Source organism: Neolamprologus brichardi, chromosome 9 (genome assembly GCF_056152115.1).
Source record: "Neolamprologus brichardi isolate AB-2024 chromosome 9, ASM5615211v1, whole genome shotgun sequence".
Classification (NCBI taxonomy): Eukaryota; Metazoa; Chordata; class Actinopteri; order Cichliformes; family Cichlidae; genus Neolamprologus; species Neolamprologus brichardi.
Window position 1 is genome coordinate 15,724,214 of NC_142112.1, and position 110,062 is coordinate 15,834,275.

At 41.2% G+C, this 110,062-nt stretch overlaps 9 protein-coding genes and 1 pseudogene across 12 annotated transcripts; 5 read left to right on the top strand and 5 right to left on the bottom strand.

Moving 5' to 3' along the window:
• Window positions 1-5,961: 5,961 nt before the first annotated feature.
• On the top strand, window positions 5,962-22,964 carry LOC102786416 (cyclic nucleotide-gated channel beta-3-like). Its single transcript, XM_087845600.1, has 17 exons — window positions 5,962-6,072; window positions 6,489-6,543; window positions 8,027-8,201; window positions 14,393-14,553; window positions 14,696-15,207; window positions 15,286-15,336; window positions 15,421-15,507; window positions 15,611-15,675; window positions 16,164-16,286; window positions 18,239-18,380; window positions 18,724-18,883; window positions 19,044-19,141; window positions 19,239-19,322; window positions 21,741-21,859; window positions 21,994-22,146; window positions 22,633-22,783; window positions 22,890-22,964. Exons 1-17 carry the CDS (start codon window positions 5,962-5,964, stop codon window positions 22,905-22,907), a joined length of 2,265 nt encoding a protein of 754 aa, XP_087701726.1. The 3' UTR covers window positions 22,908-22,964.
• Window positions 22,965-23,856: 892 nt separating this feature from the next.
• cngb3.1 (cyclic nucleotide gated channel subunit beta 3, tandem duplicate 1) lies at window positions 23,857-33,586 on the top strand. The gene is made up of 18 exons (XM_087845601.1): window positions 23,857-24,004; window positions 24,304-24,463; window positions 25,066-25,144; window positions 26,987-27,138; window positions 27,242-27,541; window positions 27,619-27,827; window positions 27,909-27,959; window positions 29,220-29,306; window positions 29,399-29,463; window positions 29,537-29,659; window positions 30,905-31,046; window positions 31,132-31,291; window positions 31,770-31,867; window positions 32,058-32,141; window positions 32,288-32,406; window positions 32,633-32,785; window positions 32,939-33,071; window positions 33,181-33,586. Exons 1-18 carry the CDS (start codon window positions 23,909-23,911, stop codon window positions 33,199-33,201), a joined length of 2,232 nt encoding a protein of 743 aa, XP_087701727.1. The 5' UTR covers window positions 23,857-23,908; the 3' UTR covers window positions 33,202-33,586.
• A 441-nt stretch (window positions 33,587-34,027) lies between these two features.
• nsmaf (neutral sphingomyelinase (N-SMase) activation associated factor) lies at window positions 34,028-49,068 on the bottom strand. The gene is made up of 31 exons (XM_087845996.1): window positions 48,942-49,068; window positions 46,282-46,368; window positions 45,224-45,302; window positions 44,860-44,921; window positions 44,516-44,552; window positions 44,305-44,358; window positions 43,878-43,949; window positions 43,724-43,771; window positions 43,344-43,396; window positions 43,041-43,170; window positions 42,848-42,919; window positions 42,640-42,748; window positions 41,140-41,316; window positions 40,939-41,018; window positions 40,766-40,856; window positions 40,332-40,395; window positions 39,007-39,058; window positions 38,796-38,916; window positions 38,577-38,708; window positions 38,448-38,490; window positions 38,194-38,360; window positions 37,678-37,789; window positions 37,327-37,385; window positions 37,075-37,142; window positions 36,913-36,980; window positions 36,709-36,832; window positions 36,233-36,316; window positions 35,842-35,992; window positions 35,424-35,526; window positions 35,229-35,338; window positions 34,028-34,683 (listed from the first exon to the last, which is right to left on the bottom strand). Exons 1-31 carry the CDS (start codon window positions 48,977-48,979, stop codon window positions 34,589-34,591), a joined length of 2,742 nt encoding a protein of 913 aa, XP_087702122.1. The 5' UTR covers window positions 48,980-49,068; the 3' UTR covers window positions 34,028-34,588.
• A 599-nt stretch (window positions 49,069-49,667) lies between these two features.
• Window positions 49,668-53,644, top strand: slc35d4 (solute carrier family 35 member D4). Of its 2 annotated transcripts, none has more exons than XM_087845997.1 (15): window positions 49,668-49,892; window positions 50,284-50,330; window positions 50,517-50,594; window positions 50,689-50,770; window positions 50,894-50,971; window positions 51,098-51,126; window positions 51,215-51,266; window positions 51,341-51,389; window positions 51,604-51,649; window positions 51,779-51,814; window positions 52,127-52,161; window positions 52,574-52,643; window positions 52,908-53,001; window positions 53,120-53,184; window positions 53,443-53,644. In XM_087845997.1, exons 1-15 carry the CDS (start codon window positions 49,821-49,823, stop codon window positions 53,504-53,506), a joined length of 897 nt encoding a protein of 298 aa, XP_087702123.1. In that variant the 5' UTR covers window positions 49,668-49,820; the 3' UTR covers window positions 53,507-53,644. The 2 variants fall into 2 exon arrangements, with proteins under 2 accessions (XP_087702123.1, XP_006806380.2); XM_006806317.2 differs by having other exon boundaries at window positions 51,101-51,126.
• Window positions 53,645-53,705: 61 nt separating this feature from the next.
• rbbp8 (retinoblastoma binding protein 8) lies at window positions 53,706-60,032 on the bottom strand. Its single transcript, XM_006806318.3, has 19 exons — window positions 59,981-60,032; window positions 59,368-59,494; window positions 59,214-59,256; window positions 59,022-59,117; window positions 58,606-58,697; window positions 58,318-58,390; window positions 56,809-56,990; window positions 56,629-56,724; window positions 56,463-56,539; window positions 56,277-56,344; window positions 55,883-56,171; window positions 55,603-55,768; window positions 55,399-55,487; window positions 54,938-55,055; window positions 54,713-54,850; window positions 54,543-54,585; window positions 54,355-54,442; window positions 54,131-54,272; window positions 53,706-53,977 (listed from the first exon to the last, which is right to left on the bottom strand). Exons 1-19 carry the CDS (start codon window positions 59,981-59,983, stop codon window positions 53,880-53,882), a joined length of 2,028 nt encoding a protein of 675 aa, XP_006806381.2. The 5' UTR covers window positions 59,984-60,032; the 3' UTR covers window positions 53,706-53,879.
• A 1,774-nt stretch (window positions 60,033-61,806) lies between these two features.
• Window positions 61,807-65,540, bottom strand: fam168b (family with sequence similarity 168 member B). Its single transcript, XM_006806319.3, has 7 exons — window positions 65,372-65,540; window positions 63,271-63,362; window positions 63,083-63,166; window positions 62,635-62,777; window positions 62,338-62,536; window positions 62,130-62,254; window positions 61,807-62,046 (listed from the first exon to the last, which is right to left on the bottom strand). The coding sequence occupies exons 2-6, from the start codon at window positions 63,338-63,340 to the stop codon at window positions 62,142-62,144; spliced, it is 609 nt and encodes a 202-aa protein (XP_006806382.1). The 5' UTR covers window positions 63,341-63,362; window positions 65,372-65,540; the 3' UTR covers window positions 61,807-62,046; window positions 62,130-62,141.
• Window positions 65,014-68,690, top strand: fbxo45 (F-box protein 45). The gene is made up of 3 exons (XM_006806322.3): window positions 65,014-66,574; window positions 67,216-67,572; window positions 67,674-68,690. The coding sequence occupies exons 1-3, from the start codon at window positions 66,248-66,250 to the stop codon at window positions 67,857-67,859; spliced, it is 870 nt and encodes a 289-aa protein (XP_006806385.1). The 5' UTR covers window positions 65,014-66,247; the 3' UTR covers window positions 67,860-68,690.
• Window positions 68,691-75,488: 6,798 nt separating this feature from the next.
• Window positions 75,489-80,326, top strand: nrros (negative regulator of reactive oxygen species). Of its 2 annotated transcripts, XM_006806323.3 has the most exons (3): window positions 75,489-75,679; window positions 77,031-77,145; window positions 78,289-80,326. In XM_006806323.3, exons 2-3 carry the CDS (start codon window positions 77,044-77,046, stop codon window positions 80,242-80,244), a joined length of 2,058 nt encoding a protein of 685 aa, XP_006806386.2. In that variant the 5' UTR covers window positions 75,489-75,679; window positions 77,031-77,043; the 3' UTR covers window positions 80,245-80,326. The 2 variants fall into 2 exon arrangements, with proteins under 2 accessions (XP_006806386.2, XP_087702125.1); XM_087845999.1 differs by lacking the exon at window positions 75,489-75,679 and having other exon boundaries at window positions 76,431-77,145.
• A 4,852-nt stretch (window positions 80,327-85,178) lies between these two features.
• sh3glb1a (SH3-domain GRB2-like endophilin B1a) lies at window positions 85,179-95,439 on the bottom strand. The gene is made up of 9 exons (XM_006806324.3): window positions 95,233-95,439; window positions 94,669-94,810; window positions 93,920-94,048; window positions 92,408-92,541; window positions 91,933-92,025; window positions 88,574-88,663; window positions 87,500-87,600; window positions 86,744-86,978; window positions 85,179-86,371 (listed from the first exon to the last, which is right to left on the bottom strand). The coding sequence occupies exons 1-9, from the start codon at window positions 95,293-95,295 to the stop codon at window positions 86,264-86,266; spliced, it is 1,095 nt and encodes a 364-aa protein (XP_006806387.1). The 5' UTR covers window positions 95,296-95,439; the 3' UTR covers window positions 85,179-86,263.
• Window positions 95,440-97,277: 1,838 nt separating this feature from the next.
• On the bottom strand, window positions 97,278-104,681 carry LOC102780560 (crystallin J1C-like; annotated as a pseudogene). The gene is made up of 10 exons (XR_015719613.1): window positions 104,622-104,681; window positions 104,031-104,097; window positions 103,409-103,588; window positions 102,421-102,519; window positions 101,792-101,884; window positions 101,556-101,712; window positions 101,363-101,478; window positions 99,168-99,245; window positions 98,222-98,361; window positions 97,278-97,631 (listed from the first exon to the last, which is right to left on the bottom strand). The product of XR_015719613.1 is annotated as a crystallin J1C-like (transcript).
• Between the last annotated feature and the right edge of the window lie 5,381 nt (window positions 104,682-110,062).

Consider the following 110,062-nt stretch of genomic DNA (forward strand, 5'->3'; position numbering starts at 1 on the left):
GATATACAAAACCTCACAGGACCTCGTCTTCCTGCATAACTCTCCAGTAGACACTGTGAAGTCCTTACATTTCCTGAAAAATATGAACAAGGACCTACTTCCTGCGGCAGCTGAAGAAGTTCAAGCTACCAAAGTCAGTGATGGTGAAGTTCCACTCCTCCACTATGTCCTCATCAGTGTCTAGTACACTGCTGCCGAAAAATTCTGAGGACCATATGTAAATTTATGTACATTTTTTGTATTACCAGTGTTGGGAAGGTTACTTTTAAAATGTGTTCCACTACAGATTACAGAATACATGGCCCAAAATCTGGTTTGTAACATATTCTGTTAGGTAACTCAATGTGAGTAAGGTATTCTGAATACTATTATTATTACTGAAGGCTACTCGCCACTGAGCTAACATTGTTAGCTGGCGTTAGCTGAGATTAGTTGATAGACCGCAGACTGTTAGACTTGATGGATAACATTAACAACCTGCTAGCTGCAAATAATCATGTGCAGTTCTGAAAGCAATACCAACTAGATTTTTAAATCTTAATATAAAATGAGTAACAGTAGGCTGGACATTAGGTAAGGCTGCACTTTTTGCAGTGGTTTGGTATAGAAAACTATTTCTTTATCAGTAATATGTTTTCATTCTATCTGCTTTCAGAACTGCACATGATTATTTGCAGCTAGCAGGTTGTAATGCAGCCTTCATTAATAGTAATAAATCACACAGTAATAGTACATCGAAGATGCTGAAGTGGCACACATAGCAACCCAGGTTGCTACCACAAGTAAAACAAGGTAGTTGCTGAATGCAGGGAGCGGGACCACACCTCCATACACATCCCTTCCGGTTCTGTCTATGTATGACACCCCTTCTAGAAATGCTGTCAAACCTAAAATAAGGGTGTGGTCGCAGCTAGTCAATGTTAGCTATATCGTTATATAGCAAAGTGCATGTGGGCAAACTAAATTTATATATGTTCAAAAATATTCCTCCACCTCAGCACTGCTGTACCTAATGACTTTTTAGGTGATTTGAGGCATTGATTGCTTATATCACAATGCATTTAATTTTTAAGGCAAACACATTTGAAATATTTAACTGAGTCGCTCTCAAAAATAAATCTTTTTTTTTTTTCTTTTTTGTGTCCCGTTTGGATCTTTAGCCATCAGAATTGTTGTCTTAAGGCCAAGAAAGATGCCAAGTAGATTTATTTTACCAAAAATAAATCTACTTGGTTGCCTCTGCTGTATGTACATATAAGTATTCCGCACCCTCTCTCTGTATATTTCTATTAATTTTCCATGTCATCAGACAAAACTGTAACACAACATCTCTACTACTTTAGACAGTGGAATACGTTTTTTTTCATTAACTTGAAGCAGTCTTTTAAACAGCCTTGATCGAGGAACAAATTGTTGCCTTATTGTCTCCTACTGAATGGAGGCACCTCACGTAGTAGCCAAACAGATTTTATGGCATTGTTAAAGGAGTAATCATGGTGGCATTTCTCACAGTGATTATTCTCTGAACTGGCCTCCCTCAGTTAGGCCTTCTTATCATTTCCAGACCCCCTTTTGAGAGCTGTTCTGTATTACACCAATTAGCACAGTGAGTCATATGTGACTGGACACTGAGCAACTCAGCCGCTTCCACTCTGTGCTATAAATTTATTTCTAGCTGTTTCACTGACAAGGTATGCTGACACTGTGCTGCTGACTGACAGGAGTAAATGTGTGTTTGTGTTCGTGTGTTGGATGGTTCAGCCTGGCATTTTATTGCGCTATTAAACGTTATTAAACATCCTTTTTTTGTTGTATTTTACTGTGTTTTAAGGATAATGCTCTTGAATTAAAAAAATACAATGTTAAGGGCTAAAGGCCCAACTGTCTTGGTTTAATGGAAAAGGAGCAGATACTAATACCCATCTCCCTGTATAAATGGACAGTAGAGGGCATGAAAAAGTCATCTACACCTTCCTGAACTCCAAATCCCTCAAACAAAGTCGATGGTCCTTCAGACGGCTCAGAGATACACAAAGTGACCCGTGACTGAGTCAAGCCACCATCTGCATCACGCTGGCATTTTGTGGGTCATTCCTCAGCGTGACAACAGGCATAGAACAGCATAATATGAGCTGAGTGGGTGATAGTGCTGCAATTCTACTCTTAATGACAACTGAGAGCGTGTATGTTTCATTGTGATAAGGGCTAAATGAAAACAGGAAAGCATGAAAGAAAATGACAATGACAATAAAGTGAGATCTGTGGGTGAAAATAACCATATTTTTGCAGGTTCCAAAAAGGTGCCACAGTGACTATGAAATCAGCTTAATGCATTTAGGATGGCCCCAGTGTTCCGATGAGCAGGTCCCTATTAGGAAGGTAATTGGTTTGGCGGATTACTCAAAAAGTTATGGACTGATTTGCATGAAAATTTACCAGAGGTCAGCCTTAGCCCAACTTCAATGTGATTAACTTTGGAATAAAATATAGTTTCAGATCTGGACTGAGTATTTTTGTGAGATAAAACTAAATTGGACATTTTGCATGATGTCTTCACATAAAATGTGGAGGAAATCCTTTTTAAAAAATGTGGAAATAGAAATGTTAAGAAGTTCACGCCTCTGAGTTTATCCTTCTTGCATCCCAACAGGAAGTTACAAGAAGCCTAAACACATCTGTCTTTAGCATGGCCTCGAATAACACAGAGACTTTATGTTTGGGTTAAAGTTAAAGATAGGTTTGCTCTCTTAGATCAGGCTGGTGGCTGCTGAACCAGAGGAATTCTGGTTATAGCTGAGGCAGATTACTGCAACAAAAATATAATGGAACGACTCAGTTAGTATGACTGTACAAGACATTTGCAGTGGATTTAATGTTTTAGGTCTCATAGTACTACCATCTGTAGGCCAGGTGAGGAAGTGCATCTGTTTCAGCTTTAATTCAGTTTTTCAATTCAATTTTATTTCTACAGCATCAAATCACAACAACAGTTGCCTCAAATTATATTGTAAGGCAGACGCTACAATAATACATGCAGAGAAAAACCCTACAATCATATGATCTCCTATGAGCAAGCACTTTGGTAACAATGGGAAGGAAAAACTCCCTTTTACAGTTTTTTCTGAATGCTTAAACCCTAACTGTGATTCTTATAGCACAATTCCTAAAACTATTAATACTTATAGCAAAACCACTCACTGAGTTTGCAAATCTAAAAGCACAAACACTGCTTTGCACTCAGTTTGCAATTTTGTAACACACACTTTGCAAAACTGTAGGCACAACTCACTGCTTACACTCAATTACCAAATTTCCAACACACTCCTAGCAAAATTATACACATGTATGGCTATCATTAACACTATTTTGCCAACTGTCTGGCACACTTTCACTTGTGAAAACTTTTTTAGATAATTAGTTCACTTTGCAATCAGCCTAAGCACTATAATACAGGTAAGCTCTGTGTGTGGAGTACAATGGAGGGAGCAGGAAGAGTGAGAAGTAGAGGAGGCCGAGGAAGAGGACGTGGAGGTGAAGAAGTAGGATGAAGAGGACGACAAGGACAAGGAGGAGCAAGAGGAGGATGAGAAGGGGGGAGAGGAGGACGAGGAGGGGGGAGAGGAAGGGTAAGAAGAGTAAGAAATAGAATTGCTGATGACATCAGAGCTACAATAGTGGACCATGTAATCAACCGTGGAATGACCCTGAGGGAAGCTGGCCGACGGGTTCAGCCTAACTCGAGCCACTACTCTGTAGCAAGCATCATAAGGACATTTTGAAATGAGAATCAGTTAGTACAGTCACTTTGCACTAAGATTTGTAGCACAACAATACCATAGATGTAAAAATACTGAAATTGTTACTTTACAGAATTGCTAGACGACCAGATGCTGGGGGCAGAGGAAGCATGTTCACTGCAGAACAAGAAACCCATATAGTCAATATGGCGATTGCAAATAATCCTATACTTGGAAATAAACACTTATGTTTGTTTTGATGTGTGTGAATAATAGTACTTGAAGTTAACTGACATAGCCTACCTTGTGCACAGAGAAAGCAAAAGCCAGATGTGTTTTTTATTCATACCATCAGTGTGCAGTTAGCGCATTGTGTGCTTAGTAGATGATGGCTTGTGTGTACTGTTTGATACGAAAACACCATTTTTACGAAGGTGTGAAGAGTTAATCTAGCTGTGTTCGCTTTTGCAAGAGAACTACAATGTTTTGATAATTGGGTGACAGGTTTTCTTATTTGTGTGTAGAGTTTTGCAAAAATAGCCAATAGTTACAAAAAATGTGCTTAAGCAATCAGAAAAAACTGTAACAGGAAGAAACCTCTGGCAGAATTACTCCAGATGTAACGGGACTCTTTCCAGACTTTCCAGACTGATAGATATCGGTGACTCAGCTGTTTCTTTAGATCGCGGTGTGGTGCGCTACATTTAGAGATCTTTTAGCCTACTTTACTTTGTCTGCCAGGTTCTGTTTAAGTGATTTGCTAATTCACCAACTCAGAGTGCTACTGAAACAAAACTCAGCTTTCCAAAAAATGTGAATAATCACAGTTAATGTTTAATTTAAAAAGAGAGGAAGTTGCTTTTTCACACAATGACAGGTACGTTTGGGTGGCTTTTCCCTCTTTGTCTAATATTACAGTTTGATGATCTGGAACATGTGTGAAAAATATTCACAAAAAAACCTAAGAAATCAGGAAGGGAGAAAAAGAAGAAAGAAGAAAGAAAAATACTTTTTCACAGCACTGTAGCTCTGAAGTATGAACCATTATAATTATGGTTATCTGTAACATTTAGCTCTAAATGTGAAAGACTTCAGAGTGGCACAGTTACAAACCAGCGCCATCATACACTTACAATCATTTTCAGTTTTTACTTTGAAGTGTCTTTTCAGTCTTGCTGTGACTGCCGTAAGCTGTTAAACAGTGGACCTCTCATCATGTTGAAAGCTTAGCTAACTTAGCTAACGTACTGTGAAAGAATATGAAAGAATTCCTCATATTCAGAGTGAAGACAACAGCATCACGGTCACTGCTTCGTTTTGCTGAATGCTATGAATAGTTTGACCCTGCAGCCAACATGCAAGCTGCAGTGCTGCTGCCGTTGGCCATCTGCAGGTATCTGTTTAGAGAGATTAGTAAAAGTGCTGACGAGGCGAGAGCTGTGCCTTGCACTCCCGACTGCACACTAAACAGAGAAGAGAAGCTCTCAACAACTTTTAGTTTTGTTTTTAGCTCTAAAAATGTTTCCCAGGTCCACACGTAAGCCATCTCCAAACTGGCCATGGACATGAGCTGATTACCTGCACTGAGACTCAGCCTGTTTGATTCCCTCCTGCCCTGCTTCAGACAGCAAAGTACTACAGTGAGTAAATGAGAGCAGCGGGCATGACGCACTCATGACCCATTTTAACTCAGTGAAAGGGCACAGTATCACTTTGACCTCTCAGTGAGCTGGTGTATATCTAATTGGGTTATTCAAACCCACTATGTGGACTTTGTTTGATCACTGTCTTCCATCCTTTTTCAATGATACATTCAACGGCAATGGCAGTTTTTTTAAAAATGTATCATGACTCAAGAGTGTGTCACTTACAATAAGAAGAATGACAGTGTGCTCCACAGACATTCGCACGCATGCATGCTGTTTAAGCAGCCCTCCCTGCTTTAGTGGTCACCCCTAAGCCAATTGAGGGATGGGCTGACATGTCACTGCTGATGGTGGGGGCTATGCTCGGTGCAAGAGTATTAGTCCTGCTAAATACAGTAATGCAATTAGGGCCAATTTGGTTATGAGGACACGCTGAATTAAAACAGGTGGAGAAGAAAAGGTAGGCGGAGTGAAGGGGATCAGACTAGTTGCGGGATCGTTTTGATCCTTGGCTCCCGCCACACTCCCCTCATACAAGCAGCAGGCAGTACGGCTGATGCACTTGTAGGTTTTTAGACATGTTTGCAAAGTTGAAGGGTCTCTTTAGCGGCCCGCAGGTGCCAGAGGGCTCTGGGACTACTAGCAAAGCCCCTGACCCAGCTCCACCTCCACCTCCACCTCCAGCCAAGGTATGTGTTCTGTCTGTATATTCAGTTATTAGACTAACTATAATAAATCGTTATTGTCAACCAGATTTTTGACTGGTTACAGACATGAGCAGTGGCGTCTTGTCTGCCTCTATCATTCAACCAGCTGCTCTGTATCCTGGCAGCAAAACAGAAAAAAAAAAATCAAATAAAATTGTTTCGCTACCTCATTGAAATCACTCATTACCCAAACGGGCACTTCGAAATTTGTTTCATCATGAACGCAGCCTGTTTTTAAAAGTGTCTATCAGGAGAGGCAGTCATTTGTCAAACGCTGAATTCACCATTCTTTAAAACTGCCACTGAAATTAAAGCGTCACTCTTAATGGCCACTGTTTGACAAATGGAGCCAGGCGTCAGATTTTGTGAAGAAGAAAAAATGTTGATTTGTCGTGCAGGAGGAGAAGCCAGCTGAGAAGGAGAATGAAGACAAGAAAGTGGACAGACCACAGGGTGAGTCATTCTAACAGCTGAAAAGTTTACAGAGTTCCTTTTTTTTTTGTCCCATCTTGTGAAATTAAAACAAGACTGACTGTTAATATGTTGGGAACATGAGAAAATATGGATTATTTTAAATTTCGCTTCATTTTGGTTTCCCTCTTTATTTGTCAGGGTCTGTGTACAAAAACTATTCATCTAACATGACAAAGGGTTTGTTGTCCCTGCACACGTCATAGAGCAAATAGAAACACATGCATCATCATTTTTTTTAAAAGACATACTAATACAAATGCAACTGACAAATCAACGTAATAGGCCAAACACCCACATCTAAATCCACCAATATCCATTACCTTCACACATAAATACAACACTTGTTTATACCATTACAAGGGAAATAAGTATGACTGGTTTACTTATGTAACGTTTTACTGCATAATAAGCTTCTTTACAAATGTATTTGCTAATTAGATACTGCAGTGAAACCCAGTGTTACTGAAACACCTCCACACTTCAGTCAGCCTCGTGTATTATTCTGTTTATTCTTGTTATTTGTATAAAGCTGTAGAGCATCATGAGGATTCAGATACGTCATAGTTATAAAGCCCAAACAGCCAAACGAGTGACAAAAAGGGACCAAAATAAGAGAAAGCCTTTGGACAAATGTCCAATATGAAACGTTCAGCGTTGGACGACTTCTCTAGTGCCTGCTGACCGTTTCCATTTTAGTTGAGTTTCCTCGACTGCTGAGCTCGACAAGAAATTGAATTTCACTGATTTGTTGATTGTGTTGCTGAAAGTTTGAATGGCCTTTTGGAGCCGGAGTGAATAACATCAGGTTTGTCTCCATCATCCATCCAGGTTCTGTTACTTCATTCTGCTGATCTCACGGTTGCCTAATGTGTCTGAAGGCCGGACAGAAACACGGCCAGCTAATAATCAATCCCTCAAATGTCATATTCAGTGTCTCGTCTCTTTCTTTTACAGATGTTACAGGTATTTTTAATAGATGATGAACTAAATAAAAATGGTTTCACATAACCAGCGCAACAAAGATGCCAAACCCACCCGAGGAACCCACCCGAGGGATTAATAAAGTTTCATCTAATCTAATCTAATCTAAAAAAAGGATGAACAAATGTACAGTTTTTAGTTGCTTCACAGATGGATGACAAGCAGTTATAAGACTACAGGGACTATAAGGAAAACACATAATACAATGATGACAAAATTAGCAATTAAAAGAAATAAATGGGAAAACAGAAACCATTATAAATATCAAATTTAATCTAATGTATTGTTACGGTTATATTTCTAAATGTGTAATATTTTTATAAAGATGTCTAAAAGAAATGCTTTACAGGAAAACAAACAATGCAAAAATAAATAATTAGGTAAGATCAAACATTTTTTATTCTTCTTCCAGGAGGTGAGGACCATTTCTAACAATCTTGAAAAGCCAAAGTAAACGTAGGATTTTTTCCCCCTTTCTTAGAATCAGCTCCATCACCGGCACCACCCCCAGCCCCTGAACCAGCACCATCAGCGGCCCCAGCTCCAGCTCCGGCCCCGGCACCAGCTCCGGCCCCAGCTCCGGCCCCAGCTCCAGCTCCAGCTCCAGCCGCGGCTCCGGCTCCTCCACCAAACCCTGATCAAGCTGGAGCTGAGGGGTAAGACCTGCGCTTGCAGTGTTGTTTCTTCTACCTAATTTTTTCCAGGCACATTTCATTTGAAAGTGGGTGCACCGGCAGTCAAAAGTGTTTACAGAGAGTAGTTACAGTGTGTTTATCCTCAGAATATCAGCCCAGCCTCCAAACTCCACTTTAGCTCACTGCAAACACACACCTGCCAAGTGACATGACAAACCTGTATCAAAGTAATCACCCCATGGACGCTAATTAATCGGATTCCCTGGCAAGAGGGCGGAGAGGGAGGCAGGGTGCCCACGGAGATAAGCGCAGCATGTGAGATCTTTACCCGCTGGAGCAACATGCATATTAAAAGAGGGATGGCCTGAAAGTGGATTAAAAGATTTTCAGTTCTTTAGGTTTTAAGGAGCTCACCAGAGCTGCTTCTGGTCCCTCAATAAACACTATGAAGGCGACAGGTAGAGGCAGATCCTCGTAGTTCTAAGCACAGGTTGGATTTCAACGAGGATATGATATATATGACACAACAATGGTGGCAAGAGCCAGAGGCTCCAGGTGGAGGACAGGTAGCGTGTGTGTGTGTGTGTGTGTGTGTGTGTGTGGTGGTGGTGGTGGTGGTGGTGGTGGGGTCAGTGTCAGCCAGCAGCTAAAGTAATTTGTGGAATAAATAGTGTCAGAGCTCAGAGGGGATCTTGAGGTACTCTACAGAAGAGCTAGACTGGGATGACTCCAGTGCTGTTTTCACAACACCGTCTATAACTCACCTCCTGGCATCTTTAACAAAGTGTGCAGATTTCTGTGATATTAGAAAACTACATTTTTTACTGCCAGTGCTACACAAAACCTGAAGTGTGTGTGGTTTACTCTGTGGCCTTCTCATATATAAACCGCCCAAGTATGCGTCCTTCTTCTTTTATGAGGCATATTAGTGAGATGAAATGCTCCATCACCTTTAGGGTTGATTAAGTCTGCAAAGGCTTCCGACCAGAACCGGTGTCACCACGGCGTTGGCTCACTTTCTTTAACTTTCTTTCATTTAGTTTCCACAAACCAGGGGCGGTACTCCAGCCAGCACAGTGTACCATTTACACACTGAAAACAATGAAAGAAACGATGGAAAAACAACCTGACAATTAAGTGTGAAAATGTACTGAGTTTAATTTGACTGCAGGGCCTGATCTCAGCATGTTGGATGTGTCAGTTTAAACATGGTGTATTGTTCTGTCAAAGGCACTACAGAATTTTATCCACTAGAGGGAGAGCATCCATCATTCTCACAGCTGGCCTGACCTCTAGATCTGTCCTCCCTGACCCAAAGTGCCCTAACCTTAACCACAAACAGGTGAAGCTGGACTCCATCCAATTGGCTCTGCAGTGAACACCACTTGGCTGATTGCATTTATCCGTGTAATGTGATCCTTCTTATGTCACAAGTTATTTATCTCTGTGATTCACTCTTTTTAGCGTTTCAAATCACAGGTACTGAGCTGGAACCTGAATGAAAAGGGAACGATTGTAAACTGGAATAAACACTGAGGATTGTCCCAATGCACTGAATAGAATATTTCTACATTTATATACCTTAAATGTGTATTATACTTTATCAGTGATGGGAATAACGGAGTTACAAGTAACGGCGTTACTTTTTTCAGTAACAAGTAATCTAACTAATTACTATTCCTATTGTTACAACGCCGTTACTGTTACTAACAAGAAAATGCGGCGTGGTTGCGTTACTATTTTTCAACAGACGGTTGAAGCTGTGTTCAGCTTGCTGCACCTTATATCAGTTGCACGGAAGTAGCTGTGTATGTAAGTAATCTGGGCGCTACAGCTTTAAGCAGCTGCACGCGCTCCCGCGGACGGCAATCACTTTCTGGAAGACGATCACTTTTTGGCACAACACCTGGAGCTCAGGGGGACAAAACAATCGCATGAGTGCTGCTGTTTGACTGAGGAAGAATAAAGTAGTCCTGGTAAGCCAATCACATGACCACTTTAAGCTGACAAAGCAACAAGGTGATATATACCAGTTTTTAAATTGTGCAGATAGGCCACGTAAAACCAGAATCATGATAAACAATATATACGCGGCGTTTTTTCCTGAATAGTTTCGTCACGTTAACGTCTAAGGACAGCGCTGGCAAGAACTCTCTGCTTATGACCAAAAAATTTAAAAACGACACAAAAAACAGCCCGTTCGTGTTGGTGGAAAAATGTACCATGCCGACCAATCAAAAAATTATATTTGTTTAGGAAGAGGGTGAAGTTTTAGAAGTTTTAGGAGTGACAGCAAGAGAGAGAGAAAGAAAGACAGCAGAAAAAGAGAGAGAGCGTGTAGTTAATGTGTTGTCTTCAGTGTTGGTCAAGTTACTTGAAAAACGTAATCAGTAACTAATTACTGATTACTTCCCCCGTTACTTTACTAATTACTTATTTATGAAAGTAATTAGTTACTTAGTTACTTTTTAAAAACATGATTTATCCCCTAATTAGGTAATAAAGCAATAGATCTTTCAGCCCAATTCTACTTTTTCTGCATAATCCATCATAAAATGAAATCAAATGTCTCTTTTTAAAATTTGTTTTATTAGTTTTAATCTTTTAACTTTATGCATCAACCAAAAATTAAAGTATATGCAACATTCTCTGACTGGAAAAAAATTTGTTTAATATTTAAACCTTCCAGCACATAAAATAAAATAGGTTTTTGTATTTACACTCACTCTTTCAAATAGATGCAAGTAAAACACAGCAGAAAATAAATAAAATCAAAACCTCAGCGGCCCGTTGCTCTATTTTCACCTGTTTAACAGGAGTGGGGCAGGCGGAGGTTTGCCCTGGTGCAGGTGTGCTGCAGCCGTCATGTCAGTGGAAGGATATGGCAGTTTCTCTGTGAATTTCACATTCCTGTGGCAGGTTTAGGGTTTTTTTCGCTGTAAAAAGAAGTTTTCTTCCAACACAGTGAACAGCACACCCTAATGTTTTTGTCACATCAAACTCAGAGTAAGGTCAGTACTTCCACGCTTTAAACGCTGCACGGTCATACTCTCTCCAGCACTCCTTGGCTGTGTCCCAATTAAGAGACCACACGCTTGGAGTACGCGCAGTACACGTACTATGGACAGTGCAACAAGTACGGGAAGTGCGGAAGTGAGAGGCTGTGAAATGGGACGGTCTAGCCTTCGTTGCGCTGCTCAGGTTGCCTAGCAACCATGATACTAACCGTGAGAAACGTTTCATACAGCATTGTGTGACAGAAATAAAGGAGAAAAAATGTTTTGTTGTTCATTCATGTTTTATGACATCACTGTGATTATTTGAGTATCTGAGGCTGAGACCACAGGACTGTAAAACATGATTGTTGGGCTTCATTTCTGTACTAAACAGTCATTTCAAGATTAGCTAGTAAATAACAATTAGCTAATGTTGTTCATGAGACTAAAGTCATCTCACTTTGGTAATGTAAATATAATATGGCCAATATTATATTTATTGTCAGATTATTATGATATATTACAGCAGTGAGCTTGAACTCTGTGTCAAAGATTCAAGTTGCAGTTATTTATATTTCCTATCACCTTAAATCTTCACTCAAAGACAAGTATCTTTGACAGTGTATATATAGATGTATTATATATAAGAGACAAATATTGTTTGTTTAATTTGTTGGCATTATTACATTAGACTCAATGCTTACATATAAAAAGAAAATGTATGAGCTGTGAAAACTGTTTCTGATAAAATGAAGAGTAGACTGATATATGAAATATTCCTTTATTGGGTGAGAAAATCATACAATGTCATAACTGCTTTAAGTCACAACAGAATAGATATTAGAGCCTTAAACTGGCTGACTTCTGCTAAATGGGTCAAACTGGGCAGAAAGTCTACAAACACATAACATCCTTATAGAATATGATGTAACACTATAGATCAACTTACCTCAGAATATATAAAGCATATAAACAATTACAGCAATATGATGCAACAAACACAGCAGTGCTACTAATCCAAAATACTCAAAGCTTCATAGAACTGAAACAAACATTTATTTTTAGCTCCATTATGCTGCTGATACATACTTTAGGTTTCTGAATATTAAACTTGTTGCTGCCTTTCATAGTGTGTAACTTGAAGGCCCTGAGTACTTTCTCCCACACTGAAAACACTGGAATGATCAAATTATTTGAACATTAACTAATAAGACTGATTCAGGACAGACAGTTAGTTATTCTAAACTTTCCTAGCAGTCCTTCACAAACAGGGAACAGTCTGTCTGTTCTCTCCATCTGTCAGCTGCTGCTGGCTCTTCCTCCTCCTCTTCCTCATCCTGACTTTCAGCTTGTTGTGTTTGTGGATATATGACTGACTTTAATTATCCATGAAATCATCACATTCTCTGTAGGATTAAGGCCGACTATTGAACGGCGTATATTTTACAGTAAAGGCTTTAAAACCAAGTTAGTAGAAACATCGCTAATGTTTGTAACTTTGCCGACATGTGGCCAACAGTAATGTTTTTATTATTAAACATTTGCACATAAATAAGTGACATAATATTCAGTACTTACTTTTGAAAGTTTACTCTTCGGCCGCCCCGCTTCTGCCATCTGCCGTATTTCTCTGCAAACTTATCCACACCCACCGCCGCGCTATGAATTGTGGGATATATGGGACCACGAAGCGTGCACTGGACCACGCTTGATATTTGGGGAAATCGACAGCGCATTTGGAGTACATTTCGAATTGGGACAGCCGTCGTCGCGGTGACGTAATAGGTCTCGAAATGCGCACTCCAAGCGTGCGGTCTCTGAATTGGGACACAGCCCTTATATTAGCTGTGTCCCAAAACGTCGGCTGCATCCTCCGGAGGCCGCATTTGAAGGCCGATTACGTCACAGCCAGGCGACGAAGGCTGTCCCAATTCGTTGACTCCTTCAAATGCGGCTGACAAATGCGTCCTTCATTTCCCCGAATTTGAAGGATGGGTCTGTCACTACCCGATCCGTACCGGAAACCCGATTGGAACCCTGCATGCGCAAAAGGTGTCTACTTCCGGTCGAAGCGTTTTATGATAGTTACGGGTCAGAGTATCTGTTAAGATGTTAAGAATAATAAGTATCTCTTAAAATGTTTCCAATAATGAAACATTTCAATATAATGGTCACTTGAGCCGGCGAGAGCAGCGGACTCCCGGCTTCATCGTTTTCAGACCCCCGCTCTTTCGCTACTCAGGTTAAACATGATATATAAGTCACTCGGATAACTTAAAAATGTAATTGTTTGCCTTTTTTCTGTGTTTTATTTGTTCCGGAGTAAATCGGTTTTGGCTGAGATTAAGTTATTAGATTATTAGATTAAATAAAACTTTATTAATCCATCGGGTGGGTTCCTCCGGGATTTTCACACAGCTGAATAAACGTCAAACAGAAAACTGATTAAACAGAAGTATGTCAAATACAGTATGTCAAAATGAAAACATAACTGTAAATTCAGACTCGTGAGGTTGTTCTGAAAAGGATGATACCAAACAAGGCAAAGTAAATAGTTTTTAAAGGTGAAATGTAGAGGGAAAATCAAAGTAACTTGCCCAACACTGTACTTTATATATGTCCAGATGAGACAATTTAAAAGAACACTCCACTCAAGTTATGTGAGTTTCGACCGTCTTCCTTATATCGTGAACATCGTTGCCCCTCCCTCTGTCAGACGTTTCTTTCTGTTAAAAGGGCGTTTTTCCTTCCCACTGTCGCCAAGTGCTTGCTCATAGGGTTTGATTGTTGGGGTTTTCTCTCTATCATTGTAGGGTTGTTAAAATATAAAGTGGCTCGACACAACTGTTGTTGTGAGCTGGTGCTACACAAATAAAATTAAACTGAAAGAATGTGAGCCTGGCTAGTTTGGGATTGCAGATATATGACCAGAAAACCTTTTAATGCATGTTAAAGTAAAGTTCCAGATTTTTCAGAGTAAAATCTTACCTCTAGGCAACTTTAAATGCTGGAGTAGAACAGGTGTTGAATCATTAATGCTGAGTGGAGTCTCTGATTATTACACAACTTTTCCTGATTTGTTCTTTTTTTTTAATTGGTTGAAATTTCTCATTCACATCAGGGATTTTTAGGAGTTTTTATGATTATGATCCTCGTGACATCAGAAACTCACTCACTGCCAATAACTAGCGCAACTTTCTTATTTTGCTTCCTCAGAGAGGAGGGAGTCCCCCCTCCACCTCCCCCCATAGTCATCAACAAGTACTCAGATGAGCACCTCAGAGCCATAATCATAAACATGAGAGAAAGAAAGCAGCTCTTCAAGGAGAAAGTGATTGATCAGTATGCTTCATCCCCTGAGATAACCCCTCCTGTCAGTGAGTGCCAACACAAAACCATTCAGTGCTGCAGATTTTCTAATACTTCTAACATCTGTGGATGTTATTGTTTTCATGGGGCAGTAAGGAAACTAATTCTTAATATTTAACTGTCGCTCACTCCGCCCCTTTATCCTTTCAGCGCCATTGCTACGCAAAGACGACTACAACAGAGTCATAGAGGAAAGGAAACAACAGGCAGAGGAGGCGCGGATAAAGAAGGAGGAGGCAGACAAGAAGAAAAAAGAGGAGCAGGAGAAGAAGAAAAAGGAGGATGCGCAAAAGAAAGCAGAACAAAAGACAGCAGAGGCCAAACAGCAGGAGGAGAAGAAGAGTATAAGAACCAGGATATCCGAGGCAATGTGGTCAGTGGTGGACACTGTGCTGAAGCCATTCGAGGACCTGATGGACTCTGTGTTTGGGCAAACCATAGACCCTTTCACGGACCGTCGCTACATTGCATGGCTAAGCTTGGTGACTGTGGCCATTAACTACAACACGTGGTTCATCACGGCCCGTCTGTGCTTCCCCTACCACACTGAGATCTCCATCCCTTACTGGTTCACCCTGGATGTGTTGGCTGACATCATATACCTGGTGGACTCTGTCATCTCCCAGCCCCGCAAACAGTTCGTCAAAGGAGGAGACATCATTGTAAGTGGGAAATGATCCTGACTGCTGACAGAGAATAACACTGGCCTGAATGACAAAGTCACTTTTATTCCCTTGCAGAAAGACAGAGTGATGACAAAGAAGCACTACAGAGATTCAGAGAGATTCCTGGTATGATCACTTAAATCCCTTGAGCTTTGAAGTTAAGTACTTAATTAGAGTCAGCGGCCTTACAGCTGTCTGTCTCTTTCACAGGCAGACGTGGTGTCAGTCTTGCCATTTGACTTGTTGTACATCCAATTTGGATTCAAATCTGCCTTCAGACTCAATCGTCTACTGAAGGTAAATCTACTTAAATAATGTTTAGATGAATGAGACAATAAACAACGCCTATTAAATGTACTTTGGCTCTCATCTGGCTCACATTTCCTCACCTGTTTTCAAGATCGACACATTTTTTGAGTTCAGTGATCGTCTAGAGAGCATCATGGCCAAGGCTTACATCTGGAGGTAAGACCATCCATCCATGCATCCATCCACCTACCGATCCATCATTCATCCATCCACCCACTGATCCATCCACCCACCGATCCATCCATCCATCCATCCATCCACCAACCCATCCATCCATCCATCCATCCATCCATCCACCAACCCATCCATCCACCGATCCATCCATCCATCCATCCACCCATCCACCGATCCATCCATCCATCCACAACCCATCCGTCCATCCATCCACCGATCCATCCATCCATCCACCGATCCATCCATCATCCATTCACCAACCCATCCATCCATCCATCCACCGATCCGTCCATCCACCGATCCATCCATCCATCCATCCACCGATCCATCCATCCATCCATCCATCCATCCATCCATCCATCCATCCATCCATCCACCCACTGATCCATCCAGTATACAATGCAATTAACTGAGATAGCAAAAATGTCAAAATGTGGCCATATCAATAACTCTCTTTATACCCCTCTTAGAGTGATTCGCACAATTGGCTATCTGCTCTTCATGCTCCACCTTAATGCCTGCTTCTACTATGTGGCCTCAGAATATCAGGGCATTGGTAAAACTAAATGGGTCTACTCCGGCCTAGGCAGCGCGTAAGTACAGCACTTCTATACAGCCACTTGTGTTTGAGTTGGAGGGATTTTCTCATCTTTTTTTCTGCCAACTCTTGATGTGGACCTAGCATGCTCATACTGTATTCTGAGACTCTGCTAGAGTAGCTTTTGCACGAGCAGTGTTGGGAAGGTTACTTTTAAAATGTATTCCACTACAGATTACAGAATACATGCCCCAAAATGTTTTTGTAACGTATTCCGTTACGTTACTCAATGAGAGTAACGTATTCTGAATACTTTGGATTACTTAATATATTATCATGCTTTTTTACAACTACATGAATGTACTATTGCTGTGTGATTTATTACTATTACTGAAGGTTACTCGCTATACCAATACCAACTAGATTTTTAAATCTTAATATAAAATGAGTAACAGGGTGGACATTAGGTAACTGCACTTTTTGCAGCGATCTCGTATAGAAAACTATTCCGCGTATATAAAACAGGTCCGCGGCTCTGAACCGTAAAGGCGTAAAACCATAAAGGGACCTCTGGCTAATACGTTGGGTTCGTGTCGCGCTCGTGGTTGAAAACTAGCTTTACTTTGTTGTCTGGGTCAACTTTGCTAGCGAGAGACAGAGAGAGGCGTTGAAAGGCTGCTCCAACCGAACTTATTGTTTTGGAGGAAAACACGAACACGGTGTACAGTCGAGTCTTAATAGCTTACTTACAACTGGGCTCATCAGGCTCTCTTCTTGGCTGCAGTGGTTATTATTATATTTACATGCTTCCAGCTCCCGTTTTTGCTCATGACAGCTCGTACTTTTCCTTTTTCTCCCTCCCTCGCTCACAGACACATAACGTGTATGGCAGTCCATTCTCCCTGCAGCACGGACTACACTGCCCATCAGGCTACATTCTTTAGAGCTATGCCTGTAGCATTCTGCCTATTGCCTTCATATTAAATCATTTTTTAAAATATTTCTTCACATCATTATGAGACGCGAGATTGAGACACAGGCATTTGAGCCTCTTAATGCGTGTTTTGTTTGGGTTTCCACCGGCGTGGAAACCAAAAATAGAGAGAGCATAGCCGAACATATCAAACAGGAAAATACCGCCGTGTAATCCCTTTATTTCAGCAAAGTAACTGTATTCTGAATACACCTTTTTAAACGGTAACTGTAATGGAATACAGTTACTCATATTTTGTATTTTAAATACGTAACGGCAGTACATGTATTCTGTTACTCCCCAACACTGTGCACGAGTCACAGTTACAACAAACTGTTTTTTCTTCCCTCCCTCTGTGCAACTTTCTAATGATTGGCTGATGGTTTGAAAACAGTGACTAGGGGAACATCTGTACTCACAAATGACCATATTAAACATGTTCACGCACCAACATGATACAGAAAGGTAGAAAATGAGCACACAGGAGGATAATGTTAGCAATGCATAACAAAAAGTTATAGCAAAGAAACAAAATTACCTAAAAAAAAGTCTCTGGTTTATTGCACAGAGTTATGAGTTCCAGCTCACAAAGCATCCAGTCAAAATCTTTCATATGTCCCATGTTTGCTGCTGATGCTGTGGCTGCAGTTACCTCAGCTGCTTCTTCTATGCCGAGAAGTCCCTGCTACTGATCGCCGAGTTACCAACTCCTGACACCACATTCGGGCTGATCTTTCAGATGACCAACTACCTTTTCGGGGCATTCTTTATGTCCACCATGCTTGGCCAGGTAGCTTCTTTCTCGTAGCATTTTTGTTATTTTACTTTCTCTTTTCTTTTAATATTTTTTTCTCTTTAGGAAGCTAAAGCAATTTCAGCAAGACATCAAGGAAATCACTCAAACGTACCCAGAACCCACCACTGCCATTTTATGCAAAACAAAGAAACAAACACCATTTTCCCCCACACGACCCCAAAACATCCAATACAGTTTATGACACCCCTCTCTGACACCCCCCCAAAACTCTCCACAGGTACCTGCGTTGTTACTACTTTGCTGTCCGCAGTCTGATCAACATCGGGGGTCTTAATGAACCCGAAACCGTCTTTGAGATTACCTTTCAGCTGACTAACTTTTTCTTGGGCGTCTTTGTGTTCTCCAGTTTGATTGGACAGGTAACACAGAGGACACTCTGCCCCATAGCATGAGTCACAGCCCCCAGCATCCTCACTTCACCTGGAGTCCTGATTAGCATCCTTTTAGCATCATTAACTGCAAGTAGTACTAGTAGTAGTAAACGATTGTCTCTTATTCTCCCCCACTTGTCCTGTTTATGTAGATAGATGAATAAACCTGCAATACTCCAGTATCCATTACTCTGTCTATAGTATTTCACTGGTTCCCTGTGATGTCTTGACTGTCAAAAACAACAAAAGCACATTCATTCTAATGTCTAAGTGAGAGGAGCATTTATTTAGTTTAAACAAAGGATTTCTTCTTATCATCATAATGTCTCAGATGAGAGATGTCATTGGTGCAGCGACAGCAGGACAGACTTACTTCCGTTCTTCCATGGACAACACTGTGGAGTACATGGTGACCAATCATATCCCGTCTTTGATACAGAACCGAGTCCGCACCTGGTACACCTACACCTGGGACGCTCAGGGCATGCTGGGTCAGTAGACACTAGATAAAATCTTCATTTCAGTCTTTAAGAGTGTGTGAGAAACGCTTTAATTATACGACACAAATCAGACGTCAGTCCTACTATTGTGCCATGTGCAGAAAGTTTTAACACTGAATTAAATAATGATGTTTCATCTCCGTGTTTTCAGATGAGTCCGAGCTGCTGGACAAGATGCCTCTAGTGATGAGAACAGCCATTGCTGTGGACATCAACCTGGCGACCTTCCAGAAGATTGATCTTTTCAAGGTGTACACTCATTAGAAAAAATAAATATATACCCCAGACAGTAACTGGGAGACTGGGAGATGGTTGGTCAGTTAAATATCTTCATGTGTTTCCACAGGGCTGTGACCAGCAGATGTTAGTGGACATGTTGCTGAGGCTCAAGTCAATCATTTATCTGCCCGGAGACTTTGTTGTGAAGAAGGTGTGTTAAGTGTTACACAATCACCGTCAACTTCAAATGTGAATGAAACACAACAAATTACTTCATTTTTTTTAAGTTTATCATCATTTTATGCCAACAATTGAGGGACATTAAATACAAAAAAGTAAAAATGTGCTGGGGAGGATAAACTGATGTTGTGTAATCAAACTTGGCAATAAGGAGATACTCATTTTAGCCCTGATTCACCGTATGATGACAGGCATACAGACTGTAAAGAGGCAGAGGAAAACACACTTATTTCATTTCAGATTTTTGCATTAGTTACAACTGCATATCCTCCATTGTCGAGTACATTTTTAGCTACCTTATTTTTTTGCCACTTTAACGTCAAAAATATCCAAGCTTTGTTTCTCTAAAATTCATAATTATGATAAAACCTCAGACAGCGTTGCATATTTTACTTTTAAATTTGGAAAAATTACTTTATAATCTTATAAAATAGGTCATTGTCAGGGTCTGCGCTGGCAGACCGTGTGGTGACAGTAGGATGACCCAAATGCAGACACTTGGAGCAAAATTATAATTTAACAAAGGGCGAGCGGTTTATTTGTGGCTGGGTAAAGGTACCAAAAAAAGGCAGATGAACACTAAGGCAAAACTAACTAGAACTAACTGGGAGAAACTACATGCTAAAAAAAAAAAGAGACAAAGATCAAAACCTTGAACATGGAAAAACCTGGAAACAAGGAGGCAACTCAACAGACGACCTGACAAAGACTTAACGAAAACTCACAGACTATATATAGACAGGAGGTGATCTGGGGAAGTGGAAACACACGGGGAAACAGCTGATACAAATGAACATGATGCCACAGGGGAAGCAAAACTAAACACATGGAACATGACACCGTCAAAATAAAACAGGAAGCACACAGACTAAGACACACGGACTTGACATGGTGACAGTTAAGAAGCAGGCGAGGGAACATGGATAAACATGGCAGACAGGAGACATGGAAAGAGCACAAGAAGGGGGAACAAGGGAATGGAAAAGGGACGCATGCACATAAACACAAACACAGAGGGAGAGACACAGAGGACAGAGACACAAGGGGAACCTAAATGGACAAGGAGATTACACATGACAAACAGGGGAGACAACGGGAGACAAAGATATCTCTGAAACACACAATGGGCGAGGGAGACTTAAACACAGAGACTTGACGCACACTGACCAACATAGTGGAAAGACACAGACATGGGAGGAACCCAGACAGACGAGAGCTAAATCCGGTCGTTAAGTCTGACGTCACTAGCCGTGTCTGGGCCTAAACTCCGCTGCAGGTCCATATATCAAACGATCACTATGGCATTACTGAGAGATGAAAAACTGTCTAAAGTCTTTCATCTTTAATAAAATGATCAGCGTTCTGCTCTACCAGGTGTAGCAATTGAGTTTAACATCCAGGCATCCATGAAAACGGAATTTATGACATTTAACGGGGTTAGAAGTTAGCAGGAAGTTAGCTCGCTAGCTTCTATCTAAATACAATATAGCATGTCCTGACTGCGGAGTTTTTGAAACAAATTAAAACGTACAGCTCTGTTATCACTTCCAACATAAATGAAGACAGAAAACTAAACAGCAGTGACGTTTGTAGGGTTACTGAAGTTTGGCTAGCTGGTATATAATGATGTGCTACGTGACCGCTAGCGACACAGCTATGTTAGCATAATATGAACAAGCTGAGTGTTCTCGGTGGTCAGGAACAAATGTAATCACATGGCAGGATGCTGTAAAAGGACCAAACTTCAGCCAGGAGAACAACTGAGATAATCCATCCACAATACGAGGTTAGTCATTCATATACTGCTGCATGGGCTGGGCTGTAGTTACATCCTAAGGTTTTAAAAACTGAGCTTAAATAAATGATTAGCGGTAATAAAAGCCGAGGGAGGTCAACAGTGATCACTGACTGTTTTAGGAGCTTTTTGAGATTAAATAGAAGAAAATACAAAACATTAAACTTGTTAACAACACAAAAGCCATATTAAACGCAGACTACTTTAGGCCCGGAAGTAGGATTCGTCACGTCATCACTTAACGACCAGATAGGGAAACAGAGCTCAATATCAGCAGAACTGGCTGAAGCCTAAACTGCACAAACAAGATCATCATAATACAAAAAGGAATGAAACTCAAAATGCTGGATCAAAGGAAACAGCCCATGACAGTGATTTTTTTTACTAGGTTAATACTTTTTTTTCCTCCAAAATTTACAACTTTAATATCAAAGAATGTCTGAGTTCTTGTAGGTCTGAATTTATGACTTTAATCTCAGAAGTTCTGTGTATATAAAAGGCCACCACAGGCTTCTTTTAAAGCTAAAATGCCCTTTATAAGCACATACACATAAAACATCCCTTCAGTAATTTATTTGTGTAAATTATTTGTAGGGTGACATCGGTAAAGAGATGTACATCATCAAAGGTGGAGCGGTGCAGGTGGTGGGAGGACCCGACAACAGCATTGTGTTTGTGACACTAAAAGCTGGTTGTGTTTTTGGGGAAATCAGGTGAGTTCAGATACACGCGCACAAATATATACTGATAATTAATCAACATCAGAGGCATTTAATCACAATCAGTGAACTTAGAAAAACATTTAGAAATATTCAAAGAGAAAAAGTTTTCTCTTTCTGTTTCTTAGTCTCTTGCAGTCCTCCAAAGATGGAGGGAACAGGCGCACAGCTAATGTCAAAGCATACGGCTTCGCCAACCTCTTTGTCCTGGAGAAGAAAGACCTGTTTGATATTCTGGTTCATTACCCGGAGTCGCAGAAAGTGTTGGCCAGAAAGGGCAAGTGAGTCAAAGGATTTGACTCAATATTTGCTGCTGATTTCACAAAATAACTTAAAATTCTGTACTTGGTGGTTTATTTACTGGAAACCAATGATACACTATCTGTGAGGGGGAAGTATGTGAACATGTATAAATGGCAGCAATTTTTAAGATAAAATTCCAGTCAGGTAGTTTTACACACAAGGAAAACAATCACATGTTAGTGGGTGGACCTATTTTTATTTTCAAGGCCTGATCTTTAAAACAGCACGTTTGTGTTGTTTTAAAGACACAACACATGATCACAAACAAAGCGAAAAGAAAAGTGTTATGTGGACGTCAGAAAAAGGGCTGTTGGTGATGTTCATCAGGCTGGGATACCTTTGAACAGTGAGCTTCCCCTTCCTGTCAGGGATTACATAAGTACACATGTAATCCCTGAGATATGAAGTTTCCACATGATAATAATAAATGCTGCTGTAGTAAACAAACCTCTGTACCTCTGTAGGAAACTAATGAAGGCCAAAGGTCCAGCAGCAGCTAAAGTTGAAGAAGAGAAGAAAAAAGGACTGGCGCTGTTCGGACCCAAACCCCCCACACCCAAACTGCTGCGCGCTTTCGGCGGGACCATTAACAAAAGGTTTATCAACAAAGTGAAGGTAACTACACCGTTCTGTCCTAATAAATGCACCCCAAGTGATTATTACATGAAAGTCATTGTGCTGATTCTCAGTTTGTGTTTGTCTCCTTTTATTGTTTCCCCAGACTGCCAGTACCAACTAATAAGGAGCATGGAAAGTTTTTTTTTTTTTAATAACTCCTTTTTTGGAGTGAAGAAAATGTATCTCTCATGGAAATGAACTCATTTCTGTTGAAAGCACCTTTCAGATGATAGTTTTACTGCTCTGTGTGATGAGGTCATTCTGTCTAATTTAATAATAACAAGCCAAGACCATGTGTATCTCAACTACTGCCCCTAGTGGACACTGCTATGTATGTACTTCGTTCATATGGTTTTTATACAGTATAATCGTTTGTTTTTCCCACTGTAGACGTGGAAACCTGCCTGAGATTATCAGTCAGTAAGAAGCATGGTGACAATAATGTTGACAGTTTATATTATTTGACTGAGTTTTAATAAATAAATATGTTTGAACTGCATTCAGTGTATTTCTCTGTTAGCCTTGTGTTTGTGAGAGCAGGAGTTCAGATCCAGGCTAATCCTCACCTGCCAGAGAGTGACAGTACGGGGGCCGATTAACTCAGCTGCCTCTGTTTTTGTGAGCTCCACAGACTAAAATAAACCAAGCATTACACCAGCTACTTTCATCGTAGCACAGATGGTTACTGCAGTGACTTTAATGTTATCCCATGATACAGGATATTCAGATACTGATTATACTCTTTTTACCTGCCCTCTCCTCCAGCTTACGTTGATCAGGTATAGGTTTTTATATAAATTCGCTAACATATTAAAAAAATAGCACTGGTGCTTTTTGGTAAAAGTCTTTTTTCTGGGCTGTGCTCACAACTCCAGGAGAACCATTATTTCTGCTGGCAGTGATTGTCGGCTCAGCTTGTTGAGCTGCTGTTGGCTCCTGGAGAAAGGGGAGTGCCTAGAGGGACTTACTGATTCCTAGAATTTTATTTGCTTCAGTCTGCTGTTCAGGTTTGAGGTAAAGACTCCACAACAAGCAGTTCAGGTACTCTTTCAAAGACCTAACATCTAAAAAAAAAGTTTTCAGAAGAAGCAGTGGAAAGGTCAGACTCTTTTCTGTCTGGCCATGTTCAGCAGGTTAAAGAAGCTGATCGGGGCTCCTGAGCCTCGTCCTGCCCAGGCTGCTGCCGCTCCGCCTTCTGCCCCGGCTCCACCGGCTACGGTAAGAGCTTAAATCTCCCTTTATTTTAATTTGACAAACACTGCGTTCATCCAGTGGACACACCATTCAAATTAAACATTAATCAGGTTCATTGGCTTCTCCAAGCTTGTCGGACTGAGTTGTATTAAAATACACAACAGGAGGTGAAAGCCTCTGAGGCAGCTTGACACTAATATGGACAGGAGCTGTCACTGGTTCTTCTTCAAAACATAGGCTGGTGCTGCACAGGTTGTTACTATACTGGCAGGCTAATCACTGCTATTTGTTCTCTTCCCTCTGCCTGTGTTTTTAATTTACAGCAAGAAAATCCGCCAGAAAAGAAAGAAGAAAAAGAAGATCAGCCCACGAAAGAGGAGGAAAAGAAAGAAGAAGAAAAGAAAGATGAGGAGAAGAAAGAAGAAGAAAAGAAAGAAGAAGAAAAGAAAGAGGAGGAGAAGAAAGAAGAAGAGCCAAAAACAGGTGAGATGCGTGTTTATCTGATCTGAGTTCCACATTCAGTTACATTGTTATCAGGGTGATGGTCAAGTGGTTTGAAGGGAATGCTTTTTGGTCAGTATGTACCATCGTCCACAGATGTGAGAGGTGTTGTTTTGCTCTGTAACACACTCTCTGACCTTGCTGTAGATTCACTAAATGTGTCTTTTAGTGGATTGTTAGACTGTCTATCTGCTCCTTGTTTCTCTGTGAATCACAGACAAAGGGATTGGTGTCATCTGGCTGATCCTGTATCACAAACAGTGAGCACTGTCTTGGGAAGGTTTAGGTTCCCACTCCTGTACTAAAGTAAGCAATAAGAAACAGCCTTCCTTCATGCTGTGGTGATCTTTTCCTCGTGTACCAGTGGTTTAAAATACGAACAGCATCCCTCGAGATGTGTAAGAATAGAGGGCTGAATGTCAAATAAGCATGCGGTGCATGGTGCTGCTCTGGTTGTTAAACTTTGCACATGAATTGTTTTTTAAATATCTTTCTACAGTATAGAATCTGAAGGTTTTCAGTGGGGGTCCTGTACCAGTCATAGAAATGAAAAACTAAAGAATGATGTTATATTTTTCTTCCAGCTCCAGCTCCAGCTCCTGCGCAGGCACCTGCTGCTCCTGTTCCCACTGCTGCTCCTGCCAATCCAGAGGACATTGAAGGGTAAGAATTCATCATGCTTGTACTCCTTTTTCGGCTTATTTAAGGGTATTAACAATTATTACGTTATTCGTTTTGTAATTACAGCCATTTTTATACATAACCCTCCATCATTAGAATCACAAATGTAATTGACTGGCAAGCAGTTTCATGGCCAGATGAGCTCAGCTCCATTATTTCATGACAAATTGAGCAGATCAAATATCTGGAGTTAATTAATTAAGTGTTGAGCTTGTATTTGGTAGCTGTTCACTGGGACTCGCAACTCTCAAGCTCTAGAGAGATGTTGATACGAGTGAAGGTGGCATTACGCCGAAAAACCAAAATAAAGAGGTCGGAGATAGAAATACAAAAAACTCCGGAGCAGTCAGTTCAACAATCTGGTTCATTTTTAGCAATCAGGTATGCACCAGCCAGCCAGCAGCATCAAAGACTACTAGAGAAGTCTACTGAAGTGGATCACAGAATTGTTTCGATGGTTATGAAAACCCCTTCATAGAAAGTTTCTATCAAAGTCAGGAACACTTGGGAGGAGGTGGGAGTATCACTGTCAATAGCTTCATGAATATAAATACAGAGGCTTTACAAAAAGGGGCAACAACTGGTTACGCACAAGGACAAAAAGGTTATAGTAGACTTTGCCAGAAAACATCTGAAAAGAATCTGCACAGTTCTGATAAAAATGGACAGATAAAACCTGAAATAAACCAGAATGATAGGAAGTGAAAAGTATGGAGAAAGAAACAAGCAACTCGTGTACGGCTACCAGTGGAACTGGGCTGCTAATGTGTATTTGCGATGTGCTGCTGATAGAAGTAGCAGGATGAAGTGTTCAGAGCTATACTCTCTGCACAAATGGATAATGACCCACAGCACTGCAAAAGACACCCAAGAGCTTCTCAAGGTAAAGAAATGAGCGATTCTTCAACTCCCAAGTGAGTCCCCTGATCTCAACCCAAGCAAGTTCTTAAATACAAACCTGAATACAGAGAGAGACACAAACAAGCAACAGCAACTCAAGCCAGTCACTGGCTTTAAATTATTTAGTCTTAGAAACAAAACTATTTTAAAATTATGGTTAACTGATTACTTCTAAGCATCTGAAAATGGGGGACTATATAAAAAATTTGCTGTAACTCCTAAACAGTCAGTGTAATACTTTTGTTAAACCCCCTGAATTACAGATGAGAGTAAATCAAACACATCCTGAGTGTTTTAAAGCTGGTTTCATTCTCCAAACACCCTCTAACATCATGTGCGTGTCTGTTAGTATTCACAGCAACCAGTTGCCTACATGTGAGGCATTTATAGCATCTATAGAACAACCCGGTTTACACTCTCCCTGTACGGGCACTGCACCAGGACACATTAACTGTACTAAGAATAACTTGGCTCTCCTTTAGCTCTGCTGTTTTCATGAACTCTGAGCCGCTTGAGGACAAGAATAGTTACAGGTTTCTCTAACAGGTATCTAACAGTAAGGACTGATGACTCCACAGAGTCCCCCCCCCCTCCCCTCCCCAATGAGAGAGGTCTCTGGAGACCTTCAACACTTACTTTTCAAGATGTGATAACACTATGACTTGCAGCATGTGACACCTAAAAGCAGGAAAGAAGATTAGGAGCTTATAGTGGTATTTGTGACTGAGATTGATCTGACTGTTTTCTCATGCAAGCTGGAGTTGCTTCAATAGAATTTTAAGGGAATGTTGAGGAATATATTAATGTCATGGAAATGTAACAAATGCCTATTTAACAAGTGGAAAAGCAGCATTGCTGTCGTCTCTCCCAGTGTCTTCCTAAAGCTATGAGTTGCGTGTTTTATTCTAATTTATCTGTTTTTAGTGAAGAAGCGCCTCCTCCACCTGTTGTCTACTCCCGCTACACAGACGACACCATCCGATTTTTAGCCAAGAAGTTAAAAGAACGCACAGAGATACTCAAAGAGAAGGCCATAGACCCTTACGCCACATCTCCAGAAGTCACACCACCTGTCAGTAAGTGTGGTCAAAAACAAGCCAGCATGCTTAGAGAGAAAAACAACAACATGCAAACTAATGTCTTAAGTCATCGTATTCTTCTTTTTTTTTTGCCTTTTAGCACCTATTCTGAGAAAGGATGACTACATCCGACTGAAGGAAGAGGAGCGCATAGCCAAGGAAGAAGCGGATAAGAAGAAGGCGGAGGAAGCGGCCAAAAAGGCGGAAGAGAAGAAGAAAAAAGATGAGGAGAAAAGGTTGGAGGCCGAGAAGAAAGCCGAGGAGGAGAGACTGGCAGAGGAGGCCAAGAAGAAAGAAAGGATCCTCCCAGAAATCAGCTGCTCCTGCTTTGACGTCCTCTTCCATCCAGTGGAGGAAAAAATGGATGTCATCTTGGGGACCACCATTGATCCTTTCACAGGTAGGCATCACAGCTCAATGAATTTCTTCTATTTACCTTTAAATACTTGACAGACATTTCTGTCATTCTCTCTCCAGATCGTCGGTACATTTCCTGGTTGAGCTTCGTGGCATTGGCGTACAATTACAACATCTGGTTTTGCTCCGCCAGGCTGGCTTTCCCTTACCACGGTGAAACTGTCAACCGCTACTGGATATTCTTCGACATTCTTAGCGACATTGTAAATATAATAGACATCGTTGTTTGGCAGCCTCGCCTTCAGTTTGTCAAAGCTGGAGACATCATTGTAAGTCACAAACCACTCAATCACATGTACCTGATAACATTTTAATAGTCTAATTGACTTTCGCACCTCTGTTGCTTGCAGAAAGACAGAGCTTTGACTAAGCTGCATTATCGAAAATCACATCAATTTAAGGTGAGAACACGTGTCCAGTGGTGTAAAGTAACTAAATACATTTACTTAAGTACTCCAGTTAAGTACAGTTTTGTTCAACAACTGAAAAATAACACGATTAACATAATTTCAGGAATTGTGGTACTTATTTCTTATTTCAGCAAGATAAAGCCAAAATACACATATTCCAAATCCAAGACTCCATAAATGAGTGGAGGCGCTGCTTGCCTTAATGTCCAAAACAACAAGCACTGGCACTGGCATGAAATTAGCATATATTATAAATAAATAAATAAAATCCTATTTATTAAATGGTTTGAATTAAATGAAAAGCTAAAGGCGACTAAAGATGTAATCCCCCTGTAATTAAATGGAATTTTAATGTATTTTATTTGGTATTACGTTGTAATTAAATGTACCTACAAATATTGACAGGTAGGCACACTAGAACAAGAAAGTTAAAACTAAAGTGTAAAAAACTAAAGAAATGATTATAGTTTAAGTAAATTTAAGTACTGCATAAGCAGTTTTAAGTTGTGTCCAATTTCATGGTAAGTTTGCAGAAAAATGCTTTTTCTACATCATACAAACGCTGTAGTTTTTGGGGCGTGGGTCGTATTATAGAGTGGATTAATCTTACCTTTTTACATCTTTATTTAATATTCATTATGTTGCTGTGCACGATCAATGTTCTGCTTTTCAAGTGTCCTTTTATCTTACTAATATATGTGTGATAAAGACTGTAAAGTGCACTTGCAATGTAAGAATGGGAAATGTTGTTTATTTTTGTGCAATATTACGAAGAAATTACATAATAATTAAAAATAACTTACAGAATATTTTATGTCTCCTTTCCAGTAAAATACCTGAAGTCATGCAAAACTTTCTTAAAATGACTCACACAGTACTTACACTTACTTACAATCTAGTTATTTCATTGTTTTCTCTACAAACCTGACTTGTTACCACTTTATTCTCTGTATTTGTAGGTAAATAAAATTATATTGCAATTTCAAATAAAAGACTGAAATTCCTTGCAATTACTGGGGAATTTCCCCCTTTTTTGCAGACCATATTATAAAGTGGTACAACATTAAAAATATAGATTTGGATAGATGGATAGATGACACTGCATTTGTTTTTTATCCACATTTTTGCAGTTAGAAGTTTACATTGTTATATTTATATTTTTACTGAACCAGTTTTTATTCTTCTTTCATATCTGTGAGCTTTGCAGCAAAATCCAAAGTTTAACAAATGTTTGTATTCTGTTCCGTGTAGACTGATATATTCAGCATCCTCCCCTTCGACCTGCTCTGCCTGTACTTTGAATTCTCCTCGTTTTACCGACTGAACCGCTTCATCAGGGTAGGCAGGAGGATGCTAACTTCTTTTTATTGTACTTTTTTTCCATTACATTTTCTGATAAGTTCCTTTACTTTCCCCCCTGTGTGTTTTAGATTGGTTCCTTCTTTGAGTTCAGTGATCGACTTGAGAGTGTCATGGCCAAAGCTTACATCTGGAGGTGACTGCTCGTGAATCGCATGGTGTCACTGTTTTGTAGCTTTAGCGTCACCATTTCTGTCTTTCTGACACAGAGTTGCCCGCACCACAGGCTACCTGCTCTTCATGCTTCACCTCAATGCCTGTGCTTACTACGTTGCCTCAGTGCACCAGGGTCTTGCCACAACTACATGGGTGTATGACGGGAATGGCACAGCGTATGTACACCAGTTTGGGACCTAAAGTTCTGCACTGTACTCTGAAGTTCACTGAAACATGTCATTTCATAAGAAAATATTTCATTTTTCCTTTTAATGAAACAATTTAAAACTCAGAGAGAGATGTGTATAAAGAATCTAAAACAACAAAAAGCAGGGGTCTTCTATTTAAAGGCAAGCTTAACAAAGCTAAGTCAAGCTGTGTCTATGTAGCGATGTTGTGACACGGTGAAACAAAAGTTTTATCAGTTACCAAGAACATTATGACTTGGTGTTTCCAAAACCAAATCTATTTCATTATTTAATGACACATATGCACATGTTTTTTGCTTGCTGGTATGCAGTATGCAGATGAAGATGATTATTTACCGTGCTGCGTGTGCTTAGGGAAATCAGCAGCGCCCTCTGTTGTATCCTAAGAGAGCCTCCTGAACAAAGACCAGCTCTGCTTTATCCTTTTTTTAAATATTAATTGAGAATTGTGTTTTGGCATTCATCTTAGCTGGGAGCTGCAAATCTAAATAATGTCAATTAATTAACCGCAGATTGATTAAACTCTCTGATATTAATAATTATTTTCAGCGTTATGCAAATCAAATGCGGCGCTCCTGAGGAAGTTTAACCATACTGATGCTGACAGAGTGACTCGCTCTTGATAACTTTTGTTAACTGAGTGACGTCGGCTGACTTACAGTCCCGACTGACATTGCTCACTTTTGAATTCAGTTTAAAGAACTCGTATTGTTTTGTTTTAATACTCCTGTATTTAAAAATGTTTATATTTTATCTTCATCTGTGGTGACGCCGTTCTTTAACCCTTTCATGCATAGTGGTCACTACAGTGGACAGCTATTCAAAGGCTGTTTTCTTGTATGTGTCAGTGTTGATGGTATACTTGCACATAAACATTGGACACTGATGTGTCACTACATACTCTGCCACCCACTGGTCAGCCAGTAAGTAAGTATGTAAAAAACGACATGTTTAAAAAAAATGAAGTTCAAAAATCTTTTTTTCATACCTAAAGATGAATAAAAATACTTATAAAAAAAATTCTGATTGAAGTTGTTATAATTCATGCATAAAAGGGTTAAAGTTCTTGGACTGTCTCTTAGGACCATGTTAGAGCTTTACACAGCATAAAGGCGTACCATGCTCCTGTTGATCCCAGTAAACTAAAAGATTTACGACATGCCGTCTGTAGCTGTGGATAACTCCTGTCTTCTCACTCCTGTCCCTGCGCAGGTACCTGCGTTGCTACTACTTTGCAGTTCGCAGTCTGATCAACATCGGGGGTTTACCAGAACCTGTAACCACCTTTGAGATTTCCTTTCAGATGGCTAACTTCTTTATCGGTGTCTTTGTGTTCTCGAGTTTGATCGGACAGGTAGGAGGATATTCTTCAATGTTAATATTCCACCTGTTAATATCTATGACTTCTCTGTGACACTTTACATCTTTCTTTCTTTCAGATGAGAGATGTCATAGGAGCAGCTACAGCAGCTCAGACATACTTCCGGGCGTCAATGGACGGATGTGTTGCCTACATGAACACCTATACGATCCCCAAGCTAGTCCAGAACAGAGTCCGCACCTGGTACAACTACACCTGGGCAGCTCAGGGAATGCTGGGTGAGAAATGTATACCTCTCAGTTGTGTCCTCGCCGGAAGAAGCTGATGAGTTTAAATGGGGAACAGGGAATATTCATCCACGCAAATACATTTCTATATAAAAACAAACAAACAAAAGAAAACGAGTCGTGGCCACTGATCCTGGTTCTGCTGGAGATTTTTTCCTGTTAAAAGGAAGCTTTTACTTCACTGTCACCAAGGGCTTGCTCACGGGGCATTGTTTGATTGGTAAGAATTTTCTCTGTATTATTGTGAGGTTTTTACCTTACAATATAAAGCATCTTGAGACGACAGCTGTTGTGATTTGGTGCTATATAACAAAATGCAGCTGAAACGAATTGACGTTACAGCTGAGGTAATGAAAAAGACTCAGCCATTCCTTAAGGGTTCAAGCATGACTAATAATGAGCCGCAAAAATGCACAGACTAAAAATCTGGAATGTGCTCACATGGAATCACACTGTCTGTCCTTCTCAGATGAGTCCGAGCTGCTGGACAAGATGCCTCTGGTGATGAGAATTGCCATTGCTGTGGACATCAACCTTGCCACATTCCAGAAGATTGCATTGTTCCAGGTGAGGCTGCTTAAGCTTCAGCGCTCTAGTGCCATAGAAAGTGTATTAGAGAAAGGGCGTGTGAGTGGACGGATAATGAACTGTAGTGAAGTGTAATGAAGTTATGCTGGCTGCTTTCATAGATGAGTAAAGCAAAGCAGAGCTTCTGTGATTCAGTGAAAGGCAGTACTCACTACACTCTGTCCTTCAGGGCTGTGACCAGCAGATGTTAGTGGACATGTTACTGAGGCTCAAGTCAATCATTTATCTACCCGGAGACTTTGTTGTGAAGAAGGTTGGTGCATACATATGTGTATACATGTCTGTAGGTAACGACATGGCTACAAAGTAGCAAGCAACATATTTCTGAACTGTGCTGATCATCACGAAGCAACAAGGTGACCTGAGCTGAGTGTCACTGCGCTGATCTGTCCTCTGCAGGGTGACATCGGTAAAGAGATGTACATCATCAAAAGTGGAGCGGTGCAGGTGGTGGGAGGACCCGACAACAGCATTGTGTTTGTGACGCTGAAGGCCGGCTCCGTGTTTGGGGAAATCAGGTAAGAGTGCAGCATCAGGAAGGACAGCTGATGCTGTGAAACCTTTGTTATGATGATGTCACGTTAACTTTGGGTGGAGATAATCTAAGAAGGAAAAAAAATCCAGTTTTTATCACGTCTTTAATGCTGCTTTTGTGAAGTTGTGTACATTGCGCAGTGGTTGTGTTGCTTTATTTTGGCCATAGTAGTAGGCCATATTGTTTTTTGTCTTCTTATCCAACCACAGTTTACTGCAGTCTGCTAAAGATGGAGGAAACAGGCGCACAGCCAATGTAAAAGCTCACGGCTTCGCTAACCTTTTTGTGCTGGAGAAGAAAGACCTGTTTGATATCCTCGTCCACTACCCGGAGTCTGAGAAGGTGCTGGCCAGGAAGGGCAGGTGAGCCGCTTATTAGTGCTGCAGGAACTGTATTTTCATTTAAATTTAAAAGTATCATATACCCTCCAAACCTCCATCCAAATCATTACGTTAAATGAAATTTAAATATGCATCCTTTTAAAAATGTGTGAGGTTTTTTTTGTCACTGTGAAGGAAACTAGTCAAAGCCAAAGGAGCTGTACCTGCTAAAGGTAATGAGGACAAGCAGAAAGGACTGGCTCTGTTTGGACCAAAGCCACCAACGCCCAAGCTACTCAGAGCCTTTGCAAATATAAGAAAACTCAAGGTAAACGTGATGTGGGGAAGTGTGTTCTGCTGTAGGCCGTTTAAAAGCACTGATGGCTAAAGTATTTGTGAGGTTGGGTCCTGTCTTCACTTTGTCTTCTTGTCCACAGAAAATGGAAGAGACGAAATAGGAAGTGGATGTGGAGTGTTATTGAGAGTCACAATTTTAAAGTTGGTATCTTCTACTCTTCCATTGCTACCAAAAGACCCATAATGGAACCGGTCTACAGTGACCAGAAGAGCTGTTGTGAATCAGCGGTTTATGTGACCTGATACTCTTCAGTTCAAACGTCTGCTGGAAGCAGCAAAGTGCTATGATCAGAAAGCAATAATAATCTCCCCTACACTCAATATACACAGAACCGTCTGTGACAACAGGAGAGGACAACTGTTTGAAATTTGTGTCATGCAAATGATCGACTTTTCATATTAAAAAAGAAAAAGGCAAAAATTATCCTCAGTTTCATTATTAGGTGTTCAGGGTGATGCGAAGCTCTTCCATCCCTGACTGGAATTCTCTCTGTGCAAAGAGCGCCACCTACTGGCTGAGTGACCTTTAAACTGTTAACTGAGCTGCTGGACTTGTAGTCTATTTGAATTTTGACCAAGAGTATCAAATATCAATATAGGAATGGTTCTGTTTGTTACTGGGTAGTCTGGGTTTAGCTCCAGTGTTTGTTGGATGTCCACAAACATCACTGACACTGTAAATAACCAAAATACCTCTGATATATTGATTCAAGTTGTCTTTCCTCTTGACATGAAATCCAAAAGCATGAGCATTTACTAAACTTTGACTCTTTTTTGTTGTGGAAATATTGCAAAATACAGGATGATTGGTGTAATAAAAGTACACTGTGCTGTTTGTTTAATCAGAATAAGTCAAGCTCATTCATCAAATCCTCAGAGACCCCTAAAAAAAGAAAAAGCCAAAAGAAAGGAGACGTTTTAGAGGCAACCATGATTTATTAATAAAACCTGAGCACCATAAAGCTCTGACAGACACTGTAAATCCACTGCAAAATTAAAATTCACATAAAGCTACTGAAACATGATTGCTTATTTAAAAACAAGGTACAATCCATCCACCAACTACACCTGCTTTATCCTTTACGGAGCAGTGGAGGGAGGTTAGGAAGAGATTAGCTACGTGATGTTTAACAGTTAATAAATTTAGGCAAAGTCCACATGTATGTATAACAGGCTAAAAACTGAAGTGAAAAATCAGGCACGTACACTTCTGCTTCCGTCTCTCATGCATGAAACTGTAAGTAGACATTTTCTCCCAAGATGCAGACATCAATGAAAACTAAGACGACCGCGTGTGGCCTGTTGCTTGGTTTTGGATTAAAAACAGTTCAGAGCCAACTCCTCTGAGATGCTGCACATTTAGAGTATGTTTTCAGCATGTCTCAAGTCCTTTGTGAGTCTCTTTCAAAGGCAGTCAGCAGGATACTTGGCCTGTGTTGTCCAGGATATTGCACTGGGAGTTTTTATCTCCCCAACAGAGGTGGAACTTTAACTCTGGAGCTTCCAGAAGATCATCTGTCGGTCCTCTCCACCTGTGATCACTGTGGTGCACAGCTCACTCATCCACATGGCTGTGACAGCACCTGTGTGTACATGGATTTATGTATAATATTCCTTAGCCTATATTGTTATTAATTGATACATTTATTATAACGCATGTACATTTTAAGGTTTTACTACATTAGCGGCACAAACATATTAGCATCCAGTGACATCTTCTGAATCAAATATTACCTATTTAGTGGAAATTAGTGAACTGTGTTTTTTTTATTCTGTGCAAGTTTCACAGAAATCTGACCAATACTTTAGAGACAGGGGTGTCAAACATAAGGCCTGGGGCCCAGAATCGACCAGCAAAGGCTCCAATCCGGCCCACCATTTTCTGTTATTTACTAACAACTTTATGTTATGATTCAAGGTCATTCAGGACAATGAATTAGCAGAAGTTCCTGGTAAATTTGTCTATTCATTCCTGCCAATTCGTTCAACTGGCAGTAAATAAATCACAAATGTAGCAGATTTTCTTTCCTTCTTGTTGCTGGTTTTACAGCCAATAAACAAAGCAGCAGCAGAAGTTTGAAAACGGGGGTAAAAACTCCACCCAATGATTACTGAAGATGAGCTCTACCTGAGTGTGCAGGGATCCTCTTGGTAACTGTGTTGGTAAGAAGGTCCCACAGGAGGAGGTCACCAGACTGGCCCCCACACAGCACCCAGTTTCCATCCCAGCAGAAACACCTGCACACACAAACATGCTGCTAAATGCTTTGAACATAGCACAAAGAAACAAGTGAAATACAAAGTTCTGGATTGCTAGGAAAACCTCTGCTCCTCTTCAGCTTTCACAGAGGAGATCACCATTCCCGTCTGGACGTCGATAACCTTCATGCAGGAGTCTGCTCCAACACTGAGAACGTGTCGGCTATCTGAGAATGCAAAATCGGGATAATCACACACATAAACAGTTACATGTCTTTGGATAATACATATGAGTCTGGGAGTTGTAATTTCTCAACAGAAATTCTTCCTGCTCAGCAGTAAAGAGTTGTTTGATTCACACAGAAGAATCGAGCAGCCAACAGCCGCTTCAAAGAAAGCTGAAGAAGTGCTCTCCACATGCACTTTAACTGTACTGAGCCAAACATTAAGCTTAAGGGAATTATTTACTCAAAGCTTCCACGAGCAGATCTGATCACCTAAAATGTTAAACATAAAATTCAAAGTTCCACGTTCACACAAACCAGGACTGAAGGCCGTGTGGTGGATGGTCCCACTGTGGCAGTGGATCTGCTGCAGAGTCCTTTGGCTGCTGGTGTCCCAGATGGTGACGGTCCCATCTTTACATCCAGACACCAGCAAAGTCCCAGCTGGGTTCAGACTGACCGTGTTCACCTGAATTTGAATGTTAGAGACCAAACATGCTTTTATTAAGTATGTTTTTATTAAACATGCTTTTATTAAATATGTTTTTAACGCTGCTAAAATGTCTCAGTGTTTTAAAAATAAAATGTTCATATTTTCAAGAGTTTTTCCAACAATAACAGATGCACACAGCGTTACTATGATACATTTAAATCCACATGAAGTTTGTAAGATCTTGATGAAACCTGTGGCTGCACTTTTGTCACTCACCCCAGCATCATGTTCCAACTCACCCAGCAAATTAAACTGGGATCTCTTGTGAGTGGAAAAGCTGTCAGAGTTGCATTCCCACACCTGTGAAGGTCACACAGAAAACAACGCTAAAGGTTCATCCTCTCTCCGACATGGAGTCCTTTTCGTAAAAGCCATCATGCAGCCTGACCAGGCCGGACTCTCAGCTGTCATCACAGCACGAGTGCGAGCTACGATGCAATAACAGTATTCTCATTCCTGTCCAGGGAAAGCTTTCAGGATATCATTTTACCGTTTGTGTGAGTCTGATGTGTCTACGATGTTGCCTCCTTATTTATTAGTAAAGGGACCTCGTGTGTTATACATCATGTGATGTACTGTCCAATCTGGTCCATATGACAAATACTGCATAGCTCTCTCCCTTCAGTAAATTCATTAGTCCAGCGCTGTAACATGTCCCATGTCTGAAAAGGGTTATGGAGACAATACTTTACCTTAACAGTGGAATCCCAGGATGCTGTGTAGAGTTTGTCCTCAAACCAGCACATTTTACTGACAGCGTCATCGTGACCCATCAGCGTATCCTGCCGCCTGCCATACGGGACGGAGTAGAAATACCTGGGAGAGAGGAGCGTGCAGGTCAGCGAGAAGCCGTCAAAACTCCACCACGTTAAATATAATGAATAAACAGTCCGTACACATTGTTGTCCCACGAAGAGCACACCACCGTTTTACTGTCCGCCAGTATCAAACACGATGACAAGGCCTGAAAAACAGTCGAGCGGTTTACTGTTTACAGAGAAATGGAACAGATTCGGAGAAGAGATCCGAGGAAGGAGATGCTGAACGGGCGAGCGTACCATGTTAGAGAACGACATGCTTCTCTGGAACTCTTTCAGCTCTTTGGAAAACATTTTAAGTGTCGAGTCTGTAATAAAGAGCGAGAGGGGTCAGTGTGAAACACGTCTGCACTGACAGAACGGAGCAAACCGTAATTCATCATTCTCTTAAACCTTTTAGCTCAACAACTTTTTAATTAAAGAGAAAACAAATGAGTTTCCAAGTAGATCTGAGTCGTCTACATTTCTTCTCAGTCTAGACATTTTCCAAACCTTTAGATGTGGAGAAAACAGCAGATCCACCTCGAGACACAGCAATGCCTGTCACAGCTCTGCACATACAGCAGAAACAAAGTTACTTAAAAAACATAAATATACATGTATATATAAAAAACACATGAAATGAAGAATTTGTTTAGAATAACACAGCAGTCTGTTATTGAAGGAAGCAGTCCTGAAACTAGTATTAAGTTTCTGAAGGGGTGTGGAGCTCCTGCAGCTGCCTGCTACCTGCTTTCTTTGAATTCACTTCCTCATTTTTGAGGCAGGGCTTTCACTTTTACTGTATGTGGTTACATTTGTACTCTGCTGTAACTGCAGCCCACCGAGCAGCTCCTGACTCACTCTTTATGGATCTTGTGGCTGGAAACGGGCTTCAGACTTTCCATGTTTGCCCAGGCCAACTTCCTGCTCTCCTCGGTGAGATCTTCGAAAGACGAGTCCTCGCCCTGAGAGGCTGCAAAACAACACAGGGATCCGACCTACATGTTAACTTATTATGGTTATGAAAAACATTTTATATATCAAAACACAGTAAAATGCCGTTAATATAGCCGAAAGTGCATAAATGAAACTCTTTTTCTTATTTTCTTCAGTAAAACCAGAAAATTAAATTAATAACTCATCTTTTTGTGACTCTTTTTAATCTTGTGTTTGTGTTGATTGGCTTCACTCACTGAGACATGCACCATCCTCCCAGAGAGAAGTAGTGAAGCACATAACTGTGTGGGCTTTAGAAACACTGCTCAGCTCTCACAGCTGCCGTTGCATCGTGTTAATAGCTACTTAAGCCTGAACAATGAAGGAGAAAGCTCTGCAGCTGCAGGGCTCTCACACACTTCCCGTGCTGTGCGGTGTTACCTGGAGATAGTTCAGCGTCGGGTGAGTTGATGCTCGAGCTTCGCGTAATGTTCTGAAACCTCGGGGTGATCCTCTGAGGGTGAGGGCTGGTGAACAGCTGTTTGGGCGTCTGGCCAAACTCCAGGATCTGTGTCAGCATGGCGATTCTCTGATCGGTGTCCTCAATGCTTGCCAAACAGACAGAGGGGAAACGTTAGGCCAACGAGGCGGGATGAGCATTTGGAAATATTCTCGTTGGATTTTCTTTTCTGTACCTGTCACAGTCGATCCCGCCCTCATACGTCAGTGGGTGAAACACTTAGAAAGGAAAACAATGAGATGAATATTAATCGTTGGCATGCTTTCGTGCCTCTTGTACTGAGAGTAGCTGTTGGTTATGTTACCGTTGTGAGCCGCCACAGCTTCACTGCCCCTCTGCTTGAAGCCAAACACCAAGTCAATCCACTCATGAAGGTGTTCTGACACATACTGACTCTCCAGGGCGGCTTTGTGCTTTTGAAGAAAATCACTGGAATCTGGAGGAAGAAACAGCAAACCTTACTTCTTCACGTGACTCCTTATATTACAGAGACACACAGACAGCCGGTCGACAGGAAGTTCACCTGTGGCCCACGGTGGAAGAGCGACATCACCAACTAAACTTCCATTCTGCCGTCTCCCCAAATCCAGACTCAGTCTGTTTTCCAGGAAGCTGGGGTCTGTCCCATAAAACTCTGGGATCAACTGCAAACATACGAGGAAAAGCAACATGTCAAGAAAGACATTCCTCGACAGAAACAGCATCAACACCAGATGATAGACGAATAGCTTTACCTCCTTGAAGTCAGTAGCTCCCTCCAAGCAGTTTTTCCACGTCTCACCTATGCTGTAAGAAACCACAACGTCACCAAACACGACTTCAAAGTGTGAAATACAACATTCACATCTTCACCACAAAACACTGTACGTGTTCAAACTTGTTTCCACAGTATTCACAAACTGCAAACTCTGTTTGCATGCTGTTCCTGTACAACAGTGCATGTAAATGTGAGCATGAATGAGTGTTTCTCTCTGTTTGCCCTGTGATAGGCTGGACACCTATCCAGGATCCATTCCTCCCACAAGATTAAACTGGATCAGTGTGCACACATAAATGCACATCTATGTGTCAAACTTCTTTGATTAGCACTATTTTAGTCAGAGTTAAGGTGAGCTTAACTTCTCAGCTCTGTTTACATTTACCTGCCTGGGGTAAAGCTAGTTGAAAGTAGCTTGTAGTTAAACCTGCGCCAATGTCAGCTGGTAATTCTCAGTGTTGTTCTCACATGAAATAATTGTTTTGTACATCGTCCCTTAGAAATGCATAAATAATTATTAATGAGGAAGAAGTAATTGCCCCATAAATCTAATAACTGGTTACCACGTTTGGCAACAAGAACAACAATCAAGCTTTTGTGACAACTGGCAACGAGTCTTTCACTGTGGAGGAACTTCGGTTTGCTCTTCTTTGCAGAATTGTTTTAATTCAGCCACATTTGAGGGGTTTTTGAGCATGAAGGTCACGCTGAGCATCTCGAACAATGTGAGCCATTCAGAGGGGGACTTGTTGGTGTGTTTCAGATCATAGCCCAAGTGCTCTTGAGCTTCAGAGCACAAACTGATGACTGGACATTCTCCTTCAGTTTCTGGTAGAGAGCTTAAGTACCACCACCGTGTCTGACTGTTGCCACGGTGTTGTCTTTATGAAATGCTGTGTTAGTTTTAGATCAGATGTAATGAGACTCAAACCTTTCAAAAAAAAAGTTAAGCTTTTGTCTTGGAGTAAAGTCTCAGAGATAATCACAATGTTATTTTTCAAAAAACAAACAAAGAAACAAAAATAAACCCCTCTAAACCTGTGTCCTTGATCCAACACAGCTGATTTAAATGGCTAAACGACCTCCTCAACGTGTTCTCCAGAAGGCCTGGAAATGAACTAATCATTTGATTCAGGTGTGCTGACCCAGAGTGAGATCTAAAACCTGCAGGACACCGGGCCTCGAGGCCTGGAGTTTGACACCCTGATCTAAAACATGCAAGTATGACAAAGAAATCAGCCAGTTGGCAAATTTCTGTACTTTACCATTATAACGTTTAAAACAACGGGGGAAATAATTTACCTATTGAACATTCGGTCAGCGTGGTCATAGCGGCCATTCTGGAGACACAGCATGTGCTCTGGAGCTGCAGTTAGAGGACAGCAAATGAATTTAAAAGATCAGAAATCATTATATCATTACTGTTACTTCAAAAAGCATTAGCAATGTAATCAGGAGAACAGAATTATGTGTCACCAAAATGTGACCGTGAGTCACAATGTGAGTCACAGTTACAGTGACAATTTTGCATTTGACTGATCTTTGAACTTCTGCTTGACTTGAACAAGCATCATTACAAACTGTCAAGATGAAGACTGAAAATGTTGTGCTTTTAACTGTAGTGTTATATTTTGACTGTCACTTAGGTGACCAGCAGGTTATAAAACATACAAAAATAACATCTGTTGGTTCCACACGTCTTGTAGATGATAAGTAATGTTAACTGTGTGACATACCAACTCTGACCAGGTAAAAAAGGACGTAGCCTGGAGATGAGTAATGGCTGCCGTACATGAAGCTAGGTTCGGGCATGCCTCTGTATCGAGCCTGTGGACAAGAGGAGAGCTCTGCGGTTAATAAGGAACTTGTCAGCAAAAACAAACACGGTACAATCAGGCAGTCGTCTCACCAGGAGCCTGTCCAGTCGCTCTTTGTTCAGGGCTCCCACAGGTTTGCTCAAGTCTCTGAATGTGGCAGCATTTGTCATGTCTGAGAAACAAAGCGAAGTCCCAACAGTGAGAAAATACAGCATCTTTACAAAGATGCAAGACCCAAAATCTCAGCCACCATCACTCTGACAGGAGAAAGCAGCAAAGGTCTGCGGACCCACCTAACCGTGGGCTGGTATAGTCAGCGATGACCCAGGGGAAGACGGGGTACTGCGAGAGGTCGTTGCAGCTGCGGTCAGCCAGGTTGTTGAGGTGGAGGAGATACTGGTAGTTGCTGAGATGACCACGCTGCCACTGCAACATGTAACTCTCTGCTGTGTGCTCTATCGTGTGGTTTTCTGAGCGAGAAAGGGGAAAACAGCACAGTTACATGGTTCAGTTAATCACCGAGAATGAAGCATCAGCGGCACTGCTTTATAAAGACAACAGCAGTTTTTACATAAGTTGCTTCTGCGTCACACAGAAACCAGGTTTACTTGCAGCTTTGGACTATTTAGTGATCACTTGATGGCTGTAGCTGAGGGTTAACAGTGGCACACGGTTTGCTCCTAAATCCTTGAACATTTAGATCTCACTTATATCCAGTATTGTTTAAACCAGGGGTCCCCAATCCCAGTCCATGAGGGCCGGTGTCCCTGCAGGTTTTAGATGTGTCCTTGATCCAACACAGCTGATTTAAATGGATAAATGACCTCCTCAACATGCCTTGAAGTTCTCCAGAGGCCTGGTAATGAACTAATTATGTGATTCAGGTGTGATGACCCAGGGTGAGATCTAAAACCTGCAGGGACACCGGCCCTCGTGTACTGGGATTGGGGACCCCTGGTTTAAACCCATGTCTGCGAGTGCACTGCTGCACACCTTCACGTGTAATCATTGATCAGTAAAACGCAAACAGGGATTCACTTGTTAATCGTTTTTACACAATGTTGAGGAAAACATTTTCTGCAGATGCTCTTTTCAACACGCAGCACAGACTGGGGCTATCTGTACGCGTCTGCATCTTTACTGCTGGTCGGTTAACTTTCATTCAATTTGTTCAATAAATCTCAACAAAACAAGTGAGTCGTGATTCTGATAATTTACTGACAGAACTGCTGCATGATCAACAAAGTATCACAAATGGAAGCAGCATGGTACATTTCTGTATTGAAGATTGTCCAAGACAGACACGTTGTTACTTCTGAAAAACTCCACTTGGTTTAGATTTATTCGATTCACAATAGGGACGAGAATTGATACGAGTTTAACAATTCTGATTCCTTATCCATTCTCATTGGCTCTGCTTTGAGAGTCACCCCCATCTCAGTGCAGCGCATCAAAGGCATTTGTGCAAATTAATTGCATGTTGTGTGGTCAAATTTTTGTGCATGTATGAGTCCCACACACCAACAAATCCGTATCCTAATGGGGACACGTTCGATCTTTCTTAGGATTTAGGTATGAACACAAAGCCAACAACACAAAGCAAAAGAAGAAAAAGATCCTAAAGAGATTTTAAAGCAATTTGTTGTGTATTCTTGACAGAAACAGCTCAGGAGTACAGCACATGTGTGAAAACAGCAGCCAGAGGCCACAAACTCAGGCTTTTAGAGCAAAATATATTTTAAAGAAGTGATAAAATAAATCAGACATTTATTAATAGGCTTGTATCGTCTCACCCAGGAAAGTTGCGATGTAGTAGTAGACTTCATCTCTGTCGGTCGTGCTGTAAAACTTCAGGTATATGTCTGAACAGAAGTCATTCTCAGAACAGAATACCTCCAGACCCTGAGCAGGGAGACCAAACACATGAACCCATGAGATCACCCAAATAAACTGCAGTAAAGAAAGATACTAAAGCTACCTTTAGTAGCACTTGCGACTCACCAGGGGTCTAAGACCAAGCCGTCTTTTGTAGATTCTCCTGACATTGTGCAGTTTTATCTGAATCACATTTTCCTGAAGGGAGGGGACGTGCACACCAATTACAATTCATTTGTTTGTGAAACATTACTGGTGTTCAGCATCTGAACAAACAGCCACACCAACACCATTCCCACTGCCTGCTTTGTCATCTCACCGGATATCCATTGAGAGGCTGGAAGTAGAGGTTTTTATCTGTTACGCAGACATGGCCTGGATTGCACACCAGAGGCATGACCATCTCCACTGCACACTCCATGTGAGGGTTTTCAGCAACACTCTGAAAGCTTCACAGCACATTAACACCACAGTCCTGTCTGGCTGCACGCTCTAGTACATCTAAACCTTATATAATAATCACTATATTAAGTTTAAGTCACGCATAACACAAACCCAATGAGGCTTAAAAATAAAGTTAGGAAAAAGCATATAAATACTCATCTGACTGACATCTACATACCAGTTTTTGTCAAACGATGACCTCGCCATTCGGGATTGTAGATTGGCAGCAATCTAGAAATAAAGGAAAACGTGGGTTTGGTCTTTGGTTACTTACAATTTTAAACTAATTAAAGGTCATAAAGAGGAAGGAGTAAGAGGGGACAAATACAGGAAGTGCAACAGACTTTCACTGTTTCATTGCATTTGTTTTTCATCGTTTCCTCATCTTCAGGGTTTCGAGGAATGGTCTACAAATGTGAGATGGACCACACTGTTGTGGCATGACGCCACTACAAATTGGACCTTTATTTAGATTTTATGATGTGGATTTTTGTCAGTGTGTGAAGTGGGGCAGTGCTTTCGAGGCTTACTGTGGACTGAGAGTAATGATCGACTTACCATTGCAGTCTGGTCTCCAAGTTTTTCCAGACAGGAGGCCCTGTGGAGCTGCAAAATTTAACAGATTTTAAAGGGAATGAAAGCAGCTCACAACGCACACGTGACACAAAACTCCCCCCCACAGTATTTTGTTTTGTACCAGCGACATACATACCTGAAGTAACGTCTGGACAACATCCTCTGTTTTACTGCAGAACTCTAACTGAAAGGTCAGCGTCTTTTCTTCCTGTGATCAGACAAGTTTATTCAAAAACAGAAGAGAGTTTCTTTTGAATAAAATGACACACTGTAACCTTGTCCTAAAAATGTACTTCAGTGTTTTTAGACAATCATTCCAGAATTTTACACTGGTCATTATATAGCATAGTGTTCAAATGGATCCAACAAATGCACATGTGTCCAGAGGCTGTGATCATTGGGCTCTGACTCATCGTAAGAAAGTTTTACCTTCCGTTTTCACCCTTTCATAATAAAAGAAATAGTCAGCAGCAGTTATTGTGAGACAGTGACATTCCAGATTTGAAGCACAAACAAGTCTCTGTGACTACACAACAGAAGACACTCATGCTGAGCTGACTCACCACCCTTTCATTTCTGTAAGGCGCAATAACGTTGCTTTCTTTGATGTATATCACCTGAAAATGAAAGAGTGGATTTACTTAGACAAAAAAGACACGATGAAAGTAAAGAGGATCAACCTGAACAATCAAATACCACATATTACAGAGAAAAAGCTGCGAGGGCTGGTGCCTCTCTGAAGAGCAACATGTTTATAATAACTCCATAACTCACCTGCTTGCAGAGAATAGATATGGCTGATGGTCCGGGTCTGTGAGCATGTGCACAAATCAGATAGTAAATAATAAGAATTATGACATCAAAACTATAATTACTTTCAAGATTAATAAAACAGAATAATCACCATTAGCATGTGCCGCATCCAAAGTAGTAGTGAACACGTTTTTATTTTTCAAAATCACATGAAGCCCAATCATTTGCAGATGCTACTTACAAAATTGCTTTTCAAGTACAGCCGGGCTACATTTGCACTCCAAGTAACCAAACCGGTTTGTCAAACTGAGTAAAGATGAGCATGTGACGTGCACATGCAACGCCTAAGATATTACTGTGCTCACTTGTTAAAAGAGTTCTTCTCTTCCTCCACAAACTCAATCTTCTTGCAATCTCGCAGAGGAATCTGAAGGCAGAGTGAGCAGTTATGATTAAAGACGTGGTGGCGTTACTACAAAATCCATCATTCACAGATTTTGTACACAAAAAACACAAACAATGTACAACACAAGGCTGTCTCCATTATATCCAGCCTGCCTACATAATGGTAACTGTATCTCCCAGCAAAGATAAGACAGGCCTCGTGACACCAACGTATATTTTTTAATGTTAAAATTCACAATTTAAAATTTAGCTAGCAGCATTACCACAATGTTTATTGGTTGTAGTTTTATTTTTGTTTTTTTAAAGAATATTATAAAAACAAACCTTTATAATTGGTTCTGCAAGCTCCTCTGGATCAAATATGATCGATTTGGAACAAATCTTGAATGAACCTCTGATTTTTCTGGAAAGAAAACAGCTGATGTTAGCTTGTTAAGTAATAGCTAGCCCACCCCACCAAAAAACAAAACAACAAAAAAAAAAAAAAAAACAACCCCCAAAAAACAAAACAAAACACACAAAAACCCGGTAAAACAAACAAGAACAAATATTTTGCACAAAAAAGTCAATAGACATTGATAAAAAAAAATAAAAAATCTTGAAACGTTAGGAGAAATATACTAATTACAGGCTAGCAACCTCTATCAATTTTATTTCCCGGATTTTCCCAATCGGCTGCGTTTCAATCGGGGAAAATCAAAACCGGAAATGAATTCAAACAACAGATTACTTTTTCTTTGAATTGATGGGTCTCAAGGCTAATGTTACAGAGCAGAGCTACAGTGTAAAGTCGTCCCACATAGCAATAAACGTTTAGCCTAAACAACAGAATTTGACTCACATCCAGCCCACACCATACTTCCTAGAGCCAGCGTTAGCCCCACAGCTCGATCACATATTTGATAAATATAAACCAAATGAAAACAGCTACATGGCACACATGTTGTCCAAATGGCCTGAAGGACAGAAATCTTCAAAATGAGACAAAGAAAGCAAAGGTGGTGTTTTGTGTATTTACTGTTCACTCCTTTTTCAGTATGTAGGTAACAGGACATGATTATCACTGAAAAGTTCACAATGTTTGATCAAAAAAAAAAGTTTACACAAGCCTTCATTACAGAACTAAATGGTGTTTGAACAGTTGTTCCTCAGAAGGCAGAGCAACTACCATCAACCCTAAAAGCTTTAAACAAACATGAGTACATGATAGCACCAATAAAAACAGAGAGAAGCATTTCAAAGTGTAAGACTTCTTTTGCTTTTTGTAATTTTAGAGGAAAGTGATGGCACGGTTTGTACTCAAGCTTATAAAGTACTTCTATAGTGCAGTGATTTAAGGTGTTAGATGCTGATGAAGCGTTGCCTTTAATTATCCAACTTACCTCTGCTTTTTTAAAGTGCTTGTCACATGGTACGCGGTGTGCTGTTCAAAATAATATTCCTCCAAATCCAGCAGCAAGAGGGAAAACCTGGAAAGGAGCAAAGAGCTGCTTGAAAAAACATCAGAGCAATGGTGGGGTTAGACTGTGTGCAAACACAAGGGTCAAATCACCAGGTTTTTAAAAAAAAAGTACTGTATTAATAAGTTAACAGTAAACACACATTATTAATGTACATAAAGGGAAAAATTTGGCTCTTTAACACATAAGTGTGACTCCAGGCAATGATGAATCCTGCTGAAAACCTTCTTTGGTGCACTTTTTAAACATTTAGAATCTTAGAATCAGCAAGTTTCTGCAGATTCTGGTCAGTGCTGATGCATCATGTGCACAGCTTTCCTTATGGTTGTGTTCTGTCAGGATTACACACATTAAATAACCTAAGAAAATGTAAATAAAGTCACTTTGTAGGCTAGCATTGTGACCACTAAAAGAGAGAGAGAGAGCCTCATAGTTGATTATTCAGCTGTGAGCAATGTTGCAGCTTAAGTGTGTAATATTTCTGCTGCACTGACAATCAATCCATTAAACCACTGTGAGCAGTAATGTGGATTTAGAAACCGTGGCATACACTTCCTTTGCTGAATTTGCATTAACATGTTTAAAAGTATTGAAAGGAGTTAACTGCTGACATATTTAAGAAGCTACTTCATGCCAGAGCAATGTTTTAGTTTATATACACATATATATATATTCCAACTGATATTTCACAACAAAACCAATAAAGACATCTCAAAAACATCAGCTTGGTAATTGGACCTACAGGAACTAGAAAGAGTCAGTCCGGTGCAGCTCAGTCTTCTACATACGCAGCTTTAACAAACCCGACAAAGGGTATTGAAAGGTTTTATGTGGAACTGCTGCTTGTTGAAAGCAAAAGTTATCAGATTAGGCAGAAGGATATGTCACTAAAAAAGGAAGTGATTTGCTTAAATTCAGTGGCCACTTTGTTAGGTACACCTGTTTACTGCTCGTTAACACAAATGTCTAATTAACAAATCCCATTTCAGCAATTTGGTGGACGAGGACATGGTCACGACTATCTGCTCAAGTTCAAACTGAGCATGGCAACGGGAGAAAAAGAGCGACTTTGAGCGCTGCATGATTGTTGGTGCCAAATGACCTCATTTACTCTCCTGGCATCTGCCCCAATCTAGAAACATCTGCAGGGTTTGCAGATAATGGTCTGAAAAAGACAAACTATCCAGTGAGCAGCAGTTCTCTGGCTGATAATGCCTAGTTGATGCCAGAGGTCAGGGGAGAATGGTCAAACTGCTCTGAGCTGATGTGAAGGCAACAATAATGCAAATGACTGCTCATTACAACCAAGGTGTGCAGAAGAGCATCTCTGAACACACAGCACGCCACACCTTGAAGCAGAAGACCACACTGGGTGCCACTCCTGTCAACTAAGAACAGGAAACTGAGGCTACAATTTACTGCAAAATCTCCATGAATGGATGAATGCTTGTCTGCTTGTATGAATAGTTTAGTCTGCTGCAGGTGGTGCAATGGTTTAGGGCACATATGTCAAACTCCAGGCCTCGAGGGCCGGTGTCCTGCAGGTTTTAGATGTGTCCTTGATCCAACACAGCTGATTTAAATGGCTAAATGACCTCCTCAACATGTCTTGAAGTTCTCCAGAGGCCTGGTAATTAGCTAATCATTTTATTCAGGTGTGTTGACCCAGGGTGAGATCTAAAACCTGCAGGACACCGGCCCCCGAGGCCTGGAGTCCGACACCCCTGGTTTAGGGGGATATTTCCTTGGCACACTTTGGTCTCCTTAGTGTCACTGAACATGATTTAAATTGCCACATCCTACCTGACTTTTGTTAAGTACAGAAGAATGCTTTCTATGTTAACCAGACTGTCAAAAGCCAGTTTATTTTGATGAAATTGGATCCTGGCTGATGTAATTGTTTGTATTCATTTCCCTGACCGAACATAACACATTAGAAGCAGAGGCCTGTGGTAGCTTGAGGTCCAAAACTCCAGTATCAGAAAGGCTCTAATGAGTCACCAGTGCGTACAAAGCACTTCTTCACACTCGCTGAAGAAACTGTTCATCCTGTATTGTTCAGAGGTGACCTCATCCTTTTCCTGCTCAGCATGCTGTGTATCAAAGTGCACTGTGGAAATACAATGCCCTGCTGTAGACTGGGACCACGCAAACCTTTTAAGAGCTCACTCTGGTGGTCAGTTTGAAGCATAGATCATGTGCTAAGGTCTGCCGCTTCCATTAGGCTGCTCAGAATTGGAGGGCTGCTGGAAAAAGCAGCTGCTTTAGTTTAAAGCTCTGTCACAGTCTTTTATATCCTCCACACTCTCACTTAAGCGTCATTTTGTTTTACTGTCCTCTAGACACGGGACCTTCTGGGTAAAAGTAGCCGGTCTGCACCGCAGACCAGAGCCCACTTCAATAATAAGACCGCATCCCCCAGCTGACAGTGGAGCTCTGCCTCATTAGCTAAGCAGCCCTGCCTCACGCTGCAATGACACGCGGCCACAGTCGGGAAAAACAGCCCGCTGCTGCCGCTCAGCTCCCAACAAAACCACGCAGGGAAATAACCATCCGCTAACAGAAGGTGAAAGAACACCAACCTTTCTTTAGTTCGTTCCTGCGCCCGAAAAAACGCCATGACCGCACAGCATCCTCTTCAGAAACTCAATACCGACAAGCCACAACAGCCCGAGCTCTGTAAACACGGAAACTTGGTGGAAACCACGTGACCCACTCCAAGACAGACTGTGAGCGGTCTGCACAGAGCAGCGGAGGGAGACGTCACTCTGCTGGCACGTTCAAGGACCAACACTGCGTCTGCATCAGTGCCCTATAAATAAAATTGAATATGTTTGTTTTGTCGGTACAAATATTTTGTAATTTTAACCACAAAAAGAGTAATTTAACTTTCACTGCTATAATAGTGGGAGTTTTGATTATTTTTTTAATTTGAATCAGAAAACCAAGAAACAAATGCACTGAAAATTGGTTAAAAGTTAAATTAGTGGATTACACAAAACCGCTAAAAAAGAGCACAGCACATCACCAGAGACTGTCATCATCCAGGTCACACCCTCAAACCAAAACAATCAACGTACAGCATGCACCGTCTTTCCTGCCACAATCAGACCGATTGCAAAATAAGGACAAAGTAAGATACACACAAAATAGAATTTATCCCAAATCCAAATGCAATGATTAAAAAAGGCCAGAACAAATAAACAATAGTATCTTATCAGTGTACATGTGGTGGTACACTTGCTGTGTGTGGGACACGCAGACAGCGCAGTGAACGATCTGTCCATGCATAGACGATCTCGGTGTGCCTGAGTCTTGACGCGTCATGCGTGGTGACAGTGAGGGAAGTTTCCGATCCTGAGAGGTCTTCAGTTTGAAAAAGGAGCCGCTGTATTAAAAGCTTTATTATTTTTGTTGGTACTTCTCATCATGTCCCAGCTGCAGCGTGTCTGCAGACCATCATGCAGTGGAGGAGACACGTCACCGGCCTCGCTTTTAGCCTTGTTTTTGTTGTGTCATATTTCACGAACAAGGTAGGTACTAGCGAGGATACGAGTCAAAAATTTTAGTTTGAAAAGGAGGTTACTGATTTAGAGATTCCGCGGAGATGCTTTGAGTAATCCCAGGTGAATCCATCCAGACAATAGCTCTGTAAAGGGTAATATTAGCGCTTGGTATCAGGGAGTAGAAATAAGTGCAGGAAGTGTGAATAGGATCCACAGTTATGCCGAATTGAAAACTCGATTATATCACATAGTTGGAGTCGTGTTGTGTCCCGTACAGATTTATAGAGACACCTGTACAAACCTAATTGGCAGACTTTTCAATGGGTTTTGGCGGGAGTAATGAAGCATCTCTAGGGAAATGATTAATACCACACTGCCTGCATATGAAATGAGTTCACTGTCTTCTCTTTTTTTGTAGTTTGTCCTGTCAGTGTTAAACTTCACCTATCCAACCTTATTTCAAGGGTGAGTAACTGAAAATAAATATTGAATATGTATCTAGTGAAGTGACTCTTCTTTGAGTAGAATACATTTCAATAAATCTAAAGAAGTAAAAGGAATTATTCATTAGTTTAATTATGCACCCTGTTGTGTGATACCTGAATAACCTTGTGTTTGTTCTCACTAACACACCAAACTGCACATTTCCAGATGGCAGACATTTATTGGAGCTATCCTGCTTGTAGTGTCTGGAAAGCTGGGATGGGTGGAAATAAACCGCATCACCAGGTACTGTCACCGCACTGCTTTCTGCTGGGTTTGATATTATTCTTCTGCGTGGGAGATTTCCACACAATCCACGTGCTCTAATATTGCATTACAGATCTGCGGCTCTGTCCTGGCTTCCGGGCTCCCTCCTATTTGTGGGGAACATTTACGCTGGTTCCCGGGCATTATCACGTTTAGTAAGTGCACAGTTCACTTAAAATAACTTAATAGCACATGAATGCAGCATTCCCTTTGCATTCATGTGCTGATTTTTCTTGCTACTGTGACAATCTTGTTATAAGTGTGTCTCCTCCACGCAGGACATTCCCTTCTTCTTCACTCTTCAGAACTGCTCTCATCCCTTTAGCTACGTGATCTTCAAGGTCATCCGCAGAGAGGTAAGTGCGCTCACCGCCTGCTGTAAACTGATCCGTTCAGTCATGTGCTTCACACTCCTGCTCCTAATCGTGTTCATTGGAAGCAAATAGCAGAAAATCAGCATGTGTGCTCTCTCTGTTTTTTAGCAGAAGACACAGTGGCTGAAATTTATCAGGTATGGATGTTTTTTATTATTTTTTTAAAAAGAGATTCACACATTTCACTCAACAGCCTGACTGTAAACGTCCCTCCTTCTCTTCCAGCTTATGCCTCATGCTGCTTTCAGCCATCAACCTTCCCTTTTGTGACCCTCAGGTAATTAACAGTCCTGGCTTCCTTATTGCCGGTGCCGTAGATCAAGTTAGTTAGCATGTGTCCTTGCCTTGCAGGTTGACCACAGCGGTTACCTGTGGGCCGTCTGCCATCTCGCCTGTGTTGGTAAGTCTAATATCGTAATATGATTTTAAAAAAGCAAACACTTTTAACTGTGAGAAGAATGACCATGAAGATGTCTGAGCCTTGATAAGGCCGAGGGTTTGAGGTGATGTTGTGTTTGAGCTGAGAGTCGATTTTGCCCTAAGGCTTAAATCTTTTAATAGCAATAAACGGCTGCAACAGCAGCAGAAATTGAAACAACAACACTGTTTTGCAGGTGCATATAGGGTCTTTCAAGTTCACCACAAGTCCGCCAGCCTGAGGTGAGTGAAAGCCTTTGATGGGCGCACACGAGCGCCTTCCTAGTCTAGCATGCGGTGCAGTTTCTCAGCTTCAGCTTGCTCTGCTGCACATCAGAGGCTGAAGTCGCTGCTTTTGTGATTTGATTGCAGTGATCTTGAGCAGCAGTGCATTAACTACCTGTTCAGGTAAGATTCAAGTCTAAATTGTTTGATCTGAGGCTGAACCTTCAATCTTCTAACGTGAGAGTATTAATTTACTTAAACTACGTGTAAAGAATTGTGATAAACCCAAGTGTTGATGCGTTAGACATGATCCAAAAAAGCTTTTTAGTTTCCTTATTCGACTGCCATTCATAAGTCTTAAAATTAAGGGTTGATATACGGGATAGTGATGTCTAAGTTATTCAGTCGGATTCATTTCAAAACTTTAACCTTTCACGTTAATCAGATTTAGATATTATCAGTGCCTAATTACAGCTTCCCCCCTTTGAACAACAGTGTGCTGCTGCTGGCTGTTGCTGCTCACCCGACAGGTACGACTGACCTCGCACAGATTCTGCAAATATTCTCACAAAAACTTCTGTTATTGCTCATTTTGCAGCTCCTCTTCAACTTCTTTAGGAGCCAGCACAGCAGACCCTCCACCTCTGTCACACCACCCCCCTGCATGTCCTCTTTCACTACATCCATGGATCTCCTCTGAGGTCTTCCTCTTTTCCTCCTGCCTGGCATCTCCACCTTAAAAACTCCTTTGTCCAATTTGTCCACTGTCTCTTTTCTCCAAACCGCTCAACCTGAGCTGTAACTCTGCTGAGCTAGTTTAACATATTCAACCTCCACTTCCAGCTCTGCCTCCTCTCTTTCTGTTACTACCACTGTCTCCAGCTCATTTTCATATATATATATATGTGTGTATGTAAATTTATGCCTCTTGTCCCTGTGCAGGTGACCTCACGGGTGCCTTGGAGTTCCCGTCCCTGCAGTCGCACACATTTCACTGCGGCTGCTGTGCCAGGTGAAACCATCAGTTTTCTCTAATATTGATTGCATCGGTGTTGGTTAGCAGTGAAAACAAGCTGTCGTCCTTTGAGTTCATATCAAACTGAAGCCTTCAGAGTCCGTTCTAATTATACTTGGTTATAAAATAAGTAGATCTTTGTTAGAAAGTTTTAAATAACGGCATATTTAGTGTGTTTATGTACGAGGATTCCTGTTCCAGTTCTGTAATAGGACAGAGGAAGGTTTGTGTCCTTCTTACTCGTTGTGTCTCGCTTCACAGCGCTCTGCTGGGCTTTTTGCTGCGGTTGGCTACAGTCAAACTAAAAAGCGGACTGTCCTTTGAACACTTTGGGGTCTGGATCTTTTTATCTAAGGTGACTTCACTCTTCAGATATGTTAAACTCATGTAACACACAGTTCATCACACACACACACGTGTTGATCGTCAAAGTCGAACTGATGCGATTTACTTGTTGGATTATGTCCTGTCAGGTTACTGCCATGCTCCTGTCTCCATTTATTTTCTCTGTGAACTCTAATGCTTCGTCTCTTTTGTGGTAGGTACCAAACTTTTCTGTTTCCAGCTCATTTCAGCACAAAAACAAATGTTCATTTTCCATGCTTCAGATTTCTGCATCTGTCTTATTTGTTCTAACATGTTTGTGAACATTTGTACGTGAATTCTTGTCAGTTGTGGTTTTAAAAAGTTGCAGGTTTATGTCCAACTTTTAATGCTTTTTGTTTTCCAGTTTAATGCACGTTAAGCTCGTGACGCTGGATTTTTGATGAAAGCCCTGATGTGTTTTTGATTGCAGTGTAGTCGTCAGTCACGTCGGAGAGGCTCTGCTGATCTATTCGGAGAGGGATTCTCACGTGTGACGAATTTCAGCACTTTAGACGAGTTCACCTCAAATGACTTTTTTTTTATTAACTGGGGATGCAGATTCTATTTTTCTACATTCATTTTATAACTTTGTTTATTCTCTGATCTCCTGACCAAATAAAAGTTTGGTACAAACTGTCCTTACTGCACTGGGTCAGAATTTAAAGGTTTGCATATTATTACTTATTTGTCATTTGTAGATGAACTGTGACAATCCCAACACTCCATAGCTACACAATTATTTATTCATCCAAACTAGCCGCACAAAAAACATTTAAAAAACAAAACACAAGTCAGAAAGACTGAAGGGGAGAAAGGAAACAACATCAACCTTCTTCACAGCATCAGTTCTTTTACAGATGGACATTTTTATTTCTCCTCCTTGTTTCGCTTCGGTGAGAATAGAGCATTTAATGGCTGCCTCCTCCGTAAGCGCGCCTCAGGATTCTTCTCTTCTTTGATGTAACCTACGACAGAGGACACGTCTTCGTATTAAAGACAGTACAATCCTCTCTCGTGCACTTAAAAGCATGACAGGATGAAGAATGGTCCTGCTGAGAAATGGGTTCAAATGTTTTGCCCTTGCTGCTTTAATCTACAGTGCATAACTGTTAAATTACCTCTCTCAATGCACGTTTGCGTTGATGGGAATCCAACTTCCCAGAAGTTTTCAGGTGTGCATGGAGGAACGTACAGGAAACGATGCCTTGAGCACGCAGACAGCTTTTTCTGTTTTTCCTCCTCTGGCAGATGGGCGTAATACTGCAGGTAAACAATTATTTAAAATAGGATCAGTGTTAGCAGTGTGTCAGTTTTATTAAACTCAAGTACTTAGAATACTTACAATTTCACATTCCTTGCAGGTAGTGCCCTTCAGTTTTCTTCTCTCATCCTTTTTGCGAACTACTGCTACATGTGCAAACGCTGGGTGTCTAATCCAGAGACAGATCTAGGTTATGGACAACTGACAATGTGACCAGCAAACATGATCATCTTCAGGTAAACACCTGAAAAGGTTGATCAGTTTCTTACCGTGCTTTAGACTGGCATGCACTGTCTTCAGGAGGATCTTCTCCTTATTTGGAGAATTTAGGGGAAAAAAAACAAACAAACAAAAAAAAGGGGTTTACCTTACAAATAGATATCTGAAAATACTGATCTAGACAAGATTGCACACATTTTCTTTTAATCTAAAAGCTCACCAATGGCCTCCTCTTCATCATCATCACCGTCACAGGGCTGGCTCTGTTCTAGATGTGACCTGTTGCAAGATTTGTACTCCCCGTAAGCCGTTGTGTCGAACATCATATCCAAGCTGTCATTTGCTTTTTCACCGAGTCCTTGAAGTAGGGACAGTTGAGATTACTAACAGTTTTAATCAGCATATTTTAAAGATTTTAGAAAAAAGTGTTGCCGTGTATATTCACCGATCACACTGTCTCCTCTGTCTCGGTCCTTCTCTCTTTGAAGCTGAAGTAAGCTGTGACTGACCCAGGTGCAGTCTGTATCTGCCATCTCCACATGATGCTGCCGCTCATCCATTTCCTGGAACACACAAAACCTGTGTTAGACTCTAACAACGATGTGTCCAGAAGAATAGATTTAATTTAAATAATGTTAAAATGATGAACGCTCACATTAAATAGGGACACAGTTTAAAATAATGAGGTCAGTATATGTACAAGTAGCCCCCGTGAGATAAAAACTCCGGCTTCAGATCGACCTCAGCGCTCGCATTTCAGGCAGTTTTTTCTACTCCCAGGTCTGGATGATGTTAATAAGAGAGGATATTCCTAATATGGTCAAGCCCAAAGGCCCCGAGCCAGCTTACAGTACAGTGCATGCTGAGGGTGAAGGTTGTTCAGCAGAGCAGATCACGTGACTATACCTCGTCTCCTTTCCACTCGCTGTCGTACATGGACAGAGCGAGCGCGGGATCGACGCTCCATGTAGGCTCCACTGTGTGCTTCCTATCGGCTGGAACACACAGCCACGTTCAAGTTAACTGAATATTATTGAGGAGCATTTCAAACTGTACAACAATCAGAAATATCCGCATGTCCTTCAAATGACTTTGCTGAAGAGAAATCACCGTCTTTAGCTTCACGCTGGCCTTGTGAAGCATTCACATCCTGCAGAGGGCTTCTTTTCTTCCCGTCTGCATCCAGCTTAACCTTCATTTTTGGCTTCTTGAAAGCAGGACTGCTACAAGAAGCGCTTGGCTTTTGGCTGGTGCTCATATTATGTCCTGACTGTACCTGTGTGATATAAAAAGCACCTTGAAACTCTATATTTCTGTCTTACATTTAATTAAACAGCCTGGACACTAAACGTGGTTAAAATTTGAAAATGATGTTACTGCCTTCTCTTGCCTTCCTATCTAGTTGCTCCTTCTTGATGCTTGGATTGCTCACAGATATGGCAGTCTGGCTGATCTGTTCACGCTGTAGGTGTTCGCCTTCCTCCTGGTTGTCTGCATCTTCTTGGAGTCCTCGGTGACTGCGTTCCTGTACCTCTGGACTTCCCTCCTTCACCCGTTTTGCCCTGCAAACACTGCCGCCTTCTGCAAACCGTTTGATGCGTGGGAGAAGAGATGGGGACCCTTTAGATGTTGAGTCTGGACTGTGCATCAGTGTGGATGAAGAGAACGAGAAGCAAGGCCTTGAAGAGGGAAACAAGTATAACTGTAGCACCGAAGTGTTATTTGTTTTCTCTTTTCCACATGGAGGTGTCTGCCACAGCAGAAGATGATGTCTCAATGCTTACTTTAAACGAACGTCCTGCTTCCAGAGAGTGCCGAAGCTTCTTTGCTGGCTTGGGGCTTTCCTGAGATTCTAAGGTGAGAAAGAGAGCTAATCTGTTTGATCACACCTAAGATTCGTTTTTATTAAAGCGTGATCACATTACATTTTTATTAGATCATCATTTGTTTCAAATCCTGCTTATACACACCATCTGCTGCTTTTCAATAAGTTCAAGGCCACAAGTTTCTGCAACTGCTGCCTCTTCTTCATCTTCAGTCACATCGTCTGAAAATGGAAACAGACATATTAACAGCAACACCTTTACGGCGCTCACGATCGCATCTACGGAAGACCAATAATGGATGAAGTCATACTTGAGATCTGCGACGCGTCCATTTCACAGGTGTTTGGGACGAGCACTTCTTCTCTTCCAGGATTCTTTGTGGCACCCTCAGGATCTTTGTACAGCTCTTAAAAAAAGAATTTAGATTAGAAAACTGGTTTGTGTCTTCAGACAGGTGACAAAAGAGGAAGCTACTTTAAAGAGGACTGACCATTGAAGAGCGAATTGTTAGACTGTGGTAGAGGCACCTCTGCATAGCGCACACGCTTCATTTGGTTGTTATTTTTCTGTTTCTTCAATCTGTTTACCACAGGCAGTGAGCTGGGCAAGATCGGGGAGTCTGGAATAACGCCCTCCTCCTGTTCTGCGGGTGAGGCCTCCTTGGATTCAGACCTGAAAAGAAAAGCACACGTGTAGCGCTTCACTGGAAACTGAAACTTTAAAACTTACCGAAACTGAACCTACAAGCCTCCTGTAGGAGGGAAATTTATTTTCCCAAGGGGCCACAGAAGAAACTGGGGCTGTTAGCACCAAAAAGCTTATAAACACATAAAAATAACAACACTGAGTAGCAGCTTGGGATAATGTATTGTTCACTCCTGAAATGTCTGACCAATGTAGGTGATACACATTTCTATAGAAGTTTTAATTCAAGAGGTTTAACAAAAGTATTGCACTGTTTACAGCTATTTGCAGGAGTCATGACACAGTCCCCATTTTAAATATTTAAAATCTAAGTATCTTTTCACTGGAACTTTTAATATGAGGTTAAAAAATGAATGAATTAAAATCTGGGCACAAACGGAAGAAGCCATAAAAACAAAATAAACCTATCGGAGCAGTAGAATAAACTTGCATTTGTAAAAAGAATAAATGCACAAACCAGGCTCAGCAACACCAAAACACATGAAAGACAACTGAAGACATACATGAGTGCAGTGGATGATTGACTAAGAAAAACCCGTTCACAATATCTAACCAAATGAAGAACAGTCTCTGTGAGACAGATGTATCAATGTCAAGAGACACCTTGACGAGTAGACTGTGCAATGCTCAGAAACTGTAAAAAGAAATACAATAAAATAAGAAAGCGGGGGTTACATCTCAGACTCTACAGGTCTCAGTGTGTAAATGTTAAAGTTCATGACAGCACAGTCAGAAAACGATGAACAGGGATGGCTTATTTTCAGGAGAAAGCTGCTTCTCTCTAAAAAGAACATGAAGGCACAGCTTAGGCTCACAAACAAACCACAAGACCTCTGGAACAGATGAGACCAAACTGAGGAGGTGTACATATAATGCAGAGGGATGTGTTTGGCAAAACCCAAATACATCACCACAAAGCACGGTGGTGGAGTGGTGATGATTTGATGTGTCTGAGTCATCCAAGAACTCCCATATATACCAAAGTATTCTAAGTCAGCCGTCTGACGGCTAAAGCTTGGCAATAACTGGCTCATGCAACAAGACAATGATCTGAATCAAAGCAGCAAATCTACATTCAACAGAATGGCTGAAAAACAGACGAGTTGGGGTGTTGTGCAGTGGCCCAGTCAAAATCCAGACCTCAATGAACTGAAGCAAGTCTGTAAAGAGTCAAACTTCCTCCATGATGCAAGATACTGATGAACTTCAAAGTACTTCAAGTTATTGCTTTAACTTTTTAAAACATTTCTCATATTTTTCTCATGAACAAAAACATTAATGCAACACAGCTTACCGAGAACTCTTCAGTTTTTGCAGCTCAGCTCGCAGCTTATTGTTTTCATCCTCCAGCAGGTTTCTTTCATTTTCTGAGGAACAAAGGTTTGCAAAGAACATGTTTTTCTCTGTTCTTAAACAAACTGAGAATCTTAAAGAAATTTTAGGGTTTTTTCACATTTATTCTAGTATATTACTCGTCATATTATATAATATACTATTGTTGTGAAAGATTGCATCTGCATATGTGTATGCACATCAGAGAAGGCTATTAATGGATGCTGGACACTGAAATGAAAACACTCACTTAGTTTCTCGATAAGACGCAGATTCTGCCGCTGACTGTTTTTCAGGTTCTCCTCTAAGATGGAGCATCGATCACACTCTGCTGCTCGAAGCCTGGAAAGGGAAAGCACAGCTGGCAATCTTTATGTTTCACACCGTTTTAATGCAACACATTAAATCTTGTTAACTTTCAGTCTGCGGGGAATCTGAAGCATCCATACAATGAATCGGAAAAGGCTATTCTTGTCTTTGGTATCATGTTGCTCCAGTTAATTAGAAATCCCACATCAGTGCCAAATTGCAGCTCTCCCATCCTAAGTTATAGTTAAAATGTAACAGAGGTTCAACAAGACACATATATTCCAAACAAACAAACAAGCATTTGCTACAAAGGGAATAACAGTGGAGTGCACGTGCATTCGTCTTTGGGTAATTTACCTTTCCTCCAGGAGAGCCATGGCATCCTGCAGGTTTTTATTTTGCTCCTTGAGCTGCTGGTTTCGACTGTAAAACACTTCGAGCCTCTGCGCATCTCTGTAGAGGACAAACACATCACTTTACCCTTCATACATAACTTACTAAGACTCAAGTGTCCTTCTCATTAAACGCAAAGTGACACAACATACTCACAGGCAACGTTCCTTTTTCAGCTTGCTTACTTTTGCTTCCAATTCTAGAAACAGCAACAAGTGTAATGACGACATGTGTTTTCATTTAGCTTCTGAACTTCAAATTATAGATATGAAAGCCAGCATGAACGTGGTGAGATCAAACTGTCAGTTACCCTGAAGTGCATTTTGGTGACACTCTCCAAGTTGCCTCCACAAGTCTTGAAAGCGATCAGCTGATTTGGCTGTCCCGCTGCTCCTGTCGTTTCCAAAACTATCTGTAAGCGTCTCTCTGCTCGCTTCCTGCCAACGCAAATCAACCGTGTTTGTTTCCGCGTTTGCCTCACAACAATAAATTCATTCTTTCAGCTCATTTTAGTGTTGCTTAATGTTAATTCGCACTTGTCAATGTAAGCACGGGAAGTTAAACGTTTGACTACTTTAGCTTTGCTACATGGCGCGCGCAGACGAGCGCATAAACTTAGTGCTAATTAGCTAAATAATAATAATAACTTTCACCCCCTCAACACTCACGTGTTTACTACTTATTGTTTATTGGATTTCAGAACAAGCATTAATAAAACTTCGCCTCTGTCTTTTGGCTTCTTCTCCCAATAACCACTTAGACTACAATTAAGAAATAAATGCAACGTTTAGACTTAATGACACGAGCTCACGAGAAAACAGCCGCAAACAGACTCAGAGTTACACCGACATTTCTAAAGAATAAAAACTAGGATAAAGTGCCAAAGAGAAAAATGGTTAGAGTAACGTTTAACAGTACAGTACCATGTTTGAGCCATACAGGCTACGGCTTGACCATAACAAAATCCAAATTCGCGCGCCGAACTGCAAGCTGGGAAATCTTCTTCTTCGTTTTCCAATTGAGGTAGGAATCTTTGACGCCATCCTCTGTAAACCAGCAGCCAGTGGTTTACACTACTACTTCTCTCCAAACAACAACAATAATAATACTTAAAATTTTGTTTTATGAAATTAAGTTACAGAAAGTTGTTTGACTTGACCTCAATTACCAATGAGTAACTTTAAGAATAAAATGTCTAAAATCTGTAATAAAGAACAGAGCCATGGGGACTACAGTACAATATCATAATCAGAACTGTGTAAAAGTCCTGAGTCGGCCCTTGTTTCTTTATATTTTGAGTTCCAGGTTTAAAATACAAATTCCCAAAGAGCCATTACTTGAAAATTTGGCATGTCATGTGGTCGTAAAAAAATTGTCATACCAAATATTGCCTTTCAAACCGGTTTGAATCATCCAGCATATATTTTGCTTCATGTTCTTCTTTATTTTGTCATCATTTCTGGCTGCCCCAACACACCCAGTGAGAAGACATGCACAACACAGGTTATTCTTATATTTGTTTTTATTTTTGGTCTTTCTTTAGAATACAAAACAGCAACCAAAGTCACAAAAATAACATTTACAAAACATGTTTAACTGAGGTGACCGAGGCAACATAGAAAAGCATGTCTGAAACAGTGACATTGGTGGATTTTTAGCCTGGAGACTTGAGGTAAGACAGCGAGCGATGTCGGAAAAAGTCAAATATCTTTTACAAACCGTTTGGAATTAGTGCCTTCATTCAGTAGTGCTATTCACAAATGGAGTTTAATATCATTACGGTGCCCTAACATGTCCACGTTGAGCGGTGATTTAATGATGTAGTGCTTCAAATCTGCCTAAGAGTAAATTCATTAGAGTGACATGTAAGTCTAAAATTCTAAGCATGTTGCACTGTATGGCACCATTCAGAATGGTTTCCGTTCGGGTCCCGCTTTCACACACATGCACACGCACGCACACACACTTCCTGCTCATCCACTCTTATTAAATGGGTGCAATTGACTTCTAATAACTTCCTATACTTGTTCCCCACCAAGAACACTTCTGGCTAAAATAAGTGAATACATCATATATCACCCAAGCAGGAGCAGCTTCAGACTTTTGGGGGAAAAAAGAAACTGAAACACCATTTGTTTAAAAGAAAAAACAGAAAGTTTAACAGGCCAGAAAAAGTAAAAGTGTTGGAATGGCCACCAGTCACAGAGGCACAAACTCAAAGTCCCATCTTTTGTTCCTACAATACAAAAATGGTAAGACATTATGCAAACACTGCATCACTGAAAGAAAACGATAAAAACCACTTACCTAAACACAAAGCGGTGAAAAATAGTACAGTTTGGCCCGCGATGGACGGCGCAGGTATGTTTTTGCATGAATAAACGTTTCTCGTCTGGTTTTTTTTTCTTTCACATTTAAGACATAGTCACTGGTGATTCAGCATTGCAGATTATTACTCTTTTTTTTTCTTAGTTCCTTTGGATTTGTGCCTTTTATTGAATTTGCATCTGTCACAGCAGGGAGAATTGAGCTAGCATTACTTTGTAAATCTATATATACACATGCATTCAACATCATATTTAATCCCCCAAATTAAAGAGAAAGAAAACTATTCCAAACTCCTTTTTCACTACATACGAATTTAAGCTATAAAAACCTGCATGAGAGTCCACATAGAGTTTGCATGGAGGCTTTGCAGTTTGATGTGAGATATGCAGCAGGTTTGTAGAGGTGCTGGCGCTGAGGGGGTGGGGGCGGGGGGGGGGGGGGGGGTATGGAATGCAGCCTTATTCCATTAATAGGGGTTGTGGGGATGGGCCTATTTGTCACCCCCTGCTTATCCAAATGGGACTCTATGTAGTTGGGTTTTAAATTCACATTATGCTGGAAGAAGAAGAAGAATTGGTAGCGGACGCTGCCAGGGCGGGGCAGGTCGTCACCACGAGAGAAAAACACTGGAGTGTGAATGCATATCTACCATCTTCCGGACCTGCAGAGAGAACACCGGGTGTAAACGTAAACCTTTAATCTGCACCTTTGCCCAAACTTGTGATCCTTTTAAAACATACTCACACTTCTCTCTCTTCACCACTGCGGGGGCACGTAGCTGTAGCTGGGTGTGCCAGGAGGCCGATATGTGGGCATCGTGACTGGGTGGGGAGCGACGGGCGCTGGTGATGGAGTTGTCAACAAAGTTCCTGAGGAGTGAAAGCCACAAGTAAAACTACAAATCGAACACATCTGTATCCTGGGTAAGATTCAATAAACCGCTGCAGCTCACCAGCTGACATGGCCATAGTGGTGCCGGCTACCATACCCATGGCGACACCGTTGTTGCGGGGAGGAGGGATAGGCGGGGCATACATCGCTGCAGGCATCCCATTGGGCTGGACCACTGTCGTGTGATGGATGACATGAGGCGGTGGAGCATACAGAGCCTGTGTGTAGTAAGGGCCTTGTTGTTGTGAAGGTATTAGTGCCTGGTGGACAAACAACCACACGTTACAGCTCAAGCACTGAGACTGGATGAAGAGGGGCAGCGTGTTATTAAAAATATACACATACAGCAAGGACTGACCTGTGCATAGGGGTTCTGTTGGGGGTAGGTGCTCCTGACAGGGTACACAGCAGTCGGGTAGGGGTTTGGGGAGGAGGAGTACGGTGGGACGGTCCCTGTGCTGGGAGAGCAGGACACTTTGAAGGGAGCACTTTGAGCATAGCCTGGAGAGGGAGGAAGACGGCTCATATTAGGGCCGTTTGTTCTGGGACAAAATAGCTGAAGCTTGGAAGAAACACTGGCTGTGCAGCTCAGTAAAAAAGGACCCTCATAGAAGAGAAGCACACACACTTTTTAGGGTTATTAAGAGTCTCTTTGGAAGTTTTATTCTTTATTACGTTATGTTTATAATTAATTCAAATCAAGAAGTCAGCTGGAACAATTTGACTCTTTTGAAGTGCATCGGGAAGATGTGTTTCAAGACCTATCAGATAAACTCCGGCAGATTTCAGCGTTACTTTCTTCTCACCGTTAGGGAAGCCTGGGTTTGCTCCTGCGTAGATGTTGGGAGTGTACACTGGAGCAGCTGCTGCGTATCCTAGAGGAAATCCAGCTGCCAAAACCAGAAACAAAACAAGAATATAATAGTATTCTAAATGCTGGGAGATATTTTCTTGTAATTATGCTTGTTTCTTAAACCACTATGCTTCAGGTTACCTGGATAACCTATACCCTTAGTGTTGGTAAAGGGGACCCCTGTTGGCGCAGGGCTGTATACTGGGTTCATTGTGGCTGTCTACTTGCAGATGCTGTAAATAAGAGAAGCACAGACAGGTTGGAATGATGCAATCATGCATGGAAACCAACTGCTGATCTGTGTGCCAGCAGAGCTCTTGTGGAAAGGACGGACATGAGAATATGAAGCTTTCTGCTGCTGTCGATTGTGACCTTGTTGTTCCAAAAACAGCACAGTGATTGTGAAAAGATTCCTCGGAATGTTTAAACAAAACCTTCAGTTCTGCTTTCAGAAACCTTAAGCATGTAAACTGGTTTGGTGTGCTTTCTTTAGAGCTTAGACTTTGACATACTCTCCATTTCATTACGTTTATATTTCATCGCATGTGCACAAACTACTACTTTTACCCAAAGACACAGCTGAAAGGGATCACAAATAATAACCGTTGTCCCTCAGTGAAGACTGACAGCGGTCTGCATGATATGACCTTGCAAGGTCACGGTAACAAAAAAGCGAAGACTAGACTAATAAGCATTTTTTGACATTGTGTGCTGACATGCACCTATTACAGTTGTATTGGCATTACTATATATTCTGTTTGATAATAAACATAACACAGAGAAGGTGCTTGCGCTATTTTTAAAAATGGTGTCAACATGGTTCCTAATGCTTTCAGCACTGTCTAAAGCAGAAAGAGAGATGAGCGCAACTAGTCATTGTACAATGTTCGTGAGCAGTTTGTAAAAGACATTTTTGGAAAATTAATACACTCAGCTAGACCTTTCATTTTGCATTTTTGATGCCATTCTGTTGTTCGGGTCAAACCTTAAATTTAACAAGGTGCTATAAACATTCCTCAGAGATGTTACTCCACGTTAACATGATGCTATCTCCTTCTCTTCCTGCTACCATGGGGTCTCGATCATGAGTTGGCTCTGCTCTCGCCTCTAGAATTCCCTCCCAGCAAATATCCATATCACTAACTCCCTCTCGCATCAGAACATCTCTTTAAACCGTGTGTAAGGTGACCTTGAGTGTTTTGAAAGGCGCCTGAAACAAAATGAATCATTATTGTTATTACATTTTACAGCTTTCTTAGCGCATTTCCCGAAGAAACCTTGACTTTTGCTTCCCATGACGGTCCCTGGGTTGATTTTAATACATCTGTGCTTCCACCTAGCGGTAGCTAAAAAAAAAAAAAAAGAAAACCGTAAGCATGAAAAACAAAAACACAAAAAACCTTTCCACCTCGTTACAAGTTTTTCATTCAAAGTGAATGGACTCTGGTAAATATAAATTCACAATTACACTCACTCGGGTTGCTATAAGCACAGTCACGCTACAAATGAATCCAGATTTAACTACAGTTTATTTGATAGGCTGACTCTTTAGAGGAAACTGAAATTAATCAAAACTTCTAATTTTTAAAGAGAGAAAGAGGAACAAGATAATTTAGCAATTCGGCTTTATTTGTGTTACTTTAACTATACTCTTTCACCCAAACCCAGTGGACGACAGGGGCGAGAGAGGTGTGAAGCTATGCGTTTCTGTTTGGTTTTTTTTTTTTTTTTTTTTTTTTTTTGTCGTGGAGGTTTTCTTAGACTAAAATCTAAATACGTGCTGCTCATCGGTAAGTCTTAAAGGCTGCTTTCGCCTTCCAAGCACAAACCCTCGGCAGTAACATGTGCCCTCTCAAAACATGACGTTCGATACGTCGCCTGCAAAAATTAAGATGGCAACCTGAAGTAGAAGAATTTGGAAAGGTGAACGCAGCGGGGCTTTGTTACCATCGGCTAGCTTAGCTCACAAGCTTCACGATCTCCACCACCTGCAGTTAGCCTAGCCTGTTTGGCGCCGTAGGTGAGCGTTGCTTTACACGCTGACCCGCTAATCACCTGTCTGACCGCGCGAAGCCGCCGGAGTGTCCCCGGACAGCAGACAGATGGGGGACAGCTCGTCAAGCAGGCCGCATAGCACAGGAGGCAGGCAGCCAGACAGCTGTGTCAAGCGGTGCAGCCTGTCCCGTTACCAGATAATACGCATATCTTTAAGTCCCGGTAACAAAAACCCACAACAACTTACTGTTAGCTGCTCTGACCGTCAGTTAGTCACCTTCTCCGGTCTTGTGGGTTAAAATGAAATAAAGCTAACTGCTGTTTTGCTCCCAGATGCTTTGCTTAACTCTTTTGAGCACCCCGCGTCACTTCCGTGGTGTCACGTGGTATACAAATTAAAAAAATAAAATAATATAGTCTACTTTATATAAGATGCCGGTTTTGTTTTCTTTCAACAACGTGTAAATCTCATGTTAAACAATGAAAACACCAGTAGTTCTTTTTAAACTATTATTATTCGTTTTCCGTCAAACACGATCTGAAAATAATGATCAAATCCAACCAACATGACGTAACAGGTCAGATAACGCCTTTTATTGGTAAACAACTGCATCGTGTTTTAATACGGTTCGTGTTTTTTGCGACACAATCACAACACTTTTGACGTTGCAGCGGTGTAACGTCCAGTATCGCAACACTGCAACAGTACTGTGTAGCAACCCTCCTTGAACTCATTATGTCGGCTCTGCGGTCCTTGCAGGCGGTAAAATTTATTTGACTCGAGCGCGACTGTCACTTCATCAAACAGCTCGTCGTCTCCGGACTCGGGAGACGTTGTTTACTTCTTAAACTGACCACTGTTTCTTCCGAAATAATTTTCGCGTTTCTGTGACAACGGGACAATTAGTGCTTCGTGCCCTTTAAGGACCTTGACGCATCGTTTCCATTCAGCCATTGAAGTGGGAAGAGTCGGGTCCGTATACTGTTGTGGTTTTAGCGCGACCTACGTGTGGGTTTTTACAGGTTAAAAAATGTTGCTGCCGAGCTCATATTAGGAACCGTCTTGCGGTGTACGGTGAAACTACTCGCTCAGCTGGCGTCGTCGGTGAAGAGCAGGGGCATAATGTCTGGAGCGGCGGGTGGGGGAGGAGGCTCCTCCTGCTTGGGCGCAGCAGCGGCAGCCAGTTGCAGCTCCACCGGCTCTCCATATGCGGCTGCAGCCGGAGGAGGCGCAGGGGTGGCGGGGAGGCTACCAGCGAGGGTTTTGGAGCATGTTTTCTCCTACCTGGAGCTGACTGACCTGATGCGGTGTTCGCTGGTCTGCTGGCACTGGAACAATATCCTGGCGGATGAAAACAGCGAGGTGTGGCGCAGCCTCTGCAGCCGGACTCTGGGCGACGAGGCTCTGCGGTCTGACATCCTTTGTAACCTGCCCACCTACAAGGGCAAAGTAGGTTTACCAGTACACATCCATCTGTCCTGGGGTTACCTGTTTGGTGATGCCTTTACACAAAGGGACAGTGTAGCCATAAACATTACTGAATGTCAGCGTAATCTCGTGCTTTGTAACGTATTCAATGAAATATAAGACATAAATGGGCATAAAACTGAATCCTGCTTGTTGTGTTATTGTCTTTCAGTTGGTGATCACACTGAGCAGGTGTAGAGCAGATGTTTTGTTGCCATTGGGCTTATCACTGGAGTCCATATTGAATTGACTCTCCAGTCTATTGTTGCATAATAGAACAAAACCTGTTTTAAGCAGTCTGTGTATGGAGACTGTTTATAGTAGTGTTGATGGCATGAAAGTAAGGTTTGAATGAGAACAACTTGTCTGTGTCCAATGTCAATCTAAGGACGCTCATTCATTTGTTCCAAAGTGTTTTTAGAAACACGACCTACATTCTTATGAAAAATATTTGAGCTCTCCACCTCTGAATGGTGCAATGAGCGTCCTGCGAGATGGAAAGTGGAGTAGCATGTCTCTTCTTCTGTATGCATGCTTCACAGAACTTTTTTCCCCCTTACAAATATTTAGATTTCCCAGCAAGTGTCTGTGATTTTGTTAACTGTAATTGTCTTCCTGTGCAGCTCAAGGCCTTTCAGCATGCTTTGAGCTCCCACGACTGCTCCCGCAACGTTTACGTGAAGAAGAACGGCTTCACTCTGCACCGCAACCCTATCGCCCAGAGCACAGATGGCGCGCGGGGCAAAATCGGCTTTTCGGAAGGGCGACATGCCTGGGAAATCTGGTGGGAGGGCCCCCTGGGCACCGTGGCAGTGATAGGTATCGCTACGAAGCGGGCGCAGATGCAGTGCCAGGGCTACGTAGCCCTCTTGGGCAGCGATGACCAGAGCTGGGGCTGGAACCTGGTCGACAATAACCTGCTTCACAACGGAGAGGTCAACGGGAATTTCCCCCAGTGTAACAATGCACCTAAATATCAGGTAGGAGTCGAGATTTGAAATGACATTTTAAAAGGAAATTGTGTAAAGAGTACAAGTGAAAACATGATTATAACTCCTGATGTGACCGTGCCTGTCCACAGATCGGGGAGAGAATACGAGTGATTCTAGACATGGATGACAAGACGTTAGCCTTTGAGAGAGGTTTTGAGTTTCTTGGAGTGGCTTTCCGTGGACTGCCCAAAACCTGCCTGTTCCCTGCTGTGTCTGCAGTATACGGCAACACTGAAGTCACCATGGTGTACCTGGGAAAACCTCTGGATGGCTAGATGCAGATCAGCCTGTGCCACCCTGAAATCATACACGCTCCTGTCAAGTGCAGACAGACTGCTGATTCCCTCCCTATTGTAGTGTTTTAAGGTTTTGGAGGGTAAGTGGTCACATTTCTTCCAAACACAGTAACCTTATTTCCATAAGCACACAGAGAACTGTCTGCAATCTACTTCGACTCACCAAAAAAGCGAAGGTTTGGGTTTTTTTTTTTCAAACTGGACAAACAGGGGGAAAGGAATGTGCAGGGACTGTTTGTGTATCTACGTGGAGAAGTCCACTTTTACAGTTTAGCTGCTGAACTCTTTTATTCACCTTACAGGGGAAACTTAATTTAATGTCCCGCATTTTGGACTCGTGCTGAAGATTTACTTGAGATTTTGTCTGCTTGAAGGAGGCCTGAGCTACTCTAAACCAAGTAGCGAATACTTTAACGCAACATTTTTAACATGTGACACAGTCGTTATCATGTGAGTTAATGGACAAACGCATTGTGGAATGACTGCATTACAGTGAAATGAAACATGTGAGATGTATTGTAACATTCTGGCGTAGGTAAACCTCAAGGACAGATGGGCCACGTCCATGGCACGTGTGTGGCAGTCCATGCATGCGCACTGTTGTGCTGCGTATGCACTGAAACATCTCCCCCTTTCAAGTACTTACTCAGTAACGGTGGAAACTAAACCTGTAACATGAAATGTGTCTTTTTAATGTGCTACTGTAGTATTACGATTTATTTATTTCCTGGTTTTATCTATGGTACTATAGATACTGTGTGATTTTAAAGCCTGAAAATAAAGTCTACATGGTGCCACTCCTACAGTAAAGACGGTTTGATGTTTGTTTGCATAAGTGAACAGAGTGCAGGTGGTCTGAAAGATCGACCATCACCACACTGTCAGCTATTGATCAGCTGGTAATGGTAAATGGACTGATTCTTATATAGCGCTTTTCTACTCTCCCGGAGTACTCAAAGAGCTGTATAATTGCTGGCTTTTTTTTTTTAAGGAAACTTGGAAAAGAGGATCTTGCTCATGCTGCCAAGCTCAGCCATGAACTGTATGATTATGATGCACAGGCTAGCATATCTGGGCTATTCCATTAAAAAAAAATACATTTCTCTTAGAATCAGCTGGGTTTTTAGTACAATACAATACAATAACATATATATTTAAAGAAGCTATGCTAATATTACTTGAAGAAAAAGTGGATTTCGGATACATTTTCATTCATGGTTTAGAAGATGAGCCTGGTATCAAAACATGGGGAAAGGGAAACACATGGGGATATGAACCCAAATTTGAGTTTCTATCTAGCGACTCGTCAAAAAAACAAAATAGATCAATCATCCAAATAACTTGGCACATGCCCTGTTCCAGTTACTTTGCATCACAGACATTAAACCTGAGCAGTTTTGCTATTGAAATGATAATATACTGTGATACTGATGTCGGGCTGTATACTTTGATGAAAGTAAAATTTTCCAAGGCTTCATTAAATGTGCTATAGTAACTGTTTAAATAAAATCTGCTGGTTCGCTCTGGAAATCCTTTTATCAGATTTCTTGGATTTTTATACGAAAGACTCAGCTGCTAACAATAAACAACAATACATTTCAATTATTTAGTTTGATTGCTTTATTACCATTGGACTATTTCACAAAGTGTTGTTGCAAATCTAAAAACTTGGCTCTTCTTCTGTTTTTTAACAAGAGCCAGGTAATTACCATAACAACTGTATTATCGATTAGTATGTGGTACAAGCTGCAAAGACAATATCCAGTATACAAGATCAACCACTATAAATACAAAACATTTGACCAGGATTAATGACTTAGTTATGCAATAAATTATTAGCAAAATAAAAACAAAACATACAATCATGTGGGGACACAAAACTTCACATGGCTATATCATATAACTGCTTCTACAGGAATCAGGGAGGTAAGTATTAGCTAGGTGACACTAATCAAATGCACTCTTTTAGCTGATCATCAGTGATCAGTACGTATGAGCAGCTCTATAAAAGCAGACGTTTTAGTGGTTTGCATGTCTGGACTATTTAGGTGTAGTCCAATCTTCCCAGGAGTTGACCTGTCAGCCAGTTCACCTAAAGAGCAGACCGTGCAATGCTCAGTGAAACTGCAAAAAAACACAAGAGCTAGATTTCAGACTCTACAGTAGCGGTCCCCAACCTTTTTTGCGGCACGGACCGGTTTATGCCCGACAATATTTTCATGAACCGGCCTTTAAGGTGTCGCGGATAAATACAACAAAATAAAACTAGTACTGGTACCGAAAAAAAGAAAATTTATTCATAACACACGTGAAAAGACCAAGGAAAACCAAGTAAACGATAAAAACGATAACAAAATAACGCTGAAAACTGATAAAAACCCTGAAAACTAGACATTTCACACCTGAACCTCAACTCTCGCGGCCCGGTACCAAACGACTCACGGACCGGTACCAGTCCGAGGCCCGGGGGTTGGGGACCGCTGTTCTACAGGACTCAGCTCGCATGTTAACTGTTAAAGTTCATGACAGTAAAATTAGAAAAAGACTGAACATGTATGGCTTTTTGGAAGGGTTGCCAGGAAATAGCCTCTTCTCTGAAAAGAACATAGCAGCATGGCTTCCAATGTTGCATCTGAACAAACCACAAGACGCGTGGAACAATGTCCTTTGGACAGACAAGACCAAAGTGGAGATGGTTTACCTCTAATGCACAGCAGCACATTTGGAGAAAACTAAACGCAGCATATCTGCACAAACACCTCACACCAACTGTCAAGCACGGCGGTGGAGGAGTGAAGATTTGGGTTTATTTTCCACCCACAGGACCTGAGCACTTTGCTGTCATTGCGTCAACCATGAACACCTCGAGATGTCAAAGTGTTCTAGAGTCAAACATGAAACAAAATGAGACAAAAACACAATGTTTTATAGCACAGCAGCAAATCTACACCAGAATGGCAGCAAAAGAATAAAAAGTCCAGACCTCAACTTGATTGAAATGCTGTGGTGGGATCTCAAGAGAAGTGTGTGAGTAATGTCTTAAACATGTTGGTTTACTTTGAGGCACCACTTTGGTCTTGTCTGTCTAGCTAGTGAGTGAACAGCATGCACATTTCAAATTTCAACATGCAAAAGGCCTCAGACAAACAGCAACATATCCAAGGGGAAGTTGGGATTTGGAGATTATGTATCGGAATTTCAGGAGCGGGACCACGCCTCCAAACACGCTCTTTCCGGTTGTCATCTATATAAGTTCCCCCCAGTTCTGCAAACTGTTCATTCTCGTTTATGTGCCCCACCCTCCCTCCTTGTTCTCAATTCTTTAACTTCTTCATTCCTATTTAGTACACGGGGATCTGCCAGGCCTGGGAGCCGTCGCCAGTCCCCTTCGAGGACTTCGATGTCCAAGCATTCACCTTTATCTACTAAAACGCTGTCAAACCTAAAATGAGGACGTGGGCCCGGCTAGTGAAATATCTTTAAAGACCACAATGCACTGCTCATAACCTCAGCTGAGAGTTTCATCCAAAACAAAACCTTTCAAGCTTGACTTTTCTCTTTTTTGTAAATGTAAAGGTGTGAAATGCTGTTTTCACATCGCTAACATACCTGACATGACAGCGATGTCGAGTTCTGCCTTCCTGCTCTCTGTCAGTATTTATTTAAAGGCAACTCGGCAATAAAAGATACATTTTACATCTCAAAAAGTGCCAACAGAAATTGTTTTGCAATGCTCTAAAATCAGCTCAGCGTGACTCAGGGAAAAAGCCTCTCAGTGCTGGACAGCGTCTCAGCAGTGAAGGAGAGAATTCATTGAATGATTGACTGTCTATGTAATGCCAAGGCAAAGAGATTGGCTGCTTCGCGTCTGCCAATTTGTGGCTCCAGTTTACAGCTTGCCTGTTAGAGTACCTGCTAATACTCCCCACTTTCTGTTCTGTCCTTGAACGTCTGTTTGCCGGACTGTCTATCAAAGTCACTTTCTCCATCCTTGATACTTTTACTTTGCACGTCTCACTGTCTGTATCCAGGGCTGCTCTCCTCCCGTTCACCATCAAACCTGCTGTATAACTGCTTAACCTTGGTTTTGTCCACACATAACGATCTAATAGGGAATCTGAAAAAGGATACTGACTATATATAATTTATTTTTAATTCCTTTTTAAAGCTTTATTTAGTTGCTGCCTATTGACTGTACAGCCATTACCATAATAATGAAATATTGGAATTTCAGTCACTAAAATGAATGCATAGACTTATAGGAGTGTCTGTACTGCACCTTTCCATTTGTCAAATATTTCCTTTAAAACATCTCCAAAACTTAAAAGTCAAGGTTATCATAGTTAACTAAAACTAAACTACAAACTAGATGTGAAAAAACATAAACATTTGAATTAACTTAAATGTCAAAATAAAAGTTGGACTTTTGAACTAAATTAAAGTGGGAATGATTTTGTGAGAATGAAAACCTTTAAAATCAGTTCAATAATAGAAATTAAATCCTGGTGGAGGCCAGTGCCTCACTTTGATGTAAATCTATGTTTCCCTTGGTTTAAGGAAAGTTGCATTTACACGTATAACTTAGCAATAATAATAATGGATTGCATTTATATAGTGCTTTTCAAGGCACCCAAAGCGCTTTACAATGCCACTATTCATTCACTCTCGCACTCACACACTGGTGGAGGCAAGCTACGGTTGTAGCCACAGCTGCCCTGGGGCAGACTGACAGAAGCGAGGCTGCCATATCGCGCCATCGGCCCCTCTGGCCAACACCAGTAGGTGGTAGGGTAAAGTGTCTTGCCCAAGGACACAACAACCAGGACAGAGAGCCCGGGGATCGAACCGGCGACCTTCCGGTTACAGATACGCTTCCCAAGGGGGGCAAACAGACATTCAAGGACAGAACAGAAAGTGGGGAGTATTAGCAGGTACTCTAACAGGCAAGCTGTAAACTGGAGGCACAAATGGGCAGACGCGAAGCAGCCAATCTCTTTGCCTTGGCATTACATAGACAGTCAATCATTCAATGAATTCTCTCCTTCACTGCTGAGACGCTGTCCAGCACTGAGAGGCTTTTTCCCTGAGTAACATCTACACCTTCTCAAAGGTTTCTAAATCCCTCCGATGACTGTTTGACTGGTGGGCCCTTAAATCTCGACAGAGTCGAGATTTAAGGGCCCACGAAAACGCCGCTGATCCTCGAGATGTTTCCACAAGAGGGCAGTGACGGTTTTGTGCATGCAATGCAAATATCGTCCCACCACAGAGAAAGCCTGATGATATGCAGCAAAGCCTCTCGAGAGGATAGAGGTTTCCCACATTAGTGTAACGTCAACTGTTGTTGCTGCTTGTATCTGTTCTCACAACCTACAGCCTTAAACAGAAGACTGAGGTGCGCTGATGTATGCTCCGTATGCTCTGAAGGCGTTAACAGGAAGATGGGAATTGTGTGAATATTTATAGAAGCTGTTTTTAATATCTGAAGAAATTAAGCAAAGAAAGAAAAGAAACAAAAACTTTCTCAAAAACTAAGAAAGCGTTCTAGTGTTTACATTTAAGTCTCCATCTCTTTTGTTTCGTCAAATAGCAACTGCCCACATCCCCCCTCTACCCTGCCCCACACACACACACACACACTCATGGGACTTTTTTTTACACCACCGCTGCTAGAACCCTTTCGCAGCTCTCAAAAATAGAATGCAAATATCAGTAGTGTGCCATGTCTTAAAATGGCTTCAGCTGCTGAAACAGACAAAAAAAACACACAAAAAAAACAGTGCTCACACACTGCACTGCACGTGTTCACAACACTGTGCGAGTGTAGTGCAGGAGCTGCTCTCACCCAGTGTGCTTAGACCGACACACACTGCCTCTCACTGCACGCTGCTACAACTGAACGTGAGCAAGGCCACATGTAAAGATGCACCTAAAGCCACTGTAGGTCACGTCGCTAACAGGTGAACACACATGCCATTTCATTAGGTACACCTGTGCAGATATCTTATTAGTCAATTGCAGCAGCAACTCAGTGCACGCAGGTATTCGGACACGGTCAAGACGAGCCGCCGAAGTGACTGATTATCAACTGGGATTTTCCCACACAACAATCTCGAGGGTTTATAGAGTTTGCAGAGATGCTACACTGCTTCAAGCTGACAGGAAGGCGACAACCAGTTGTTACAACCAAGGTATGCAGAAGAGCATCTCTGAACGCACAGCACCTTTAACCTTGAAGCAGATGGGTTACAGCAGCAGAAGACCACACTGGGTGTCACTCCTCACAGCTAAGAACAGAAAACTGAGGCTACGATTCACACGGGTTCCCCGAAATCAGACAACTTTGAGCCCCTTACTGTCAGTTGAGCATGGTTTGACTGTCACAGCCTTTTTGAATATTGCTGCTGACCATGTCCATACCTTTGTGACCACGTCACAAAGCTCAAATCATCTCAAACTGCTTTCTTGAACATAACAGTGAGTACAATGTACTCAAATGACCTCCACAGTCACCAGATCTCAGTTCAACCAAGCACCTTTGGGATGTGGTGGAACAGCAGATTCACATCATGGATGTGCAGCGACAGTGTGATGAAGAATTAACGCTGCACTGTAGGCAACAACGCAGCACTAGCAAGCTGTACCTAATGAAATGGCCAGTGAATGTATAACAGATTTCATCTCAACTGCAAAGGCGTTTCTGTAGTAAGAACAACAAGTCTTAAATCTCTTTTTTTATGCATCACATGTAACGTTTAAAGGTGCCCTGTGGGAGCTTCTCGTAGTTCATAAGCAGCCACCTTATTCGATTTTACGAGTGTCAAACAAACAACAAAGTCAGCACCCACACATACTCATATGGATCAGAAAATCTTGTTGCCACCCAACCTTGCAACAGAGTCAGAAGTGAGACGTCCTGTGTGAAAACAGGAAGGAATGCCTGACCAATCAACTCTCCACAGAAGGCACCATCACTTCCTGATTCCTAATTCCCCATTCTTGCACCCACTCATCATTACAAATAAGATACAAGCTAACAGCTGGAGTTTCACAAATGTTGAAAGCAACCTTAGTACATTTATTAGCTGGAGAATGAAAATAAAATCAGTAAAGCCAAACAGAGTAGATTAGTTTCTGCAGTTATGCTCTGAGCCCTTGTGCCTTATCTGACTCAGAATCCCTGTAACCGTTGAAGGTATGTTTTTATAAAGAGTGCTAAATGTCTGTTTATGTGTGTGTGTAGATATATATATATACATATATATTTACATATACATATATATGTGTGTTTTGTCTGTTGCAGTGACAGGCCGAAAATAAGGCAGGAAGGGTGTGTGCGTTGAGTGGTTTCCTCTTGAGAGCTTGGCTGATCAGCACGAGCAGAGGGTGTGAAGGGTGTGTTCTCATTGGGTTTTTGTGGTAGCAGTTGTGCTACCAGTATCAGTTGTCTGAATAATAACGCTATTCTGCTGTGAAGCTGTGAAGGAGAAAAAGAAAAAAAAAAAAAAGAAGAGAAAGAAAACACTTGCGCAGTGGTGGTTAAGTTGAGCCTGCACTCGCCTTCCTGTGGCCCCGAGCTTGAGAACCTGCCTGATTGCAGCTTGTCCATGTGACTCGGTTTCCGTTGCCTGCCTACTTCCGTGAATAGTAAAGAAGGGGCATCTGTGCTTCAGTCAGTGCAGGGGAGAGCAGCTGAACTTGACACACATGTGAACGCACTCTGCAACAGCGAATCAACCAGCGATATGGTCAGGGGAGCAACCGTCAGTGGCTTGGCAAATCCACACCTAACCACCAGTGTAAGTAAATGAACTCTGTACTGCACGGTGTTCTGCTGCATGAAGCAAAGCGCATCGGCTAAATGAGGAATTCCTAATTTAAGGTCATTTTGCAGTCGGTGCATTTGAGCAAGATACTTTAACGATCATCTGTTTCTGAATACGCTCCATTTTCTGAGTGTTATGTGTGCATACACCAGCGCACCGCTTTGACAAACGAATGTGAGCGCAGCATAACAGCTTTCAGACCATGTTTGAGTCATTTAGATGTTGCCTGATGTATGTAAACATATAGTGCGCATAAATGCAAACGCAAAGTAAGTGTCCGTGTCTTTTTAACACAGTGCACGGTCTTATTAATTAAAAAAAATAGGCTGCATCAGATAGAGAAAGCAAGATTCTGCAAATATATGTTCTTCCATGAGCTTAACTTCTTCCCCAGGAACATAGTTTAGAAATTATATTGAAAGCGGTGGCACAGTTACTCAATGTGAGCTACGCAGATGCAAAATAAAAAATAAATAAAAATGGTAATAAATCGGTTAGACGAATAAAGAAACATAAAAAATGTTCAAGAAAACCTTTGTGTTCTTTAGAAACCATGCTTGCGTTATAATGGATAGGTCAACAATACGTGCCAAAAGCCAAAAAGAAACGCACGGCCTCATCGTGCAGTGAGTCACGCAGTGGTCTGATTTGAAATCTGGGAAATTTTTGCAAAATGTACACAGCAGATGTTTTCAGGATAAAATATGCCATCACTTCCAACATCTGGAGACAGACCGTAAGTCAAAAATTGAAAATTGGAGTTATTCACATATAATAAAAATGAAACCTGTCAACATGACGTTGACGTAAATGCTGTAAGGATTATATTACTGTACTTACTATTTACAGAAATTTTCATTTAGATATGAGTAGATTGTAAAAAGCGATGAGCTCCACTCTCACCTGAGACAGTCAAATATAGTCTTATAGACTTTTACACTATCAAAGCTTTTCAAATAATTGTGAAAATGAACCTCGACTATTAAAGTTGAATTTGTAAACTCCCTGTCCACTCTCTGACCTTCTGTCTGCTTTAGCATTTTAATGTCAAGCTGCTTTTGTCCATTGCTAGGATGGAATTTCCTTTTCAGACACAAATATTCATTTTAAGACAAAGTTTATAATGACACAATTTTTTCATACAAGGTTTTTCACCATATACAAATAGTAATAACTATGGTTTAAAACAGAGGAAGATCACAGCTCATTGTCAGGCCTATATCGAACAACCAGATCCTGCTCACTTCAGCAAAGGGGAAAAAAATCTAAAAGTATGTGACACAAACAGGCTCACGCGTTTCTTCTTCTTCTGTGTTCTCAACAGTAAGGATGAGAAAATGCCAGTCCACAGGCTCACACCCATCCTTCTCTGCTTGTTGCACATATGGAGAACGCTGACGCCAGTCTCGAGTCATCCACAGCACCGTCGATGTCAGTTGGTAAGACGCTCTCCTTTCATTTAGCTTTTCCCGAGCAAGTTTCAGGAATATTGAGGAAATTTTACAATGTATCACATGGAAAAGGTCAAATGATTTCATGTTTGGCTTAGTTAAAACTAAAAAGTGACTTTGGTAAGACAACTACAAAGCTAAAATTTCTAAAAAAAAAAAAAAAAAAAAAAGTTATTCCTAAGGCACTCAAACATAAATGTGTAAACATGAAAAGCATCAAGTAATGATACTGAAATATGGAAAGTTCTGTATTATTACCAAAGATCCAGTCCCTAATAGGACCCACCTTCTAAAAGCACGCTGTATATGTGGTTTATAACTTTAGTTAGATCAAAATCCATCCAGATTAAATCCATTGGCACATTCCTACACTGTATTAATGATTTAATGACTTTTCAATAAGCCACAAAAAGTCTAAACTTGTGAATATTAATATCTGATGCAGGGTTTTGGAAGCGGATGTCGATTATGAGAAAGAAATTAAATCTCTCTTGTTGAGTGTTTATCAGTCATATAAATAAATATAAATATGAATGACTCTAGAAATGAAACATCTAAAGCAATAAAACCAATAAAACTCCTAGAGGGGAAAAATGATAAGTTATTTAAACTGAAAACTTCAATTTTTTTTTTAAAGGCGTATCGCCAGAAAGTATTTTTAGAGCGGTCCAGTGACTCAGAATGCTAATGGAAAAGTGATCTGTCAAGGAAATAATGAAGTTTTGGTAAGCTGTGGTATGACCTACCAGAATAAGAAACTACAGCCCACCATGTTTTTCTGTGAGCCTGTACAGTGGGTAACAGTAATTTCAGTTAAATCCCGAAACACAGGAAGGCTAAAATGCTTCCACTAACAGTAAGATGCTAATGTACTGCAGGCATTGCTCATTATCTCAGTTTAGCATGCTAGCATAGTTTACAAGTAACCACACCAGAAGTAATTTAAGAGGGTAATCTTCCCACAATAAAATATTTTAAGTGCACATGGATATTATTCATGACGATCTTAAAATGTATCTGCTGTGCAAGAAAGAAATCCAGCTTCTGCCAGAATTTTAAAAAGCCGAAACACTGCAAAGTGGCAACCAGTATGCAAGTGTTAAAGCATGTGCTTTTTTACCTCCTCTGCAGATACAACAAACGGCTTGCTGCAATAATGGTCAGCTCACATCTGTGCCTGAAGGACTTCCAGAAAACATCGAAGAGCTTCAGCTCAACTACAACCTCTTTGAAACACTACAGAATGCCTCTCTTCTCCGTTACCCTTCACTAACCGCCCTGAGCTTAGCTTGCAACAATTTGAGTGAAATAGAATCGAACACTTTTCAAGACTCAAAACTTTTAAAAAGCCTCAATCTAGCAAACAACAGTCTTTATAACAGCTACGAAGAAACCAGCCTTGCATTAAGAAAGCTATTAGGTCTTATAGCGCTAGATCTTTCTGAGAATAAGCTTACAGATGAAATGGCTGCCTTGCTTCTTCAAAATCTCACGTCACTAGAGTACCTCAATCTTTCTGGGAATCTTTTGCTGAGAGTGGATGAGGCCTCATTCAGGGATCTGCATCAGCTTAAAGAACTTGACCTACAAAGGAATTTGATTTTTGAGATTGCTAATGCTTTTGACAGCAGTCCAAAGCTACAGCGACTCAACTTGGCCTTTAACTATCTGCCCTGTCTCACTGACTTCCACATGATTCAGCTGGAGGTCCTCAATGTCAGCCACAACTTTATTGAGTGGTTCATCTCAAGACAAGACCTCAACGACACTTTCCAGCTAGAGACTCTCGATTTATCAGACAACAAACTCCTTTTCTTTCCTTTCCTGCCCAGCCAGAGTAATTTAAGGTACCTTTACTTGTCTCACAACGCCATTAAATTCTACGAACACTTAGCAGACAACGATACGTTCCCAAACTCAACAAAAACTGTGGAATTCTACAACTTTAACAAGGACATCAATAATGTGACCGCTCAGTTGTGGGACGAAAACCTTCACGGTGATATATCCTCTCTAGAGACTTTAGATCTGATAGGGAACTCTGTGGAGTATTTCCCTAAAGGATTCATCCAGAAAATGCCCACCCTGTCTAGACTTCAAATGCACACAAACTGCCTGAGAACCTTAAATCTAACATCTGAGCAGTTCTCTGGTAGCTTGTATGAGCTGGATGTTAGCAACAATGAACTAAGCCAGATCTCAGCGGATAAAGCTACTCTGACCACTCTTGGCAATTTGACATACTTTAACCTGAGCCTGAATGGTCTTAAGTGGGTACCCATGGGATTATTTTCCTCACTGCAAAGCATCCGGTCGGTGGATCTCAGCTACAACAACATTGACATTTGCCTTTCTGAGGAAGCTGAGATCAGTATGCACACTAATTCAACTTGCATGAATTGGAAGAATGTTATGTCCCTGAGACAGCTTTACCTTAAGGGATGCAACCTTAAAATAATTCCAAACACTGCATTTGCGGGGTTGTTGCTAACGCACTTGGAGCTATCCGATAACCCCGGAGTAACCATCCATCAATCAATACAAAGTCTTAGCAAAACATTACAGCATCTAGGTTTAGGGAACACTCACATACAAGACATCGACTTCTCCCATTTCCAGAGTCTGAAGTCTTTAAACATTTCAAATAACTTCCTGCTACATCTTCCCCATTCACTTCAAAACCTCAACCTGAAAGTGCTTGATCTGAGGGACAACAGGCTTTCTACCATCCCCTCTGGTCAGGCTAATGCATTAGCCCCAAAGCTGCAGACTATTTTCCTCACAGGAAATCAATTCAACTGTTGCCAGACCGAATGGTTCAGGACATTTGAAGCAACAAAAACCATCCACATGGTCGAACAGTCAGGCATCACATGCAAGGATCTCTTCTTAAGGACACACAGAGTGGAGAATCCACAGTCGTTTTTGTGCTTTGATGAAGGGGAGTCGATCTTTTGGTACATTCTGCTGTTTGTCCCCGTCTTTCTTTTTTTCACAGGAGTCTCTATCATTGTTCTCCTCACCTTTAAGCCCACGCTGCTACAAAAATCCATCAAAAAGAAGTGTTTGAAGCCAACGTCTTACTGATGTCACCATAACTGTATTTTGTCCAGTACATTATTTAGAAATGTAGCCGAATACATATCTGAAATAAATACATTTACCGCAACATGTGTGAGTGTATGATAATGAAGTATCTAAAAAAAGAAAAAGGTCAATTGGTTTTTTTTAGATTGCTCGGTTCAGTCAAGTGTGGTTTAAAACAAGGCCCTCATCCTGATAACCCAATGTAAAAATGTGGCTGCGCTCTGGGACTTGACTTGGTGAGTGTGTGAGCGTGTGTGGGCGTATATGTGTATGTGTGTTTGTATGTGAAGATATGCAGAAGTACTGTGATGCAAGCTGTTGCTATAAGCAGCAGAGGAAACATGAAATTTCCTGTTTTGCTAAGATGTGCAGCAACTGCCCAGTTTTGTATCTCAAAGAGGAGGGGTTTGAGGTTTCCTTCCTATCAGTGAGACCAAGATGCATCATCAGTGTGAAATTCCAGTAAGTCAGCACACACAAGGAAATGGTTTGGACCCCCCAAAAATGATCGATTCACACGACTGATTCAGTTTACTGTGCTGGGAGCACGTACACACACGAACAAACACACACATGTACACATGGGTGCACACAAACATGCATACGCCTTCACAGACACACGCACACTCACACATTTATATATATACGTGCTATGCATTTAACGCATTTTCTTCGAGTTTAATGTAAGTACTCAGGGGCGTAGGAGTGGGAAGGCTGGTAGATTACTGTGTAGCTGTACAGCGTGCTGGAGGCCTAACCAGAAAGTAACCAAAATACCGCTGTGGTGATGCTCAGGGTCATGGTGGTTGGAACGTAAGAAGAGAAACCAGAGTAAAGCCTTGTCAAAGCCTCGAAATGTTATTAATATTGACATATCTTCTACGATATGAAGTTGCCAGTAAATCAGTTGCAGAGAAACTGAATGAAGTTTTTATTTCCTTTGTTGTTAATTTGAATTGATGAAAACTGGTTTAAGATATGCAAAGCTTTAAGAACTGAAGTCGTTGATGAGAGATTCATTACTCGAAGGCTTTTCATTTGAATGTCATTAAGTCACAGATAATGGGTGGGAACAACGACTTCTCTTGGATTTCCAAACTGATTTCCACAGGTATCTGGAACTCAAAACTGACAGACAATTTAGGGATGCCAATTAAACCTATATATTTCCCGTATAGCGGTGATGTATCACCTCCATGAAAGCAGGAAGTAGACCTTCCTGCTTCCATGATGAAGTGGTTAAACTGGGCTGACAAAATGGCTTAAGGGCTGGATTACACTGAAAAATACATTTGAGGAAGGCACTTTGGCACTGGTTGCAGATTGCTGACCAAGAGGAACTTTATTTGATTACTCAGCTATAACAGTTTAAAAGTTAAAGGACAGAAAAAAAGGGGGTTAAAGGGGGCATTCACAAACGCAGCTAGACTCAGTTTTCTAAGACACGTTCAGACCACATATACAGTATATGAAATCAGGTTAGCCACAGGCATGCACCATACTACAAAGCTGCCAAACACGCATTCATGCAGCTGCGTTTTCTTTGCAAAACAGCTCAGCTGTGGTTACGGGGTCCATAGTCGAGGTAAGTTGCCAAATGTACATCACACGGGCAAGCAAGTGTGAATTAATGAAAGTGCCGTGTGTTTATTTCTTCTCTCAACTTGTCGTCATAGTTTCTTGTAGATTAATCAATGGAAATGTGAAAAGAGAAGTGACACGTGACTGGATTGGTGTGCATACTGTCACATATAGGTATAGCATTTTGAGTTAAAGGCTTCACATCTTTAGCCTGTTTAGCATGCTAAACAAATAGCAAGCTGACGTTAGCATGTTTGGCGCGCTTTTAGCAAGCATGCTAAACATATAGTATGCATATAGATTTGGGGGGGTTTGTTTTTTAGATTTTGCAGGCCAACAGAAGCAGAGAAACTATTATAAGAGAGGGACTATCAAATAATCCTCTGATATTCTTCGTTGTTGTTGAGTTGTTGCAGAAATAACACTGCAAAAAAGTTTAAAAAAAAACAAAAAAACAAGTAGTTCTTTCCAGTTGTTAACTGCCACACAAATCATGAAACAATTCAAATGTCACAGATAAGTTGAGCAAGTAAACAGTACAAACAGAATTTAAGCCAAAGTCATATAGATCAGTCTTCCCAGATGAATAATTCAATGTGCCCCATCAAAATTCCCTTTCCTATAATTGCTGCTTTAATTACCTTTTACCACTTTTTGCACTCTTAATCTGAATTTGATACAGCTTGATACAATAGTTAATACAAACTCTAATACTTAATACTTTTAACACTTATCGGTGTTGGGCAAAGGTAATGTAAAACGTCCCATAATTGCATCCTCAATAGGAATCGATAGGCACCAAGGTCGGTTTTGTCTGTCTCTGTCTCCAAAGGCTGAACCAGCAATCAACATTCAAATAGAAAATTATCTGCCTCTTTATTAGGTACACCTTGGCAGTACGGGGTTGCACCTCCTTTTGCCTTAAGGCTTTATTGCACAGATTCAACAAAGTGCAGGAAACGTTCCTGAAAAAGTGATACCAGGCAAGTTGATGATCTATGCTTACATGTTGTTTACAGCCATTCCGAACCTACTATCTGTACGTCTCAACAGACCAGGCAACATTTTTCCAGATTTGTTTTCTAATTTTGCGAGAATTGTAGCCTCTGTTTTCTGTTCTCAGCAGAGCAGCACCAGCTGGGGTCATCTGCTTGTGTAACCCATCTGCTTCGAGGTTCACCGTGTTGTGCTTTGAGATAAGTTCTTCTTCATACAAGTAAGGAGTGATTAGTTGAGTTACTGTTGCAGTTTATCAATTCTACAACCCCTGATGTATCCATTAGAGGACGGATGTGTGTTAGAAGCTTTCTTTTAGCTAGTTTACCATTTGTATACAATTTATTAACTCGTGACCAATTACAGTTATGTCTCTATCACATTTCATTTATATACAGGTTTCAAAGGTAATGCCCAGAGAAATTACCAGGATGCCCCGAGTGGCAAGACTTCCTTGGCAACTGACAGTAAGGTTGTTTTCAGGTCTTTGGTTAATTAAAACAATGAGCATTTGACCTGGTGTGGCACCAGAAGAAACCTTTAAGAATCACCACAGACATTTCCATTTAATCTAGAAAACAAAAATTTGCGTCACATTTGACTGTAATCTATTCAATATCTGCAGCTATTGTCGCTCAAAGTCATAAATGTCAGCAGGGAAAGTAGATAAGATATAACCTTTGTACATATTTTTGCTCTGACACATCCAGGAGAGATCTCATGAAGGTTCGTGCACTTGACTTGCCCTTCTAATCAGTATGATTTAGCTGCTGTGTGGCAAAAACATGTGGCCAAGATGTTGCCATATCTGAACTGGCTTATTCAGCAGATGTACCAGATGAGCATCGGTACATTTCAGGTTATCACACTTCACATTTTCACCCTGATTTTTTCTGCGCCAACCTTTGCCGATAAAAATGGACAAATACGTGACTTTTTGCACCTCGAAAAACATTGTTGCCCCAATACAGGATATTGTCGAGGCATCTGTCAAAAAGATGAAACCGTCTGATGTCAAGCTGAGATCCACTGCTGAAATGGCAGATGTTAACAAGTGCTTTCAGTGCAACAAAGAGGAAATGCCTCTTCTCTGGCAGGCTATCACTCATCTGATCATCTGCATGAAGTGTGTGGGTTATTTTTAGAAAGGCAACAATATGAATTGTGAAAGATCTGGAAAAACATAATGCAGTTAGGGAGCACTGAACGCTGCGCAACCGACGAGTTAATGTAACTGCTGTGGTTTTACTGAGGCCAGTGAGTCACTGTCAGGCTGCTGCTTCAGTTCAGAGTTCACATGATTCAACGGATCTTATTCTTACTGTCAGAAGGTTTTCTCTTTCACCGTTTAAGTAATTCGTGTTAACAATACACTCAAAAAACCCTTTCGGTAAGTGCTAAGGCTGCTGAGGCCAAAGGGAAGCAGTTAATGTCTGAAGTTTCGCTGATGAGTGCATGCTGGAAAATGAAAATATTGTCCTGTGTATATTAATGTTGAGGCAACTTCTTAGTCAACAGGCAGTTTGCAAAATTCCACTTCCTCTTAACCCTTCCTGCTCCTCTGAAAGGCCAGGATGAGGCCCCTTTGCGCTGGACTTACTGTTGAGCCAGAAAAGAGCTTTCTTGATTATCTGGCTAACAGAAGCTAGAGACAACTTTACAGGCTCATTTAATGAAATTACTGTGACATGTTAAGGTCAAAAAAGGCAAAAACTACAACACAGATTAATGTACACAGACCAAGAGGATTTAGCTAACCCGTTAAATCATCTTCAGATAATGATATTATGTCCAGCTGGGTCAGTTATTATCTGGGGATTTGTAGGTAGGTTTGTGGTCCACAGCTGCTAGCGCTGCAGCATGAGGCTCTTCTGGGAGATGTGGAAGTCACCGGAGAATAGGTCAGGAGAGCCCAAACACCGGGGTAAAGATAGGCTACTTTAATTTGAAAATATAGCATACTGAGAATCAGTGGGGTCAGTTTTACATTAACAAAATCTCTGCAGTGATCAAAGCAGCTGGCTCTAAAGTATAGTGGACATTATGCATTTATTTTAGTCCTCGGGTTCGACCTCTCCTCCCAGTTGTGGCCCAGTAACTGCCTTGTAAATACTGCTGCAGTAGCACGTGTTCAAACCAAAGAACGCTTTTGAAATAAGTCTTCCGATGTCTGAATTTTTACTTCAACAAAAATCTGTTTAGTATGTTTATCTGCACATAAAAGAAGGAAGCAGTTGCTACAAATGTATCATCCAGCTGACTCGAGACTGTGTGTGTTCCCTGCCTGGCCTGCCCTCTGGTGGTTCCATCAGTGAACATGAACACTCGAGAGTGAGGGGAGCAAATTTACACGCATCCAGTCTCTAAACACTTTATTTTATGCATCTTATTGGGGTTTTTTTCTTTTTACAACTGTGTCATCTTATCAGTTACACGCACAAAACAAAAAAGCAGCCGAGGGATAGTATACTGAAATCTCCCAGAATGTAACAAAATATTTTGGAGAAATTGTCTATATAATAGTTTGAAATGCATGTTTATGGGAAACTGATGAGGGATGTTAGTAATGGAAAAAAGGTAGATTAAATGTTAAATGAAATGTTTTCTTTCAGGCCTTTAAATAAAAATAAAAAAATCAAACACCAAGCTGACCAAAACCACCAATGTGTCAAACGCAGTCGCTGTTTGTGGATGATAAATATTCGACCTAAATTGTGCATGAGCCGAGTACAAATATCAGGATTGAACACTTGTAGAGGAGGCTTATCTGACAGCCTCAATACTGCTGGTTTAGCTGCAAAAAGGCACTGACTGTGAGAGGGCACATGTTGTCTCGAGGCTCCGTGTGAATAAAGCTGACTGACAACACTGTTAAAAACAATTCATATTCAGACTAAACCACAACAGCTGCTACTGCATCACAAGATCATTTATAAAATAAGACTTTAAGAAGATCAGCATCACTTCAAACTGAAGTGCTTTTTCTTTTTTTTTTACCAAATTAAAAGTCTTCTCTGTATCACTACTTACACACAAGAAAAAAAATGCAAGGGAAAAACATGACGGTCACCATCTGAGATATATATATGCTGTAAACAAAGTTTGTTTTTTTCCAAAGTTACAGTTTGGGAGATGTTCTGGCACATGTTTCAGGTCGTATGGCATCAAACAGAAAAAAGGCATGGAAGCAGGTTTTACAAATGTATGGCATACACATGAGAGGATGGGTCAGTTTGCTTTCCCTTCTCTCCATTTTATTCATCCCAATTCATGTCTCCAACAAGTGGCACGCCTCCTTCGTGCAAATAAAACTCATTCTGAAACGGCTGAATGGAGGAGAAAGTGACGCCTGCCCCTGCATATAAATATGAGATCACAGCTGGTTACTGAGGGCTGGACAGATAGAGGAGCAGAGAGAGAGAGAGAGAAGGGACTGTGGGTCTCAGTTAAGTAGCTCCAGGTAGGTGATTGGCACTTTGCCTTTCTGGCTGCCTCGCTCGCCCATGAGCCAGTCTGAATCCATGCCTGGGACGCTGCTGACTACAATCACCTGGAAGCACAAATGCAAAACTGCATTAAATGATCACATCTCTTTTTCTGTTACAGGCACTCTCTGAGATGCACATTTGTTATAGATCGTGTTATTTTCAGGCGGCTCGGGCTGCAACGTTAGCTCACAATCGCAGCGTCAGACTCGGGTTTTTTCTGAATGTAAAATAAGGTAATCTTGCTTCATGGTTACTCAACCGCAAGGAAGAGGAGTGGCCTATGTTCTGCTGAATAGAGGTTATGATAGAGGAACTGCTACAGGACCATGCGGTTAAAGACACGTGAAGAAAATGACTATAAAATAGGCTTCTCAATCTTCTGGATTCTTGCATGAAGTTAAACTGAGAAGGAACAGTGAATATTTCATCCTCACCTCATCAGCCAGCAGGGAAAGCTCACTGCTGTTGCCAGCATCGTAGTCATAAAGGACCCGGGCTTTCCGGCTGCCGTTGGAGCTGCGCAATTCACTGAATCCACCCGAAGCCGAGGAGCTGCTGCGGCCTGCAGACACACTGGGCAGGGAGGCGGACATTGGTATGGTGGGCACCGAGATGCTGGCCCCCCCCGACACTGACGATTGGTTGTTGTTAGCGAATGATGTGGGGAAACTGGAGGGAGGAGGAGATGATAAGCAACTGTGGACTGCTGGGGAACCCCAGAACCACAATGAGTGTTTGAGTTCAAGTTCAGTGTTATCTCTCTCTCTCAATTAAATTTATCAGCATTAATCTTTTTCATTTTTTTACAGTTCAAAAGGAGGAAATTTTTTGCAACCCTCCTCAGACTTGCTAACTTAGATATTAACAAACACAAATGACAAGAACATCGTTAAAACACTTTTGTTTGATGAGTCAGGCTCTAAAAGTGAATAACATCAAAATGATAAGGAGCAGAATGACTCATCTTCTTTACAGTCAGAGTACATTAAAACTATTATGAGTAATAACAAAACACAGGTTCCGTTTGAAAAATACTGATGAGGACTGCTTGTGCACTTTTCACAGAGGCTCCAGTCGTGTGGTTCAGAACAGTTATGTATCATCGCTGATATCAAAAACCTCATGTTTTCTAACAGCAGAGTAAGATATATTCTTGACATAAGGAATGAAACGTAGCAGTAGTATTTCACCTGCCAAGCTGCTTTTGGAGATCCACCATGTAATGGTAACACTGTGCGTAGTAAGTAGTCTCGGCCTCCACAAAGTCATTCAAGCAGCGTAGGTGGTGTGCCTAGAAACGCACAAGGTGAGACGGTATTAGTGAAACATCAATAAGAGGAAAACAAGAGTGCAGTCCTACCAGTGTTAAATAATGTTTCAGACAGGCAGCAGCACAGAAAGCAGCACTATAACACAGTAACAGTGTTAGCTGGGCTACATATTAGGGCCGTACACCACACGTCGACTAATCGTTGCCATTCTTACTAGTAGGTACCACATGTACTAGTCGTGTAATCTAATTGTTAACATTTTAACTGAAGCCAAATGCTGGTAAATTGTTGTGTCCTAAAAGTTATGGCTCCATCTTCCACAAGATGGAGCTGCAGCCTCCACATGTTGTAGGAAAAAAAAACACCATCAATTTTTGTTAAGCCTATTATTGTTAGTTATTTTGAATGCAAATAAATGAGATCATGATACAAGCGGTGGAAACGAGCTTCCTCCGAAAGGTGGCCGGCCTCTGCCTTAGAGATAAGCTGAGGAGCTCAGTCATTCGGGAGGGGCTCAGAGTAGAGTTGCTGCTCCTCTACATTGAAAGGAGCCAGTTGAGGTGGTTTCCTCCTGGGGTAGAACCAGGTCACGCTGCAGAGAACACATCTCTCAGCTGGCCTGGGAACGCCTCTGTGTTCCCCCCAGATAAGCTGGAGGAGATGGCTGTAGAGAGCGAGGTCTGTGCTTCATATCATGTTTAACATCAGTTTTTTTCAAGGGTTTTTTTTCTTCTTCATCGTCTGTGTGAAATGTTCATAATGTGCAACGTTCCTTATGCACAGTGTGAGGTGCCGCACAGTGTACCAGCACTGAAACTATGATTCATTACTGAAGAATGTGGTTAATGGTTTCAAATGGATTTGTTTAGACAGACTTTGTACATGAAAGGATCCTCAAACCTAACTTGATATCTGAGTGTTTGTAGACTAACTAGTCAGTCAGTTTAATTAAGAACTAAGAAATCAGTCACCAGGAACATCCTTACTACATACATGGGTGCTGCTGACACCTTCTAACAGCAGTCTGGTGATTTCTGCCTGCCGGTCGAACTCGCTCTGGGTCATCTTGAGTTCCTGCTCTGCCTGTGAATGAAGAAAGGAAACTATAATTTACAGAAAAACCTCATTTCAAAACTTTCAAGGCTGTAGATGACAAAGATGACACAGACAAGGAAAAGCATAGGCGAGGCTAAAGGAAATATGATTTAAAGATGAAAAAAAAAAAAAAGATGGGTTTAGTTTACAGAGTGTGGATCTGTGCTTTTCACAATATACGACTTTAATGGAATAAGTCAGATGTCTTTAAAGAAAAATAACAAGATTTGCAGTATGGATAAACAGGGACAAAGACACAGCTGAACATGACGTTTCCTTTTCCGTATACTGAGCAAGCCAATTCAATGTGAGGTCTGCTGGGATGGCTAAGAGGTCCGATAAACATGTGGACAATGGCCTCGCTGTCCTGCGCGCGCCACAGCCTACTTCACAGGCTGAGGGAGAGCTGTGGAGGATGGAAGCTTCTGCAGTGTTTGGTCCCTGTCAGGTTTGTCTGCAAGGATTTCATTTCCATGAGGTATCACAGCATGTGTGATGGAGGAGACGGAGAAATCGACAGCAGCTGTTGACACTACTACCAGGAGGCTCGGTCTGTGCGTGTGTGTTCAGTTCAAAGATGGCTCCAACATTCCACTCACCTCTGTCACTTCCTCTGCTCACATCTGCTGCTTTGCGTTTTAAAAACAGTGACACAGTAGTTAGAGCTCCAGCTGCTGCACAGCCACAGCCAACACAAAACAAGCGTACACACTGCGTTTGTGCGAAAGTGCAACAGTGGCATGCTCTGACAAAACCGCACCGTGATAATGTAGCACATCAACTGTTTCTCCTCAGACGCCCGCTGATCTGTGTGCTACCCCCCTTTATGTCACACCATGATTCAGCTGGAGATTAGAGAAACGACTATCTACGTCTCACATGTTTAGTTTACAGTGTTCTCACTCATGAGTGAACATGTTTACTCAGATGATGTGGATACAAAAAGCTGTTTTTAGAGATTTAACACACAATTAAAGCAACAGTTCTCACTAGACTGTGCTGTTTGAAAATGCTACATTAAAACACTTTAAATATCCTACAAGAGATAATAGAACAGACGATCATAAGGAGGAGGAAGTTATGCTCACTCTGTTTCAGTGAGATTGTTTCTTCCCAAGGGAAACTGTGAGCAAAAGATACGAATGTTTTCTGGAAACACTGAAGACTGGGACTGCTGGGATACTGACATCTACGGCTCTTACATGATACTGTACTGCTTCTGTTCAGTATTTGTACAGCAACATCGGCTCACCTAACCTATTTCCTTACTGACAACCTGAATGCTCTAGATGTAAGCGGGCATTTTCTGAAAATAATTTATAAGTCAAGCCTTAGATGATAAAAAAAACTGAGGTCATTAGTGAGACCATCTTTAGACAGTCTTAGCTGTGAGAGTCATATCCCCTTAAACAAAATCAATCAAAGCACATAAATACCCATTAACATTACAGAAAACTCTTTTTGCTTGTAGACAAAAACAATTGAGCACTACACATTATGCACGTAGATTAAAAATGAATACATACCATTATATTTAGCACTTAATAACCTAAATGTTTAAACAACTTTCTGAGCTCAGTTTGAGTGGGAGCAGAGAAAAATAGGGGCAGCTTTGAATTTGTAGTAATACACACATTACAAGAAATTACAGCCAAATATGCACTCCTCATATACGGTTTAATGTTATATTGTTAATTGGCAATTATGTGACAACAGTGGAGAAGAACACAAGAGTTTCTACTAAGAGCAAATATGTAAAAAAATATTTTTAAACACGTCACCACTCATATATCATTCATTGGACAGTTAGGTTCAACCACTCATTAACACAAACCAGTGACATTTTTAACATGGCTCAGGATAACGTACCATATCTCACACAGAGTTATCAGATGTCAATCCAACCTAGCATCCTTGGGATGTTGTGGATTTGCATTATAGACCAAAATCTCTGAAGATTGTTTCCAGCTCCTTGTTTTATGCTTGCCAGGAAGAATTAAGGAGGTTATGATGGCAGAAGAAGGTCCAACCTAATACTAACAACGTGTACCTAATGCCGGGCTCACACTGTGCGATTTTTGGCCCATTTTGAGACGATTTTTGAGTCGTGCGACCGTTTTGGCGATCGGCCCGACTTTGGCCTTCATCATGCGTCGTGCATCGTGTAGTATACGTGGGGTAACGAGAAGCGATTAACACCTCACGACCAGCTCCCGATCATCAATCGCTTTGTCGTGAGGGTGTCACCGCAGTTTCTCACACTGCGCACGCGCAAACACAAATGTCAGCGAAAAAGACGGCGCAGCACGGCGGCGCAGCACGGCGGCGCAGCACGGCGGCGCAGCACGGCGGCGCAGCGCGATCTGGACACAAGCGATGGAGGCACTTGTAGAACTTTGGAAAGCTCATCCGAGCCTTTTTGGTGTGGCCTCACAAAATTATCACGACCACAACAACCGTGAAAATAGTTGGATGGACATTGCTGCTCAATCACAGCCGCCTGATCAATGTTTTTCATTAGTAATTTAGCAAAGTTGATGGTGGTGTGTGTCTGTGTGAGTGAAAGACAGAGAGGGAGAGCGAGCGACAGAATTTCTGTTATAACCTATATTTTATGGACGCACAGTGTGAGCACTCAGGTCGCATCAGAGCATCGGGTCGTATAGTGTGAGACCCTGCATCGTGACCTACGAACTTCTAACCCCTGCAAGTCAATCGTACAGTTTGAGCAGGAGCTGAATCGCGCGACTGACAAAATCGCACAGTGTGAGCCCGGCATAATCAGAGAGCTTACATATTAAACAAGGCTTTTACGCGCAAACTGTGGCACACCATGTGGTACAAGGACAAATACATGCTCCTCACACCCACACACACCTACACCCACACACCTGGCCACCTCACAACCAGAACAAGGACATGCTTTGTTGCCACACTTGGTTTAATCAAGAGTTTCAACAGTCTGTCTGAAGAACACGAACACAAAGCATGAGATTAAATTAAGAAAAGGGAACTCTAAAACTTCCCATGGTGGCTCATGTGACTCTTCGCATGTCACAAGAAATAAAATGGTCAGCCTTGTGTTGTGTAACATAGTGTGTCAGGCAGTACTTGTGTGACTTCAGACAGAGTGACAGTGGGACACGCCCGATGGATTTTCTTCCCCAGCAAAGACGTTAGCCAGTGAATGTACTAAAAGCAGAATTCACTTAAGCTATTCTATCAGCGTGTGCGTGTGTGTGTGTGTGTGTCCTTACCGCAGCTCTTGCATCAGCCATCCTGGCTTTCTTTAGTCTGGTTTTGGCTGCATCCAGATCCAGGCGTTTGACCTGCAGCAGCTTCCTCTCTTTCTGGACACAAATCACAACACAAAAGTCTCACAGATAAACGACACATGGACACAGCACAGCGTAAACAAGACTTCTACTTCTACATTCATCAGGTGTTTACTTTAGATTATAACACGCTTAAAAGGGCTTGTTCTCTATAATCACAGTGTGAGTTTGCACACACCTGACAGTGTGAACACTAGACTCTAAACTGAAGTAAGCATAAAGTACAGACTCCAACAGGATCTTTCAGTACTTTGTAAAATAATGGCTATAATCACTAAAGCTATACTCGTCGACCCTCTGCAGCCGTCACTGTTGTGAATGAGATCCAGATTTAAAGGTCAAAGTCCGGGAAAAAGCGAAAGTGATTCAGGACAGGTAGCCTGCGGTTCCAACTCACCAGAATAGTTTTGAAGTCGCCCTCTAAAAAGTTTCTGAACGGTGTCAGGAAGTTGATGGCGGCACTCTGGATGAACTCCCGTTCTGCCCCACCAATCTGCTTCTCCGTCTCTCCACATTTTATCAGAGCGTTTCCTACAATGGTCAGCAGCAAAAGGAAAGTTTAGTGCCAGCAGAAAACTTGGGAGGGAGAATGGTGATATTGTTTCAGCTTGACACTGATAAAGGGCCTGGCTGGGACTGAAAATAGCAGAAGATGGTTCTTAAATCATCAAAATGTTCTTTAAAGCAAACAAACCAGAGTTTAACTCTGTTTTACAAGTCTTCATGAGACAGAATACTGGAATACCAAACAAGCTGATGATGTTTTGAGAAATATTTAGAGATTTTTAAGATTAGGCTTAAAAATCTTTCCTTCTGATAAAGCTTATAGTTAGGGCTGGATCAGGTGACTGGATCCTTAGTGATGCTGCAACAGACCTAGGCTACTGGGAGTTACCCATGATGCACTGCATTTCCTCTTTGTTCACACCACCCTGCATGTAATCAGTAGTTATTATTAATCTCTGGCTCTCTTCCACAGTGTGTCTTTTGTCCTGTCTCCCTCCCCTCCCTGCTAACCAAGTAACTGCCTCCCCCTGAGCCTGGTTCTGTGGGATGTTTCTTCCTGTTAAAAGGGCGTTTTTCCTTCCCACTGTCAATCGTGCATTTATATTCTATTAACAACTGAACATCTAGAGCAACTGTAATTTCTTTTAGCCTTTTGTCCATTGTGTAATGTCAGGAGGCTTGCTAATGATCAAACAGCTACTCTGACCTGAGTTGCTATAAGGCCTCTTTTAGTTGCCTTTGTAGGGTTTAAACTAATTTTTTGTTAAAGATTCAAATCAGCAAAATAAAGACCACAAAGTTTCGGCTCAGCTGGTGTTCCCTGTAGGACTGAGGTCATCTCAGGCTGATTGCTCCGACTGTGCAAATTCTCATTAAACTCACAACAACATTACTTTAAGAAGGACAAAAAAAATCTCCATCAATAGTAGCTAATTATTTCTGGAAAAGGAACAGACTACCTGGGGAAACTGGGGCATGATTTAGGTTTTTCTGCCAGATTTGCTGTTTAATGTATGAGGCTTTGTGAGTGAACAAATCAAAGCCAGAGTAGCTTTGGTCTATCGGCTTTCTAACGGCAGATGCATCCAGCCACAGCTGAGACTGGCCTATTAGCATTATTATTAGCATTATTCAGATATCATGAGACTATGTGCAAGTGCAGAGTACCTGGCTCAAAGTCTTTTCCCATTTTAATACAAAAAACAAAGTGAAAAGCATTAAATATGGTGCAAATATTAGGTTTTTATGCGTATTTATAATTCATGCAGTCTAACTGGGCTAGCCGCTGTGTAGCTGATTTATTTAATCTGGAGGTAATGTGCAGACTTTCTTTCCCTGAGCAGAGACAGTCTTTGATCGACTACAGCCCCAGTACTTGTCAGTGTTTCACTGTGGCACTCACCATAGGCAGTTCCAGGACCAAATTCATTCCCTGATTCAATCATGGACTGTCCCAGCAGCTCATGATTGTTCATACGTGTGGGGACCTTCTTCTCCAGTTTCTCATAAACAAATTCTTCTAGCCGGACATCTGCAGAGCGCAAGAAGAAAACTCAATTACAAAGTCACAGGACTACAGTGAGCGAGCCAAATGCAGGGAGTGTCTTTAGTATGCTTCAGACAGCCTGACTTAAAGACCCACACTGAAAGCTTTCATTGTGACAGCTATGACAAACTACAAGCCAGCGTCTCTCGGAAACCGCTGTAATTTGTTTCATGTTACTACATCACGTGAAAGATTATCTGTGCTGTGTTTAACGTGAACACAGTAAACTCCTGTTTACCATGTCTATGACTGTTGCACAAGACTGCAATCGCCAGATGGTCGGTCTGTGTTTGTTGTGCCTATGCTGGTGTTCGGCTGCAGAGATGCGACATCATGGTGTGAAGTGAGGAGGATGCACAGCTGAGTTTACAGACTTCACAGAAACCCGTGGTAGTCAAACACCCTCTCTGAGAAGTAAAGCTTTTAATGTGAGCCTTAGTGGCAGCAACAAATCTTTCATCTTTATTGAGCTGCTCTTCAGGGAATTCCTGATTCCTGAATATCAGGTTGCAGGTCTATAAGAACATTGTGTGGGTGGGTGGGTGCCCTGTGCTGCTTAGAGATGTCAGTGTCAGTCCTTCGAAAGTCAAAAAGAGTGATCTTACTGGGGTTGGGCTGTAGTAAGACTTCTGTCTGCTTCATAATCTTTTCTGTCCATTGCTTGGTGCTCTCAGCTCTGATCAAAAGGTTCTCCAAATGGGCATCCAATTCTGTCTTTTCAGCCTGACCAAGCTTCTCTTCTGTAAACTGAAAAATTAAAAATATGCGTTTACATTGCGCATGCGAGTTGTAGCTTTCACAGATGTATTCAAAGATACACACAAGATGACTGAGAGTAAAAAAGCTAAGCAACGTTATTAAGCTCGGAAAATAAAGGTTAGCGCTATCTGCCAGCTGCTGTTGATAGCTTCATGTGACGGTGTTGAGGCCTTCAGTGATAGTTAAGTTGAACAAATAGCTTAGTGTTAACACGACCTGGGTGAAGCACGTGCTTTTTAAATACATCCTACAATGCAAATTATAGAAATTGAGTTACAATTAGGTGTAACTGCTAAGCTACAAAGTAACAATCACGGTAACGTTAGCTCTTTAGCAAGGAAGCTAAGGCTACCTCACAGTGGCTAACGTTGGCTAGCAACAATTCATATGAACTAAATGAGTAGACTTACTTGTACCGCTCGGCTCAAAAAAGTACCGGCGTCTGCGGCTAGCCGTTTTACATTAAAATCCATGGCACAGCAGCGAAAATAAACACTTAATGTTAACAACTGGCTTGTCTCGCCCTCAAAGAGCCATCACTATACAAAATGTCATTGAAGCAACTTTTTTTGTCCAAGTTCCACCCAGCTGTTGAGTCAGGCAAAGATAGTATAGTGACAAGATTGCTCCCTTCTCTAACTTGTCAGTGGATATTGCGAATGCGCATAATAATATACGACGTTGGGTGGGGACGTTGAAAATGCAGTTTAAATGTTATGAAAAGAAAAGAAAGCGTTATCGTGATACGATGCGAGGGACAGTACTTGCCTGAAATTATATGCAAGTGCTGAAGCAAGTGAATTTTGTTCTAACAGCCAAACAGTACCCTGAATATTCAATGGTGTCGCCGTATGACCAAAGGAACACAGTAGCGAGTAGGAGATTTCTCTCTTGCTTTACAAGTAATCTTTGGATGCATTCACGTCACACGGAAACATTAGCCGCCATTGTATTTATTTTGATTTTGTACTTCTTAAAAAAAGCGAATTTTTAATTTTCTGTCTTTTTTTTTTTTAATCTGCTTTTTAAATTAACTGAGCCCGATTTCCTTTTATTTTATTTACTTATTCTAATTTTCCCCTGCAACACAGGAATGTCCCAGCCTTTGGGAAAAATAAACTATTTTTATCTTCTAAACTATAACAACTTCATTTTATACTTCTCACTCATTATGTAAACATTTCAATATAAGCTAGACATGTGGGAAAAATCCAGTTTTAACGAGGGCACGTTTTTATCAGGGTGCTAACAGTAAGGGAAAAAAAACCTTATTTCTTTTTTAAGTCACGTTAAGTTTCTTTTTTAAGGCCTTTGCCATTTACTTTCTCATGTGCCTTTGGTAACTGTGTGAAACTATTCTGTGAATCTTTCGTTATTATACCATAAATACAAATAAAAAGATTGTTGTTAATAATAATAATAATAATAATAATAATAATAATAATAATAATAATAATAATAATAATAGGATACATTATTTCTACGTTTGACATCAACAGGAGGAGGTGGTGTTGGTTGGGTTTGTGGAGGCTCATTTGCCTCCTATAAATTAATTTGCAATTCCACTGAAAGTAAAGTGCACATTAGTGCACACACAGAACTGTTAAGTACACTTTTTCCATAAAATCTGCTGACACGTGTGCTGTAACCCATCAGTAACACAATATCTTTTGCAAACATCAGCCCTTTCTCCAAAAACATCTTAACAAAAGCAGAATTTGGAATAACAAAAACACTCTTCAGGTCTGGATGTGATTATGCCAAAGTTACCTGCTGTGTGGGAGGAAGTCAGGCAGAGGGAGACATCAAATGACTTCCCCTTGCAGGCTACCAACGCACAGTCAGCCTCAACCTTTCCACTCACCAAAGCCTTGGCTCTGAGATTTCTTCATCCAAACATTAGTGCAGTCAGTGTTTAGGAAACATAGCTTGAATTCACACATAGCTCCCTTTATTTCTTTGCTAAGATAACAAACAGTACCAGTTTAAATACACTGACTGACTGTGTTAACCAGTCAATCTCTGAATGTAAAACTTTGACTGGAAAAGCAACCCAGAGTCTCCAACTGCAGCCTACGCTCAGATTTCTTTCTTAACTAAACCCACCCCATGTCAAAGATATCAAAGATTTGGCACTGCCTTATGTTTGGCTAACTTTCAGAAGTGTTGGGGCGGGTGCATTAAACATGTGAATAATAATGTCAGCACTTTCAGGAAGGCAGAACAGCTCCTGTGAGAGAGAAATAAGTGGCAGTCTCCGTGTGTTCCAGTAGTAAGTAAAGTGTATCTGCTCTTTCACTTCACAATAACAGAAAGTTCTCAAAGGAGTAAGAAGACAGAAACCCACTTAATGGTTCAGCAAAACTACTCTCTCTCATCAGACATGCTTCCTGAGATTAGGAAATCCCTACTTTCCACTCCGCAGGAAAGCAAACAGCAGACAAATACAAACGTCTCAGTAACACAAGTTTTTATTTGAGAATAGGTTAAACAAGCTTTTATTTTATTTTATTTTTTTTACATGATGCAGCTTCGACCGAGCAAATAGATTCGAGTTTCATTCAGCACAAGACTTTAGAATGCAACTGTCATGGATAGCTGTGCCAAAGTACATCTGTAACTTGAGAAAGTCTCTTAAAATGCAATTATCCACAAATTCTACATAGATGATGAATTTATGGGGGCAAAAAAAATTAAAACTGAACTATGATTACTGAATCTTTTTGACCACTTTTTCAGCTAGCTCCAACAGCAGAGGGTATCTGAGCGTCCTCTTCCTCCAAGACTCTGGGATTCCCCGGAGGCCGGTCTGAAAGCACATCGAGATGACAGCTGAAAGTATCAAGCAAGCACAAAGCTCTCAGAATATCTGAGCTCACTGTGAAACTCATCAAAGGAGCTCCAGGAGTGCACAGAACAACATGTATAAAAGGATGGATTTTCACGTCTCTTGCAGAGTAGATACATTTGGACTGGATTGTGCTTGATGGCAATAAACAAGAAGAATATTTCTCCCATTAGTGCTGTATACCTCACATCTGTACTGGAAGCTTGTGGCTATTCTGACGCTGGTGATATCCCACCTACAGCTGTGCAAATATTGGTATTGGTGCAATGTCGTCTGGCTGACGAGCTCGCAGTTGAACGTCTTCACATTCTGGTGGTGTCACAGCTGTATGAGGTGCCGTTAATGTCTTTTCCTGATTCTGACTTTGCTGATTTTGTTTGTACAAAAGTAGCAACAGTATCCACTTACTCCATGTTGCCTTATCTTTTCAATGAGCAATATGTAAAAAGTGTCAGTGTTGAATGTAAACACGTTTTTTCTAGTCATACACTAATTTGGATAAGTGACCCATGGCTCTTTTTACGTGTCCAACAACCATGTTCTTACAGTACCTGTGCCCCAAAGCAGGCTCCAATGAAGGAGGCTCGACTGGCGGTGCATCCCCCGCAGCGCATGGTGTCTCTGACTGCTTCGACCAGCTGGTTGAGTGTCAGGACTCCATGAAGCGCTCCCTGGAACGCACCGGGCAAAGCTGGAAACAAATCCAGTATCCAATTCCCATCAGCCAGTCAACACAAGATGCTTTATATTGTACAGTAAAGACAATATAACAATGCAATATTAGATAGAACCCCATTGGACGACCCCCTGTGCACAAGCACTTGGCGACAGTGGGAAGGAAAAACCTCTGGTAGAACCAGAAGGGAGGGGCAACCAACCGGTTACAAGTGAGGGAAAAGAGAAGAGAACAGATAGAGAGACAGGACAAAAGGCACACTATGGAAGAAAGAGACAGAGTTTGATAATAGTTAAGTACAGCAGTGGTATAAAAGCACACAGGAAGTGAAGAAGAAAAGCTCGGTGCATCGTGGGAAGCCTCCAGCAGCGTAACTAAGGGAGGGTTTAACTGTAAAAGCTCTATCACAAAAGTAGAGACAGAGTTTGTTTCCTGACTCTAAACTGGGAGCTGGTTCAAAGAGAAAGGCTCTGAAAGCTGAAGGTTCTCCCTCCCAGTCTACTTTTAAATACCCTGGAACCACAAGTTAGCTTGCAGTCTGAGAATGAAGTGCCCTGTTAGCATATTAAGATACTATGAGGTCTTTAGCGGCTTTACACTATACTTAAAATGTACATTATATTAATGGTGTGAACTGGCAAGCAGAACTTTCCACGTGTACATTAAGTATCTGAACCCTTTTAGCCCTGTAAAACCCGAGACACTCAACTCAGCGGGAACGGGAGAATGAAAAGCCAGGAGGAGGGAGACCATTAGTCAGGAGATCAAAGACTGGAGCGCTACACTGACAGGAAGGGTCCTGCTGCTGCCTGCTAGCTTACCTCATGTGTTTGTGAACACGGCAGGTATGAGCTGTTGGGATGTCTTGGTGAGGTTGTCCTTCACCTGGCTGATATGAGCTTGAGTGGAGACACGGGAACAGAGATGAGAGGTATTGTTTTGTTTGTTATTGTTTTTCTTGTAACAAATTACTTTTGATTCTGAAATACAAACTGACAAGTCTTAAAGGAAAAGTTGCTTTCTGTCTTCAGGCTTATTTAAAGGACATAATGGAGAAGTAATGCAAAGAGAACCACCAATATGCAGCTTTTTTGTAACAAACCCTACGATAGTGCCTTACATGGACTGTATGTACAGGTATGCAATGTACAGGCTACAGTCAGCTGTGACCTTGGATTTGTTCATGGCTACAGATCACACCACATAACAGCGTGCTGCCTCCTTCCTGACCATGTCTATACTGTCCTACCAAATCATATCTATAAAAGATAAATGCAGCTTATGTCAAGATAGTGGTGGACTGTGACTAATGCTACAATTAATCACTGCGCTTCAGTGCAAACTTAAGTTTAGATTTACTGCAGTTTTATCACTGTTTTCATGCCATTTCTGCCCAGTGCAAGCTGGATATCTCCAAATGCGGTGATTAGGAATGTTTGTGATAAACTGAATCATTTGGTGCTTTTTCATGGCTTTGGAAACTTAAGTTAAACAAAATATTTCATAACCCTCTTGGATTAGCTGCAAAATGCGATAAAGCTGAAGCAAGACTTTTTATTTTTTGAGCTCATGGAAGCTGACTTTATAGGAATGTGGTTCTCACAGTTAAAGCAGTTAAAACATCTGTGAACATAAAAAAAAACAGTCAAATACAACAAAACCATGAATGCAGCATACTTTAAATTCACATGCTAATAATGTTTTCTACTTTTTCCTGTTAAGTTTGTGAATGCAATCATTGTAAAGTATGATTAAAGTGAGGCATAAACACTTTTGCTATAGTAAAGGATTTAAAGACAGTCCATCCTGTGTGTTAATATTAGTAGTTAAGACAGATGCACCAGTTAGCATAAGTAAGCTTAAGCTAACTGGTGCATCTGGTCAAAAAGCTTAATATCTTTATCCTTTTTCTAGCTTCTGAGTCAAAGCTAGTTTGACATTTTGTGATTTTCTATGAGTAAATATGCTACTACCTTTTCATTTTATTGTGAAACGTTAACTGTCAAATAGAAAAGTGATGCCACTCAAACATTTGTCGATTGAATCTAAAGCTATGAAGCTAGAAACTGCTAACCTTGGTTTAACATAAAGGCTTAAAGGGAAACTTTAGACAGTATCAAAGATGGACTTAGCTTTCTAGTCAGAAAAATGAAGCCAATGCATTCTATGTAAAGGCCACCAGATGGCGATATGCTTTGGTGGCAAAAAAGTCCTATAGAAATCTATGGGGAAATTGATTTGTGTCTCGCTCTCTGTGAACACTTTTTGGATGATTTCCCTGGCTCAGTCACTCAGTTTAAGTCATGCTGAGTAAAAGTTGAACAAATCTAAGTTATACTTTGTTTTGAAATATGGTATGAAACTACACACTAGTTGGCTAAGAATTTAGTCATTAGCCAATGTTTCCAGTCAAAATTTATAGTCAGATCCTCCTCTCACTGTTACATTCATTTTTTTCCCTTTTGTGCAACAAAGATGAAACACTTATCTCGAGGCTTTAAAACAGGACTTGGAAACTAATGGCTGATTTTGCTGTAGCTCTTTTATACTGTCTCTGTCCAGCAGCTCTATAGCTCATTAGTTGTTTGTTTAAACTGCTCACTCTTGGGCTATTTATAAGATTTAGTGAGAGTTGAGCTAGCCATTTCCCTCATATGCCAAACCAAAGCAGGCTAATCAAACTTTGGTTCTAGCTTTATATTTATATCCGTCTGTTTTCACGGCTGCTTCTCCTGTTCAAGAGTAATCTGCAGCCTATCACAGCTGTCACTGGGGAAGAGCCTATCACATGGTTAACAAGGACAGTCATTCAGAGCTAAGGCCATTTAGACTCACGAGTCAACCAGACACTCATACAGGCACTGAGAACATGCTAAAATCCACCCAGAAAGGTTCACCCAGAACATTCTTGTTTTTTATAGTGATCCTTCTATTTAAGAGTAGCATCAATTTTCTCCTGTATTCTTCTTGCATTATTCCTTTAAATTCCATATCGAATGAGTCTTCAAACCCTTACCAATGACAGCCTTGTCCAGCTCTTGAGGATTCTGTCTATTGGGGTCATTCAGCTGAGCCAGAACTGCATCCAGAGCGTTGGGATCTGGACCCTTCACAATGAAATGCTCCAAAAACCTAATGTTGCACAAACAAAGTCAGACAGATGGATAGAGGCTTGCAATTCCCTAGCCTGCCATGACGTGTCCACTTACCTCGCTGCAGCCAGTGTGACAGCCACACACATGTCATTATTCTGGGTCACGCGAATGGCTTTTTCCACTTTCTCCAGCATCTCAGGTCGCCCGGCGTACATAGCCACCACAGGAGCAATTTTAGTGACACCGTCTATCTGACAGTCCACGTCACAGCCTCAAAGACAAAACACGTGAAGATTACAACCTTGGCAAATCAGGGCATGGAAAAGTCTTTGCGCAGTTGTGATATTTACCAGTTTCTTCTTTGCCAGCATCGACATTTCTGATGAAAGCCTTCAGGCTCGCATTCCTCCATGGGCCATCGATGGGGAGAATTGCCTTAGGGCCTATCAAATGCAACAAACAGCTGCTTTATGAGGGAGGGAAGAATTGGTAGATATACAGCAGGAAGAAGAGGAAAAGAAACATTCCCTTGGATGTCCTGATGGAGCTGTTTAAGCTTCTGCAGGTGGAGCTCTGTTCTCTGTTCAGTCATGATGGCTATCGCTGGCCATGATGACACAGCTCCTCTTATACTATTCCAAGAAGACATAAAACCATCTGCAGTTCATTGTACCCAATGTGCCCCGTGGTGCTATGGCAATTTACTGCACAACAATATTTATACGACACCCTGGCGGCAGAAAAAACAGCCAATATTCAAAGTGCTGGACAAAAACCAACTAAAGAAAAAAAAAGGAAGTCTGACTTTGGAACATTTTCATGGAAAGGGAATGCCCCCATCAGCAGGACGAAAAACAGCACGCACAGAGTTATCATGCAGAAACACAGGCTCTCACAAAGTTAATCACCACCTGTTAAGCTGGTGATTAACTCATGGAAATTGCGAAATTGATAGATGGCAGCCACACAAGCACAGTACCTCCTTTCTTTCTGTATGGGTCATTCAGGGGCAGATCGTAGACCGTCCCCGGTCCAAAGAACTCATGAAAGCGCTTGGTCAAGTCTTCCACATTAACGCCTGTCGAAACGGGGCAACACTCTGCGTCAGTGTAAGTAGTTCTCACAGGCTTCACGTTAAAAGGTCATGGTTTAACAATGTTATAATCTAATAATATAAATGTTGGGTAACACTTTATAACAGCTGACGACTGAGGGCACAATTCCCCAATACCCATATGGAAAAGATATATATAAATCTTATAAAGTTTGTATCTGTCTTGTATGAAACTTGTATGAAAAGCATACAAGAGTGAAAACACATATAAGATCCCTTGAAAAATTATATAATGAAACTTGTATGTTTTGTATACTTACTAAAAAAATATATGAAAGTAATGAGAAAGTGGCCACTTTCATGAGTAAATCATATATGTTTTTACTATTTCTTTTCCATATGGGATAATTAAATGGAATTTAAATGTATTTGCAATTATGTTACCTATAAATACTTAAAGGTAGGCACACTAGGAGGGTAACAAAGACATAATTACACGGTGAGGAAAATCTAAGTCATTTTAAGTAATGTTTAAGTAGTAGTGCATGACTTTTGGGTTTTTACAAGAAAGGGGGAAGAAATATATTATTTAAGTAATCTTAAATTCTGCATAATTTCCTCGTAATTTTGCAGAAAAACAATATTTCCCCATATGACATCATAAGTATGCTAACTTTTCATATTATGGTTTACCTCGTCTAAATTGCAGGTGTTTTACAGGAAAGGAGACTTTCAAGTTATGCAGAACTTAAAATTACCCATACACTATATAAAATTATTTATGATCACTTAAAAGTATTTGCACACTACCTAAATTTACTTACAGTAAAAACGTGATTTGTTAAATTCTAAATTAAACACGCTGGCAGGTGTATGACACACAGTTGCCGCCTGTCTGGGCGACTTTCACTACCTCCACACCGACTCAGCGACTCCAGCAGGACGTATGCCTGGTCTCCATAGCAGGTCTGCTCGCCTGTCGTCCTGCGGTAGAACGGATTCACTGACTGAGGCCGAAACTCTGGACAGGGCTCCAGATCACGGAGCACTTCTTTCAGTTTGTCCAGGTCGTAGATCCAGTGCATGGGCTGGGCTGTATGTGTGTGGAACATTCAATAATGGATATATTATTCCCCAGAGTTATTAAAATACAGACATCCTAATGCATTACAATAACAAGCATGTTTTAACAATGGCAAACGGCAGTATGTGGTGTTTGGTTGCTATGCAGAAACTCTGGTTCCATAACATCATGGGTGAAGATGACATCCAGGCACCACCCCTGTGCTTTATCAGTCAATACAGATGTTGCTTCATTGTACTGATATGAAATGTCATAACACCAAACAAGGGATAAAATGTGACGTATAAAGGCTTCTCAGTTTTACTCTAAGAAATAAACATGAATTCAACATGAACCCTGTGAAAGCATCAGGTCTATGAATTATTAGGATACGGGGACTAAAAGAGAAAGATCTGCAATATGTAATCTGCTAATTAACTCACTCCCGGTATCTGCACTCGGTTTATCTTACCTGCTGCATCTGCCACTGCTGCCCCGATAATGGCCCCAATGGCTCTGTCTGCAACACTCGAGGACATCTGCTTTCATTACAGCCAAACAGCAGTATAAACAGGAAATGCTGCATTCTTATATAAAATGGGTATTCTTATGACAATAAAGCATGAGCCATAAAAAGCGACTCTTGTCTGAAATGTCTGTAATTTTCATTAAAGAAACAGGAATGTTTCTCCGTGACGTTGGAAATGCTTTTATGTTGCCAGCAACTAAAATGCTTTGACATGTTTAATTTTAATTCACTGCTTTCGGTGGTTAATGCTGCTATTGGAAATCCAGATGCACAAGTAGATCTTTTATAATGGGATCAAACTTGCCTTCATGGACTTAAATACCACCTATTTTGACAAGAAAAAGACGTTACCATGTAAACTTACACAACACAGCATTGACTATATGTGATTATGTAACATCTGGTGAAAAGATTAGAGGTATTCATGTCTATTCCAGACTTTATATCTATAGGGAGAGCATGCATTTACTGTATATGGTGCATCATAAAGTATAACTTCTGTTAATAACAAGAAAATGTTTTATTGGTTCCTACCTTACGTCCAGTCTTCTCCCTTTGCCATACCGCTTTGAGTGCTCTTGTGTCACTGACAGTTTTGGATAAGGGGAGGGCAATGATAAGCACACGGCAACTCAAGAAAAGTGGAGGCCAACTGGACGTTGAAATGCAACGAAAAGTATAAACGGAATACACGGGGAGGCTGATGATAATGTCATCAGTTCTAATGACATTATCAAATGAGATGAGAGTCTAAGATAGCCATTTAATAAGATTGCTGTAAAACATCCAGCCATTATTGATAGACAGACTGATTTCTCACAGAACCACACAAATGTCGGGTTTATGGTAGACCTCATGGTACATATAGTGAGAATTACTAAACTACAAATATCTCCAGCAATGGAAGGGAAGGGAAAAGAAGTGCCCTCCTTGAAAGCCTGGATTTCAGTATTGACAGATACTCTTCATCTGGAAAGGATCCGCTACATTATAAGTGACAAACTGGAGGACTTTGATCAGATTTGGAGGCCACTCATTGAGCACCTGAAAGTTATTATGTGGACTTCAACATTGCTTAAAATAAGCTGATAGCACTCTGGGATAAGGGAGGAGGGTTTTTTTGGGTTTTTTTGACCGCCCTTTTTTGGTTCGCTTTGTTTTCCCCCTTTTTTTTTGATGCCAAAACTGTAAAAAGGAAGCAATGTCAGTCTATGGGACAATTTGTGATTGTTATTTGTGCTTCACAATAAAAATATTTAAAGAGAAATATCTCCAGCAAGCCATCCAGTTACTTCACACAATTAAAAACTAGACAACCTTGAATAATTTGGGTTCATCTCATGAGTCCGTGGTCATTTTGTATTTAAGGAGAAGTGAGAGCACACTTTCAGAGGAAGGAAACACACATTTCACATTGTGCCATTCTGCAGACCTAACACTGGGGGTCACACCCTTCATCGTCTCAGTCTGGCTCTTTTATCACACATAGAGTTTCCTCATTTGACTGCATGTGTTTAAACTCAAAACTGTTTGAATAACCTCTTTTTTTTCTTTTTTGGTTAACTTGCACTTAATAAACTCTACTCCAATACCGCCTGGCAAATTTCTCCCTACAGAAAATAGCCCTCATAGACTTTCTTTGTCACTTTGATTTGGTATGCTCTTTTTCTATGTATCTTCCACTCCATTGCCTCCATTCTGACACTTTCCCAGCTGATCCTCTCCACTGCACTGCTGCAGTAAAGCCTGGCCGGTCTCCATTTATCCCAGACCTCTCATGGGTATCCCAGGGCATTGATTTCTCTTCTGGCCTCCTAAAACAGCAAAATAGAGTACTAAGGGTAAGGTCAGACAATCAATACCAGTTACAGTTGCCGCCGTTGTTACGGTCGCCTTCAGTGTTACCTCTGGGTTATACAACCCCAATTCCAAAAGAGCTGGGACGCTGTGTAAAATGTAATCGCAATAGAATAGAGAAACCATATGAAATGTCTCAGAGAACTTGGGATGGGGCCATGTTTACCACTGTGTAGCGTCCCCTCTTCTTTTTTTAAAAGCAGTCCATGAGCATCTGGGAATTGAGGAGACCAGCTGCTGGATATTTTGGATATTAATGTTCTTGTTCTTGCTGCTCCGTAGTCCTGGGTCTTCTTTGTTATAGCTTTTCATTTCATGATGTGCCAGATGTTTTTAGTTGGTGAAAGCTCCAGCACCGGGACTCTTCTACTACAAATTCAACTCAGTTTTATTTATATATTATATATATTATCAAATATTTTCATGAAATTGTGAAATATCTCATTTTCACCATTACAACACAACATCTGTGTAATATTGGGAGCTTATAAGATTTGGAAATCATTGAATTCTGTTTTAAATGTACCTTTTACACAGTGAATGAAATGATGAATTGCATATAGTAAAACATTCACTCAGATAAGAGACTTCTAACAAGGGCGGTTTAATGAACACGTACAGCCCGTTTGAATTCATGTAAATATATTGAGCCACAGATAGATCAATCTTCAGGAGGCAAATGGAGAGCATTCGCTTTCTCTGTCAGGGAGCTAGCACACCTTTCACAGAGGGGATGCAAGAGCTGCACATAACGGATCACATGCTGTCACTAGATCAAGTGACACAGTGAGAGGGCTGAAGCGCCATAATTTACAGGCGGACAAGATGATATTGATAGAGTGTGAACAACGCTGCAACGCCCGCATGCTCGGGGGACTGCTAAAGCTTGGGTGCTCTGATCATCTGGCAAGACAGTGGGGAGAGGAGGAGATGGCACTCAGTTAGCAGATGTCAATATTAGCTAAGTGTCAATGTGTAAGGGGTGTGAATGCTGACAGCACGGAGTAACACATACAGGATGGCTAAAACAGGAGTAGTTAATTTCGTTTTGGGTCTCTTTTCTGTGTCATAAAGTAGCATAAGACTGAATACAAATATATCTCAGGCACCACTTCAAGGTAAACAGGTACAGGTGGTTAATGTGGTGACAGGGCCACTTTCATGTCCACAGGTCAAAAGGAGAAATATTATGTAAACCGTGCTGTGTGAATCATTAGATTCTTGTAGTTCATGACTGAATACAGTGACGTGAAAAAGAAAGTTTTTGCAGGATTCTGTGCAGTCCTGTAAAAAACTACCAGTACCTTTAGCCTCAGTAACTGGTTTCTGTTTGACTTTATCAGTCTGTTGTGTCAGTGTGGCCCAATCTTCTTTTTAACAGTGCTTCAGGTCTTTGGGGTTTGTAGGAATTCATTCATGCACAGCTCTCCTAAGGTCCTGCTACAGTCCGATTGAAGTCTGGACATTGACAGGACCATTGGAACTTCTTGATTCTTTTCTTGTTCTAGCTTTGATGCTGCACTTCAGATCTTTGTCCTGTTGGATGACCCAATTTCAATATTACCAATATAAACTTTTTCTCTGGTTGACTGCATCTAAACAGCTGTATTACTTTAAATTATATAAGGGTCTTTGATAGTTTTACAGCAGTAAGTTAATCAAATCATCATGGTTATTTGTAGGAAAAAGCTCAGCTAGTAAAACATTTTAAACACCCAATGAAGCAGGAGGAAAAACCAAGTTGATCTCTGGTGAAGAGGAGTCTTCTTATAATATCCTTTTTGTTCCTGAGATATATTCAGCTCAGTCTTTTATCTTCTTTTTCTGCCATATTTTTGGTTTTGCTTCTCCTCAGTAGCTCAGTGAACCTTACAGCTCGTTGACTTGATTGCTGACTTTAATTATGTGCTGTGACAAGACAAAAAAATTAAAAAAAAAAATCCTGGCACTGAGATCACATCTGCCATATGTGCCCAGACATTATCATGCTGTTTCTTGGACGCTCAAATGGTTAGTCATTACCTTTCAGTTCTAAGCAGCAAAATAACCCAGAAACACTCAGATCGAAGGCAGTAACACCACGGTTTGGTGCATTTACTTCAGATCACTGGGTTTTTGCATCTCTGTGTAGCTGCGATTTGAGCTGAATTTATACATTTTTATGAAAAAGGCTGAAAATGCATGGCAGAAAATCCTCCATTACACTTTAAACTCTTGTGTGTTTACCCACAGTCCCCATGGACACTAATCAGAGGTATGCTAATAATTGTCATGGCTGTCCACTCTGGGAGAGGAAGCTGAAACAGGAGAAGGGTGCAGAGAGGTCCGCCAGCATCCGGCTGCTAGCCATCTCTCCGGTCATCTGTGCTATGCCAGCCATGGCATCCAGAGTAAAGCCTGTGGAAGACAAAGCTGGATGCTTACAACCAAACCGCACAACCTCCCTCCATATTTAATCACACTAAATCTAAATGCAATGTGGATAAACAAACGAGCAGGCATTCCTGTTCCAACCCTGACATTCATCCAAGTCCAAATCTGCACAAATAAGAGGAGAAGAAGTGGAGATGAGGAGCTGAGATGCGGGGTGGGGATCACAGAAGTGTTTACAACCGCAAAATGCTGGAGACTAATCTTCACGGCATTGTTTGCACGGACCCCATGTGTTCAGTCATTTCATGGAAATAGACTCGGCAGTATTCATCTGCATGCATTCTTTGCATTGCATTTATATATATACACATATATATTTATGAGTGGTTATCTGCTTTAGTGCACTGAGAATCTTACTGAAAATGAAATTAAACTGGAAGATGTGCGTCTCATCTCGTCTCATCTTCTCTAATTTCTGGGCCCACTCTGAGAGCAGCCTCATGTAGCCCTGTTAATGAGATTACCAGCACTTTCTTCTTAAGGGATTGTATTAGCTTTCACATGCTGGACTCTCACATTCCAGTCGCTGTTATGTAATTCATACAGTTTTTGCAACGGGCAGGTAGATCGCTCCGCTTTTTAAATCTTTCTGTAGCAGTATATAGTTCTGCTATTAACTTTTCAGGCTTTTTTTTGTCTCCTCTGCAGACTTTCTGTCGTGTATTGCTTTTTATTGTGCTAGCACACCAACAGGAATCAATAAAAGTAGTCTAATTCCTCTCTCAGGTGCCCTCTCCTGCTCCACATTCATGCCTGGAGCTTAATTGCATTGCTCAACAACATCATGCCAGCCACATGGGATGGAGTCTAGGTGTGTGTTGGGCCAAACAACTGTGTAAGGCTACCCAATAATCTCACACGTGGTAAAAGATGAAAAGGCAGCTCGCACGTGCTGTACTACCCCGCATCCTTTCCATTTCCATTACCAAGCAGTTCACTACACTTGATCTGATGCATGTAAGTCTGAAGAGTCAGCGACTAGCGTTCTAGTCTAAATCTAGTCAATTTTTCTTTCTTTCCCCACACAGAACCAATAAAAGATGAATCCATCTTCAGATAGAACCATGTGTTGGCTCAGTCATGCCACTCTTTTGGAAGAAATAGCAGACTGCAGCATACATTCGCCTTTTCCACTATTGTATCAAAGTGATCATTAAACATGAACTCTAAAAACAAGCCAATCGTGTACCGTTTTTATGGTAAAGATCACTGGGTTGTCCAGTTGTTTATAGTGTTTATTTAGTGACTGTTTGAAGCTTTATTAGGATGGAAGTAGATGCAAAAACAGAAGTATTTGTTCCATAATCAGGTAATGCAGGTTCCATAATAATTCATGTTCCTGGAATGGTTTTATCTGATAAGGAATAAATAACAAAAACATAACAAAATACTTTCCAGGATGACAAAGTCGGACAAAAAGCGTGAGTTCTCCATTCCTGCGTCTGACAAATCAGCGGCAGTCTTCCTGGTTAAAAGTTGAGTGCGCAGCGTGTCTCCAGCATATTGAACATCAGCAGATAAGGCACATCTGCCTTCTTGTGCATTCACTCATGCAGGATTTCTTCTTCAAACGCCTCCGATGCATCGCTGAACAGGAGCGTGTGGCCACCCTTGACTGCAGAAAATACAAAGCAGACATATGCAGACAAAATGCTTCAGTTCAATACTGTCCTGAGTGGAAGGTC

Excerpts from the sequence above, each read along its gene's own strand:
- LOC102786416 (XM_087845600.1), top strand. The coding sequence starts at position 5,962 with ATGTTTGCAAAGTTGAAGGGTCTCTTTAGCGGCCCGCAGGTGCCAGAG. Across the intron at positions 19,323-21,740 it reads GAGACTTTGTTGTGAAGAAG|GGTGACATCGGTAAAGAGAT; the intron begins GTGTGTTAAGTG and ends AATTATTTGTAG. Across the intron at positions 22,147-22,632 it reads GTGTTGGCCAGAAAGGGCAA|GAAACTAATGAAGGCCAAAG; the intron begins GTGAGTCAAAGG and ends GTACCTCTGTAG.
- cngb3.1 (XM_087845601.1), top strand. The coding sequence starts at position 23,909 with ATGTTCAGCAGGTTAAAGAAGCTGATCGGGGCTCCTGAGCCTCGTCCT. Across the intron at positions 27,542-27,618 it reads CACCATTGATCCTTTCACAG|ATCGTCGGTACATTTCCTGG; the intron begins GTAGGCATCACA and ends TTCTCTCTCCAG. Across the intron at positions 29,464-29,536 it reads GCCAAAGCTTACATCTGGAG|AGTTGCCCGCACCACAGGCT; the intron begins GTGACTGCTCGT and ends TTTCTGACACAG.
- nsmaf (XM_087845996.1), bottom strand. The coding sequence starts at position 48,979 with ATGGCGTTTTTTCGGGCGCAGGAACGAACTAAAGAAAG. Across the intron at positions 38,361-38,447 it reads GGCGGGATCGACTGTGACAG|CATTGAGGACACCGATCAGA; the intron begins GTACAGAAAAGA and ends CTGTTTGGCAAG. Across the intron at positions 34,684-35,228 it reads GAGGATCCCTGCACACTCAG|GTGCTGTCACAGCCATGTGG; the intron begins GTAGAGCTCATC and ends ATGTACACACAG.
- slc35d4 (XM_087845997.1), top strand. The coding sequence starts at position 49,821 with ATGCAGTGGAGGAGACACGTCACCGGCCTCGCTTTTAGCCTTGTTTTT. Across the intron at positions 50,595-50,688 it reads GAAATAAACCGCATCACCAG|ATCTGCGGCTCTGTCCTGGC; the intron begins GTACTGTCACCG and ends ATTGCATTACAG. Across the intron at positions 52,162-52,573 it reads TGTTGCTGCTCACCCGACAG|GTGACCTCACGGGTGCCTTG; the intron begins GTACGACTGACC and ends GTCCCTGTGCAG.
- rbbp8 (XM_006806318.3), bottom strand. Across the intron at positions 59,257-59,367 it reads TCACCAAAATGCACTTCAGG|AATTGGAAGCAAAAGTAAGC; the intron begins GTAACTGACAGT and ends TGCTGTTTCTAG. Across the intron at positions 54,586-54,712 it reads TGATGAAGAGGAGGCCATTG|GAGAAGATCCTCCTGAAGAC; the intron begins GTGAGCTTTTAG and ends TCTCCAAATAAG.
- fam168b (XM_006806319.3), bottom strand. The coding sequence starts at position 63,340 with ATGAACCCAGTATACAGCCCTGCGCCAACAGGGGTCCCCTTTACCAAC. Across the intron at positions 62,537-62,634 it reads AACAGAACCCCTATGCACAG|GCACTAATACCTTCACAACA; the intron begins GTCAGTCCTTGC and ends TTTGTCCACCAG. Across the intron at positions 62,255-62,337 it reads CACTATGGCCATGTCAGCTG|GAACTTTGTTGACAACTCCA; the intron begins GTGAGCTGCAGC and ends TTCACTCCTCAG.
- fbxo45 (XM_006806322.3), top strand. The coding sequence starts at position 66,248 with ATGTCTGGAGCGGCGGGTGGGGGAGGAGGCTCCTCCTGCTTGGGCGCA. Across the intron at positions 66,575-67,215 it reads TGCCCACCTACAAGGGCAAA|CTCAAGGCCTTTCAGCATGC; the intron begins GTAGGTTTACCA and ends CTTCCTGTGCAG. Across the intron at positions 67,573-67,673 it reads ACAATGCACCTAAATATCAG|ATCGGGGAGAGAATACGAGT; the intron begins GTAGGAGTCGAG and ends GCCTGTCCACAG.
- nrros (XM_006806323.3), top strand. The coding sequence starts at position 77,044 with ATGCCAGTCCACAGGCTCACACCCATCCTTCTCTGCTTGTTGCACATA. Across the intron at positions 77,146-78,288 it reads AGCACCGTCGATGTCAGTTG|ATACAACAAACGGCTTGCTG; the intron begins GTAAGACGCTCT and ends CCTCCTCTGCAG.
- sh3glb1a (XM_006806324.3), bottom strand. The coding sequence starts at position 95,295 with ATGGATTTTAATGTAAAACGGCTAGCCGCAGACGCCGGTACTTTTTTG. Across the intron at positions 92,542-93,919 it reads TGGTCCTGGAACTGCCTATG|GAAACGCTCTGATAAAATGT; the intron begins GTGAGTGCCACA and ends TGACCATTGTAG. Across the intron at positions 92,026-92,407 it reads GCGACTTCAAAACTATTCTG|AAAGAGAGGAAGCTGCTGCA; the intron begins GTGAGTTGGAAC and ends ATTTGTGTCCAG.